This window comes from Amblyomma mixtum, chromosome 8, assembly GCF_055824585.1.
Source record: "Amblyomma mixtum isolate Tamu chromosome 8, ASM5582458v1, whole genome shotgun sequence".
In the NCBI taxonomy this organism is placed as follows: Eukaryota; Metazoa; Arthropoda; class Arachnida; order Ixodida; family Ixodidae; genus Amblyomma; species Amblyomma mixtum.
In genome coordinates, this window is record NC_143019.1 from 117857655 (window position 1) to 118001833 (window position 144179).

Genomic DNA, 144179 nt, shown 5'->3' on the forward strand with positions numbered 1-144179 from the left:
GTGTTCGCTCAACCACGAACGAAAGAGCCTGTTCTTCTGTAGATACTATAGAAGCAGTCAAACTTGACTCTATATCTCCAACAGAAGATCGCGCATGGCGGACATATGAATTATTCTTCCGGTCTAGAGGTGCACGTGCATCTGCTCTCGAGCTTCACTCCATTTCAATTATATATAACAGGTTTTGTCTGTCAGCTCTTTTCGAACAGTTGGCATCATAAGCTGAGTGGTTATAGTTGCAGATGCAACACTACAGCTGATCAGAGGCGCAGCTGTCAGTCGAATGACCTCCGCACAAACGGCAGTGGATTGCCAATTTGCACGCTTTATTACTGTGAACGAACCGCCAACAGTTCTGGCATTGTAGAGCACCAGGCTGAAGAGTGTTCACACGGTACTCTACAGGCCAGACCTTGAGTTGAGATGCTCAGGAGGACCCAGAAAAAGTTGTAATGACTTATTCTTTCGCTACATGCAAACCGTCTAATTCTCTACTGCACTGGTATACCGAAAGAACCTCCCATCTGCAGCCTGAATCTCTTCAGTATTTGCTGCGGTAGAGATGCTGGGTCGACACCACGAACTTTACCCCTGGACCATGCATGCTGTTAAGGATGAAGGCTTTCATCGGCAGTCACTCAAAACTTTTGCAGCGGAGCAGGTCTCTGACACGGGCAGTGTCAGAGGACTTGTAGACGATGCTCTACGGCCGAACGATCGCACCTGAGAGATCGGTAGATAGTGGTTATTGAGAGACCTTAGCTCCTGCTGAAGACCTTTAGAGCTTTTCATCTTGATCATGCCCTCACCGATCGGCACGAGAGCCACAGGGATGACGGCAATTCCATTTTTCGAAAAGAGTCCAGCGGCAAGCTGGCAAACGAGAGTGTCGACCCTCCAGCATGGGTGGTTAGCAACATACCTGAGCCAACCGCGCCGTCAAATCCACATTAACCGCGCCTACAGACACACTCTTAGACATGGTCAAGTCCCCCACGTCGAACTCCTCACAGGAGATGAGCACGCAGGCAGCACGAATACACGACAGTTGATCTCTCAGCAAAGCACCAACAGGACAGCACCTGGTTTTATAGTTATTGCTGTTGTTAGCCTTTCAAAAAATAGAAAATACCCACACTGGGGGATCGGCAAAAAATGGGTGGGCAGAGGTTGCTGTTCCCCCGTACATAATAAAGGCAAAAGAAAAGCATACCGGAGAGCAACACCGCTTGATTCCACCTCAAACAAGGCATGGACTGAAAAGGATTAAGACTTTGGATTAAAAACACAGAGAGAAAAAGAAGAAATGATTGGCTAAGTCAAAATGTATTAATGCATTGAAAAGAAAATAGTGGAAAATTTAGCAAGACAATCGATGGGATTCTAACCAGAAATTTTGACCAGCGACACAGACCTGTGGCTGAACGTAAGTGTGGTGGCGCCAAATGACAACAAGAGTGGGCTGCTCAAACTAAGGCCAAGATGCTGCAAGGGTTCCTGCAGTAATCTTCTTCTAAAGAGTTGAAACGGCGAAAATAGAGCCAAATCTGATCGATAGAATCAGGCTCACAGAAAAATCCACAGAGGGTAGCTAGCGCCAAACCAGACCTGTATAGATTGAAATTTAGCAGAAGGATTCGGCAGCGCAACTCCGTCAGCGGTAACTCAAGCTGTCGAGTTCGACAAAATTTCCTGCTCCAGGAATATCGCAGATGTTGATACGTGGCAATATTCTGCGCAGATGATACGTGGCAATATTCTGCCGACGTCAAAAATGCTGTCGCTTGCACGCTTAATAATGCACGTCGCCGCAAGCTAGATGCTGTGATATACGCAGTAGCCGGGATGCCGTGATGATAGGCAACACGGTGCTTCTTAGTGATGCCTTTGCGAGGTTATCAGTGATTTCATTTACTCTCACAGTGCATTGACCGGGTGCCCATATTCAATGAACAAGGCTGAAATGCGAAGGAAGCAGGGGTGTCTGTTTAGCTTTACTAATTGATTGTACCACTTGCTGCATTGAGCTGTTTTATTATTTTGTTTTGTTCCTGCGATTGTTATTGCCTTTAAAACGCTATCTGTTCTTTTTTCGTGTTAATTACAATGTATACTACAGGTTTTTGTTTGTTTCTTGTTTTGTTTTCTACATGTGCTTCTTGTATTTATGTATTGCACCTTGGTGCTTGCTCAATCTTATTTTGCGTTGTGTGTCATTGCTCCCCGCTATGTAATACCATCGATTGAGGGCCTTTAGGGGTTTATTGAATAAATAAATAAATAAAATGTGCTTAAAGTGGGACACTTAACACCTGGTGCTAGAGACTAGCACAAAGATAAAGAATCGCTTAATATATAGTGGTTGGCTTGTTGGTTACACATCTTGACAACAAAGTCAAGACGTGTACGTTGTCAGTCAGCACCTGTGTCTGTGTCGGTCTTTCTTGTCCGTGTTCCGACCGCACTGTTGTTGACATAAAGAATCGGTAATGACTGCCGCTGAAGTAATAGAGGTGCCTAGCTTGTGTAGAGCAAGCACTACTGCCTGAAGCTCTCTTTAAAAAATAGGGGTGAAATGCGGAAGGCGCCATGAAGAGGAGCAGTCTAAACGTGAACTAAAAATTCCCATACCTGCCTTTTCGTTGCACTTCTAGGCGTCGGTTGCTACTGTTATATTTGTAGGCAGGCAGGTTATAAGATCTACTAATAGTCCATCCAGAGTAAAGGATGGTAAAAGTTTTGCATTTTCGAGGAACATGTCGAAAACAATGTGGGCAGAGGACCCACTGCTTAGTGCTGGAAGCATGTTATAAATTTGCACAAGTAGTAATTGCACAAACACAACATGTGGGTATGAAAACGAGGCCAGTGGGAACTAAAAAAAAAGAGGTCGGCTGGTAACAGAAAATGCTTTGAGAATGGCTGTTGTGCGATTGACAGACTCTGAGGTAAGTCTCTACAGTTCGAAAATGAAGTCTAGATAAGAGAGGGGGAAGCGGGCTTCAAGGTACAGACAATTCGTAGCCACAAATTTGGGGAGGCCAAGGGAAACCGTAAGCACATCCCTCCGCAAAAGGGCGAGAGGATGAGGTTGGTACACAACCGAGCCTGTAAACAACACAAATCCGAATTCTAAAATGGGCCTGACATGTATTATGTAAATCATCAATAGCCCATTTCTGCGCATACCGCACCGGTGACTGCACAACCTTAGTAACATGACCCCGGCATAAGCCCCTTTCATAGCGGCATGGTAAATGTGGGGCTGCCAAGTTAATTCTTCGTTATAAATTACTTCTAGGTGTTTTAAACATTTAACCTGAGGTATTCGTTGTAACTGACATGTAAGAGAGAGATCACAACAGCATCCTGTGGTGGAAAAACAAGGACGGCGCACTCGTTAATATTTAACGCCAGATGTCAGCTGCTCAACCAGTGCTCAAGAGTGCTCAAATATAATTGTGACTGATCATAGAGGGAATGTATATCAGGCGCAGGCGCAAAAAGCTCAATGTCTTCCGCATAGATGTAAGTGCAAACATGGCGATGGTGAGAAATGTAGCTCAGCAGAATACTATACAGCACAGGAAAAAGGACAGCTCCTTGTGGTACACCTCTCATTTCATGCTACCTCTCAGAAGAAACACCATTATAACCGCAGAAGAATTACCTCTTACAGAGAAGTGCAGATATCCAAGCAAACATTCTAGAAACTGAAGAGACTAACCTAGAGGGGCTTTTTCTGCAATCTATGGAGTTTTCTGACAAATGAACCTAATTTTGCTGCAAGAATGTCAACTTCACACCTTTGTGCTTCTTCACGTATGGACCCACGCCGCTCAACAATTGTGCGCATGAGCTTGATTTCTGCGGTCAGGATCGATATCTTTCGTCTGAGGACGAATAACAGATATGTAAATCCTGGTGAGGGCATTAAGATGGTGGGGGCATAAGATTAAAACCTATAGTATGATTCACAATATTCAGTACGCAGCAACATACCTAGCGGTCACAAGGCCATCATTGCTACATTAAAAATTCGAAACTTTCAAAATATAAGTCTGAAAAATTAATTTGCTGCCACTGCAGTAAACGCCCGAGCATTCGATCACGTTGTAGACGAGAAACAGCCCTGTGAGTTTTAGTTCTTCAATCCAACCTTCTAGCGCTACTATATGGTACCTAACTGATTTTTCTTCGCCTTGTCTAGCGCTATACAGACAATATTTATTTGTATGTGCCCACTAGAGCATTTTGTGCGCCTCTTCTTGGAGCCAGCGCATATATAAGCTCATCCGTTTAGTTCGCAAGCCGTCATCACGTCTTTCCAGTGTGCTTCATGATGAAGGCATCTTTATACCTTCTTGCCATAGCATGATGTTTACTCCGCGGTTAAGAAAAGTGGATGAGCAATTTTCTGAAGTGCAGAAATTGTCAGAAGCCGTAGAAAAATTATGTGATGTTGTATCAGCTAAACAATAAGTAACCTTTAAAAAAATGCGGGTCCCTAGAAAAGGCAAGCCACCTTTGTACTGCTGCGCATCGCTTGCCATAGTCCGTAGTTTGTTCGGTCTGGAAAATTACTTAAACCATAAGTCTATGCTGTTAAATACTAGCCCGGAGAAAATAGAAAATTTTGAAGAAGGCTGAAATGCTTTCAATAAGGCAGCATATACGTAGCTTCTTTCTGCCCTCCTAATAGAACTTGCTTGAGCGGGTTAGCAGATTGCTGACGAAATTTTGCGGGCGCTGTAAACACAAAGCCGATCGAGTCGGGACAGCGCTTCGCAAATGAGAAAATTTTGTTTTTATAGAGCATGCGCTTTGAGGCGATAGCTACTGTTATCACGCCATTTTCCCTAGGCCGATATATGAAATATTAGCCAATTAACCTACCCGAGCAGCACAAGGTGGCGGGCCCATGCGGGTCTGACAAGGGCAGTGAGGGCTGGTGGTGCCCGCAATAAACCTACATGGGCCCATCGTGGGTGCAGACCTCGCACAATATGCCTGGTCAGCCCGCTTCATCCCTGAGTGGAACCTTCCTCGGCAATGCATGGGCCTTAACAGGCCGGCCAGCCTACCTAGGTCCCACCGCAGATACATGCGAGCTAAGATGCGGGATCTACTATGATGAAGTGCGGATAACACCAAAAGGGGAGGGCCGTACATCACCGTGATGGAGCCCCGGTGGTTTTGTGTGAGCAAAGATCGAGTATTCGCGCCTTCAACCTACATGGATTCCACTTAAGAAATATAGATGCTAAACTTTGGGCTTCACAGTGGCGAAGCGAATGCACGCAGTTCGCGCTGTCTGAGCAACACCTGCGACAGTCCCGCCTGTGCTGGGCATGGGCACGTTTGTCATTCCCACATGCCATTGCCATGCATGCTGTTCGTGTGCATAAAATATGGGGCTACATCATGATGAAGTGCGGGCACCCTCAATCGAGTCTGGGCGTGCAGAACCCTGACGGAGAAAATTAAGGTGTGGGCTGGCTAACGCCAGTATTCCCACTTGTAGCCTCCATGGGTACTGCGTAGAAAACACTTGTGTTTGGGATGGGCACATTTGCCATTCCCACATCTTCCCCGCCTGTAAGGCTGCATGACGGTGATTGTTCCACGGGAACCTTCCAAGAAGTGGCGAGGAGAATTTGGATCTACTACTCGTTCCCTGCGCCCGGGAACTGCGCATTGACGTCATGCAGAAGTACTCCTCCGCCTTTCCCGCATTGCTTTGGGACAGGTTTTCTCTCCTGCAGTTAGGTTGAGCGTGAAGCGACGAAGGAAACCACTACATCACGCGCTGACCCTCGCTCGTCTTCGTTCACTTTGTGAAATACAGTGCGTTGCTCATTCCCTCGTGTTTCCTTATTCAATCCACGATCGAAGATGACAACGCCATCCTACGCGTGCGTCGTGTGCAAAGATCGTGGGACCCTATCGTCCCTGTATCAGTGATAAAGGACGTCACTCCGAAACACGTGAGTGGTGAACAATAACATTTGCTGAAGTTTGAGCAGTGAAGGACACGATAGGGAAGAAAGATTTTATGACGGTGACACTATGTTGCTAGAACGTGTATACACACTTGAAAGAACTGTACTGTCTAACTACCATCTTCGCCTCGGTTATATGCTCGACGTGAACAGAAACATTCCAACACTTAAGCGCTTTTTTTTAAAGAGCCATTTGTGGCTTGTACAGCGTACAGGGACAAGATACCGCTTTTTTCATTTGCGTACCGAAATGCGTTGCCTTCCAGGGTAATATGACTGAAATTAGTTTTATGCTTTGTATTCTTTCTTTACAGAGGCATATGGTGTATACGTGCGAGAGCAATCAGCGAGAAGTGTCCTGAGGGAGAGCGCCTCAATGCACTGAACAAACATCTTGCTTTGTGCTGCGGAATTTGCTGTAAATAAAGGAGGACGACCACGCAAGCACTAGAAACGTCAGAGACAAAATTTATAGCGGTAAGCTCTTTACATACCAGCGTTGGAACATTACTGCGATGGAGATTTGCAAAACGTTATTGATCCAAATACCAAAAGGGGTGAAGTACATTCACAATACAGAGCATTGCCAATGCACACGGCCAGGCGTCCTGTACCGCCTGGCTTCCCCATGTCTTCTCGTTCGTCCTGTCTTATTTTCCGCGCATTATCTCTTTCTAATCAATGTGACGTACAACTTTCGCTTCGTGATATTCTCGGTAACGCCTTCTGCACCTTTTCCTCTTTTTTCCCTTTCTTACTTCTTAGCGATTACCAATCCACAATCATATTACCTGGGCACAATCGGCATTTACAATCCTAATTATGGAATACCAATCACGAATCATTATCTAGGTTACAGTGCACGCCATACTACGCCACTTAATACATATACACGCCATTTTTTCAGTACAATGAAGCACCATAACACCGCCTTTTCATTCCGTGCAATTTCTGACGCATAATTAGCTTATCAATGTTTTTTTTTCATTATGGTAATGTCAGAACACATCCCAAACACACGTTACTAAGTCATACCCTATAACGGATTCACTGGGCGCCCATAAAATACGCCTGTACCAACGACCCTTCGCGGCGTGCAGACTGTAAATAACGAAGAAAATAAACCCTTCGTGGAATATGCTTTGAGCGCCCATCGGACGCAGTGAGGTTGAGTTCAAACCCAAATGTCCGCAATTTCCATTTTCTATATTCTCGTTAGAGAAATTGTGGGGGTTTTCTTTTTGACTGACGACAGGCGATGCCGTGCTTTCAGCACAGCCAGCTCCTTACGAATTCACTTAGAACCTGCGACTGCAAAATAGACCATTCCCGGCCTGCATAAAAGCTCCGTGTTTCTGGTCCGATAGGCAAAAGATAGCGCTCACCGAGCGGGATATAATCGGGAGAAGACATGGGGTGGGGCATCGATCGTCCCAGGCAAATCCGATTGAGAAGCGAAAGATGATGGCTTTGCCTGTGGGCTGGCATGGGTAAGCCCATGTGGGCCTGGCATGAGGAAGCCCATGTAGGCCTGGCATGGGGTAGCCCATGTGAGTTCCTGCTGCACTGCCACGACCTCGGAGGTCGTGGGTTCGGATCCCACCGGCGGTATGTGGTTGTTTTTTATTCTGCTTCCCTAATCAATTAGCTTTCAGCGATAACACATTCAGTAATATTCTAAAATCGAACAGCACAAAATAAATAAATTAATTAAAAATCCCCTCTGGTTTCTGTGGATTTTGGATTCTTATATATATATTGTAATAAAGAGAGTTGGGGTTTGCTGCCTCAGCGGCTAGCGCTGCCGAAGGAGAGGAAGATGACAGAAGAAGACAGAAGAAGAAGCTGACGAAGCTCGGGTGCGCGCTTGCGAACGCCGGCCTGCTGAGCAGCATTGCTGGGACAAGTACTGTGCCCGACCACACCAGCTGTGCGAGTTTCCACATTACACTTGGTGGAGGTGCTCCTTGTTCTCCCCGTGGACAAACGCCACGATGCCCAGGCTACCAGGCTCTACCACGACGTCCGACACCTCGGTCCAACCTGCCCAGGCTGTCATCTGTTCCGGTGCCGTCCGTCAGCGCGACCCGACAATCTTCAGTGGCACTGACGACACCGACGTAGAAGATTGGCTGGCCTCTTACGAACGCGTGAGCGCCTACAACAAATGGGATGACGTCGTTAAGCTCACGAACGTCATCTTCTACTTGACTGACGTCACCAACTTGTGGTTCCGCAACAACGACGCGGATTTTACTACCTGGGCGGCTCTCAAAACCAGCCTGACTGACGTCTTCGGCCGCCGCGCTGTCCGAAAACTTCGCGCCGAACAACGTCTGCGCAGTCGTGCCCAGCAGAATGGCGAGAATTTCCCCAGCTACAACGAGGACGTTGTTGACTTGTGTAAACGGCTCAATCCATCTATGAGCGAGAGTGACAAAATCAAGCACATTCTGAAAAGGATTGAGGACGACGCATTTCAAATGCTGGTGTCTAAAGATCCTCAAACTGTCTCAGACGTCGTATCTTTGTGTCAGAGCTACGACGAGCTCCGAAAACAGCGTCATGCCACCCGGCGTTTCACTTGTACGGACGACAACCTTTCGAGCTTGGCGGTAGGCGGTCCTGCTAACGATCAGCCGACCCTTATTCAGCACATCAAGCAGTTTGTGCGAGAGGAGGTCGCCCGTCAGTTATCGCTGGTTACCTCCCAACCCGCCACAACGCCATCACTATCGCCTTCGATTCAGCGTGTAATCCAGGAGCAGGTAGCTGAGGTCCTGCCGCCCACTAATTCACCTACTCTGGTCACTGCACCGTTGACATACGCTGGAGCAGTCGTCCGGCCACGACCTCAGCCCGTTCTTCCAGCTTATGCGCCACCTGTCAACGTCTACCCTGAGCAGCAGCTCGCCCCTGCACTGCCACGCACTCACCATCCTTTGCCTCGCACCGGTCCCCGCCCTGTGAATCCGTGGCGCACCCCTGATAACCGCTCCATATGCTATGCCTGCGGTCTCGCTGGTCATGTGGCCCGCTGGTGCCGCACGCGCGGATCTGGTCCTTACGACTACGCGCGCTCGCCAACGTACGACGCTTCATTTCCCTCCGTCCCTGTCTCTTCTCCTCTGCCGCCTCCGAATCCTTCCCCGCCTCGCTCCGACTCTTACAACCGAAGCCATCGGTCACCGTCTCCTCGACGCCGCTCGCTCTCTCCTATGCGCCGCCGGTCCCCACCTCTTCAAACGGAAAACTAGGCGCCGCAGTTCCGGAGGCAAGAACTGCGCCGTCAACGACCGTCTCAAGCCCTATGAACGTTATTGAAGTTATCGTTGAAGGTGTTACTGTTGACGCGCTTATTGACACTGGTGCTGCCGTGTCCATCATTAGTCGCAACTTGTGCCGCAAATTAAAAAAAGTGATGACGCCGCTTTCTGACCTTTCGCTTCGCACCGCCAGCGCTGACCCCATTCGCCCTATCGCAGCGTGCACTGCCCGCCTCGTCATCCAAGGCCTCCCACACACCATTGAGTTCTTCGTTCTCGCCCGCTCCTCTCATGACATCATCCTCGGGTGGGACTTTCTGTCCGCGCATCACGCCATCATTGACTCTGCACGTGCGGAAATTGATTTGTCCCCGCTGTGTGATGCTCTTGTGGACGCCTCCCCTGTTACCGCCGCGCCTATTCTCGCCGCTGACGACGTCGACGTGCCAGCTTTCTCTTCTGTTCTTGTGCCGCTGACTTGGGCTGCCCTCTCTGACGCTACTGTCCTTTATTCACCCTCACCTCTTTGTGCGCACCGCAAGTCTGTCTTGCTCCCTCATGCCGTGCTCACACTTGCTGGTGGTTGTGGCGCTCTGTACGTCGCGTTTGTGCGCACCGCAAGTCTGTCTTGCTCCCTCATGCCGTGCTCACACTTGCTGGTGGTTGTGGCGCTCTGTACGTCGCGAACCCGTTGCCTTTCCCCACCACTTTACTTCGGGGAGAATCGCTTGGAACGGTTGATGTCATCGATCTCGACGACGCTTCTCCTGTCCTTGCAGATCCTGACGCCCATGACATCAACGCCCTCATTCCTCCCGCCGACGTCGCCGACCCGTCCTCCCCGGATATGTTTTCCCGTTCTGTCGATGCCGCTCTACCACCTCACCAACGCGCCCAGCTCATCGCTTTGCTGCAGCGCTTCCGCGCATGCCGCAGCGGTTCGCCACCATATCGACACTGGCACCCATGGGCCCTTGCGCCAACGCCCTTACCGCGTCTCATCCGCCGAGCGCCGCATCATTGATGAACAGGTGAACGACATGCTACATCGCGGCGTGATCCAGCCCTCTCACAGCCCGTGGGCTTCTCCAGTCGTGCTCGTCAAGAAAAAGGACGGATCCATTAGATTCTGCGTCGACTACCGCCGGCTAAACAAAATTACTCGGAAGGACGTCTACCCCCTGCCTCGTATGGACGACGCGCTGGATTGCCTGCAGGGAGCGGAGTACTTTTCTTCGTTGGATCTGCGCTCTGGGTACTGGAAGGTGCCGATGGCCGACGTCGATCGCCCGAAAACAGCTTTCATCACGCCTGATGGACTGTATCAATTTAATGTGATGCCCTTCGGTTTCTGCAACGCGCCTGCCACTTTTGAGCGCATGATGGACAACATCCTCCGTGGCCTTAAATGGCAGACATGCCTCTGCTACTTGGACGACGTTGTCATCTTCTCCCAGAATTTTGCGTCTCATCTTCTTCGCCTCGAGAGTGTTCTTCGCTGTCTCAGTGACGCTGGCCTGCAGCTAAACTTGAAAAAGTTTCGCTTCGGCGCTCGACAGCTGACTATCCTAGGCCACGTCGTGTCCAAGGATGGTGTACTCCCGGACCCTGCCAAGCTCCGCGCAGTTGCTGATTTCCCGAAGCCCACATCCCTGAAAGAACTCAGAAGCTTTCTTGGCCTTTGCTCCTACTTTCGACGTTTCATCAAGAATTTTGCTGCCGTTATCGCCCCGCTGACGCAACTTCTCGCTGGTAGCCACGACTTGTCGGCTTGGTCCCCTGCATGCGACGAAGCTTTTGCAACGCTGCGCCTGCTCCTCAGCTCTCCTCCGATCTTGCGCCATTTCGACCCTTCCGCGCCCACAGAACTGCACACAGACTCCAGCGGCATTGGTCTTGGTGTCGTTCTAGCTCAGCGGAAACCTGGTTTCAATGAGTACGTCGTTGCTTACGCCAGCCGTACGCTCACAAAAGCGGAGACTAATTATTCCGTCACAGAAAAAGAATGTTTGGCGATTATTTGGGCGATCACAAAATTTCGTCCTTATTTATACGGGCGCCCGTTCGACGTCATTACCGATCACCATGCCCTTTGTTGGCTGTCGTCACTCAAAGATCCATCTGGCCGCCTCGCTCGTTGGGCTCTGCGTTTACAAGATTACGACATTCGGGTCATTTATCGTTCCGGTCGTAAACACTGTGACGCCGACGCTCTCTCGCGCTCCCCTGTGACCTCTGAGCCTGACCCACCATCTATTTCCGGCCTCACACCTTCTCTCGACTCTATTGATATGGCTTCTGAGCAGCGCAAGGATCCTTGGATTACTTCTCTTCTGGATTTCCTAGCCAACCGCTCAGCGCGCCTCCCTTCTCGAGCGCTCCGACGTCAAGCCCATCACTTTGCCGTGCGCTGCCAGCTGCTGTACCGTCGGAACTACCTCCCCGATGGTCGCAAATGGCTGCTCGTGATTCCAAGGCATCTCCGCTCCGCCATTTGTGCTAGTTATCATGATGACCCGCAATGCGCTCATGCCGGTCTCCTGAAAACTTTTACCCGCCTTCGCCTTCGGTATTATTGGCGGGGCATGTACCGTATCGTCTGCCAGTACGTACGCTCTTGCCTGGAATGTCAGCGTCGCAAGAACCCACCACCGCACTCACCTGCTCCTCTGCAACCTTTACCGTGTCCCGCCCGGCCCATTCGACCGTGTTGGAATAGACCTTCATGGCCCTCTTCCCATCACTGCCGCAGGGAACCGCTGGATCATCGTCGCCATTGATCATCTCACGCGCTATGCCGAAACTGCCTCGTTGCCAGCTGCAACGGCCTCTGACGTAGCCGGTTTCATACTTCAGAACCTCATTCTTCGTCACGGTGCGCCTCAGGAATTGCTCAGCGACCGGGGTCGCGTCTTCTTGTCCGGCGTCGTGGAAGCCCTCGTTCGGGAGTGTCATATCGTTCACCGCACGACGTCTTCGTACCATCCGCAGACCAACGGCATGACCGAGCGCTTTAACCGGACCCTCGGCGACATGATGGCCAAGTACATTTCTGCCGATCACTCAGACTGGGACCGCGTCCTACATTTCGTTACATACGCCTACAACTCTGCAACGCAAGCCACTACTGGTTTTTCCCCGTATTTTCTTCTGTACGGACGCGAGCCTTCCACCATCATGGACACCATACTCCCTTACCGCCCCGATTCGTCCGAATTTACAACCGTCTCTCAGGCCGCTGCGCATGCCGAAGAATGCCGTCAACTCGCCCTTTCCTTTACTTCACACGACCAGCACCGTCAGAACAGCTCCCGCGCCTCTTCTCCCGGTCTGCCGCCGCATTATCTTCCGGACTCCTTGGTTTGGCTTTGGGTGCCCTCCTCCAGCTCAGGACAGTCTACAAAACTGCTGAGCAAATACCAGGGCCCCTATCGCGTTGTTCAGCAGACATCGCCAGTTAATTATCTTGTGGAGCCCATCACGCCTTCGTCTGACTATCGCCGCCGCGGCCGTGAAATCGTGCACTTAGACCGCCTGAAGCCCTACTACGACCCAGCTCTCGTCTCGTGCCCTTAGGCCGCCAGGATGGCGCGTTTTCACCCCGGGGGTATTGTAATAAAGAGAGTTGGGGTTTGCTGCCTCAGCGGCTAGCGCTGCCGAAGGAGAGGAAGATGACAGAAGAAGACAGAAGAAGAAGCTGACGAAGCTCGGGTGAGCGCTTGCGAACGCCGGCCTGCTGAGCAGCACTGCTGGGACAAGGACTGTGCCCGACCACGCCAGCTGTGCGAGTTTCCACATTACAATATATATATATATATATATATATATATATATATATATAGGTTGCGAAAGAGTGAAGTACTAGACTGCTTATAAGAATATATAGCGAAGTATACGCTTCGTTAAAGGAAACATATTTATTCAACTCGACGTTTCGATCGGAAGACCGATCTTCTTCAGGAGTGATTTTACATTGTGAATGCATCCCCTTTTATAGGGGCGGGCACAGAACAGGTCAGTGGGAAACACAAAGCACATAGCAGAAAAATACGCATAAAAAATTATTAGAGGCAGTGCGACCCACACACACATACAGCAAAAAAAAACAAAAAAAAGAGTGCGAGGAACAGGTACTCAGTCAGGATGCATTCACAATGTAAAATCACTCCTGAAGAAGATCGGTCTTCCGATCGAAACGTCGAGTTGAATAAATATGTTTCCTTTAACGAAGCGTATACTTCGCTATATATATATATATATATATATATATATATATATATATATATATATATATATATATATAAGGCAACATATACGACGAATACAGGGTATGATATGGTAATATTAGGTACTTGACAGTCTTTGAGATTCATCCTAAATGTGCTGAAATCATTGCGAATTAAGGAAAAAATACTTGTACTGGTCGGTACCTAGGGCCGAAAAGAAAACGTTTATTTGGTTGGATTTCCATCGCGTTAGTGCATAATAAGACTGTTTCTTTTGTGAAAGGCACATGAAAGGCACATTTTGCTAAAGTTTTGGTATTCCTAACCACACAAAGAATTCTATAGAGGGCTGAAGGGGAGATTCTTTTCTATGACGAGCTGGCAGCTGAAGCCTTGTTCATTTAGTGTGTGAAGGCCATAATTTGAAGAGGAAAATTCAAGACAAAGCGGCGGAAATTTTCCTTTGTTTCGCAGCTTAAAGAGGGTAACAGTATCGGCGCTTATAGCCGGCAGCAGAGGTGTCCATGTTAGTAGCCTGTCCTGCATCGAGCCTTCTCTCTCAACATATAGCGATCATAAAAATCTCTGAAATCATTTTTTTTTCTCTTTAAATTTTCACGGATAATACACCCATCAGAAAGAGGAATGGCAAATGGCGAGAAACGTCTTGGGCATGTCCTCCTCGGAAGCTATGTGCACTGCGTTGTTCTCAAAACTGCTATTTTTAGACTAAATACTGGAAAACGCAAACTGCATTCAACACCTTTAAGCCTGATTGCTAACGGTGCAAATGCGTTCCCATATTTCGACTACATTTTGACCATATTTCGACCATATTTCCCATATTTCGACCACGTGGTAGGCTTCGACAGAGTGCAGGTTTGAAAGGCTTCAGCGGTAGGAAGTTCGTATTGCTTCAGACTTTAACCTCCATCAGAGGAAATTATTCATGCTTACGTCTATCATAAGACAGGGTGAACTGTGCTGTTTTGGGCTAAAGCGGCTGTTTCGGCTAGTTGATCTGTGATCATGTAATGAATGCACCGCGACAAAACGGGGACAAACAAAGGAGTTGAAAGGATGGGCGTTGTTTTTGGGTCCTTTCTGTTTGATCTTTAATGTCGCCACGCGGCACTCAGGCGCTGCCGAGAAAGGTTACGTTGGCCGTAGGTGACTTCTTTTCCTTCGTCCTCGCCGGAACGGTGAGACGGTAACAGTGGCATAGGAATACGGGTGAGCTTTTTTGTACTCAACGCATGTGCGGCAAAGCAGCGCCTGTCCAGTCAACTTCTTCATTTGTCTTGATCTTGTCGCGCTGCATTAAATATGTTTGGTAGTCGGTCTCCATGAGATTAGAGACAAAAGGCAAATTAAAATCTTGGTCAAGCGCCATTAGCTCTTCAGAAGTAATGAAATTGGTTTTGATGCTCATTTGCAATCACATATTTTAGTGCAGAGTATAACTGGACACCTTCATGTTAGGAAACTGTGCTTCCGAAACGATTTGCCATTGAAGTAGGTAATTTGAAAGCTGCATTGATTTTGCGGACAGCCCACTGTGAACAGACGCAACAGTGTAATCGTCCCGTTCGGTGGAGACCTCGAAGGCCCCGGGCGCGCCGGCATGGCTTCCAAATGCCGATTGGTCGAGAATATTGAGGTGTCCCATGTTGCCCTGTGGAGCTATATTATATACATCATGAGTTAAATTGTAATTCTGAAGCCGTAGCATGACTCACTTACTTCCATAGTGTATTTTTTCAATAAAAGCCGTGCGATGCGCCAAGCACGACATTAGCACACCTATCAGATGTTAACTTCATCTCGTGTGACGGTGTGGTTGCTAAACTTGAAAACTACTAAACATGAATACTAAATCACCCCCTGGGCTCGATGATAGCCCAAACTCGTTTGTTCAAAGGTATGCTGAGCCGCTAGTTCGGTTTTTGGTTATCATGCTTCTTGCCTCGTTAACTGGGAGCAAACCTGATAACTGGAGGATGCCTGAGTTGTGCCTACTTAAAAATGGCGCCCGCCTTCAAATAAGCAACCACCGACGTTTGTGTAACGTGATCTTGCTGCAAATTAATGAAACATATTATCAGAACTAGCATTAATAAATTTTAGATAGTAAAAAAATTCTGACAGGTTATCGACATGGCTTTCGCGAAAGATTTTTAACAGTAACTCAACTACTTTCAGTTATCAATTCATTCGCGGCATAACTTGACAACAACAGCAAAGTGCATGCCATTTTTCTTGAGTACAGTAAAGCGTTTGACAAAGTTCCTCATCACAGCCTAATACTAAAACTAGAAACCATTGGCCTTCCATCCGTTTCTATTTCCTGGATAAATGATTGTTTAACCGTAAACAACACGTTGTGGTAAGATGACACCAGCCTGGTTGCCTTCCAGTCTCATAAGGTGTGCCGCAGGGAAGCGTTCTTGGATCACTACTGTATTGGGTGTACGTTAATGACTTCACGGATGACATTTGCGCTGGTGTACAAATTCAATTGTGTGCAGACCATTGTCTTTTATTTCGCCACGTTAACAATGCAAATGATCGGAGTGACCTATAAAATACCCTTGCTAATAATGTACAGTATAAAAAGTGGAGGAACATGACCCTGTATGCAGACAAGACTGTTTCTCACCGCATAACTAGCAAGAAAAACCAACTACAGGATGTGTATGTGCAACAGGTGACATCCGTAAAGTACTTAGGTGTGCCTCTTAGTGACAACTTCTCTTCCCCACCTCGGCAAAAGCGGTGGGCAGAGGAGAGGAGCGCGATGTGGTCAGGACTGAGAATGTCACATGGCCCCCGTCGTACGGGGGGACGCGATTTCATCGCCTTTCCTGCGGGACGCAGCCAGCACGAGATTCCCCCAATTACGCGAGGATTGGCCAATATTTATTGAACAGTGGCTTTCGGAGGTCCATTTTGGAAATTCTACAAAAAGGTATAGTCAATAATGCTCGGCATGAAATGTTTGATTGCAACCAAGCGCAACCTTCCAATAACTATAATATTAACTACTCATATTTAGTGAGCGTGATTAATAGTCAACAATCTTCACCTGTTTTCGGACATATCTGTACAGTGCCATTACTTTGAAAAAAATCTTTTTTCCGTAAAAGCTGCCAATCCCTACTAGACTTCTCTGAACTGTTAAGCATTACCAAATATGCGCATAGGCTTACTGAGCGGCATTTTTCTGTCAGTTTTTAATCCTCATTCACAAAATTTTTTGTTGAAAATGTTCGCTTTGCTCAGCCAGCGCCTCCTCTATAAAGTACAGAGGAGGCGCTGGCACAGCATGACAGCGCCACGAGCCCCAATTGAACAATAAGATAATAGCCATTTTGTTTGTTCCACTGTTATAAGATCCCAGCGCGTGCACAGCACAGGCTTCTTTGCCGTTTGTAACTTCAGGCACGGTCCCTTATGGATACCAAGAAACTGCCCTCCACATTAACAGTCGCAATGTGAAAGAGGCAAGTACGGGAGAACGTCCAGTAGCTACCGGCGTGCGCGATACGTGGCCACGAGGCCACAGAATACCCTCTAGCTTGAACTTATGGACAGACAGCGCTAAGATGGCAAAGGTGTTCATAGAAGTCGTTCTGGCCGCGCGATGTGGTATCTGGGAGCTGCTATAAATGGAAAGGGTACTGCGGGAGGTACTTGCTCGTCTTTTTAAAAGTAGTATTAATATCAATTTCAGCCCTAGATCTTCAAGGTGGCTAAAAGAAAGGCTTACCCACATATTTCGTTCCCCCCCCCACAACACACACACACGCGCGCGCGCACGTCCCCTGTCTAACGGATGCTTTCGATCATAATTGAGTCAGAGCTTATCAAACTCAACGCAGATCCAAGTTGCCACACGGCCATTCTCAAACGCTATCGGACCCGATCCTGTGTGACTCTAAGCCGCTTCCCCAGGCGCGCTTGAGGTTTCAAGCACAATCGAGAGCGGGCGTCTACACCCTCGCCATGAGTGAGCCCTAGAAATAAAAAATAGCTAAATGCAATAAAAACTCCAAGGCTAACCTAGGAATGTATAAAAAAAGCACGATAGAACATTGTTAGTTCATTATGATTGGTCATATTAGGGGATTTTTAAAATGATCTTCTCATAGAGCTCCACCGTCAGTGCAAGCACAGATTGCGCCGAGGTCGTCGACGGCGCGCAAACTGTACAGCCAGCGCGAAACTACAGAGTTAATCAATTGCCAGCAGGACAGACTGGAAGACCTGCGGCGCGAAAAGCAAAAATCCGTGGTGTACGCCGAAATCGCGAGGACATTACTCACGCTTGGCTTTCATTGAACAGTAACAGAGGACCGGCACAGAATTTGAAACCTCTTCCAGATGTACCGTAAATAAACTGGCGCTTATTTCTAATAGCATGTCAAATGCGCTTACAGTTAATCACTTTTGTATTCCCGGGCATGTACACCATAACGGCGCAGCATTTTTCGACCTTCTTCAAATTCGCGGGTCCAGGGTTTTATCACACCACTGTTGTCCGCACCTTTGAATGCACACTTCGCGTTATGTCGCTACGTTCTGCAATCCTTTATTACCAACACCCGCCGTGGTCGCTGAAATGCCCTGATGCTGCGCGCACGTCGCTGATGGGCATTTTGAACGTAGTTAGTATAGGAATTTGCCCATAATCACAATTTTACTTTAATACATCTCTTTCCCGTCCGGGTACTGATTGATTAGATAATTTGTTAAGGGATAACTTTCCTCCTTTTCTCTGCTAACGACGCTGCGTCATTTAGTAGTTCTGAAAACTTACAGAATTTTTTTTTTTTGAGGGACCGCAATTGGAACGCAAAACGACGGGCTCAGGAGCGATTCAATGGTCCCACTTCTCCCGACTGCGCTAACTCCCAGGGTCGTTGCCAGTAAATTGTCAGCCACTTGTCCAGTAATCAAGCTGCGCTGGTACATGAACTATAGAGCGGGTTTGAAGGTCAAACTAAATATCAGAAAAGCGCTTGTGAAAAAAATTCTGCTGTACTGTCCAGCCTTATTTAGTTCTGGCTCAGGGCCTCAATATCATTGAAACTTGTATGTATTAGATAAGCGATGCGCTTGTAATCATAAAATAATATGCGGCATATGTAAATGATAAAGTTACCGGTTTGGCGGCACATACAGTGTATAGACAGCTTGCCTTTTCTACAATCCCATCCTTTAGCACTGCCACACGCCACAAAGCTGACTGCATTAACTATATTTACATTCGCACGGTACTAAAGTATATTTCAAGTTACTTCCCAGTACTGTGTATGCGAGTAGTGCGATCCTTCTTTTAGCCATGCAAATAATCGCATAAATCATGCACCGGCCACCTTATATTTCAAGTGTTGCCATGATGAAGAAAGGTAAATATTTATTTATTTATACAAACTACCTCTAACCGCCCATAGTTCGAGGGTATTACATAGAGGGGGTACAGGCATTCAATCAAAAGTAAACAAATAAACCACAACTTCAAGAAATTACAACAAACCAGGTAAAAGCTTATGAGTTATTGCAAGAGAAATACAAAACGCGAAATTAAACATTTAAGAGTACAGGCGAAAACAAAAACATGAACAGAACACCAGACCATTACTTTACTACAAGTTATACAATGTCTCACAAACCACAGCATGAAAATAAAACGAGAATCATCAATAACAGAAATACAAGACAAAACCTATTGCACTTACAATGTACCAAAAAAACCTAAGCAGAGGCAGTGGCAGCCAATAGATGATAAAATTTATCCGCATCAGTGACGGTAGCAACATGTCAAGGCAGAGGGTTCCAGTCAGTTATAGTAATTGTTATAAATGAACGTGAATAGTTAGATGTACTACATGGCAAGCGCTTAACTTTAAATAGATGGTCACGGCAGTCAAAAATGGAAGAAGGCAAAGAAAAAAATTCATTATGAAGCGTTGCGTGATGACAATGTTAATGATAAAGTGATGAAAGTGCAAGTTTATGACCGAGACATAGGTCCTGAAGATTAGCGCATTTCATTGAGGTTGTGATGCTGATATGACGCGAATATTCAGAGAAGATAAAACGAACTGCGCGATTCTGCAAAGAATAGATGTTTTTTATTAAGTATGCTTGATAAGGGTCCCAAATAGCCGGAGTATATTCAATTTTTGGTCAAATAAGAGTAGTGTAAGCACGTAAACGAAGTTGGGAGGGAGAATGCTTTAAGGTACGTTTTAAGAGACCTAGATACCGATTTGCGGACGCAAGAATAAGATTAATATGGTGGCTCCATGTTAGGTCGGGAAGAAGGTGAAGACCGAGGTATTTATATATGGTTCCCAACTGAACTTGACTGTTATTTAACGAATACGCTGTTTTAGGTTTTGACATTAGGTAAGTAAAAGCCATAAATTTTGTTTTAGAAAGGCTAAGTTGCATAAACCAAGCAGAGCACTATGCTGTTACTGTATGGAGGTCGGATTGAAGGGCTAGGCGATCTTTGTTCGTTTAAATTTAGCAATAAATCATACAATCGTTAGCGAAGATTCTGATTCAGGAAGAAACTGAGTTGGGTAAATCATTAATTAGAAAGAAAAACAAGGAACCGAGCACGCTACCTTGTGGAACGCCGGAATGAACTTGGCTGAGAGGCGAATTATGGTTATTGAGGGTGGTAAACTGAAACCTGGAACAGAGAAAATCATTAACCCATGCAATAACAATAGGGTGAATATTAAGAAGTGTTAGCTTTGTTACCCGTTGGGAAGAACCCTGTCAAACGCTTTGGAAAAATCAAGAAATATGGAGTCAACTTCAACACCAGCATCAAAAGAAATATGTCGTAGATGGTCTTCTGGGTTTACTTTCTGAGGCAATAGGTAAATAAATTAGTCCTTGAAAGGTGTATTTGAAAAGTGTATTTGAGCTTAATTTAAGAGCTTCCCCTTGATGTTGGTAGAATCTTTAAGCATGCGAGAAACATCCTGTATCGCTGTTTTCAAACAGGGCTGCTCACTCCAAGAAACAACTTTCATCTAGAATGCACTGAACACTACTGCAGCACCAAAGGCAACCATAAACTCATTTTGCGGAAAAAAAGTCGGAGCTCTTTGTACTGCTAATCCTTCAGGGACACCGATCACCGGCTTGAGGCTATGATGGTGCAAGTCACAAGACAAAATTGCACAAGAGATTTTCTTCTTTCACGCTTACAAAAAGAGTCTCAGACTTTCCACCAACCTTTGGACCGAAGAGAACAAAACGAAGTAACGTTGTCAATTCAACTAAAATCTGCCTGTTTTATTTCCGGCATGATTAGCAAATCATTCGCAGACCAGTGCTTGGGCCCACAGCCAAGGGCTAGTTGTGGCTGCAAGAAAAGAAAGCGCATGATTATAGCTGGTGTCATGAGACACGAGTGAGAAAGATACAGTAATAAACAACAAATAGCATAGATAGCATTTACAGAAGCAAGCGCTACACAAGGTGGAATACCATATAAATTTACTAATACTTGTTTCATTTCTTAATGTAATTCTTGTTTCTCTGTTATATTTCATGGAGACTATCCACAACATGGTGCACACAAGCAACTGGAACAGTGGATGTCCTGGCCGATGTTGAAGGATGCACTTAAGCACAGTTGTAGGAAAAAGGAGCTGAGGGTGATAAAGACAAGCACATGCCGCAAGTTTCTAGAAACCAAGGAGGCGCACGGCTGTCTCCGATTTTAGACAGGCTCTTCTAACAGACCAGAAGCTCCTCCCGGAATCCTTTCAAGCATGCGAAGCCAGGGAGGTCGAGCTCAGACAGCGGCAGTAGAATCTGCAGGAACAATTCTTCAATGCCATGAATAAATTGTTTGAGTGTACTTTAACATATTTTTACTGGTATACTAATACTTTTCCCCACTGGGTTTCTTTGCTGTAGTGGTTTGCTTTTATACTATTTCGTACAAATGGAGATAACTATGTTTTAATGCAAAATAATCACTGACTATGTCCTGAGCATGGGATATTCGAGGGTTATATGGGACCGGGGAAGGGGAGAATTGTAATGATGGAGAGATCGGTACGTTTAATAGCAGATTGTTTAGTTGTCCAGTCCCCCTTTTTGCGCTTGTGTGGTGGACCATTTTTATTCGGCACTTTTTGGATGACATCCCTAAAAAGTAAGCACAACCTCGTAGAGTGAGCGCTCAGGTGACGTAGTTCTTATAAATGTACGCAGTGCAGCTTCAATTTGATATCTTTGGTTACATCAGGTTAACATACCTTGCAGGTAAATATGGTACAAAGAATTTTCCTAATGGCTAATGCCTGCACTGACTTTTACACATTCGCCTGTTCCCATCGTGACTAGTCAGAGAGTGCGCATTTTAGTCTCCTATGATGTTTTTTTTTTGTTCTAGGCTACGTTTGCCAAGTTTTCACTTCAGCGCTTCAGAATTGATGAATTGTTTTTGTTACTACCTTGCTGCTTTGCATTTTTCACGCTTGACCCACCCCGTGTGTGGTATTGCACAATGGTTTGTGATATTCTGTGGCTGAAAAAACGCTGTTTTGTTAAATTGTGGTTGCTGAAGATATTCAAACACTGCGTGTATAATCTTTGTTATAACAGTTTGTGTGAACTGTGTATGTGTCTCCTGGGATCTTTGGCTTTGCCTTTTCGCGCACTTGTTTAATCTGAATGGCTTGCACCAACCAGCACAATAGATAAAGCTGGTATCTTAAGTGAACAGCACTGTTTACCCCAGCCTTGCATTCGCTGCTTGTAGCGTTATACGACGGCAGCTCGTACCGCAGCGCCAGTTTTGGTATGAGCAGTTGTAACGCGCCGCAGCTGCACATACAGGGCCTGTGAAACCTTGGCAACAGATGCATAACAGTCTTGCATATCTTGGTCCCCAAGTTCTTCACTAATATTCTTAAGCACACATCCAGCGAGAGTCAGAATTGCAGCAGCATCTAAACGACATTCTAGTCTCTTCATTCACAATCGCAATATCGCCTTCATTCTCGAAAAATTATTCACTACCGCCCTTGTAGCTTTGGACAAGAGGTAATTGAATCTTTTCACGTTGTCATCCAGGTTGGCGCCGGTGCTGAAAGGTTTGAAAAGGTGCTCCGTCAGCGGGAAAGCTTAGTCGCAAGTGATTTGGAGGCACAGCTCTCCCACTGACGACGGCGGCTGGAGCTTGAAATAATGACCCTTCAACGAATTCCTTCAGCTGGGACCATTGGTAAATGTAGGCGTCACGGCAGCATCCTGGCGAGCCATCGCTCACATGCCGGAAGTGGTACAGGTGGTCTCCCAGGCCGAGCAGCATGACACTATGCCTGCCTAAACAAAGCATTGCAGGAACAACGTCAACCAAGATAGTTTAGCAACAAATGATTAGCGGCGAGTTGTCATATCTGCGACAAGTTTCCAGTGCTTGCACTGTCCACAGGACAAATATGATCATATATCTAGCTGACCTGGTACTTCTAACATCGAGTTTGACGCGTAGCTTTAAAACGTTCGCGAGCACATATGCACGCTGCCTTTAAGGCTGGGACAAATAGGCACTACATACTAGATGCCAAGTGGTTTAAAAGGGATAACTTACCAGTCTTTGTAGCTGTAGCAGCCAGATGTGCTTTCCTTCGGCACCGATACGGGAAAGTCGCAAATAGCCCTGAACTCCCGTATGTCCTCGCGCCATTATGTCTGGAGAGGGCATGTTTACCCACTTTTCTTCAACTAGTCACACCATGACGCCACAAAACTCGCGGTAGATTGTTTGCTGTGGAGCACCTCGAGCCGGAAAGGTTGGCCACAGCCATATCCTGTGCCGAGGAACACAGCTTGTACAGCGCTACAGCTTCGCGCTTCTCAACAGAAATCACCAAGTGATTGTTGGTGTAGACGGGCTGCAGCAGGGGCCGGTAAGACTGTACTACGTAGCGGAACGTCGGCGGTGCCACATGGAAGCTTTGCATAAAAAACGCCGACAGAGGATGGGTGTCCTTCAACTAACGCTCATTGCGGTCACGGTGTAAGAATAATTTAGGTGCTGACACTCGCCGCTCCCCGTAGAGAGAAGGCGCGGGCAGATTGTGTTCGCAGATGACCTTGAGTCAGCGGTAGTTTTCGCCGCAAGAGTACAGATGGCGCTGTAGTATGGGAGCCCAGGGGCCCACGCTGCCCGCTCGCGTGCGTTCGGAAATTTCCTGAAACTTGTGTGCGTTTGTGTGAAGGCTTCTCTGGGTTCTCGAAAATTGTTTGATTGTGCCTGTGAGTCCTGTGAGTGCATTGTTCGGCTGATTGGTATTCTGCTGGGATTCACTCAACGTATACCACGCCGCGGCATGTGACGCCGAGTGCAATTAATTGCGCTCAGGCTTGCTGCGCTTCAAAATGGGCAAGAAGTGCTTTGTACCGAATTGAAAGTCGGGGTATCGGACATGTACGGAGCGTGTGTCGCTTTTCAAGGCTCCGCGTGAACCCGAACGTTTAGAAATGTGGCGACGGGCGATTCCGAGAGCAAGCAGAGTTTTTCAGCCTACCGACCACGTGTGCGCGAAGCATTTCCCGAATGAAGTGATTTCTGCAACATATCACGCGGGATACAAGGCGAACGTCCTTCTACACGCACAAAAAAAAAAAAACCGGCTCTCTCACCCGACGCTGTGCCTAGCATTTTCCCGAACTGCCCATGCTACTTGACTGTGCAGTAAAAAACGAGAAAACCTCCGCGGAAACGGCAGGCTCTGCCGCCGACTTCTCAGAAGCCTAAGAAGCAAGGACAGCCAGAAGCGTCGAATGCTTCTGAAGAGCTACACCTGGCCGTAGAAAATACACCAAGTTTATTGCTGGTTGACATAACGAGGTAACGAGGTCAGGACATTCTGATGCCGAATCAACAGACGCGCCTTGTAAGAGGCCACGCTTGGATTTCAGCAGCGTCGCGCCCCCTCCACGTGAAGAAGAGGATACTTTTCAACACGATACTGACACTTTGAGTGGCACATGCACTTCCGACGCACCTAGTCACACAGCTGAAAAGGTAATTTCCTGTTTTAAGTTCAGGTGGCATTCCTCCAGCCGCCTCATTTAAGCTCACTAGGCGCAACAAATCATGATATTGTTCTACAATAACTACTGAGCTGAAATTATCGTAAATACGATTTGGTTGCCGCAGCCGTGTTTTCTTCCCTTCACTATATTTATTTGATTGTAATTAATTAGCCAGGATCTCATTGGACATTTAATAGCACAGTGTGCTAGTAATCGCATAAGCTTTGCTCACTATTAGGTGGCATCCGGAAAGTGAACATTCATTTATTTAATTTCAGCGCCGGTGTTCAGGCGTTAAAAAAGAGGTTGGTAACCGGAAAATTTTAGATTAATAAGAAATAACAAAATACCACGAAACATATAACACCAACTTGTTTAAGAGAAGTAATGACATAATATAGATGACGTAAACGAAACTTTGGCTTAGTTGGGACGGCAGAAATATTCCTGATTCTATCATTTCTTTTCATTCAGCAACAAGTTTCTTCGTCATCTGAAAAACTACTGAGCAAGAGAGAAGTTATGGACCAACGCAAGAGCAGCGACCCGCCGAGTCCCTGTTCTTCCACAACGGAGGACAGCAAATGACAATTTCCGCTCTGTCATGCTGTGCTTCGAGCCTTAAACTCCCAAGGGAAGCCTGGGCAGAACAGGTTTCTGACAGATTTGGGGTTAAATCTGTTGTTTTCAGTGAGCTAGAATTGCTGAAAGATAGTAACCAAGCGCCTTTTCATTGAAAAGTACTAGAAATAACCATATAAAATAATGACTCCTTGTCAGTGAAATGTTTTGTTTATGGCCGTATTGTTAACGTACAGACCATAAGTTCTGGTTCGCCCATGAATTCCCTAGCTGATATATAGTGTGCAGTGCGGGTCTTTCATAAAATGCATGTGTGTGCAGGTGGTCCCAGTGGTGAAATGTACAATAATATACGCCCCGAGTGCGCATATATTGACAAATGTGGAACCTGGCGGCACAACAGTTGCCTACTAGTGACAGAGAGTACAAGTTGCAATGCATGTGCTAAGTTAAAAGATGTACTTCGTATTCATGCTGCCCGTGAAAAAAGAATTCTCAACTGAAACACATTCGCATTCCGGCCATTCCATCGAAAAAAAAACACGCATTGAAATGTTGCGGCGCGCCAGGACTGCCTGCTACAAGTCAAAAGTACGGCTTCAAAAACAAAAACAATCTTGAACAAGAATTGGCTAACTGCAAATTGGCTAACTGCGACTGTTCAGTCGCTCGATGTCAGCAGGTATTGGATTTTACAGAAACCGTGGTGTGCGCAGTCTGGGAGACACTGAAGCCACGCAAGAATTCACATTGTTTCTGAATAATCTTTTCGATGCCTTGAACCGGCGGTTTCCTCATGAAGGTGTCACAAAGCAGGGATCAGACCTAGGCATTCTGTCACGTGGGGTAGAATGGTTGGATAACTGGGAAAAAGAGCTGCAGAGTGGAAATATCACGAAAGATATGTTCCTCACAAAAAGCACCTGTGAAGGGCTCCGAGTTACCTTGAGATCAACTCAAGAGCTTTGTGAGGTTCTTTTTGCATCAGTACGAGTTCAGATACGTTCTTACAAATAAAATGAACCAAGATCCGATCGAAAGATTCTTTGGCAAGATAATACTTGCTGGAAGCCAGAATGACCATCCTTCAATGCCAGCATTTTTGCAACTGTACAATACAATGTCCATTTACAGCCTTCTGAGGCCTCCCAAGTTTGGGAATTGCTGCGTGGTCGATGAGAAGCCATTACTAGACGCTATCAGACTTCAGAGCCCTGATCGAACTAGGCAGTGCAAGCAACTCTTCGCCTGGCTTCATTGATCAGCTAAAAGAAAAGCTTGATAAACTGATTCTTGTTGAGGACTGGGAATGTGAGGGTGTTGTCACAGTAAACGGAAAGGATACTGCGCAAGTCGTTGACTGCATACTTTACTATGTGGTTGTATTCTTGAGCCGAAAGTTGATGAAAGCCACCACGTGCGATTGTTGCCGGTCTGCTTTTATCATTCCGGAAAACTGCTCTGCTGAAGCATCCCTGACCAACACAAAGAGCAGGGGTGGACTGTTGCACCCCAACGTGAATCTCTTTGAGCTGTTGAGAACAGCTGAGGAGCACATTGCAAAAAATGCCGACAGTGAGTCTGTACACTGGGAAACGGTGGAGCATGTGCTCGACACAAAGACCTTGACTTTTCCATGTCCTCAGCACAAAGAAGAGGTCATTGCACAAATTCTGCACTATTTCTTAACCATGAGAATGAAGCAGCACTGCAAAGCTGCAACCATGAACTTGAAAAAACAAGCTCAAGAGAAAAAAAAGCTTGCAAAACTTTGTTCATCCTGAATCTTGTTGCCAAGTTTACAGAATGTCTAATTTTTGTTAGATTTTTTGTGAATGTATGTTTTAAACAGTTTGTGCCATGTAATGTATAGTTTTGTGACAGAATAAAGTATATGTTCAGCCCCTCTTTCAGCATACCATTCCTAATATTCTACACAAATGTAAGAGCACTGTACACACTACCAGACCTACTTCAGGTGGGACATTTTTTTTTCTAATATAAGAGCGCGTATTGTTCTCTTGAAATGACAGAGTAGGATAGAAAAAGTATGCCCATTCATGGGCAACTAGCACAAGATATACTGCTTTCAGAGTTGCGATGGATTTAACCGCGTGACATGCCCTTCATCAAGCTGTACTGCACACGGCTTGGTGTACTGGCGCAAAGTATAACCGCCATCGGCTTAACACTGAGCAGAAGTCTGCGTAGGGGTCGCGTGTTGAGCGAAGTTTGTGACCAAGTACATGTGTAAGCTAGAGGTGCAATGGTTCAAGGCGCTTTGAGGACGTTTATTTCGTAAAGAGGAAGATGAGCAACGGCGGCAGCCGCACCGCCAGCGCACAGCGCGAGATCGCTGGGTTGACGACCGAAGCTCGGAACGGCATTTTGGCTAGCTGTCCTTAGGCTATTTCCCCGAAAATCCTAGTACAATTTATTTATTTTTGCTTTAATTAGCTGACATTGGCGGGCGCAACTAGAAAATACGATCGATATACTGGCTTCAACGTATGCTACCTATCAGAGCTATTACAAAAACGTCGTTGAGAAATCAGTTGCACATTCATTTAGATAATCAGTCTCGTTACTGCAGAATCCCGGTGTATTCATGCCTGTGCATACTTTTCTATATACCCCGATATCGAACGCGACAAACGAGCAACGCTTAGCATCGATAACCTACGCAGCGCGAATCCGAGAGCCTCCACCTACTAGCGCCACCTGTCGCCGCTAAACGGAAATAGCGCCGGCGGCGAACACAACCAGGACGGTGCGCCGGCCGCAGTGTCATCACCTAAATTATTCTTACACCGTGATTGCGGTCATATCTCCACCGTTCCCGTATCCCCACTCTCCGGCTTTACGCAGCCGCAGCTATGACACATTATCCATTCGTAAAAAGCAGCGACGTTTTAACACTGTCTGGTACTCCATTCGCAGCTTCATTCGAGACTTCTAGGTCAGAAACGGCTACCTTCTATATAGGAATCTAGAGTTACATTGTGAGACTCAATCTAAGTGACAGCAGACAACGTCAAACATTTTAGTATTGGAGTCAACTGCTGTCTGGCTATGGGTTTGGCTGCCTATGACTGTGACTGCACAGTGGTGCTAGACGTTATCATGCTTTGGTTGATAGCTGAATATCTAGCGCCATCTAACGTACACGAAGGAAATCTCAATTAGCGTTCAAATAACCCGTGTAGCACCGGATGCTTCAATCACAGTAGAAATCCTGGATGCGGATTTAGTTCAGTTAGCATCGAAAGTGCCGGTGGGACAGAAGTAATAACACGAATAATCGTTATATTGATTCCGTGCCTCAGTGACTTATATGCCATATGATATAACTACTGAACTGAATTAAAAGATGCTTAAAGTAAGAGGGCTTCCCTGAAACTTGGCTGGTGCATTAATGCGATGGCACTATTACAGTGGATACACCCCGAGCAAGATCTTGCTACGTTTGAGGGTTTGTGCCATCAACCGATTAATTCGTCTACACTGCAAACGCTCCCTCTTAGCCGATACACCGGGCCACAAGGTGTGGTAGCGCGCTCCGGCATCCCCACTCCCTAGGCGCGAAAGCCATCGGCCTCGCAATCACGAAAGCAACCGCGCGACTGCTATGGACGAGCACTGCTCGTACCGCTTTTCATGCGGTCGGATTTGAGACGATGTTGCCTCTCGTCCTACTCAGTTGAACCACGTTCAAAGCGTACCATTTATACGACATGAGAAACAGTATTATCAGCCCACATTAGAAAGCCAAGATTAAAGTGACAAGACTAGCCAACGTTCATGAAATTCTGCTTACGCACGTTTATAGAATTTAGGCAGTAATTCTCAGTCTTTTTTTTTGCCAGAGTTTAACACCCACTTTTTTACAGGGAAACCGTACATCGAAACTGCATGCGAGTTATAATCGAATGCTGGAGACGTTCGGCTTTGGTACAGTTTTTTATTCTTCGTATTCTTCTTATCGAACTTATAAACGTTATATTGTTGTTGTTAGCTCTTAACACGCCTCTGTCTCATTCAGTACGTTTGCTTACCGGCTACGCCGGGCATCGAACTGCCACCCCCGCATTGTCATGACTCGGTGACGGCCTCACGTTATCACCGAACCCGCGACACTGCAGTTCCCTTAGCTGGAAATCCATGACCTTTGTGTTCATGGAACGTAGTATCAGCGGAGAATATGCAGCTCTTTGCTATAGCTCTTTCTCCGAGCTGTGATTGAGCGGCGTGAATGGCAGTTAAGATTTCCTTTGTCGATCATGGTTTGTACTGCCAGCACGTTTCTTCAAAAGTAATGCACAGATGAATATACTTTATGAGGCTGTGCTGTGGGAGTTCGTGTGGAGCCTTCATGCCAAAAGCGTAAAAGGCAAAAACATATCGAACACAGTTCACGATAACACTTTTATCCTGAGCATCATTCATGTCCATTGCCTCAAAGTAGTCGTCTACGTATCTATAGACTGTCTGATTGCAGGCCTTGTAAAGGAGCGTTCTATTCCGCTTGTGAATGCCAGATAAAAACATACTACTTAATGGCGGAGCAAAGCCCAAGCTCACTTCTTGTTTGTGGATGAAAGAGTAAGGAAAAGTGATACCCCCAGCAATTATGCAAGGCGTGAAAGAACCGCTGTGATATCGCCGTCAGTCTCCATATTCCTTCAACTGGATATTCTGCAACTGTGTTGTTGATTTCGCAGTGATGACCTCGAAGACCACCGAAGAGCAAGGAGCTGTGATGCGGAAGGAGGTATGGCCAGAAAGGAGATATAAGAGGTTAGAAAAGGCGCATTTTTCATTTTCTTGTGTATGAAAAAAGGGTGGACGCTAAAATCGGGTAATTCTGATATGTCCCCTCAAACATTTTGAGGAATTGTGACGAAGGTGCAGTCCCTCATTCCACAGGTTGTGTATGCCACTGGGCAACAAATCTTTGACGCTTACGAGTCGTCATACGGTGTGCCTTCCCAGTGCCACATGTAGGACTCTGCGCACAGATAAATCTCAGAAGTCCGTTTGCATTACGCTCCTTATCTTTGATTCCGTATAGTGTTAGCCTTACGAGTTTAAAATGCTGCCTCTATCTCCTGAGAAGCAGGTGTACTAAAGAATAAAGCGTCAGGTATTGAAGCTCAGATCCCAATATGCACATGGAAGATTTAGTAAAGAAACCCATTTCACCGCAGTATCATCAACATATCGATTTAAATAGAGAACAGATTTGATATTTCGTATACGTCGAAAATATGTTCAATGCAATTCCAGACAAAAATAATTCATGTGATCTTTCCCTTGTGCTAGAAAGAAAGCATTCATTCCGTCACAGTTTCTTCGCGTACCCGCAAAGAATATTTACTAATAATATTTTAAATTTAACATTCAAGAACACATTTCGCGAACGATTTCAATTTCCTGCGAAAGATTTCTGTGGAGAACTTAACTCGAGACGCTTTCCAGAGCGTTCCGCACGAAGCCGCGGAATTCTCGGCATGGTTCGCATTATAAAGATGATAACGGTGCTTGAGTTTATACCCAGAAGTAAAGTGTGCTAGAATATTGGGTAGTGGGCTGACTGAGCTCCACCCGTTGTCGCGGTTTACGTCTCGCCCTCTGAACTCTGGATGGCGCCACCACTGTATTCATTGTAAGCGGCCGCGCTTTGCCACGCGAAAGGTTGCCGCTCTAGAAACGGTCTAGTTTCTTGAATGCTCGTTTCTCCCATAAAGTTCTTGGGCAGTAAGCTTGTTTATCAGTAGTTCTTCTTCTTTCTTTTCAAGAGGGAAAAGTTACTTTAATCATTATTTTTGTAACGCTGGCTTTGCTGAGCTTGCACTCGTATCGAAAACACGCGTCTTGCGCTTTGTGAAAGGCTGTGGGAGTGGTCTCCGTTGACAGCAAGATCGGGTATATTTACTGAATATTTGCGCGACATAAACATTGAATCACTTACATTCTTGTCAAAGACAGCAGTTTTACTGCTGTCTTTGATTAGAAGGTAAGTGATCTATATGCCGCGTTCTTATCGAGTCGCGCGCGTGCGGAAATTCGTTTTCGGCGTTACCCTATTTGCAGTCTTTAGAGTGATTCAGGCACTTTAGAACGCTGACTTTCCTGTATACCTACAAATTTCACTATGGCGGAGCATACCGTGGAAGAAAAATATGGAGCGATATCAATGAAATGTTAAGCAGCATAGACATGAAGTTTTAATCGCACATGAGTGTTGAAACTGGAAGTAAACCGTTTAAAACACCTCACATGCTGTAACTTGTCACATAAGTGCCAGAAAACATGCGGCTATACATCAGTCTTTGCTCTAACATTATTCCAACAAAAACGCAGTTAATTCTCCCGACGTTAAAATACTGCATAATATCCTATTTCTGCCTTTCCAGAGAGTCATGTTGGTAAAGCCACATTTCTTTTTAAGGAAATATTTTATGAAAGCAAAAGAGAAAAAAAAGTGCAAACAAAATGTCGGTTGAACAACTTCAAGAAAAGTTTATTATCTTGACAAGCACAGTGCAACAAGTACACTATGAAGACAGCATGCACATCTCAATAGCAGCGGTTCAGCTTCAAGTGCTTGGCATTTTGGTGCTTCCCCGATTTGTCAGTATTCATACTTTTAACATAGAAGTGAAGTCGTGTAGTGACATAGAATTTGACTATATTGGGAGAAAGAGTGCAAGCATGCCTGGAATAACCAACCGCTTGGACAAGTTTGGCTTTGAGAACTGTCAGTACATCTAAAATACTGTCAGAGTGCAGCTGTTGATGGGCGAAGCAGCCTGTGAACAAGTCCTCAAGCTTCTTTATAGAACAAAATAAGCAACCAGTTGGATAGAGGAGCCCTCCATTGTCACGAAACTTTGTCAGTCTCGCAAGCTGGAAAGTTTCATCTGGGGCAGGCACAGTGAGAAGGGTCAAAGAGTCTTGGCAATTTGGTTTTTAAAATGCATTTTCTTACAACATAGCCAGCAATGTGAAATATTCTTGAGTCACTGCTGGCAATGTGCTGGTTGTGGTCTTGGGAGGATAGAGCAGTGTGTGTGCTCTTAGCAGCACTCATTCGCAGATGCAAGTCTGTTGCGTTTTGCGCAGTGTCTTGCAGGCTGTCAACTTCCAGGAGGGAGCCCAGTTCGTCCTGCTGACAGTTACCTTGACTGGCACTTATTACTAGCCCATAAAATGGCAAGCAGTTAATGATAACTAGAAATTGACTTGGTATTGGGTGGTAATTACTGCCAGAAGAATGGCGAATGATCCCAAAAAGATTTTCAAGAGGGTCTTGACTAGTAATGGCGATCATTAGGTACTGAAACCGTACTTTTCTTGTTAGATAATCTAGCAAGCCTAATGTGCTTGCTACATTAGGCTTTTAAGCTTCTGCTTCTGCTTGAAACCGTTACATGCAGACCAGTTGCCATGGACTCACTCACAAAGCCATCTGCCCTTTTTACATGCTCCTCCCAATACTTTAAGATATGACAAAAAATCCTGTAGCACAGCTCTTGCTCGCTAATCTGGCCGGAGGGCTTCCGCAGGAAACCGTGAAGTCATCGCGGATATTAGCTGGTGGATTTTTCTGAAATACACAGAAGAGCTCTTCAGATGTTGCTTGTACCGCATAAAAAGTTGGACTGAAACATCATTCCCAGCTAACGAATGCATAATGAAAAGGTTTCATTACTTTTAAAATTGAGTAGCAGAAGAGAAAATAACTGACCCTTATCTTTTAAAATACGTATGGCTCAATATGACATCGTGTTAGCCTTGGAAAAGCCTTGAGGGTAACATTGCAGGAATTCATTTTGTAGGCTTCCTTTGCGTGTTGCATATCCACCTAAAAAGAAATTAGAGGACCCGATTAAGCTTCAAGGGTGTGTAATAGTATAACAAAATCCTGAATAAGATATATAAAAATGAAGAGACATGCATGGCCAGCTGGTGTGTTCAATCCAGATTTCAACAATGAGTTGCATAGACACTTTATGAGATGAGGGAAGTCGCATATAAAAAAGAGGTTTCATGTTGCATCGCTGCGGTGCTGAATTTTACAGGTGGTAGACTCAGCTCATGCTTGTATCACGAGTATCGTCCACATTCTTCTATTCCAGCTTGCGCCGTCGCATGTAATGAAATCCACAAAGCGGCCACTCTTTTCCGCTAATATGGTTGCCTCAGTAACAACTTTGGCAAGAATGTCCGCCTTCATGTTGCCATGTGTGGCAAAATAGCCAATTACCTGGCTCAATTTTTCCTGAAAGGGAACAAAGCGTATAGTCATGCCATCGCCAAATGAGACACCTTTGTCTTTGGCTGCTGTGAAAGAGCCTAGGTCTAGAAAGCCCTCAATAACCCCAGACGTTTGTACTGCAAAATGTTCCGACAGCTTTAGCTCGTCCAAAACTAATCCACCATGTTTTTTGTGTTTGGCTTCAGAACTTTGTCCCTGAAGCCAAACACAGTGTGATATCCAGATACATAGCGCTTGAGGGTTGATTTGCACGGTAAGAAAAGAATGTTATTACGGCGAAGATGCTGATACAGACGAGGACTTTTCATCTTCATTATTATGCAGTCCAGGACCCACATTTTAGTGTAGCGTAGCCCATTAGGTTTCACTTTTGAAGCTGCAAAGCACTGTCGAACAGCTTCCTGCTGTCTGTGGGGGCAATTTTGAGATGTGTGCTTCAAATGCTTCTGCTTGTATGGCAGCCTTTTTCTCTCTCATTTTGGAAGTTCACTTTTCACATCTCCTAGGCGAACAATGAGCCTCTTGTTTCTTCTTGCTGCACCTTGCAGTTTAAGCACAAGAGATCGGCAGCTCTTTTTGTTAGTTCCTTTGACCCTCGCTCGTCTGACCTGTAGTGCTCGTTTCAAGTAGCGGCAAGACACACTCTCCGTACCTGCAAGAAATATGCATTAAATTGTGTTCCCTGAGAGGCAAAAAATCAATGAACGCAACATAAAATGAGTTGTAAATTAGGCAAAATGGGCGGCATAAGACCTGACCCACGCAATTGCTGCTGAGGTACATTGGTTCGAGTATCACTACGTGGGATTTAAGGTTCTTCGTAAAATACCTTTCTTCATAATCTTCACGTCGTATTACTCCACTGCCAACACTCATGGAATCGGTTGCTCTCAGCACACCTTTTGCTTCTACCCTTGTTTGAAATGTGGTTTCTTTTAGCAGAATTTCTCTCACGAACACTTTTTACTAACTGTGCGTCTGTGACTGAAAGAACATTAACACTTTTTCTGAGCACACCTCATTTCTTGATGTCAACAGAGACGTGCAGTACACGACACCGTCGTGACCAGGAAACCTGTGCACAGTCCACTGCTCCGACGGTAGCTGAAGACTGTTAAATAACACCATGGGTTCCTGCTAACCCAGTGGACATGAAAATTCTGCATCGGCGTCCGGCTCCACGCTTGCTTCCGTCGAGGAGGCCGCGCCTTGGCCTGCAATTGTAGCAGCGCTTGTGTAGGACTTCCTCATGTCACTGTTGGAGCACGAGCTACGTTTCGCCCGAGACGCGCAGCTCTCGGACTTCCTTTTACGAGCAGACCTCTCTTTCACAGTTGTTTTCGTCAAATTCGCGGGTAGATTTGGAAGAATGGTCGGCACAGCATCACTGCTAAGCCGTGGCTTACCACGTGGGACGCTCACCTCCTTGCACCCAGTGATGTGTACATAGTCGCGAATTACGTAGCGCGGCTCAAAATGTAGTTCGCACATGGCACTTGTGTCTTCGAGAGGCTTGTGCACTCAGTGGAGGCTTTTTTCCCAGAGTCCTCGAAGCGCTTCATCCTTGGGCACGCTGAACAATGACGGCTTTGGGGCACCTTTTACATGAGCATAGCCCGTTTTACATCCGGGCGCAAAACAGTGGTTCAAACGGCGTGGTGTCATTTAACACCCATTAGCAACGCATGATATACTTCCCTATGATGATATTACATTTCTCATAAACATTAGAACTGGATAATGTAAACTTCGTAACACATGAAAGAATGTACAGCGGAGGCAGCGTAACGCAAAGCTGGGACGGCAAAGGCGGATGCACGGAGGTGTACACAGCCGACGAAGAGAGCGCCTCCGAGCGGGTCCCCGGGAAAACAAAAAAATGTCGACATTTTCGGCGACGCGGGAGCGCACGCCGCCACCGGACAGTCAGCTCACTACCCAATAGTCTAGTTTATTTTACCAGAAGTAAGGGCCGCTCATGCCTCTATACTCGCCTGCTTTGAGCCTTGTCTGGCAGATTATCGCGAGCGTGAACCTTCCTCAAATGTTTTTATTTTTGTTTCGGTTTGGAGAACTTTCCGTATAGTAAATCTGATTTGAACCCATATTTATCTCGTAGGAATTCATCTGTGTTACACACGGATATATCTCTGAGACATGTGTCGAATTAGCTTCTATTTCAGTTATATGTGTGAAGATACGTGCTTCGGGAGTTCACAGGCGTGACAAATGTGTCTCGTATGAGCTCACGTGGGTCCTACGATTTCATAAGTGTCGCAGTTGTGTCTTGTATTATAGGATGTGTTCAGTATAGGAGTCCATACGTGTCACGAATTTCTAGAATGAACATTTATGTGCTGCTTACAAATTCAGACACGCCGAAGATGTGTGTATTTCTATGTAGCGTACCTCTACCGACACGCGACGCTCGTATACACACAGGTCCAGTGTGAATCACATTATATATACCTACTTATATGGCAGGTTGCCCGCAACCCGAGGCCAGGTGGGCAGTCTTCCTCAAAGCAAGCTCTAGACAAAGAAACACGCACAAATTATAATTGCAGAGAAGGACAGCGCAGCGAGCATTTGGAAGAAAAAATGGCAGACGTAACGTTGAGAGATCTGAAGCGGGCGGAGTGGGTGAAGGAAGAAACGGGGGTTAATGACATCCTGGTGGGAATGAAGAGGAAGGCATGGTTTTGGGCACCCCATGTAATGCGAAGGCAAGATAGCCGCTTGTTCTCAAGGATAGCGGAGTGGATTCCCAGAGAAGGCTAGCGTAGCAGGGGTCGACAGAGAGTTAGGTAGGCTGATGAAATTAAGATGTTTACGGGGATACGGTGGCCGCAACAGGAAGGACCGGGTTAAATGGAGAGACATGGGAGAGGCATTTGACCTGCAGTGGGCGTAGCGACGCTGATGGTAATGGTGGTCGCACAGGTGATAAAAGCTCTCACTATGAAAGCGTGTTCAATAAAAAAGAAAAAAAACTTTCTTTGAACGAGCCGACTCTGGCTCCATCTTCAAAACGGGAATTATGGGACATGTGTCACGCGGGCAAGTGTGCAGCGGCTGACTTCACATCCTCTGACACTCTTTTTGGTCAGGCGAAAAACGAGTGATTCTGCTTAAGCAGAAAAAAAGTTGAAATGCAAGTCTTCTAAAGACCAGTAGGCATAGCTCTGCGCGTGTGCGTAAATTGTTCTGGGCGAAGCACGACTCTAATATTGCGGGAACAGGCTTACAGCGCAGCAGGGCTTTCGCGCTGTTCCTGGAAGTGTGGGCTGCACAAATCTCAAGCCTTACGTATGACGCGTTGTTGCAGCCGAGTGGCATTGTTTTCCAGACCGCGTCTGTATCGCATGCAGAATTTTAGTACCTTTAGTGGCGGACATACCCCCAAATTATTGCAGGTCGCACGAAGGTGCAACGCAGAATGCTGGGGTTGGGGAAAAAAACTGCTCTACCAGCCGTGTTTGTGAAATGTGCACGGATCAGCTTGCGTACGGTGGAGCCAGTCGTTATGTCCAGCTTTGAGCGAGAAACATACCTTGAAATCGCGGTTTAAAACCAACTGTAGTGGAGGCCTGCACATGGTTCGACAGGATAGTGAAACAGCATCATTAAAATATACCTTCTGGGATGTTTTCTCGAAGTCCGGTCCTACCTGTCTTCACCGTTTCCCGGGCCATTCTAACCGCTGTTTTGAGAAATATACACGAAAAAATAACGTTGTGTGGTCGATGCGTGGTAGAACGGAATCAACCGATTCGTGTTAGAAAGGCGCGCGAACCACAATCAAATACGTGGCAGGTACCGGCCAGCTGTTTTGACAAATCTGCACGGAACAATAAACTTTGCAGGGTCGATGGGCGCCCTTCAGATAGAGAGAGAAGCCAGAATGTGCAAGACATGAAGAATAGAACCTCTGGCAGAAGAAGCTAGGCTGGACCGTCTCGCTTCTAACAGGAGGCGCCTCCTGCTCGAAGTGGACTAAAAAAGGAGCACAAAAAAGGACAGCGGCATCCGGGCGCCCTACAACGAGTGGTTAATAAGCCGCCCCCACGCAGGAGCAGCGGAAGAAGGCGTCGGCGTGGCTTCGCGCAGGTCGAGAAGGAGAAAATTCCCCTTTCACGCCCTGCAATTTTTTCCTAACCCACGAGAAACAGTTCCTGCATTCTTGCAGATTCCTGCGTTCGACAGGTTCTCTTCCGGTTCTTAGCATTTTTTGAGTGTCGAGTATCGCTGAAATATTTTCGTTTTTGCCAACTGATACTTTAAACAGATGAAAACTTTTATCGAAAGATAGCATAGGATACACAGGAATCTCCGAGACCGACCATGGCTGGTTTTCGCGCATATTAAAGTCAACACTCGGATTATTATCGGTGCTCCGAATGCTGCCTTATCTTCTGTGAAGTACCTGCGGGGTGAACTGAAACATTCGACATAGAAACGGCAATTTTAATTGGCCTTCTAACTTTTACGCGAGAAGCCGAGTTTGCACCAAATGTCATCAACTTCGGGATTTAACACAGAACATGTGAGATTTCGTGGCATGCACCCTACAAGTGTTGAGTTGAAATGAACTAGAAGCAAAAAAATCATGTTCTGTCTAACTTGTGTCGAAAAGAAAACATTGATACGGCTGCATTTCCTTCGAATTAGCGCACAAGAAAAGTATCCTTTTATTCGAGTTAATGGCCTATTTAAAGATATGTTTGGCAAAAGTTTTAATTTCCTGAGCATAGATATATTTCTATGCAGAGCTACAACGAAGACGCTTTAATGGCACTAACTAGGTGATGAAGCCTTATTCATTTCAGTCGTAAAGCGCATTGTTTAAAAAGAGAAAGTCAATACAACCCTGTGGAGATGTTCCTTTAGTTCGCAAACTAAAGATCCTAACAGTTTCCGCGCTCATAGCCGGCAGTAGAGGTCTGTATACCGCGTCAGTATTCCACGTCAGCATTCCACATCCGTATTCTCTGGTTTTTTTCTCTACGCCTTGTCTAGTAACTTTTCGCGATATTGAAGCTCTCTGCAAATCTTTTTATTTATCTTCCAGTTTGCACAATGATGACAATCATCGGAAAGGTAAATGGCGATAAATTTCTTGTGCACGTCCCTTATACTCGCATGCTCTTTGCTCCGCGCTGTTTTCAGCAATTATGCTACTACCAGACAGAAAACAGTCTAGAGCGCTGCTTACGTTTAACTTTTTAGTGTCAATGCTAATCGGTACAATTAGGTACCATAATTCCGAACATAGGAGAAAAAAACTTAGGTACTGGAAGCTAAGTGCAAACGAACTAATTTATTTTTATGAAAGACAGCGACAACAAAAAGCTAACAAAGAGCGTAGGGCACCTAGCGGGCTCCGATCACTTGCAGACTTAAATTGAGTTCAACAGTAGGAAATTTTGCCTCGATGAGGGCAATCCTGCATGCTTATCTCACACATAATCAGGCTGAACTGTCCTCTGTTTTGGCACATATTTTGCATGAGCTTAGATAAGGAAGCAAAAACTGTGATTACTTGGCAGGACTTAAATGTTATTGTGTTCTTAAATGTTACGGGAGCATACGGCCACCTCTTAACAACCAGATTAAGATTAAACGAATCATTGGTGCAGCAGGGGAATTTACCGACTTCTATGGTTCCGCCGAAGTCGTCTCGATAGTGAATGAGAGCTCTAGGAAGCATCTTAGTTCAGTAGTAACTAAGTATTTCCGCCCATTAAGTTCACCTCTGGAACACATGAAGGAGACAGCTGATGAAACACAGCCTGTAAATTGCACGCTCCGGACGGCTGAAAGGCAGATGTTGCTACTCGCTCGCCCTAAGTATAACGTGTACGCAGCAGCAAATCCCCCTCGGCCACCGACAACTGACGTGATCGTAATCCCCCCGTTTACTGCAGAACGTCTACATATCCTTGGCGTCCAATTTCGGGTCTAACATACTATGCATTACTAGCTGTTTAAATTAAATATAGCCTAGAAATATATTACTAAAACCAAAAATTCCGAAAATTTGCCTCCAGGTAAAGTAACAAGCCGTGTATATCTCGGCAAATTGTTACCATGTCACAGCGACCAAACTCGAGAAGAATCTAAAAGGAGCAAACTAAGAGTTAGCTGTGAAGCCTGCTTCCTTCAAATTAAACGTTTTTATTGTCACTAATTACCTACATTATGAACCTGACGCATCGAAAGACCTTCCCAAATAGTTACTGACAGTTTTCAAGACCGGTTTCTCTCCTCTAGATATTAATGGCGAGACATGACGAATATAGCAAGTTTTAATCAACCCCTGTCTGTATGGATTTTGCGTGCGAAAAGAACTATTTCAACGGTATTTCAAATAGTGGGCTGACATTTTTGGCACAGGTGGCGTAGGTCATAAGGCGTTTTCTTTATTTTCTGAAAATTTGTGAAAAAGTACGTGTTTTTGTCTTGTAAAAATGTTAATTCTCGGTGTTTCGCCCGAAGGAACAAGATGGGTACCCCATAAAGTATCCTTTAAAAAAAAAAACACGGCTTCCATTTTTGCTCCTGGCGGGGAACCTACCATTATCTTGATGATGATGATGGTTGAGGTCCGGACCCTTAGTTTTGGTATATTTTGCGGAAAGTAAATGTCGCATTATCTGTCTCACATGTCGGTGCACGCCTAAACCACGGCATAAGAGAAGTGGATAAAGGAGGGAGTGACAGAAGAGAACAAGAAAGCGATGCCGTAATGGAGCGCTCCTGGTGATCGTGAACCTGCACTAAGATCGCACAACAGACGGGCGCCATTTGCTTTTGGCCTCCATCGAAACGCAGCCGCCGCGGACGGGTTCCGACCCAGGAGCTCCGGCTCAGTAGGTGAGCGCCCTAACCACTGAGCCACGACGGCGCAACTATTTTTTCCCATTTTCGTATAAAATCGCTAGTCCTTATTGGATCGTTCCTTATTTTTGCGCCGTCATCGTCATAGTCGGCATCTGCAGCGCAGCTACCTGTCGCAGTGGATAGAGAGAGATACCTCTCTGCACTTTTAAGAGAAACGAGGGAAAGGAAGAGACATAAACAGAGGGAGAAATGGTAGATGGCCATGGGAGGCCATATACTCGGAGAGGTGAGGTTGTAATTACTGTCTAGCACTTACACACTAAGTCGAAAGTAGGTGTAGAGCCGATCATGCCTCCAGGAAGGCAGACCGCACGTGAATCAGAGACAAGGCCGACAGTTGTACGCTTCATGTCCTGTTTTAAGCTAACCCTAAGGCTAAGCAGGACAAGAGGTATAGAAACGTTCGTGCTGACAATGTGGAGTTGCGCCTTCAAGAATGCCTTGAGGGTCCGGTGCAAATATTGGACCACGACACTTGCGATGGGGCTATAGGCTGTAGGGCTGATCAGAGAACTTCCAAGCAAGGTCATGAGGTTCTTCATAAGGAAACACTCCAACTTTTGACCTCGCGATTGGTGATGTCTGTAGAAGGGACGCAGAAACGTGACACACAGCCGAAAACAAAAGCTTTAGTGATGGTTTCACTTCTCACGTCTGGGAGGAGAAATGCATGTGGCAATCGAGTACAACGGGTAGTGCACGTGAGCAGGTAGACGTATCTGTCTGATGAAGGCCATTGTCCAAGAATATCGATATCAATCTCTGCGAAGGGAGCGTGAAAGACCCACAAGGACACAAGGAGTCGCTGTGGATCTTGGACTACAAACAAGCAAACAACAGCGGGTGCACACACGAACGTCCTTCTTTATACATTGGCAGATAAAGCGTCATATGGTAAGGTGCTGCGTGGGGCGGATTTGAGGATGGGAGTCGAAGACAGCACAACGGAAACAAGTCGGACAAGAGGTCGGTGTGGCCATTACACATGTTTCACAGAACGGGAATGGTGCAGGATGGAAGCTAAAACTCGAGTGCTCCAGGCGACAGGCCAAGCTTGGGGTCTTCTTGGGCTTGAGCTTGTGCTGCAGTTCGGGCACTGAATTGTACAGGTGCTGCTGATGCAGCGCGCGTTACCGCCAATGTTAGCGGAGAGAGCGCATCGGCGGCAGCGTTCGAGCTTCTCCTACGGGCGGATATAAGTTATTCCGAAATGTAAGCAACGGGACGCATATCACAAGGGAAAGCTTGCTTCGCGGAGATTCGATAACGAATTTGAAGCACTTGCGGCCCGTGGCCGTGAAAAAGCGTCCAGTCTCAACGAAATTCCAGAAATGGCGCACAGCCATGTATTCAGATGAGATTTCACTGTCTATTGTGCTGTAAACATTTTCGGTTGGAGAGCTTGCGTAAAAAGAAATCCAGTCGCTGCCAAGATGCGCCAGCAGCGTGATCTATGGCGGCTGCAACTGCCCCTTTAGACGCCTAGGTCTTAAGGGAGAGGGGAGCGCAAGCTCTTGGGTGGGAAAAGAGGGTTTGCTTTGGTTTAATTTGTGTTTATTTTCTTTCAAAATGAAAGGGGAAGCCAAAGCAAAAGGCGGTAGGCCTGACTAGGCCTTGGCTCCCTGATACAGGCGGCAGCACACACCTTTAGCGCCTATGCAGGACAAACAATGACCCCAAGTAATATAACAACAATATGACAGACAAGCATGAATTGAGTACATCAATGACACCAAATAATATAACAATATGAATAAAGAAGCATGAATTAATACATCAATGACACCGAATTATATAAGAACAATATGACACAAACAAGCATGAGTTGAAACATCACATGATACCCCAGTCAGAAGATACAAATAAAGTGGCGGTACATATACCTGTTAAAGTTAAGACAGTAATGCATATGCACCGGTGACAAATTTTATGCGGCAGGATGTTTTCATGGAAACTAAGGCTGTAGTCAAAAACACATGTTATAGCGAGCATAGGCCACACAACTATACAGGATTCTCTGCCAAATAATTTTTTATACATTTTTTAAATACCTTTATTGATGACATGAATTCTCGTTCTAGTGAAGTTTGGTTGAGAACAAATGGCACCTGGAAAGTTAATTTCTGTTTCCCGTAGTTAGTTTGTTTCGTGTTCTCAGATGGTACATTATGGCAAGCCTGTCAGGTAGAGTGGCATACAATCTGTTATGGTGAATATACTGCAGTAAACGAAAATAATAAATTTGTTGTACTGGTAGAATAGCATGTTTTTTGTATAAGGGTTCTGTAGGCAAATCTCGCGGTCTCGCATAACAGCTTTCAATGGCTCTTAGAGGCTTTTTTGAAGAAAAAGCAACCTATTAAAGTTACCAGATCCACTGGTTCCCCAAACAAGAATACAGTATGATATTTTGGAATAAAAAGGGCATAATACAAAGAAATCTTGAGCCAAGTGGGTATTAAGTTAGTAATTTTATAAAGACATCCTACAGTTTTACTGAGATCTCTCACTAAATTTAAAACATGCACATTCCATAAAAGGTTTTCATTGAACCAAACACCTAGAAATTTGTGGTTGGAGACTTGTGTTATGATATTCTTTTTATATTTCATAACTACAGCGCATTGTTCAGCAGAGTTCAGCCTAAATATTATGTATGTGGTTTTCGTGAGATTCAGGCCAAGTTTATTTGCCATCATCCAATTCTCTGAATTGTTTAAATAATCATTGACCCTTATTGCTAATCAAGGCAAGGAAAACTCTGGGAAAAAGGCATTAGTATCATCAGCATGCATTACTAGGTCAGGTGAATGAAGAATATTAGTTATGTCATTAATAATAAAAGGGCACGGCAGCTGGGCTTGTGCACAGATGGATAACCCGCTTGTCTTCGTCGTGCAGATCATTGCCAGCCTGCTGGTGATACCGTCGGGATGCCAACAACCACGTCAGCACTTCCAGTACGAACTTGTTCATGTGCTGTGGAACGACAACGTTTCAACGCCCCTGATCCTACGGTCTGCGGATGGATTTCGTCACCTACCATCGCCAACGACTAGCGGCAGCGACAGTGTGGTCTTCAGGCCATGCTTAGCGGCGCTGCAAGCTTCCTGGGCTATAAAAACCGTCAACGAAGGATTTCAGACCAAAGGGCACGGCAGCTGGGCTTGTGCACAGATGGATAACCCGCTTGTCTTCCTCGTGCAGATCATTGCCAGCCTGCTGGTGATACCGTCGGGATGCCAACAACCACGTCAGCACTTCCAGTACGAACTTGTTCATGTGCTGTGGAACGACAACGTTTCAACGCCCCTGATCCTACGGTCTGCGGATGGATTTCGTCACCTACCATCGCCAACGACTAGCGGCAGCGACAGTGTGGTCTTCAAGCCATGCTTAGCGGCGCTGCAAGCTTCCTGGGCTATAAAAACCGTCAACGAAGGATTTCAGACCAAAGGGCACGGCAGCTGGGCTTGTGCACAGATGGATAACCCGCTTGTCTTCCTCGTGCAGGTAAGAAAGCCTTTTGGGAAATGTTTTAGATCCAGCGAGCGTTGCCTTGTTGTGCTGCCGTGCCCTGCGGTACTTCTTGATACAGTGTGCGATGTGGTGCATATATTGAAATTGTTACTACTTGCGGGTTACGTTGAGACAAATCCTGGGCCTGATATGAAAGAACTTTCTCAACAGCTACGACAGATAGCCGATGACATAAAAACAATAAAAGAAGAAAGGTTAACATCGATAGACAACAAACTAGAACGCCTTACCCTACTTGAAGACAAGCTTTCGTCATGTACTGAGCATGTTGCAAATCTTCAGCAGCTCGTATTCTCTCTGGAATTGAAAGTAGACGATCTCGAAAACCGCTGCAGAAGATCAAATATTATAATTTATGGCATGCCTGAAGAGGAAGAAGAAAATAGCGACTCGCTGGAGCGAGCTGTGAGTCAAAAAGTTGTCAAAGAATCCTTAAAACTGGAAGAAGTTGCAATAGAACGCATTCACAGACTAGGTAGACCAGCAGAAGACAAAACAAGGCCTATAATACTGAAGCTTCTAGATTTCAGGGACAAAACGAACATTTTGCGTAAATGCCACAAATTAAAGGGCACCGAGTTTACCATAAGCGAAGATTTTTCGCCTCGTGTCCGCGAAATCAGAAAAAAGCTATGGAAATACGGGAAACCAAAAAAAGATTGCGGTGAAAAAGTGTCGCTGGTTTTCGACAAACTAAAGATAAACGGTGAATTGTACTTTTGGGACAACGAAAAATGTGAAGTGTCACCAAATGCAGCTCATCGGGTTACAGCTTTACTAACCGAGGCAAAAAACCAAGACACAAGTACACGGGCTCTACGCACGCGCCGTCCACAACGTCCCAAATAACTTTCGTGAACATTAATGCGCGTAGTATTATCAATAAGCTCGGTCCCTTGGAATCTTTATTATTAGGTTTAAAGCCAGAATTCATGGCTACAACAGAAACTTGGCTGACAAGAGAAATCAAAGACTTTGAAGTAATTCCCCCCAACTACTCCATAGCACGCAAGGACAGGCTGACGCGAGGCGGAGGCGTGGCATTAGTGATAAGAAAAGATATACATTTCGTTACGTTACCTGAAGTTGAGGGGGTTGAAGCAATTTTTTGCAAACTCTGCTTTTCTGATTCTGCAATTGTTGTGGGTTGCGTCTTAGTCCTTGTTCTGATCCTATCATACTTCATTCATTGTATACTTATATGCAGCATCATGTTAAGGGGGCGAGACTAATACTTTTAGGGGATTTCAATCTTCCTGATATTAACTGGAATACACTGCACCATACCTCACCTTGCGCTGATGTTGTTTTTGATATAATGCTTTCTTTTAACCTCTCGCAAATTGTAACAGAACCCACACGTGTGCAAGGAACCAGCTCCAATGTTTTAGATTTAGTTTTCCTGAGTAGTCACTTCTCCTGTCCAGAAACAAAGGTTGAAATCTTAGATGGCCTGTCTGATCACAAACTTGTAATGTGTTCTGTCCCGCATCATCATAGTGCCCCTTGTTTTCCATCTACAATAGCGTACCCAGACTACAACCGAGCTGACGACACTACCATACTTGATACTTTATCACATGAACTAACACCGTTTGAGCAACTCTCAGATGACATTAATACTGACATAGAAACATTGTGGCAGAGATTCAAAAACGTTGTGTCATATTGCGTTACTAATTATGTGCCTACCAGGACTAAGAGAACACGCAAACGTAATCCATGGATAACTCGAACCGTAATTCATGCCAAGCGAAAAGTTCGACGGTTGAAAAAAGTGCAGAAACGCCATCCATCACCAAAAAGAATTGAAAAAATAAACTCGGCCATCACTGATTTAAAAACCAAAATAAAAACAGCTAAAACATTTTACTTTACTAATACGCTGACTCGTTTCTTAAAAGATGCTCCCCAAAAGTTCTGGCGTCACCTGAACCCTAAATCACGAAAAGATAACCAAGCTTCTCCAGAGGAAAACAGAAATATTGCAACCACGCTGAATAAGTACTTCTATTTTCACTACAGACAACGGAATTAAGCCTCGTATTAGTTTTTGCTCAGGAAATAATTTAGAACCCCTTACTGTAACAGAAGCAGGAGTCTTAAACCTCTTATTAAACTTGGACACAAAGAAAGGATCAGGACCTGATGGAATCTCTAACATTTTCTTGCGTAGGTATGCCGAATGGGTAGCAAAATATTTAGTAATACTTTTTAACAAGTCATTGTCATCGCACACCATTCCTAAAGAATGGAAACTAGCTAAAGTGACACCTATACACAAAACAGGAGGCATATCAGATCCCTCAAATTTCAGACCAATTTCACTAACAAGCACTGTATGCAAGTTACTAGAGCACATTATCTTAAAGCACATAACAACCTACTTAGAGGAAAATCAAATTTTAACACCTTTTCAGCACGGCTTTCGGAAAGGAGTTTCTACAGTCACACAACTAATCGAACTTACACATGACATATCCTTCGCTATTGATCAGCAGAAACAAATCGATCTCATTTTCTTAGACTTTTCGAAGGCTTTCGACCGCGTTTCACATTCCAAACTTATTATGAAACTTAATGCAACCCTTGGAGCTGGCCCTATAGTAGATTGGATCGTTGATTATTTGACTGACCGTACTCAATTCGTCGAAATTAACAATGTTAAGTCCGAAAAAACTAATGTTACATCCGGCGTGCCACAAGGTAGTGTTCTTGGCCCAGTATTATTTTTAATTTTTATAAACGACTTACCTACTAGTATTTCTCACAATATTAAACTTTTTGCCGATGACTGTGTACTTTACCAGGAAATTAACTGCGTCAATGACCATATAGCTTTAAATAACGCTTTAACAGCAGTGACCAAGTGGTGTGAAGAATGGCAGATGACTATTAATGTTAAAAAATCAGTTGCTTTATCCGTAACCAGAAAGATACACCAATCAAATTTTCAGTACACATTAAACAATATTCCTCTTGATTCGGTGTCCGAATATAAATATTTGGGCATAACATTAACCTCTGACCTCAGATGGGATTCTCATGTTAACAATGTCACATCAACCGCCTTAAAACAGTTATTTTTCATTAACAGACGCCTCAAACTAGCACCATCAGAAACAAAGCTTCTTGCGTATAACACATATGTCAGACCAATTCTAGAGTATGCTAATGTTGTTTGGTTTCCTTTCACTAACAAGCTCACTAAACAAATAGAAGCAGTGCAGAGGAAGGCGGTCAGATGTATATTTAATAGACACAGGTTGACAGACTCACCAACAGAACTAATCAAACACGCAGGACTACTAACCCTTCAAAACAGAGCAAAACTAGCGCGCCTTAAAACCATGTACCAACTCGTACACAATCAATTAAAAGTCGCCACTTCAAGATACATATCACAATCACAAACGCGACAAACACGTAATAAACACACACACACTTTAAACGAGTTTTCATTCCGTACTGACACTTTCAAATATTCATACTTCCCTCGTGCCATACGCGAATGGAACACCTTGAACACATCCATTGTTAGTAGCCCATCATTGAATTCCTTTAGCACACGTGTGGAAAATCAACTACTTATATCTTAGTATTTATTGAGTTCATATATGTCATTACCAAGTTATTCCTTCCGTTTGTGTTTTCACTTGTGGTATTATTGTCCGCCAAAATCATGTCACATGCTCCTCATTCTGGTTTATTTGTTATTCGTATCTTCTAATGTATAATCTCGTGTCATATTTTTATGTACTTTGATTAATTACCATTGCTATTTTTTTGTGTGTGCCTCTGTACTTTGAATGCCCTCCCTGTTACGATCCCTGATGGGATTGACAGTATCGAATAAATAAATGAATAAATAAATATATATTATGAATAACAATGGTCCCAGAATTGATCCTTGGGGAACACCTTGTTTTATAATCATACTAGTGGGAGAGCAATGATTAACTTGCACATACTGAAGCCTGTTGCACAAATAACTTCCTAATATGTCCAGAGGTATTCCACGCACTCCATAATCCGCCAGTTTTTGTAATAAAATGTCATGTTGAACACAGTTTAAGACCTTTCGAAAGTCAAGAAATAAACCAAGTGTATATGCGCCTGTGTTTTGTCCTTCTCTTGTGTCTCGTCTTTGATTGCGCTGTTTTTCCAATTCGTAAAACAAGTGTATATTTCCGACATTCAACATTATGAATTATTTTCTCTTTAATGGTTAACAATGCTTGTTCTGTAGACTTTTTCTTCCTGAATATATATTGCGAGCTAGTGATAATACTGTATTTGTGAATGAAGCTTCCGAACCTGACGTTTATTACTCCCTCAAACACTTTGGATATCACTGGCAATATAGAGATCGGCCGATAGTTTGATATTTCATTTCTGTTTCCACCCATATGTACAGAACACACACAAGCTATTTTTAAGTGATTTGGGAACGCGGCGGTTGTAAGCATAAAGTTAGCAATGTACGTTGAGACATTACATATGGACATTGCCACGTGTTTCACGGGAGAAGCTTTAATATCGTCATGCCCAGCTGCCGATGCGTTGTCTTTTAAGTTTCTGATTAAACCAGCTACTTCCGTGGGATTTACAGAATAGAAGGTGATAGAGTTTGATAATGGTCTTATTGTGTTTGAGTACGTTTTACACGAGATTGGGTCATTGCAATCAGCATTGTCCGCATTAACAAAAAACTGATTCATTGCTGTTGCTAAATCAGAGCCAGTCATTACTCCATTTTCTGTAACTATTTCTTAAAATTCAGACTGAGTTTTTCTATTCAGAAAATTATTTACTTGCCTCCACACTTCCTTGGAGTCACTGTGTATTGCCGAAAAGCGCTGAACATAGTAATCGAATTCTGCAGTTTTCAATTCCTTAATTAGTTTGTTCCTATATTTTTTGTATTCAGCAAAGAGATCAGTATTTCTAGTTTCAATAAATGTGTTGTACATTTTATTCCTGTTTTTAATTTTATAATACAATGCTTTATTTGTCCATGGTTTTCTAAACTTCTTACTTTTAACCTTCCCTTGCTTCAGCGGAAAAGCTTCATCATAGCATGCCAAAAATTTATGAAGAAAAGCTTCGTAGGCATCATTTACATCGGCCGTCTCGTATATGGTGTCCCAGGAAACATCGTCAACCAGTGATTTGAATCTATCTAAAGATCCTTCATTAATATCCCTGCCTTATAAGTTATCACAGAAAGTTTAGGTATATAAAATCTAGCAGGAAGAAAACAGAAAACCGGCAAATGGTCAATAATGTCATTTATCAGCCCACCAGACACAGTTTCAGGAAGTAATACATTTGTGGCGCTAATGTCTAGACAAATAGCACTAGATGCAGGTACTCGTGTGGGTAAAGTTATATTGTTAGAGCATAGGTATGTATGAATAATACTATTTAGTTCCCATGTGATATTGTCATCCGACATCCAATTTATGTTGACATCCCTCATCAGAACAAACGGAAGATTGGAGGATGTTAGGTATTCCAAAATATTTTCTAAGAACCGGAAAAATTGTAGTCGGTCACCAACAAGTGGTCTGTATACTGTAGCAGCTAGAGTATGGGGCAAAGCTATGACCAATGATTCAACATTTACAGTCATGACCGAAAACTGTATGACCCTTTGAGGATAGCAAGTTTTGACGTAAACATCAACACCACCGCCCCTGTCACTCGACCTAACAAGACCATTACAATTGTAACCAGGAAGTGAAACGTGATCATTGTCAGTGGTCAACCAAGTCTCTGTAAACAAGATGGCATCAAATTTTACTTTTTAAGATTCAAAGAACAAGTTGATACAGTCGCCCTTACTTTTCATGCTACGAACATTGAGATGAATTGGAGAAAATCTAGCTCTCTCTGAGCGATAGGTTAAGTTAAAGCTATGATTGTCCTTATAACGACATGTTGGTGAAGAATACACGAGGGAAAAAAAAGCAACAGTTCTCCCATCAGAAAAACACACCTTAAGCAGTCATCTTGCCTAAATAAGACAGATCTCGGTTCTTTAGAACATCACCCGTCTCATTCTTGCGCGCAAGCACTTTGCAACCTGAGGTCCAAACAAACTTCCAACCAACCTGCTTTTTGCGTGGAACAGCAGCCCCGAGCAACTTCTTGTTGGTCTGCCTGAGGTGCTCATTAACAAACACAGGATCTCTTTCATCGGAACCGAATTTGTCATTTGTAACCCTGTGTTTCCTAGCCTTCGAAAGAAAAGCATGTCGCTTCTTCCTTCTCACAAATCGAACGACGATATTGGTTTCATCATACTTCTGACTGCGAAACCTGTGACAGGTATCAATATCGCCCTCAGAGACAGGATCTTCGATTAGCTCACCAATTTTCATCACTATGTCCTCGGGACTTTCTTTTGAATTCACACCTTTTATCTCTAAATTATTCAGACGACTGTACTGCTCAAGTTCCTCAGTTTTTGCGTCAGTCGCCTGTTTTCCTTTCGCAGACTTTCACTGCATTTCAAGAGTTCGCTGAACTCTTGACTGAGCTCTAACTTCGGAGCTAATCAGTTTTGTTTCGTCACACGCGTCAGTAGAGAACTTGACGCTATCCTTCACGGAGCGCAATTCCTGCCTCATTTCTCGCTTAAAATCCTCAAGTGCTTCCATGACTTCCTTCGTCATGCTTGAAGACTAGAAGAAGGTTACAATTATACCGAACGGGGGTGAAATCAGATTCAAGTTTGGCAGCAGTACGCAGAGTAGCGTCAAAAGAAGACCTATAGAAGTAAATCGCTTGCCTGCAAAGACAGTAGAATTTAGAGCGATGCCTTAGATGTGCGCACTGCTGCCAAACTGAGGAGCACATCGATGTGGCTTCTCTTTCAAAGGCGGTCGTTGGCGGTAATCCCACGTAGACAGATCCCAGCAGGCTGAGCTGCAATACACCTATCACTACAGTGATGCGGTGATGCCCGTGCGAGACGTTGTGCAGCCAAGGTCAAGCTTCTCTGCAGATGAACGGCGCCGCAGTGATCCTGCAAAGGCAGTAGAATTTAGAGCGATGCGTTCGATGTATGCACTGCTGCACGTCAGCGAGCTCTTTGGTAGTCTCACAAGGGTTACCCTGGAGCAGATCAGTGAACAGACAAATTCGCATAGCAGAGAGGGGACCAAGCTGGCCAGTCCGTGTAACTCTTGTAGCTTTCGGAGTGAAGTCGGCTGTGGAAAGTCATGAATGACTTATACTTTGGTTGGAAGCAGAAGGCTGCCATGGCGGTTGTCGTGGTGTTCAAGAAAGTCAAGACGAGGCACGCCGAATGTGCACTTGGCCTTGTTAACGATCAGGCCGTACTCGGCAAGGTATTGGAAGAGCTGCCAAAGGTGTTTAATGTGTTCGTCGGTGTCGCGCCTAAAGAGAAGATAATCGATGCAGGCAAGCAAGAACTGAGACCACGGGTGACTGTATTTACGAAAATTTTCAAAGCTGTAGCGGCGTTACGAAAGGTCCTTCGTGTTCTGTATGAGCCAGTCGGTCTGATAACATTGTACCGGAAATGACGTGTGCCTGACCGGCATGCAGCGTTACCTATAAAGGACGCTGCTGCCTCGAATAAAGAGCTTTTTGCGTTGCTGCCACTGGAGCGTCTGTCTGTTGCTCACAACAGAACATCTGGCGACGAGGATGGGATCCGGCGCGCAGTAAACCGCTGCCGGCCAGCAGCAGTCACGAGGCTGAACCGCCTACGGTGCAAGGCGACACGGAGCCCTTGCAGCCACGATTTCATCGGCGGCCAGGAGTAACGCAAGAACGCCGGAGGAGCGCAGGAACGTCGGAGGAGCGCAGGAACGCCGGAGGAGCGCAGAAACGCCGGAGGAGCGCAGAAACGCCGGAGGAGCGCAGAAACGCCGGAGGAGCGCAGGAACGCCGGAGGAGCGCAGGAACGCCGGAGGAGCGCAGAAACGCCGGAGGAGCGCAGGAACGCCGGAGAAGCGCAGGAACGCCGGAGGAGCGCAGGAACGCCGGAGGAGCGCAGAAACGCCGGAGGAGCGCAGGAACGCCGGAGGAGCGCAGGAACGCCGGAGGAGCGCAGGAACGCCGGAGGAGCGCAGAAACGCTGGAGGAGCGCAGAAACGCCGGAGGAGCGCAGAAACGCCGGAGGAGCGCAGGAACGCCGGGGGAGCGCAGGAACGCCGGGGGAGCGCAGGAACGCCGGAGGAGCGCAGGAACGCCGGAGGAGCGCAGAAACGCCGGAGGAGCGCAGAAACGCCGGAGGAGCGCAGAAACGCCGGAGGAGCGCAGGAACGCCGGAGGAGCGCAGGAACGCAGGAGGAGCGCAGGAACGCCGGGGGAGCGTAGGAACGCCGGAGGAGCGCAGGAACGCCGGAGGAGCGCAGAAACGCCGGAGGAGCGCAGAAACGCCGGAGGAGAGCAGGAACGCCGGAGGAGCGCAGAAACGCCGGAGGAGTGCAGAAACGCCGGAGGAGCGCAGGAACGCCGGAGGAGCGCAGGAACGCCGGAGGAGCGCAGAAACGCCGGAGGAGCGCAGAAACGCCGGAGGAGCGCAGCAACGCCGGAGGAGCGCAAGAACGCCGGAGGAGCGCAGAAACGCCGGAGGAGCGCAGAAACGCCGGAGGAGCGCAGGAACGACGGAGGAGCGCAGGAACGCCGGAGGAGCGCAGAAACGCCGGAGGAGCGTATTTTGAACGCTTCGAGAACTTCGTAGACATAAATGATGTCGCTGCAGACAAGAAACTGAAGTTGTTTCAGAACGCACTCGGTGCGCAAGTATACGAAGAGCTAAAGAAGATAATTGTGCCTCATTTGCCTTCTCAGAAGACTTTCTAAGAAATTAAACAGCTTCTGGAAGCTCATTTCAGCCCAGCTCATTCAATTGTCGCAGAGCGTTGTAAATTTAATCGCCGAACACAGCAAGAAAATGAAAGCGTCAAAGATTTCATCACTGAACATAAGCATCTTGCAAGAGATTGCAATTTCGGCACGTTTTTAAATGATGCCTTAAGGGACAGGCTTGTAGGTGGTTTGCGTGACGAGGAAACGCAACGGGCTCTTTTTGCACAGCCTGACTGGACGTTCGAGCTGGCGTGCCAAACGGCGCTAGATAAAGAGCTAGCGGCACAACAGGCGAAGCAAATGCATGAGTTTGACACAAAACCGTGCAGCGTCAACGTTATCCAGGGCGAACGTCGCCGTGATAAGGAAAAGAAATCGAGGACGGTTGCATGGCCAAAAGATAAACGCGAGGAAGAGCGGCGAAGTGCTTGCAAGCATTGCAGAAAGCGTCATGCGGGAGAAAAATGTTGGTATCGCAACCACACCTGCAGAAATTGTAACAAAAAAGGGCATTTGCAAGCCGTCTGCAAAAGCCGAACCAAAGCAAAAGCTGTCAGATACGTCGAAACCACGGACGACGAATCCGAAGACGAGTTGTCAGACTGTGTTCTTCTCGGGCAAAAGTTCAAAGGGCTACAGCGTCGACCTGAACATTGAAGGGAAGACTGTTTCGATGATAATTGACACAGGTGCAGCAGTCACGATCGTACCAGAGCAGTTCTATAAGCAGTGTTTCCCGCATGTTAAATGTGTGGAATCCAATGTGTCGTTGCGCACTTACACAGGAGAAAAACTGAAGGTAATTGGAAAAGCAAACGTCTTAGTCAAGCAGGACGCAAGCGAAATCTCTTTGGCTGTAGTGGTAGTGAAGGGAAACGGAACGCCGATGCCCGCTCTCACGGGAAGAGACTGGCTGGAAAAACTGCAGATAAACTGGAAAGCAGCCTGTCCACGGATAAGTCATTGGAGCAGAGGGTAGAAGCCTTACGGAAAAAGTATCCCAAGGTTTTCAAGAGCACCCCGGGAGTCGTCCAAAACTTCGAAGCTCGCATCTTTGTACAGCAAGGGGCTCAACCAGTGTTCTCAAAAGCACGGCCAATACCATTTGCCATCAAAGAGGAAGTAGCAAAGGAGCTGGAAAAGCTCGACCAAGCCGGAATACTTAAGAGGGTCACGAAAAGTGACTGGGCAACGCCTCTCACTGCGAGGCAAGTTGCTGTTGCGACTAAAAGCGATCGCCTTCTTTCCAAAGTCGTGCAGTTCACCTTATCTGGCTGACCCGCGCACCACGATAAATTTCAGCCCTTTTACGATCGTCGAAACGAACTATCATATGAGCAAGGCTGCATCACGTGGGGCCAGCGAGTGATCATTCCGGACGGACTTCGAGGAGCAGTATTAACATTGTTACATGAAGAACACCCTGGAATGCAAAGAATGAAAATGCTTGCTAGGTCGTTTGTTTGGTGGCCGTTGATTGACAAGAACATTGAAGACACTGTCCGTCAATGTAGAGTGCGCCAAACGACCATGCCTGCGAAGGCACCAGGGCCATTGCATCCATGGACTTATCCAACTCGTGTTTGGCAGAGAGTCCATGTCGATTTCGCCATGAAGGATGGCTCGAACGTGTTCCATCTAGTAGACTCTTACTCAAAGTGGATAGAAGTAAAATGCCTCTGCACTACGACGACGTCGAAAACAATCGACTGTCTCATGGAGATATTTGCAGCGTATGGATACCCGGAGGAACTGATCAGTGATAATGGACCTCAGTTTATTGCGCAGGAGTTCTCCAATTTCACCTCTTCTCACGGGATTCGCCACACGCGTACGCCACCCTACCACGCTTCATCGAACGGGGCAGCAGAAAGGCTAGTTCAGACGACAAAGGCCACTCTACTCAAGCAAGTGCTTCACGATAACCTAACAGGGCAGAACAGAAGTCTGCACCAACGACTTAACGACTTCTTGCTTGCTTACAGGAACACCCCGAACTCCGCAACAGGAAGAACGCCGCTTGAGCTGTTCCTGAAACGACAACCCCGAGTGAAGCTTTCGCTCCTGAAGTCAAGTTTTGCGCAGGACATGCGCAGCCGGCAAGCCAGAGACGCCATTCAGCGCAACAAGGGCCGAGAAAGGGACCCGCAGATGGAAGCCGGTGATGCAGTTCTCGTCAAGACTACGAGAGGGGAAACCCTGTCATGGGAGGAAGCGGTCGTAATGCAACGTGTAAGCGACTCTAAGTTTGTAGTCAAAGTCGGTGACCAATTTCGTTTTGTGCATATCGACCACTTGAGAACCAGCTGGATATCGGGTGCAAAGTCATCACTCCATCCCGACGTCGCAAAAGAAGCGCATCCTGAGTCCACTCCAAGTGCCGCTGTTCAGCGAGACTTGCCATGAGCTCCCTCCCTGCCTGCTGGCTCCGTGATTAGTGGTCACACTGCGGACAAGCTTGAGGATGTTCGCTTAGATGGCGCCACTTCAAATGAGGAACCGGCATCGCAGCCTGAGGCAAGACAAATGGCAGTGCAGCCTTCTAGTTCCCCCTCATCAACCATGGCTACACCCGAAGAGGCTCATTTGCGAAGTAATCGAACAAGACGTCCTCCTGATCGCTATCAAGCCTCCAGTTATGAACGCGGAAAGAAACGCGTGTAGCTTTGATTAAGGAGGAAGGAATGTTCTGTATCAGCCAGTCGGTCTGATAACATTGTAACGAAAATGACGTGTGCCTGACCGGCATGCAGCGTTACCTATAAAAGGACGCTGCTGCCTCGAATAAAGAGCTTTTTGCGTTGCTGCCACTGGAGCGTCTGTCTGCTGCTCAGAACAGAACACTTCGCAGGTACTCAGAATGGCCGGATGGCGTTATGACATGAGTCTTGGGAATGCTGAGCGTTAGACAAGCATCTAGTGTCACGCTTTCATGTGATATATTTTCGTATAGATAGTTGATCCACGCAGTGCTGCCGTAATTACCTTGAGGTGTTCAAAGACCGCTAGTCACCGCATTGCCGCCAGTCACTTGAAGACCTCTTGCGTACCAAGTGGAGGGAAGACGCCCAAACCCTTTATAATGGTGGCACAATGCCAAACTCGAGCATATGGTTAAATTCTGCTTGGGCAAAGTAGAGTCTGGGATATGCGAGGCATCGCCGAAGAGCGCGGTAGGCGATGTTGTGATGAATGTGGTCGGTAACGTCGTGCGTGACACGCCGCAAAAATTTGGACGGGGGAGGCAAGATTGGAAATTCATCGAATAGCTACTGATAGATCGATGAAGGTGGTTGCAGAAAACAGCTCTAACGACGGGTGGTGACTGTGTACCTTAGACCGCGAGGTGTGTTGTAGCATCAACATGACGCTTTCAGGCTATGACCATGACCAGGTCAAACCGACGAAGGCAATCTGCTCCAAGGATGAGGTAAGCCACGTACGCTGCGATGAAAACCCACCGGAATGAACGCCAGATTCACAAAGCCGTCTTGTTTGCGCTTTGCAGCGTGACAGCAGATCGGTGATTCTTCGCAGCGCAGGGGAATTTGCGACGACGCTAGCTTCTAAGCCCTTATCCAAGAGGGAACAAAGCACAGACGTTTTGCCCTAAACGAAGGATAACCGGCTGCTTGCTCAACAGCCAACACTCGCCGACTGTAGTGGTAATCCGGAGCACTCCGCAGGAAAGTGGAGGGAGGCGCCTATTTGCGGGCAGGTGTATCGCAGGTGCGGTGGTACCAGTAGTTGCCGTGCCGCGACCACTGACATCAGCGACGCCTGCGGGAAAACGAGCAGGGGCGCGAGAAGGCTGGAATACCTGCATACAGAGCAGCCACTGCGCTGATAGATGGTCCACCTGATCCTGGAGCTTGCCGCGAAGACCGTTTATGTCAGGTTATAATGGATGAGATGCTTAATTTCTCCTGGCATCATTCGCAATCTATTAAATAGACGATTAGGCGACGTACATCAAGAGGTCCGCAAATTGCACAAGGTTGTTCAAGGACAACCTGTCGGTAGCGACGAGCGACATGCATACTTTGGAAGGCAGGCGTTGCGGGAAGAGATCCCGAAATATGCCGTCATCGAAAGAGGCGACATCACCGAGAAGCTGCTGAAGGCGGCGGAAAACTGCGAAGGTTTTCGGAGGTTGAGTTCTTCCGATGAGTGCAGCTGATGGAGGATGGAGTCCTCGCCTTTATGATAGCGAAGTCCTCTAGGGGGGGTCAGTCGTGACAGTGCGCTGGAATCATGGTTGCAGAGTTTGGTGAGTGCTGCGATTTTCTTCACTGAGGTTTTACCAGGCTTTGTATTGAGTTAGCTTACAAAGGTGGTGTAAATTGTGGCTATCTTTCGCATGCTGTTTCAAAGTAAGTGAAGATAGTTTTTTGAACAGTGAAATTTTTTGCAACACTAGGGGCAGTCATGCTTGCAGTCATGCAGCTTGCCCTTGCAGCATATATGTAACAACGCGTTAGTTCAAGGTATTTTTCCAGATGGTATGAAAATTGCCAGAGTGGTTGTTTTACACAAAGGTGGCCCTTATGACAATATAAACAAATACAGACCTATATCTGTACTCCCTTTGTTTTCTAAACTGCTGGAATATTTGATCAAAATCAGACTGTGTAAGTTCTTTGACGACAGACAAATTTTTGTTAACGCACAGTTCGGATTTCGTGAGAAGAAGTCAACATAAATGGCATTGCTTAGTATAAAGGAAAAAATATTTTCTAATATGGATGACAAACAATTTACAGTTGGATTTTTTTAGATTTCAGGAAGGCATTTGATTCAGTTAAACATGATATTTTATTTTATAAGCACCCGTTTTATGGCATTCGAGGAGTTGCCTTAAATCTGATCCGTACTTATCTTTCCGGTCGCCTGCAGTATACATGTTCGAATGGTCATCAATCACAACCTGGTCAATTAATATACGGTGTTCCACAAGGGTCTATTTTGGGTCCAATATTTTTCATTCTTTATATCAACGATATAATAGCCATCCCTCGAACTCGTACAATAATTTTGTATGCAGATGATACCAGTGTATTTTTTTCTGGCATGCATCTTAGTAATATTCAGGCTGAGGCAAATGCATGGTTACAAGAATTGTCTTTATGGTTGAATATAAATAAACTAGAGTTAAATGTTAATAAAACAAAGCTTATTGTATTTAAGGCACGTAACAAGCCTGATAACAGTGAAATTAATCTTACCTTCAAAAATAGCGTAATTGAGCGTGTTTCTTCCCACAAATTTTTAGGCATAATTTTTGAAGAACACTTGAGTTGGATCCTGCATATTAATAAGATTCATGCCAGCATATCAAGGTCATTATGTGTATTATATAAACTTCGAGACCTTGTTCCGAAATGGCTGAAGTGGCAGTTATATTATACCCTAATTCAATCACATCTTCATTATTGTTTACTTGTTTGGGGATCTACAACGAAAACTAACCTCACGAGGCTGATAACATTACAGAAAAAAGCAATACGATATGTCGAAAACCTTGCATACAATGATCATACAGGTTTGTACTTCTCTAAGCATTCCATTCTAAAAGTCAATGAATTATTCGAGTTTAAACTGCTTTCTTATGTGTTTAACGATTTCAAACATCATCCCACTAAATATGTTCAATTAAACTCTAGTAGTGACGCGCCTTATCAATTAAGACACGTCAGTTACAGAGTACCATTCGTAAGGACTAACTATGGAACCGAAATGCTTTCATATTTAATTCCCAGTCTTCTAAATAAACATACACAGGCCATAGAAATTATTCAGAAATCTGTTTCCCAAAAGTCCTTCAATAGAAATGCTAAAGCTTACCTCCTTTCTCGCCCGAATGATTAAAGGGCTGTTCACTCAGAAATTCTTGATGTCCCTGTTTTTCCGTCAACTCTGTGAATTCTCGTGTTTTTCTTCTTGTGATGTGCCTTTTAAATATTTACTTTAATTATATCATTGCAAAAGTATGCACTTTCCTCCTACTTTTACCTTGTATAATTATGTGTTGTTTTTTGTAATGAGAGTGTATGAAGCTCTTTCTTCTTTTGCCGCTTGTCCAGAGCATTGTGTCGGGTGCTTGGGCCCCGTCAGGCAGAGTGCATCTGCCTTTTGCCCCTGTATCCGAGACCTTGTTGTCTAAAATTAAGATCTATCTATCTATCTAAAAAAAACTTAAAGCACTGAAAATGCCGCTTTTGTTGGAGTTGGCCAAAAACTTGGGTTTGGATGTTCAGGACCAAAGAAGGAAGCCAGCTACCATCGCGGCTATCTAGGCACATAAGGCAGACGACGATGAGCTCTCGGAATGTCTGGATCTGATTGCAGAAAGAGAGAAAGCAGAGCGGGAAGCAGGAGAAAGAAATGATAAACGCATGGTTGAAGAGAGTAAGCGCTTAGAGAACGCGTTGAGCTGAAGCGTCTTGAACTGGAAGTGCTAAAGGCTCGAAAAGAAAGGGATGAGAGCGTAGCCTCTAGAGTAGGAGAGCTGAAGTCGGTCAGAATGAAAGACCTCATGCAACCTTATAAGAAAGGGGAGGACATAGGTCTGTTTTTGGTGAACTTCGAACTTCGAGCGCACATGCGAGAAGGCAGGCACTTGAAAAGGGTGGAAATTTGGGCTGGTTGGTGCATGATCTGAGGCTAAAAACAGCGCTAACGGGGACGAAGCAGAGAGAGGGACAGGACGCTGACTATCAACCAAGTTTTATTGCACGTTCACCGGCTAAATACCTCTCGTTCGTGCAAAATATAGAAGGAAAAAGAAGAAAAAGGGAAAGAGTTAAGGCGGGATAGACCCGAAACCACGTGGCATGAGATTATGCATTCATACACATATAATTAATTTCGCTATCGCGAAGTGAAATGGAAGGGATGCTGACGCACTCTTCACCATTTTGCCGAATGTTGATGGCTTCTTCAATTTCTTTCGTTCGTTGCTGTGGGTAGGTTGATATGATTGTGGTGGTGCCAAGTTGGGGACGACTATCATGCTCTCGGCAATGTCTTAGCCAGTTCACTGCTGATGGCGCCTTTCAAAGTTCGTTTATGCTCAAGCTAGTTTCGACGCCCAACTTTGTCGGCTGGAAGCAGCAGGTTACCCGACGCAGCTACTGTCCAGTGTCGCAGAAGGAGTACCGCAAGAACTTAGAGGCAGGACAAAGATCAAGGCCACATCACAAGAAAGGAAGCCGTATGCAGTAATTCCGTACATTCATGGCTTTTCACACAACCTCAAGAAGATAGGCGAAAACTTTGGCGTAAAAGTGCTGATGTCAGCACCTAACCAGTTAATGAGCATGTGTGCCAAGGTTAACAGTGAGCGAACGGGAAGGAAGCAGTCCCGAAAGAAGCACAAGAACATGCACGTGAAATGTACTAAAAACGTCGTCTATCAAATGCCACTGTCATGCGGGCACACCTACATCGGCCAAATAGGGCGTTGTTTAAATGAACGGCTGCAAGAGCATAAAAGATCTTTGAAAGGCGCCATCATCAGTGAACTGGCAAGACATTGCCGAGAGCATAATAAAGCTCCCCAACTTGGCAACACCACAATCATATCTACCTACCCAGACCAACGGACGAGACAAATTGAAGAAGCCATCAACATTCGCATAATGCATAATCTCATGCCACATGGTTTCTTGTCTATCCCGCCTTCCCTCTTTCTCTTTTTCTTCTTTCTTCTTCGCCTTTTTTGCACGAACGAGAGGTATTAAACCTGTGAACGTGCAATAAAACTTGGTTGATAGTCAGCGTCGTGTCCCTCTCTCCGCTTCGTCCCCGCTAGCGCTGTTTTTAACCTCAGAGAAGGCAGGGTTTAGAAAGGCAACATGGCCACATTGTTTCCTGACCCTATTACCATGTGAGGCTGCTGATGTAATTGCCCGCTTGAGTAAAGAAGATGCAGAGAACTACGACAAAGTCAAGTCTAGTCTTCTGAAAAAGTACAGAATGTCAGCGGAGGCATTCCGTCAAAAATTTCGCAACGCCGAGAAGCAAAAGGATGAGTCATATCCAGACTTCGCGTACAAGCTAATGGCGAACCTGGGGGAATGGCTAAAAGAAGCTAAGGCGTATGACGAAAGTGAGAAAATGAGGGAATGCTTCGGCCTCGAGCATTTTTATCGTCGGTTGCCTGAAGACATAAGGCACTGGGAGCAAGAGAGGCCAGACGTTACGACTGTCTCGAAAGCAGCCGAGCTGGCAGAAGAGTTCGTCTCACGCCGTGCACTGGACAGAAAGGAAAGTCCAAGAAAAATACCACAATATGAAGAGATCTGGGTGGAACGGGCAGCTTTCCAAAGAGGAGGAACATGCACGGAGTGTGGAATCTTCAGAAAAAGCGGCAGGGGTAAAAGAGGAAACCCCTGAGGCAGTATAGCGCCAAAAGAAAGCGTTTGAAAAGAGACTGGCTCCGGTATGCTGTAACTGCCAAAAGCCGCGACATGTAGCGGCAATATGCAAAAGCCCCAAAGTTGTTTGCTTGTCATTGGATAGCAACGATGAAAATTTGAGGCTTCTAGAGCCCTACATCCGAGATCTTGTAGTGAACGAAAAGCCGTGTCGTGTGCTGCGAGATTCGGCAGCTACAATGGACGTAGTCCACCCATCCTATGTAGAGCCAGGGCAATTCACTGGGGAGTGCGCCTGGATTAAGCAGGCGGTGGAAGCCAACAGTGTGTGCCTTCCTATCGCGAAGATATGCATTAAAGGCCCCTTTGGTGTACTTCATACGGAGGCTGCCGTGTCAGCCAGTCTGCCGATGCAGTACCCTATCTGTTTTCAACAGATGAGATCAGCTGCTGCGGCAGAAAGGCCTAGTGTTCGGGGAAGAGACTACGCGTTACTGGCTTGAAAGCCCGAAAAATTGCCGCTAAGGCCATCTCAATGGAGGCGTCAAGTAACGTTGACACGGTTCGGGGTAAGAATTCTGACACGTCAGGAGAGGTCCCCGCGACGACAACTGAAGAAGTAAAAGTTCTGGGCAGGCCCGAAAGTAACGAGGATTGTCTTGAGCTTAAAGAGGCCCGTGGTGAGCTTCTCATAACCCCAGCATCTGGTAGCCTGCAAAGGTTGCTAGGCGTGGACCGATCGTCTTTGATATCGGAACAAAGGGCAGACTCCACACTGTAAAATCTTAAGTGCCGTGAGGATGAAGGGATCGCAAATAAAAATGTGACATTTCAAGAAAGGTCCGGGGTACTCTATCGTAGGTACCGTGGTCGCAGAGAGGTACAGTTTGACCAATTAGTCATGCGTCAACGCTACCGTCGTGATCTTTTGCCCTTGGTGCACGGTAGCTCGTGGTCGAATCATTTAGGGCTCAGGAAATCGAAGGACCGCTTTGCTGCAAGAATTCTACTGGCCGGGATGCTTTCGGTAAGTAGAAAATTTTGTAAGGACCTGCGACACATGTCAACGGGTGGGCAAGTCAAGGGATAAGGCGAGAGCCCCATTGAAGCTCGTTCCGGTGATCACAGAACCATTTCGACGGCTCGTGATTGACACGGTTGGCCCCCTTCCCAAAACTGAGTCTGGTTACCGTCACATTTTGACTGTGGTCTGTCCCGCTACTAAGTTTCCTGAGGCAGTGCCGCTAAAAGAATTAAGCTCAGTATAAATCGTAAACGCACTACTGTCCATTTTCGCGCGTGTCGGGTTTCCCGCGGAAATACAGACAGATCAGGGAACCGTTTTTACCAGCGCGCTAACTACACCTTTCCTGGAGAAATGTGGGATTAAATTAATCCATAGTTCAGTGTACCACCCGCAGTCTAATACAGTGGAGAAGATGCATTCGATAATGAAACGCGTACTGAGGGCACTATGCTTTCTTCGCAAAGCCAACTGGGATGCCTGCTTGCAGGCCACAATGTTTGCGCTCAGGACCGTGATTCATGAAGCCACTGGTTTCACACCTGCCGAACTAGTATACGGGCGCTCCCTGCGGTCACCACTCAACATTCTTCGGGAATCGTGGGAAGACCGAGGAGCGGGCCCCACAGTGGTTGAGTATGGGCTCGCACTGCTTGAAAGACTGCACAAAGCGCAGGAGAAGGTCGGACACGAGATGAGTAAAGCACAAGTAAAGAACAAGCGGCGTACTAAAACGGATGTGCGGTAATTTTTGGGAGTTGCCGGCTACTACCAGCGCTTCAGAGCTTGCCAGCCCTGTGACTGATGCTCTCAGAAAAACCGAACCGCAGACCCTCCACTGGGACGAAAAAAAGGAAAAGGCTTTCTTGGCCATGAAAAGTTTGCTAATGAGTCAACCCGAGCTGCAGGCACCCGATTACTCAAAGCCATTTGTGGTTCAGTGCGACGCCAGTGACAGCGGCAAGGGCGTGGTATTGTGCCAAGCAGCAGAGGCGGCGGAAGAGTATCCGGTGCTCTATGCTAGCCGTAAGCTGACGTTACGAGAAGAAGCATATAGCGCTTCAGAGAAGGAATGCGCCTGTCTTGTTTGGGCAGTGCAGAAACTTGCATGCTACCTTGCTGGCTCGAGGTTCATCATTGAAACGGATCATTGTCCTCTCACGTGGTTGCAAACTATGTCTCCCAAAAACGGTCGGCTGCTCCGCTGGAGCCTCGCACTGCAGCAATACTCTTTTGAAGTTCGTTACAAAAAGGGTAAACTGAGCGCCAATGCCGATGGCTTAAGTCGCTGCTTTTAGTGTAAATGATGGCCTCGGAGATTCCTTGAGTACATTTTTTTTCTTGACTAAGGTTTATTATCACCCTTTTTATCTGACTTCTTGAACTTGTGTGTATGTTTGGAGAATGTTCAGCTTGCTCCAATTGCTGCCGTAACTGTACAAGGCTTAAACCCGTCTGGTTGAAAAAGGAGCCTGGAGAATCTCGGGGAGAGTCCTAGCGCTTGCCTGCTTTGCGGTTGTGGTTTTTGTGTTGTTCAAATTGGTGCTGTCTTCCTAGAAATTTCACTGGCCTGCTGAGAGCAAGAAGCCGTCCTTTTGAGAAGAAACGAGGAGCTATAGAGACTACCTGGAGAAACAGAGTACCAGTAACAGGGAAGCACATGGTGAACGAAATCCTCCCCAACGATCCCTCTAAACAACGGTTGTTGACCTTTGTCCATCGGGATCTCTGGCGCCGCCGGAGAAGCTGTTACGTTTCGAATTATTCTGAGTTTCGAGACAGTGGGTTTCAGATGGACATCCGCTTGTCTGTGCAAATTCCTTCCGGCTGATCCTACGGGCTCGCGGTGCTCTTACGTTTCAAATTCCTCTGTGCATCGAAACCGCGGCGTTGAGATGGCCGTCCGCTGCCTGGGAAGTGTCATCACTGCCATATACTTGGGCCACAGCAGCATGATATCGTGCGTCGGCGGAGACGGCGGTGGTCTGCGTGATTCACGGCGGATGCGGCAGAAGCTATTTACAACGAGCAACGACGCCTGTGTACTCGCGCTTCTGAAGAGACTTCTCTTCTTGCCTTGTGCGGGACCCTGGGCGGGAGGGAAGCTTCGGCAGTCCATCACGGCGAAGGCGGCAGATGTTATTTACAGCGAGCAACGACGGTTGTATACTCGCGCTTCTGAAGAGACTTCTCCTCTTGCCTTGTGCGGAACCCCAAGCTCGAGTGAGGCTTCGGCATTCCGTCCACACGGAGAGCTGTGCAGTTTAGGTGTCTGGCTTTGGCGCCCACTTTGATCTCCTTCCGTGCTTGTCATCACTGCTGCAAGAGCGACCGGGACAACATTTTGCCGGATGTGGCGAAAGTGTGTCGAGGACGTGCTGGTGGGCGGTTCCCCAAGACTGTACACGTGGCCTAAACTACAATGATTGGACGCTTTTAATCGAGCTAAATTCCCCAACCAGGGACCTAGGGATAAAGGACCCCTTTAAAAGGAGCCGCAGTGCTCATTGTCAGTACCGAAATCTCCTTCATCACCATGTAAATAAATCTCTGCATATCCTCTCTTCCTCGACCCGTCTCTGCATCGGCGTCTGCCCCGATAGCCCGAGTGCCTGCAGCCCGACTACTGACTTGGTTTTTCGCTACCCGTTGAGTCCGCTACCGGAGCAGACACAACGCAACAGCCGCCAGATCCGGAGAAAGCGGAGACTCAACGTCGTGAAATCTAGAAGTGTGCAATGTGATTCTAGCCGTCATAAACTAGCTGTTCACTTGCGCCAGACAGATGGAGGGCTCAGCAGGCCAGAAGTTCGGAAGCAGAAGCGAGACAACGGCGAACACTTGCGACGCTGTGGGGTGGAAGGAGGCTTGCCTGAAGTCCCCGACGAATCCCATTCTCGCCGCACTCTGCACTTGGTCGCAATACTTATAGTGTGTGTGGTCACCAAATTTTGCGCGATGTCGTGATAAACGCAAGTAATATGCAGGTCTACAAAACAGAAATTATATTTTCTCAGAAGCGTGCACTGGCCCAAAAAAATAAAACACGTGGCGAGTACAGATGCCAGGCAGCGACTGACTGCAAGACTTCTGAGAGAGAGCTAAAGCGTTCACAGAAAGGGCAGAGGGGGAGGAGCGAAAAATACGTGCTTTTGAGGTCAGCATAAGATTAAAAAGCATTGGATAGAGACAGAGCATCATCCTGGTCAACCCTTTCCTGAACAAGCTGCAGCACCCACGTCCACGCACACCTAAGGGAGATGAGGGTCTTAAACACTTTTTTTATGTGTTAACATATTCGTATTGAAACTGAGCCCCTAGGTATATCATTGAATGCTGATTTTGAATAAGCATTTGTATTTACAATATCTCCACTAGAAGGAAATATATGACAAAATAAAATATTCTTATCAGGTCATTTCTTACGGGCCTTGATAGTAATTTATAAGTTAAAATGAGATTTTTAAGAATGATCAGACATTTTCGAACGCCCGAAGCACACCCTAACGCTAACAAAATGTCTATGAAATCATTCTGTTCATCATAAATAAATAACAAAGTTGGGAAGAAAAAACGGTGTCGCAGTAATTAGCCCACACTTGTCCTAATTGTTAATATATCATATTTAAAGCAAAAAATAAAGCATTAGGATCTGCTGTGCATCTTTGGAAATGCCTGCATACTCTTAAAAAAGTTTTTATAACAGATAAATTACTATAACAGCCCGTAAGAAATGGTCTAATTTGGATGTTATTTTGCGATAAATTTTCTTCCTGGGAAAATATTTGAAGTCTAAATGCATATTTGAAATCAGCATTCTGTGATACACCCACCTGCCAAGTTTCAATGAGTTATGCCGAATAGTAAAAAACAAGTTTTAAAGCCCCAATCCCCACTTAATAAGCTCGTCCGTGGGTGTAACTTGTGGCCACTAACTACTACTACTACGTTCTCATGGAATCCATTCTATTGCATTATGGTTCTACAGCCTATCTTCTCTGTAATGATAAACGGCCTATGCATGGTACAGTCTTTGTAAAAAGTCACCAGGCTGTATGGTTTGCTTCTAGCTCGCGCAGTGGAGCCTTTACAGCCTCCCGTGAAGCTGAAATGGTCGTTAAAGGTAAGAACTGGGGGTCTTCTTACCTTCCAACAACTTTTGACCTTTAGGAAAGATACAAGGGCTCCACTCCAGAAGCTAGAAGCAACCCATGCAGCCTGGATACTTTTGACAAAGACTGTACATTCGTTACTCTTACTTCAGCAAGATTATCATTAGCTCACTTCTCTTCCCCTGACCACTTCCCCAGGTAGCATATGACAGCGAGCCAACATTCGAATACCTTTGGCAAAGCATGGCCCTAAGTAGGCACAGAGTTCCCAATGAGGTTGTTATATTGCCTGAACCACTCATTACCGCATCCAATGATAGCCCTGGTTTTCCATCGCTTTGCTAGTACTGGCCGTTCATCACAAAATCGTGGCGATCATGGGCCAGGTTAGCCAGAATTTTTCCACCCTTTGCCATTGTCGGTTGTGCTATCACAAAATCCTGGCTATCATGGGCCAGGTTAGCCAGTATTTCCCCGCTCTTTATCAAGACTATCACGGGCCATCTTAGCCAGAGTTCGCACACAGCTTGCAAGAATTGGCTATGCGATTTAAGAAAGCTGTCTATATTGACCTAGCGTTGCCATCTTTCATCCAGTGGCAAAAAGTATACGGACAAGCGGACGTCTATCATATGCCATCTGCTGAAACGGCAAGACAACGTTCAATATTATTACAACAGAGAGCGACAGTTTCTGCAATTTTTCGAACTCGTAAAAAGTCACTTGAGCTCTCGGTAAGATGTGTGAGACGTGCATAAATCTGTCGCATCTCAGTTTACCTATAATTGGCATGAATACGTTGCCAAAGTAGATGTTTTCCGCTGATCCATGAGATAAAAGCACAGGTTCCTGGAGCACATTATAGCATATGAGCAGTATTAGAGTAGTAGCGCAGAGGTATTGCTCGAATTCTACTACTCCTATTCTCTCATAACACCTGTGCGGCGCGGGTTTTAAAGTGGGATTTGAGTCCAATGGTATTCGACACTTATAATAGCATTCGGACCAAACGGAACTGTCCAGTGCTTCACAACAGTTTCCAAACGCATTCGGAAGTTCAAAACGCATTCGCTCGGTGTATAGCTGCTGCCGTTGAGTTTTCTTTTGTTCCTTAGCTGTTTCTGAGCGGTACAAAGAATTGACGACGACTTCGGGGGTGGTCAGCGGACTATGCTTATTCCCCCACTGAGGAACCGGTCTGTCGCAAGAAGACCGATGACGACGCCATCCAGACCAACGACCACAGATGTAAAGAATTCTGTCGTTAATACTAGTTAACTAGGAGCGGCTGCACTAACAAAAAATTTTCTTTCAAAAGGTCCTGTAAATTTAGTGCATTCGCTAAAGCGACACTGTGCGCAGTTTTAGCAATGTCCAAAAAGGGGCAGTCACCTCGTAATTTCGAATTATGCGTTGCGCACGTGAAATATTAACCCGGTGCTTCATGAACGCACGCGGACACGCGTGAAGAAATTCATACGCTACCCTACGTCTTCGCTGTGATGGCGTCTTTCCCGTGTCTTGTTATTTGCTATTTCCTTCCTTTTCTGCAAATCGTATAGTTGGAAATTATTGTTTTTGTTCATTTTATTCTTCTGTTGCGTAATTTGCACTGGGGGCTATATAGCTTTCACGTCTTTGCATATTTGCTCGCAAGTTTTTTTGCTTCCGAACATCACATTTATTCCTGAAAACCATCGGAAGTAGTTCGAACCACAATTCAATATATTTTTGTTTGTTTCTGTTTTTTTGCGTGAAACTCCCACATCAACAAAGAATTAGAAGATTCTCCGACACCCAGCGAATAAATCGACTGACAACTGGTATTAGACGGGTGTTAACCTCCCTTGTTTCGCTCATCTGCCGCACATGAAACTATGAAAGAGCGCGCATTCTGCTTGCATAATATTTTAATGCTTTATATTTTTGTTATTTTCAGGTAACATTTTAAGCCATCTTGAACTAACACAAGCCCTTTAACACGGCCTCCCAAAATACGCGAGTGTCTGAAGTCGTTCTCGCGAAACCCATCTTTAAGCTCAATGTTTTTCGCATCAAAGTCTTCGGGCGCCGTACATGATGCTTTTGCTGCGTCTTTGTAACAATACTTTGACGCTTCCGTGTTTCCAATTCACTTTTTTTGTTATAGACATTGCCTTCTGCACTGCCGGTGACTCATTCTGTAAAAATACCAAACCCTTTCCACATATTTTGTCCCGTCCCCTCTCCGATATCTCTGATATCTTCCCCACCTATTCTACCGGCCGCGCCCTTTCCAGGTAGAGCGCTAACCCGCAACCCCACGAAGCGCTAATTTTTTTCTTTTAGTCACTTTCTCGAAGCTCTTTTCTCTGGCGCGCAGCTACGCGCTTCGCCGTTCGTGCATCCTCCCACGATATCCCTTTCTCCACCTTTCAGCTGGAGGCTTTTTCTAATGACCACTAAACCTGTTTGAATGTTGATTCTCTCCCTTCCAGCCAACACACTCCCCCCACCATTGTGTCCCCTGCCACTCGTCTTGGAACAGCGCGACGCATCACTATGACACATCCTTGACTCAACGGATCTTGCCTTTTCTGGCACGGCGGCGCCCAACTACACAACCAGCGCGACGATAAAGCATGCACATTCATGCTGGCGCCGTTCATAGCCTCTGCAAGCGAAAACCCACATCTCATATGTTAGCAGAACTCCGACGCGGTTCGTACCTTGGCCTGGAAGATCTTATTTGTAAGTACTAAAACTCTTTTATCTCGATATACGTCTGGAAGTTAATGTCGTCTTGAGATTAAATGTTGCTTTAAGTATGTGCTGCTTTATATTTCAGGCAGGAAAAGAAAACGAGCCAGAACATGAGGACGACTTCTGTGTACATACTCTCATTTCAAAATGTCTGGCTTGACATCGTGCGCAGTGCAATTGTGCCCTAATGGTAAGAACTTCCTATTTCGAGTTTGGCGAGATGAATTTACAAAACATTCACTGCTTTGTCTGACAGCGGGTTTGAATACGTGTGACCTAAGATCGGATGCATGGGTGAAATCGTTTCTCATTTACCGCTCACGTACAACAGGAATCAGAGCCGCTTAATTAATTTTCCACTGCAGACAAGTCCGTAACAGTATGTGTAATACTTCCGTTCAGTTTCTTTTTGGCTTCAACACTTGCACTCTCAATACACAGTACGCAATTTCTGGTTAAAGCTTTTGCCCCAGTTATCTCTTATTGTAAAAAGGGCATTACTTTGGACTCTCAGATAAGGTTTTTTTTTTGTGGTTTCCAAGTCGCAGTTTCGAATTCCATATAACATGCATGCGAAGTGACTAAGATAGAGTGTTCCATTTTTTTAAAAAACAAAGGTGCCCTCAGTTCCTCGCTTTCAGCGTATTTCGCAAAAAATCGCAAGCCGTATTTATAACCCCATTAAAACAAACTGATCAAAAATGTTATTTTGACGTCCATGTGGAAGAGATGCTACAACCTGTACATCTTTACTTGAATAAAAAATTAGCTCGCAATTTATACATACCAGTTATGATATTAAAACAAAGTAATGCATTGATCAGTTCTCAATATCAGATTAATTTGTTTTTGTCGAATTAAATCTGTTTTACAGGGGGTGCGACCCGGCGCATTAAACTAAAATGAATCCTTTGGTGCAAGGCAAGCGGAGTAATTTAAATTGTGCTTTGTGCATCTGGTGTGGTGTAGGTTTTAAGCATAAACTGAAAATTATCCTGAAAATTATGTTGCTAGTGTGTTCACTCATACTGTGTCTCACAAAAATCAGTGTTATTTAAACATTTTTGTTTTCGTCCTGCGATGGGCATAATTGAGCTTATCATGCCATCATGCATCTCTTTGCAGGTTCGGCGAGGATCGGCGCTTCGTGAGGTTATCGTCCAAGAGCTGGGGGAGGAATTGGTTTGAATGCTGTGCGACAGTCTTCTTGCAACAGGAGTGCAACGATCGCTTCCGATACGACTAATCAGTTCACTGGAGGACAGCTCCATTAAGCACTTTATGGATGCCTTAACCATGCCACAGCAGATTGGCGAGCTGCGTGGTCCAATCTGAATGATCGGCATGCACCAAACATGAAAATAAATGATTTTCCCACAGCCTCTGCCATCTAGCTCTCGGGCCTAGCTTTCTTTACTCCCCGGAGTGGCTGAAGGTAGCGCAAGCCGTCCTGCGTGCACTAGAAGCGTGATTCTTGTAACTGTATGCAATAAATTGGTCTTTTTCAGGAATTATTTGGCACCCTCAGTTATGAATATTTGCTAGGTAGAATGGTACATCCACCGTGCCGGTCCTTGGCGAGTGCGTTATATTGCATGTTCGAATTTTCGAAAACAGGATACCAATGCTCGAAAGCTGCATACCATTATTCGAAAGCTGGATAAGAATGTTTAAATGTTTGAGATCAGTATGAGACTTTTACTGGCTCGTGCTGCAGAAGAACGCCGGGCCTGCGTTGGTTGCTTGATCGGCGTAACATTGGCCCTAAACTGGCATGAAAGTACGGCTAGTGTGTCAAAATGGAAGCACTCGGATCAAGTGCCAGCGTAGCAACGATGTTCGGGCCAATTTTTGCCAACAACTACCTGACGTTCGACCAAGGGTGTTGTGCTGCCTGGGTATGCTGTCATGTTGTCTCCTAACGTAAAATGTCTCATTTTATTTTTTCAAGGTCTTCTGCGCTACCGTCAATATAGTTCCAAGATTCTTCGTTAGACTCGAAGTTCCCGCATTTACCAATATAAAAATGTTGTATATTTACTTCTTAATGGATATTCGTCAGTAGCGTTTCATTAGCTAGGGTGTAAGAAGGCTAATGTGGATGTGCTGTAAAATGTTTACACGGATTTCATAGTGACCGCCGTGCTCTATATAGTGTAGGTGTTGAAACCTCAACTCTAAAAAATGTCATGTACGAATACACAACATCCCCACCCATACGGACTATGTGTTTACTCTCATGATCCAGATAGCTTGGTTTCGAAGAGACACAGACATAGGGACAACGGTTCATTCAGAATACAGTAGCAGCCTTCGACCTTATGACGTTGCCATCCTAAGTGACTAGGGAAAAAAATGGCAGGCGAAGAGCGAGGATGACCTTTTGAGCTTGTTAACAAAATCAATAAGGAAATAGTTGTGTTCTTCAATTTCGCATGAACTATTGCATCGAAATATTGAAGAGCAGGTAGCGAACGGCCCATTTTTTCATCAAGGAAACTTTAGCTTCTTTGATTTTTAACATCAAGTAAACATTTTTCTAGGCTACAAAATTGACATGTCAGTACAGGTTGTGGCGTCACGATGTTAAGACCTTCTCTACAGTATAGAATTCAGAAACTCAGTTATGGCAGCTGTTTTAAATAAACAGGCATCTGGCTGTTCCTGTGGCACAGCATAGCACCTGACCCTTTGCCTCTTTGGAATTAGCCTTGCCGTGAAAACACAGATAATTTATTGACGTTCCTCTCACCACGAAGCGTTCTAAAGCGCATACGCATTTCTAGCGTTGAGAAGCACCGCTGCTTTTCGCCCCGCATTGTTTCCGCATTGCCGTTCGCGTGCAATGCACTAGGCTACTTGAAGTGTTGGTGACGAAGGCACACCGTTCAGGAGATTTCCTCTCACGGTAACTATAATGGAAGCTCGCGGAAGCTCACAGTGGCGGAACACAGCCTGCAACAACAGACGACTGCGATCACGCGCACACATAGTGCTTATCCTGTATGCCAAAACATGAAGAATGCCACTCCATCACTGGCATAGTGTGAATTTGCACAGATCTTCAATGCTTTGGAACCAGACTTCTAACCCGAACATTCTAAATACCATGGTTGTGTTGCTGAAGCTTCGACATGAGCGGTGTTCTTAATGGGGGCGTGAGGGACATGCAGGGAATTAGCCATCAGCTGTGACTTTCCGAAACCTTGCAGGAAGGTTTATTAACCGTACGGCACGCGTGATAGCACTGCGAGTATTCACCATAAATCTTGTGGAAATGAAATTAGGGACATATGTTCTCTAACACCATTTCTTTTTCATTTCATCTGAATTCCCAGTGTTCAGGGCAATGCTAGCAGTGCTGTCGAGGCAGCTGTGCAAACGCCGCGCGCACCTTGCACTCACAGGAGGCGGTAAAAGGCTACAAAGATAAACGCGATCAGTTTGAATGTCATATTATCTCCATCGTTTTTAATGACGACGCAGGGGTAGAGGGCTCACATTGCCCTTTGAGCAGCGGCGGAGATGACTCGTGAAGAGACTTCACATTTACTGTGAAGTACCTGCGCCAGATGCCCAGAATGAATAGCAGCACAGTCGTCAAGACGGCGGGAATACTCATGTTTACATCAGCATGACAACTGAGTCTTCGCATCACATCACATTAACGTTCTAGCGCTTACCATTCCTGTGAACAAGGCGAGTCTGCAAGGAAACCGCACGAACAGTTATTTCTCAAGGGCGGGTCCTACATTCATGGGAGGGGGAAATACCTCTGATTACCCAGCATGCCGCGGATGTACTGCGCCAAGGCCGCAGAAGACAAAATTCGGCTGGCGGGTGCGAGTAGCAATGACAACCTTTTTACAACCAGTGCCGTGCAGTACTTGGCATAGGTGGTCACCATCGTCTGACTCTCACAGCTGCGTTTTGGCTCAGACCTCTTCATTCAATCGACACCCAATAATCTCTGAACACAAGGCACATTCTGCGGGAAGGAAAGATCCCACACTCCAGGGAGAAATATTCAGGTCAATATTTCAGCTGATAGAATAAGATCTGAATATTTTGCTCGTTCTCCTGTCTTATGATCGCCGCAAAAATGTCCTTATCCTTGAAAAACAATGGGTTAGACTGAGAGCGCTGCGCCGATATAATTTAAAATATAGATTTGAAAGAAAGGTGGTACCAGCAAATGACTTGCAACTTCTTTATTGAAGTCAATTATCTTCTCAAAAGTGTCTGGTGTCTCATTGAAATGTTCTTTCAGGAAATTTGCAAGGCTTCACTTTTATTATTCGCTGTTTACGCCTGGGAGGAAGACTATCCTCCAATCGGTGGCTATGTTTCGAAGGATCCGAACAGTGATCCCAAATACGACCAGTTGGCTGATTTTGCTCTCATCAAAGAACCCCAAAACATCGGCGGAACATACGTCACCGTGCTTGCGCTGACAGAGGTCCAAGAGCAGGTATGTGGTTCCAACAATTTCGAAAGCTCTGGTTCCCTGATACAATGCCTACTGGCGCGGTAGAACTATTGTAATCTCTGAGAATAAATTTTGTCGGAAATGCTGGCAGTACTCAAACAAAAACTTGTTCTTGGCACAATCCAAACGCGCTCCTAAATCCACTCTACTGCTGCCAAGTTTATGTCCCAGAGAAATGGAGTTAATGCTACGATCCGCCATAGGTAATCGAAAAATTTTCGTAATTAATTAAGGCCTGCAAAAAGCGAAATGCAGAAAGCCTGATCTCTGATTTATGACTTCAAAGACACGAATGGAAGCACACAGGAAAATACTTATATGTGCACAGATTTCGGCGCTGTCGCCTTGGTACTGCTCATTCATTCAGGAAGCACATCTCCCAGGTTTTAGGCATCACTCCATTTTCAGCATCAACATTCACATTACTAGAAATCAGAATATAATCAGCTTACCGAGATTTCTCATCGGAGAATGAGCTGATGTCTATACTTTTTACCGTAGAATGCAGCACGTCACCAGGCATTGACCACATTTCTGCTATTCACCTTCGCAAAACATACGACATGGTCAGATAGGTATGGCTATGACTACTAAGCAATAAAAGTTCAAGTGGCACTATTCAAAACAAGAAAAAACCACACTAGTTTAATCAGTTTTTAAAACCAGTTCCAGAAATAAAATATTAAACCAAATACTTGTCTAAATTTTTCCAACCATACCTGGGATCTTTAAAAAAACACCATCCAGCAACCATGACAATTTTCTTTGAAGCACTAAGGTTTTTTAACTCACTGCTGGAACGGCTTCACACATGGTGAATCAACAAACCCCGTCTTGAGGACTTTTGTGATAAGCTAAATTTATCGTTCGAACAGTGTGACTCACAAGAGCACTTTTCCTTGATACTATAAAAGCATTCGATATTATATCTCACATTGTTATAAAATAGAATCTAACAATTTTAGCTTTCAGCGGCTGCTCATTTACGATACTTTAAAACTACCTTCTTGATTGACGCCAGTCTCTTTCCATTTGTAAATTTACAAGTTTATTCGCTGTCAATAAAGCTATTGTAACGCGAGAGTCTGCAAAAGGTAATTATTACTCATTGTTTATATTAATGATATCTATAACGCCGTATGCATCTTCATCATCATCAGCTTGACAACGCCCATTTTTGGGTGGGCCTCTGCCGTAGTCCTCCAATTAACCTTACGGCCAGGTATCTCCTTCAACTTCTTAATTTCATTCGCCCAACTGACTTTCTGACACTGCCTGCTGCGCGTACCTTCTGTTGGAATCCACTCTCTTACCGTTAAGGACGAGCGGTTATCTTGCCTTTGCATTACAAGCACTGGCCAAGCCCCGTTATTCCTTTTCATTTCGACTAGAACGTCATTAACCTGCGTTTGTTCCTCACGCTCTCTGCCCGCTTCTGGCCGCTTAACATTGCACCTATCATATTTCTTTCAGCAGCTCACTACGTTGCCCTTAACATAAGGTGAACCCTTTTCGTTAGCCTCCGCGTTTCTTCCACATACGTGACCAACGCCATGATGCAGGTGTTGTGTACTTTTCTCCTGAGGGATATTGGTAAACTGCCATTCATGATCACAGAGAACCAGGTGTGTGCGCTCCGCCCCATTCTTATTCTTCTAGTTAGTTTCCTCTTATGGTACAAATCAGGGGCCACTGGCTGCCCTAAGTAGACATACCTCTTACACACACCCCATCCTCTTCATACCCTTACCACGTCCAGCTCCTGGCTACCTAATGTGTATTGCTGTTTGCTTGCCGCACAGTTGATAATCGCTACCATAATTCAGTACTATTATTTCAGCATGCTGATTATAGTGTTTCCTGTGCGCCAAATTAATTCGAGGCAATATCTGCTCTGCAATAGATGGTGTTGAAAATAGACTGATGGAAATGTGTCCTAATGGGTCTTCGTAAGTTTTAAACTGAGTTTTAATTTTCCGCGGACATTTAAAGGTAGTACGTCCTTCCTATATCTTATAGTTGCATGCGTACGATTGTTTGTCTTGAATTTGTCACCTAGAGATATTCATGCACTGTTGATTAACCTAACCTTTCCATCGATAGTGGTCAGTCATTAAAATGTATTTAGGCTAACCTCTCTAAAAAGTTCGCGCTTCATTTTTTGTGTTGCACAATGTCCAGTAATTCATGCCTCTCTCTCTTCCTCTGATTATTGCACACGGCTGATGTTACAGCGTTTTACAATATGGAGTTAGAGTGCACAGATTTCGCACTTCCTATTCCCCAGCGTTATTTTTAGCCACCTTCCGGCAAGCATATAAATTACTGAGTACAAGCTCAAGGAGTTTCGAGGCCTTCAATGTTGTGAGCATTAATATATTCTGCTGTATTATAATGGTTTGCGCGGGGCATATGCTTTGCCTGCTGCCTACCGAGTGTTATAAATCAAAACCACTTTGGCTTTGGCCTCCCTGTTTTGTAAATCTGACCTCTTTTATGCAATAACAATATTACTAGTATTATTATTTCTATGATCTGATTAACTTGCGCACGTGATGCACACTCTGATGCTCATGTACCTGAAATAAGCAGACCACAAGAAAAGAGACGTGGTGTGTACGCTGCGTGCCGCTTCGAGTCGTTTCCCTAGGTCATCATTACGGCAACGAAATACAGGTAACAAAGCCACTAAAACATTAGAAGTTATGTCATGGCTTTCTTATAGTTAGAACGGCTTCTATGCCCCAGAATGAATCGCGTAGCTAACAGGCACCCGAGGATATACTTAAAAGGCCCCTCTATGCATTCCATATGGGAACATGTTGAAAGCAGCAACAGTAGAATATATATGTTATCATAGCAGGCCGCCTCTACTCACACTTCTCACAAGGTTTCGAAACCCGGGCTCTGATCATTTTAATCTGTGAACGAAGCTTTCCATTAGTTTCTTTCTGTCTGGAAACTATCTCTTATTCGAACCTCCATCCTCGGGGAATCATCCCAAAGGACCACATGCCAAGAGGTTTTGGACTCAGGATTATTCCGGACTATATCAGAATGATGATGTGAACAGACACCCAGATAATTTCCAATGGCTCTTGATGGTGATGCAAAAAATTCATGGCGCAAGGGTCTCTGCGGTAAAGACGAGCATAACGCGATGCATATTCGTTTACTCAAGGTCGCTTCAGAGACCCATTTCGCAAGTATTTCATTTTCAATAAGCTCAGCACCAGGCCAGGAATGCTTGTACCCATAGTATGAATGGTGGATACCCGGTGTTCACTAGGGGTTGAACCAAACTTGTACCCATTGCATCACCCTGGTGGCACTGAGAATCGAACCCAGCACCTCCAGAATGTGATTCAAAGGCAGCACTACATATTACCAAGACAGTCATCGTCACTTTCCGGAACCCTGTAAGGGTCTCCGGAGAGCAGACAAACAGCTCCTTGTTAAAATTTTTACAAAGACAGTGCTGTTGCCGGCAGTGTCAAAACACTTCAACACAGAATTTGATGGGGCCTGCACTCTGTTTGGAGCGACCTTCACGGACGTTTTCCACATGGTCTGGGCATGCCCTTCCCATCGCAGTCCTACATGTCCTACCCTTCTAGGAAGGCCTGGGAGGAGGCGCTGCTCAGCTCCGATGACCTGCAGTCCCAAAGAACCTTTGTCGCCAGGGCGCGAGCGGCGTTAGATGCCATTGGGGCTCCGGAATAGAAGCTCCACGTAGACTTGTGAGGACATGGACAACTAGGGCCTGGGCCCAAGCACCCCGTTACTACATTGTCAATAAATGTTTACCACCACCGCCGTATGAGAGGCGGACCTTCAAAGCACTAGGCCACCGCTGCGGCGCCAATGGCTTTTAACAAGCCTCTTGTAAATATAATACGTAGTTACTGACATTCTTTAGCAGTCCAAAGAATCGTTGTATTGAGCTAGTATACTGACAGGTATTTTCTAGTTCTCAATGTTAGGACATGTCTACCTGTTATAGTGGACACCTCAACCCTGGTGCCACCACAGAGTGCAGCGCAGTACATCAAACTTCGGCATTTTACGGAGTGAAATGGCGAATAATGTAACCAAGAATGACAAGAATCTACTGGCTGCATACCCGTCATGAAAAAAATGCGCAAAGGTTGCACCGCTCCGACATGAGTATATATATTGATAGAAGATCAGTTTATGGTTTGTTTACAGGACTGAACGTACTAAAGCGACTCAGGCTGTGAGGAGCGTTGTGCAGCAGGCTTCCCAATAATTCTCCCTACCTGGGGTTTTTTAACATGCATCGACATTGCATAGTACGCAGCCTCTAGCATTACGCCTCATCGAAATAGGACCATCGCAGCGGGGCCCAGCCCTCATCATTGGCCTCAGCAGCCGAGAAGATGAACTAGTGAGCCGCCACAGCTGCCTTACAGGTGTGTCATTGGATGACTCGGCTACTGTGTGATGCACAAATGACTGTGGGCGAATTCTCTCGTGGGCGTAGAGTGAGATGCATTAAATATGCTGTTAAAATGTGATTGGTTAAGTTTATCGGGCTTTCCCGTCTCAAAGCTTCTGAAGCTATCAGGGACGCGGTAGTGAAACGGTCTGGAAATTTGGACCACCGGGGGTCCTTTAACGTGCACTGACATCGCACAGTACACGGGCCTCTTGAATTTCTATTCAAAAGAAATTCGGCTGCTGACCGAAAAGACACGGTTTCGATCCCGGCCAGCAGCCGAATTTCACCATACCATACCACTGTATGCCTCCTCGCACCATACCCACTGAGCCACCTCGACGGATAGGTTCCACACCTACATATACGCCCTTAACTTCTAGGTAGTTATGCGACCATATACCTCTTTGAGCCAAGCGTTTGTTTTCCACTCTCAGATTTCCATTCAAGCTTACAAGCTCCCTAATTTTTTTTCGGAGTGCCTTTATTTCATAGTTGATAACTTCTGTCTCGCCCCAAGTGTCACTGCAAAACTTTAGGCTGTTCCTGACGGAACGCTTCCCAGCTCTCATCTCACGCTGTAAATCCTCCTATGCCTTCGCGGTTTCTTTATCTTTCGACATAGCACAAGAACGACTGCAAAGCCACTACAGAGAGATTCGGGTTAGGCAGAAGTGCCGACAAACTATGCGTAAGGATTAAAAGGTCCAAACGGTCGCCTGCAAAAAGACGAAGGGATAAGCGACTTGCTTTCCGTTCGGGCACCAACGCCAAAGTACTAGAGAGCCAGAAGCGGTGTTCGTTTTACGATGCCACCATTGCGATGCCACCGATGAGACCATTTCATTTTTAGTCTCACCACTGGGGCTCTTCAACGTCCACTTCCTGTTGGCTCGTTTGCGGAAGAAGGTATTCATGATCCGTAAATTATTTCTATGTGCGAGCTCTACTAATAACACTCCCCTGCTATTCCTAGAACCTATGCCACAGTCACCTACCTCCTGGTATCCAGCTTGCTTCTTGCCTAACTTCGCATCGAAGTCGCCCATCAGTACAGCGTACTGTGATTTTACTTTGGTCATTGCCGATTCCACGCTTTCATAGAAGCTTTAAACGATCTCGTCATCATAGCTTGATGTAGGCGCGTAGGCCTGCACCACCTTCAGCTTATACCTGTTGTTAAGCATAATTATGACAGCTGCCACCCTCTCGTTAATACCATAAAACTCCTCTATGTTGCCAGCTATATCCTGAATGATGAGCAATGCCACGCCTAATTCTCGTGTTTATGCTAATCCACGATAGCACAGCACGTGGCCGCCCTTTAGTACTGTATACGCCTCATCTGCCCTCCTATCGTCGCTAAGCCCTATGATATCCTATTTAACACCGGCTAATTCCTGCAATAGCACTGCTAAGCTAGCCTCACTTGATAAGGTTCTTGCGTTAAACGTTGCCAGGTTCAGTTTCCAATGGCGGCCTGTCCGGAGGAAATGATTCTTAGCACTCCCCGCTGCATCACAGGTCAGTTACTCCGCAGCCGGTGAAAATTGAGGGCCGAGGGTTAATTGGGTTGCTCATAGAAGGTTGCGGCCAAGTACTACACCACGGTGGCCAAATCCTGCTCTGGTGAGGAAGTGCATTGTCGGTTCTAGTCACCGAGATCAGGCCGCGCCCCTAGCCTGGTTGTACAGCTTCATCGACACACGGAGTGCCCTCTTTCTAAAGAACCCGGTGGAAAATTGCGAACACCGGCGACCCAGGCGGGAAAGGGGCGGCCCTACACCTTGCTAGGAATAAGCCTAAGCGCGAGGCCCAGAGACGTGGCGTCGCGAAAAACGCGGCCAAAAAATGTGAGCGCCCCAGAGAAGGGAGCCGGCGAGGAGCGTGACTGCGCGCGGGAGGGCGATGGAACGGCCCACCTGAGTCTTCCAGCGGCGCAGGCCGGTCAAACCGAGTGCTTTCCCGGCGAAGGCAGGCGCCGCGGCTAACCACAGCAGGGCAATAACGCGACAATCCGAAGCTTAAGAACCACCGACCGGCCGCGGGAACAGCCGGGACCGCCGGCCGCAGCTGAAAATAACGCCCCAGAGGTCCTCGATTCCGCAGGGCAGCTCCAGCAGGGAGAGGAAGAATCCTATTCCACATCATCTACGCCCTACGGACGCCTGTCCCGTGAGGTCCTCGGCATTGTGCATGTCCTCCAGTCATTTGTCCTCCTTCCCCGTTTCCCAATTTACACAGTCTATTCAGACTCACAATCCGCCGCAAACCTCATACAGAACCGCACCCTAACCCCCTCTCCACAACAGGAGGTCGAACGAGCGGTCTCCGCACTGCAGCCTCCAACGTTTTCCTCCGCTGGGTTCATGGGCATTCAGGGATGGGCGGCAATGATCTGGCCCATCATCTGGCCCGAAACAAACTTTTCCGGGCACCGTTGATCCCCTGGCCCAAGCCCTTTCATATCGGTGGGACACTCACCCTTCGCTCACCATAAAAGAGGTCTACCTCGAGCTCCGCCTCGACAAACGGCTTTACCTCCCCTCGTGTATCACTCACAGGTGCCTGGGACTCAGATTCTTCGGCACATTGAAATGAATGAATTTATCGCCCCATCCCGCCCCTTTCTCTTTCACTATCGATGGGACACTTCCTGTCCCACTGCCGTTGTATCTATGCGGACCTCTCCAATTTCCTCTTCTATTGCCTGGCTGCTCAGCAGACTGGTTCCTACCCACCACCTTCTCTATCCATCACCGCCTGGCTCGACTAGCTTGGCGCTGAAGGGGAGGAAGAAAGACTTCTGGTCGCCCAGGCGGGCGACCTGGTGGGCCTGTAAATTATGGCCGAATAAAGGCCTACTACTACTACAACTAATCTAGCGCAAACTTGCGCTGCTGCGCGTAGGCGCTAGTAACCGGCGCCTCGATGACGGCTGTGAAGACGAGAAAAATTAGAGTGGCGCGTTCCTTGTTCGTAAGCACGCGCACGGGCAATTAAAATCCAAATGCCTGCCACGCTGCTTCTCGCTTCTTTGCGCTCCGCTTCCACCCTGTGATTCCCACCAGTGACCGCTCCTCCTGAGAGATGACCGACCACAGGAGCTTACGCCATTAGGCAACCTTGCTATATATGCTTGGTATCGAACTCCATGCTAACCCATCAGTATACTCGTGCTCAGTGTCTACAGGTCGTTTCATTTTCTTTTTCACCAGCCTGTTGCAGGAACGAACTACCAGGTGACCTTCGAAACAGCTTTGACTGAATGTACTGATTACTACACTCCTCATAAATGTCCGGCGGTAACTGATCAGGTAAGTTATAGATAAGCAGAGAAAGTTTGTAAAGCCTCATTGAAGCCTGCAGATTTGTCAGTGACATTGTTCGCTGGCATATTGCCAGTTTTCAGCAATCACAGTGATTATGTGGATGAAAAATTCACAAAATAGAGTGTTTTTTCAGCGTTTTATTTAAGTTTACATCCCCTAACATGTCAAAAGCGAGACTAAGGTTGCACAATTTGCACTAAATATCAATTGGAGCTATGAATCAAGTGGTATCTACACTCCTGAGGCAAAAGACGTATGTGAGGTGAAAATATGCGCTCAAAAAAAGAAAGAGACGATACTTACAGACATATAAATGAGACAGCTTTAACAGCCGAAGCCAGACAAAGTTAAAGCCTTCACTACTTAATTGAGCACATCCCCAATTGAGCGCTATGCTTAAACCTCTGTGGAAATCAGCAATCCTTTATATGCGGAAGTTTTTCGGGCTTCCCTATTTTCGATGATACTATGGAAACTGAGGAAAACCATGCTGGAAATTGCAACGAGAAAAAAAATTTACAGGTCGCTTGTGAAAGAAGCGTCACCATATTAATTCAGTTGTCGAAGATTACGGGAAAAAGGAGGGTGACATTGATGTTACAATAAGTTAATGCATGAATGTTTTCTGTCGGCAATTATTATTCTCCTTATTCTATAATTAGGTCCTCTTCACGCTGCTTCCTTAAAGAAGTATGGATAGCACAACGATACCAACGATTGGAATATGTGTGGTTTTTATAGCAAGACGATTACATCCTTTCAGGCTCGTTGTTGACATTGAACAAATAAATAAATAATTTTTAAGACGCGGGTTTATTAAATGGGACTGGGAAGACGTAAACAGCAGCGAAAACAGTCTGATATTAGCCTGAATGAGCATGGACATACGTGGTGATAGCAATGCGGCAGAAGAGCAGGGCCAGCCTCGTCTTTGCCATGAGTCTGCGGCTTCTTCTCTACAATCACCCCCCCGGGCAGAAGAAGGCGGAGTTGCAGTAAGGGTTGAGGCGCCGGACATGACCTGTCTCGCGGCCGCGGCCGCGGAAATCTCATGACGGCATGAGGGGTTCGACGTCGTAATTGACAGATGTTCCCTCCATGACGCGGAAGTGGCCGTGATACTTAGTGTCGAGAAATATTGAGGCCAGGCCTGGAGGAGGCCAGGGAAGGAGAGAAGGGCAATGTGGTGCGAGCCTTGCCGTTGTGGATTTTCTGGCGAGACTGGGTGTAAGTCGTGAGTGAGCGGGCTGTTTGGCTACAGTATTCTGCGGGTTGCGCGGCTTCGGAATTAGAGGTATATTCGAAGACGTTAGATTGATAAGTCAAAATTTTATCAATTGCCGCAGCCGGAACGCGGCCGTAAAGAAGAAAGAAAGCAGAAGAAAACGGTAGTGGACTGCTAAATAGTGTTATATGCATAAGTCACATAAGAGAGAACGACATCCTATTTTCAGTGGTTGTATGCGACGTACATAGAAAGCATGTCCGCATTGGTGCGGTGAAATCGTTCGGTGAGGCTGTTCGCCTGCGGGTGATAGGCGGAGGTGGCTCGATGAGTTATACTGAACGGCTGGAGCAGCGCTTTGATGACATCCCACAAAAAGGTGCCTCTGCAGCCGTTAAGCAGTTCACGAGGTGCACCGTGACGAAGGACGAACCGCTGCGAAAGGAAGGAGGCAACGTCTGTCGCTCTGGCAGACGGAAGGGCGGCGATTTCGGCATACCTCGTGAGATGGTCCACCCCAGCGCCAGCGCAACGAGTGCCGGCTGCAGTGTACGACAGCGGGCCGCAGAAATCGATGCCGTTGTGGTCGAAAGGGCGTGGCGGGCAAAGGAGCGGCTTCAGCTCTCCAGCAGAACGATGAAATGCCTTGCGACGCTGACAGGTGAGCCACGAGCGTACAGCCTTTGTCAAAAGTAACCAGGCTCCAGTTCGCTTCTCAGTCGTATAGTAAAGCTATTATGGCATCCCTCAAGCCCTATATCTTTCTGTGGTAAGGAGAACCCCTGCACTCACCTTCAAAGAAGTTTTTGATCTTTATAGAAGACGTGAGGGGACTACTATACGAGCGAGAAGCAAACCATGGAGCCTTGTTACTTCTGACAAAGACTGTACGTATTTAAGTACGAAGGTGCGCATGCCAGGCCAGTAGTAGCGCAGCCGGAGGCGGGTGTATGTCTTGAAAACTCCTGCGTAACCGCACTGTGAGTGGGCGCGGAAATAGGCGCATATTGGCACGCGCATATTGGTGCGCGCAAGTGACGAGGAATAACAAGAAGCCTCTTGCAGCCATCTGAGCCGTAGTTCCGGCGATATAGGCGGTTGTCACTGATCACGGAGTGGGAAGCATGGCGGAGAAGAGTACGACGGAGAAGCAGCTGTGGGATTGGGGAGAAAGTCAAGAAGAGAAGCGATCCAGGGGTCGGTACGTGGCGCTGAGGGCATGTCGCTTATTTGAAGCGACGGCGGGTAAGCGTCAGAGGTGGAGTGGCTAGCGATATGCTTTAGCGGGGAGCGGAATAGGGCTTCAGCGTCTTGATTATTGCGGCCGGGGCAATAGACCACGCGGATGCCATGTTCCTGCCGACGAATAGCCCACCGGGCAATGCGGCTGTATTAGTCTTACAAGGAGGAAAGGCAACAAAGCGCAAGATCGTCCGTCACAACTTCAAAAGAACGGCCGTAGAGGTAAGGACGGAATTTGGCAAGGGCCCATACGATGGCCAAGCACTCTTTTTCACTGACGGAGTAATTACATACAGCCTTCGTAAGCGTGCGGCTTGCATAGGCAACGACGTATTTATCGTAACCAGAGATCCGCACATGAGTACGGCGCCAAGGTCCTGTGGCGCCGTACACAAGGCATACTGGCGTCCCTGTGGAACTCGGAGCAACGGTCGAACCGATATGCCGGCGTATGGGTGGTGCCGTGAGGAGGCGGAGCAAGGTGTTATAAGCATTATCGCACGCCGCAGACCGCAACCATAAATCGCAATGGCCGTATAGGTGTGTTAGAGGCGCAGCAGTCGAGGCATAGTGTCCACTAAACCACCAAAAGTAAGAGCACAGTTATAGGGAGCTGGACAAGTATTTGATGGGCAGCAGCCCAGAATTGCGGCGAAGGCGGCAGCTGGATGCAAGGAGACAGCAGTACACTTACTCGGTAAGGCAAGGTAGTAGAATGGTGCATTGTGCAGTAGGCGTTCTATACCGTATTACACTTTCCTGTGGCGGACACAATGTGGGTCAGACGCGTCGGTGTTTAAACAGCCGCCTTATGGAACACTGCAATTCGCTGAGCGCAGGCACGGACTCTGATCTTGCTATTAATTGTCGACAAAAAAATCACACCATGGTTCTATCAACCATCTGTCGTTTTGGCACATAGCGACCAGACTGTATTTAAGGTTGTTGAGGGTGGTTCCGTTTGCATCAGCATGCCGTCATTATCACTTGACAGCCGTGAACCGAGGTTTTTGGAGGCTGCATTTTGGGAAACAAAGGTATTATTCTGTGTTCAGAAGTTTGGATATTTAACTTTGTATCGGCAGGAGGTGTTTAAATGTATACACCCATGATGTAATACAATTCAGTTGATAGCGCTCGTGTCGTATTTTCTTCATTTTGTGCCTTGTCTTCTGCGCTGTTGTATAATGGATCGTAACCATCTTTCCCAGCTTTCTGCCCTTCTAGAAAATGGCGTGTTGTCGGTGATGCGCCAGGACTCGCGGAGCCCGTCGAAGATGAGGAGCCGCGACTCGCGCGGTTACTGGAGGCAAAGTATAGGTAGTTGATCTAGGGCTGGCTCCGCGTACGAAGGTGGAGCCGTGACAGGTGGCGACGGTTGCCCGATGACGTCGGCGTATGGCAGCGGAGGAGTGACAGAGGGTGGCGGGTGGGCGGATGCAAAAGCTTCAGCATCCTGCTCTTGGACAGCATGTCGAAGAGGCGGTGCCAAATATGGAGCTCGCTCGTTACGGCTTGGCAGAAGAGAGAGCTCACTCGCCACTTATTCACGTACGAAGTCTTTGATCGGTTGCTGCAGCGATGAGATGACAGCTGCTGGCGTCAGCCCAGCAAGGGACTCAACCTGCCGGGGGAGCTGACTCGTCAGGAGCTTCTGCTTGCGCAGCTCCTCGAAACGTTGGCAGAGAATGAAAAATTCAGCAATGGTGCACAAGACGTTGGCTAACAGCATCTGAAACGTGTCGTCGTCAATACCCGACAAGATATGCTTAATCTTGTCAGGTTCTGACATGGTCAGGTTCGCACGTTTTGCACAGGTTAAGGGCATCGTTGATGTAGCTTGTGAAGCTTTCACCGACCTGCTGAGATCATTCGCGCAAGCGTTGTTCACTTCTGAGTTCCTGGACAGCAGGACGACCGAACACATCGGAGATGGTCGTCGTGATGGCAGACCAATTTCGGATGTCCACCTCATGGTTCTCACACCAGTGGTTATACACGCAGGTGAGATAAAAATTGCGGTATTTACTTCTGTACCATCTCCTCATTTGCTGTAAAGGCTCACACGATAGTAAGAGGTGAGCCTGTCTTCGACATCCCGCTGTCATCGGTCACCCTGGAGATGGCCGAGTCATCCTGGCGAAGGAATTCGGCACAGCTAACAGCGGGGACCACATTCAAGGCTTGATGTTGAACGTCGTCAGGCATCGCAGGTGGCGGGAGAGTACAATTGCGGAGTTCCAGAGCTGTTTGTTACACGGCACGTCCACCAAATGTAAGACGGGTGTTAAATAGAGGTAGCATGGTCGTGTGCCGGAGAGGCAATGAGGGACGTCTGAGACGAGGCTGCTGGAAAAAGACAATGAGAGAGAACTTTATACAGGAATTTACATATTTACAAGTGAGCTGCAGGAACGCTGCATGACGACAGCTCATCAGGAGACCATTCGATGACAAAGAACCCCTCGGCCATGCAGCTGCCGAGGTTTTAAAGAGGCCTCTTCCCTAGGGTCCCTAGATGGGGGCCGGGCCTGCAGGGGAAGGAAGTTCTCACTGGCACCAATCTCAGACAAACACGCACTCACTCCCGAGAGATGACACCGCCGTCACGCGCTTGGAGACGGGGAACGATGCCATCCACGTAGCGCAGACGCCGGAATGTCCATGAGCGGCGTTCCCACGCATTTCGAACGCGCGTTCACACTCGGTGTAGGGGAAACGCTCGCTCAACCGGGCAGACGGACGCGGCTTCCGTGGCAATCCAGGCGCTCACCCAACGCGCGTCTCGGGGTTAGTCGGCGTTCCGCTTGCAGCCATGCCGTTGTCTTCCCCACGACGAAGGCCAGTCGTAACAGACTGCTCCGCCGGGGGAAGGAGATCCCGATGGACAGGGGACAGCATCCGCTGTCCGGAGGGATGTCGCTTGAGGCTGGTCTCAACCGGAGTCGGTTGTCTCTCGGCGGTTCTGGAGCTCAGCGCACCCCGAAGGCTTCGTTTGCATGTGCAGGTTCCCAAAGGGGACTGCAAAGTGACTCGTGCTCCGCTAGCGTTAGAACCACACCGAAAACCCAACCGCTCAGTCCGCAAGCACGACACAATCCCCACAAAGCAATGCCAGGCTCTTTCCCTCTTACAAAGTCAATTAATCCCTGGGAGTAGTCCAGCAGCACTCAGAAAACTCCCACAGATCGGCACATTAAACCACAAAGCGCATCTCAATTTAAAACAATAAACAAAACCAATAGGTTGAAAGTCCTATATCTGGAAAAAAACTACCAGCAAACTGCGACTATGATGCTGACTCTTGAGCTAGGGACCTCAATTTAAGCTATCGGCATTACCTTTGAGACTCCCCGTTTTGTGATGTATTCCGATTCGTAATGACCACAACATTTCATTCTGTATAGCAGCATACTGCCGTCACCTTGCATATTCCTGCAAAGATTCGCTCAACCTCGGAGCCAAAGTCACATTAATTTCCCGAATTCCAAAAAAAAATCAAGCGACTCCAGGCGCTTACGCTAGTCGCCTAAATGGCCCGTCTGGCTAGCACTTCGCGTTTCAACGGACGCTGCTACACATGGGCACCACTAGTGCATTTTTCGAAACAATCTTTATCAAAAGAAACGCTTTCAATGCAAACAACGCGTCGGAAACCTATTCCTCCTCAAAACTTTTTTTTCTGCAATACTTTTTGTCTGCAGGAATGGTTTAAAAAAGAAAAAGCAAACAGCAGAGACATCCTCGGAATCCGCTGCTAACGAGCCGCGCCGCGGCTCAAAGGGGTCGCCTATCCTTCAACCGCGCCCTGCGCGGACGCACGCCAAGAGTGGCTTTAGCAGCCGACAATGCACAAAAATCAACTGCTCTTCGACACCTGCGAGCCCCAGACGCCAGGCAACTACAATTTGTTCCGCACACCGGCCGCGCGTCATCATCACCCGAGCAGCGTCTGAACAGTTGAAAGCGAGGGGTTGACGGTCGCGCATGAAGGAAACGCCTACGAGAACTTTTTTCTTGATTCGGCAACGTCCTTCCTCTGGAGCGCGTTCTGCGCTGTTCTTTCGTACGGTAGCAGTGCGGGCTTCTCTGTGGCCCGCTCCGAGTTTTACGCGTCCTGCTACCGCAGCGTCGCCACAATGGGTCAGGTGGCTTTCGCACTGTCTGTACATGCCTAGCCAGCCTGGCCTTTGTAAGGCGCTTATCGCATCTGGCGTGCCGCGGTGGCAGTATCCGACAATTACGTTGTTGACCGGCCTTAACTCCTACAATGTTTTGGGCCGGTCTTTCGTCCATTTTCTGCGTTCTACCCCTTGGCTTGGCTCTCTCTGAGCGTGGCCGCTTTCCTAAAACTGCCTTCGCAGAACGGCCCTGCGTGCCTCCCTTTCTCGCGGTGTCCTCACCCTCCGCATCTTCTTTTTGACTCAGCAGCGAGCCGCCTTTTCTACTATAATTCGAACTATCGGCTCGCTCTTTCGATGAGTCACTGCGCGTCGTAGCACTTAAGTGTCCCGACTGCCCTTTAATTTCTGCTGGGCATAACGACTTCCTCTTCTGAAGCTTGCTAATCGATCCCACTACCCTAACGCTTTTGCCCGGAACTTGAACTATGCGACGCTGTTCGGCTAACGTAGCGTTATTGTCCTGGGTACTACCTTCTCGATCGCAGCAATCAGCCTCCTTCGCGGAAAGTGCACGCTTCTCTGGGCTCAAAACCAACGCATTGCCACTTTCCTTATTTCTAGCAAGGCCTACATTATACCCCGAGCCCTCATGGCTGGCTGATCAGCACTCTTCCTCATTGCTAGCCTTAGTGCCTATATTATCCCCCGAGCCCTCACGGCTTGTGGATCTGCACTCTTCGCTAGCTTTTCGACCGAACTCATCGGTCCTCGCTGCCGAAGTGACCTTTCTTTCCTGGACTAATCCTGTCCTATGCCGCCACTTCTGCACAGCACTCGTGTCATCCGGCGACTGAGCGGAGCTCCTATCTCGGTCCCTGACACTCTCGCGGTGTAGCTTACCACCGTCAATTTGGCCTTCCAAATCTACCTCCGCGGGAATACGAAAGTATCGGTGGAGCGCACTTTTAGCAATCGGATAGTTGTGGGCGTCCTCGTCAGACAACCGCGCTATACATTGGCGCCTTCACACGGTAAAATTCCCATCAACACAATTGGCCAATCACCCTGGTCTAGCTGTTCCTCCATGCAAATCCTCTCAAAATTTTCTAGAAAATTTCTGAAATTTTCGCCTTTTCTAAAAAAACTTAAGCGAGATCGCGCCCTCATTCCTCTGATCGCGTTAAGTTCACGCGTCAGTTTCCGCATCTCTCTTTCGTATTCCTGTTCCCGCAGCTTTCTTTGTTCCATCTCCATGTCGAGACGCTTCATTTCCAAAGCGTACTGACGCTCGCGTTCCTCTTTCTCTTGTTTTTATTTACGTTCAAGTTCCTCTTTGTCTTGTTTTTCTTTACGTTCAAGTTCCTCTTGTTCTCTTTTTGCCAATTCTCTCTCCTCAATGGTCTCAAGGCATGCCGCAAGCTCGTCATCTTCAGCCTTTAACGCAAGAATAGCCTTCAGCAGTTCTGGTTTTCTGAGTTTGTCTGATACATCCAGACCCAACTCTTTCGCAAGCTCCAGTAACATTGGTTTGCGCAGCGTCTTCAAATCCATGGCTGCTCCGAGTGCTGCCTTCTCTACTGCCGGCTATTGTCTTGCTGCAACTAACCCAGCAGCAACGACAACCCAATTACCAGCTCAGTTTCTGACCCTAACAAAAGCCTGGCAAAACCCAGCAGAAGAACGTCCCGCACTCACCAAACCTCACAGCCAAGAATCCAGCGCAGTCGTTCCGCTGCAGGCAACCAGTCAACACACAGGGCTCGTTGCACTGCCACCGACTCGCCGTTCTGCTGCTCAGCGTCCCGTTGTCCGCAACTCTCCGCTGGCGTCCGATGCTTCGCATCCCACCGCTGTCAACCAGTTTGTTAAATACGAGGTAGCATGCTCGTGTGGCGGAAAGGGAATGAGGGACGTCTGAGACGAGGCTGCTGGAAAAGACAATGAGAGAGGACTTTATACAGGAATTTACATATTTACAAGTGAGCTGCAGGAACGCTGCATGACGACAGCTCATCAGGAGACCATTCGATGACAAATAACCCCTCGGCCGTGCCGCTGCCGAGGTTTTAAAGAGTCCTCTTCCCTAGTGTCCCTAGATGGGGGCCGGGCCTGCAGGGAAAGGAAGTTCTCACTGGCTCCAATCACAGACACACACGCACTCACTCACTCCCGAGAGATGACACCGCCGTCACGCGCTGGGAGAGGGAGAACGATGCCATCCACGTAGCGCAGACGCCGGAATGTCCATGAGCGGCGTTCCCGCGCATTTCGAACGCGCGTTCACACTCGGTGTAGGGGAAACGCTCGCTCAACCGGGCAGACGGACGCGGCTTCCGTGGCAATCCAGGCGCTCACCCAACGCGCGTCTCGGGGTTAGTCGGCGTTCCGCTTGCAGCCATGCCGTTGTCTTCCCCACGACGAAGGCGAGTCGTACCACGGGGTTTTATTAAAAGGTGGTGGTGGAAACATTTATTGCAAAGCAGTGCAGAGGGGACAACCCTTGCCTCTCTTAGTGACATGAGGCAACCCTTAGGCGCCTGCCCTTAAAGAGCAAATTACAGCCCTTGGAGATTTAAATGATTCAAGGCATCGGTAATTATCCGGCGCTGGTCAGCAGCAGTGGAGCTGGCATTGTCGGGAGAGTCTCCCAGTAGGACACCGTCGTGTTTGCGTCCTTCACTAAGGCATCCCTCATAGTCAGAGCCGCTTTGGGACGTAAACCAAACCAGACCACCTTTGTGCTTTGTTTTGAAGTCCCCGGTTCATTATTGGGTTCTCTTCGTGTTGACATTTGCCAAGCGTCGGGTAAGATGAGGAGAAAGCGACTGGCTGACACGTGCCGTCAATCAGGCCGCACCGGAGATCGATCTTTACTTATACTGCAGCAGACAGCTTCAGCATACGTCTACCCCAGGTGTTTCTACAACCTTTGTACAGGACTATGACATCGCTGATGTCTTGGGCAGATCAGCGTTGTAGGGATGCAAAAAGATAGCATATTTCTAACAAAAAGCGACTTCTGGAAGCCATGACTGCATGGAAGTGTCATTCTGTTCTCATTGCTTAGCATGAGCCAATGGCTGCTAACTCAGCATGTCAAGCTCAGGGGTCTTTGTCACGCTCCTGGAATGCACATTTTGATTACACAGCAAGGTTGGCTCTGAAACAAGCTCCCTCTCCATTGGTTTCGCAAGGTCTCCACTGCTGGTTACAAAGAAGAACGGCGACGATGAAAGCGACGCCGCGAAACGCAGAAACGGCGTTGAGAAAGCTCCTGGCTGGCTGACAGGTAGTGAAATCATCAGTGTCACTACGGAAGCGGAGAAGTCCCATTGCCTGGAGGGGTGAGACGTCACCAGACGGGCAGGGACGTAACCAGCATGGACAATGCCCATTGGCTAGAGGGAAGTCTTGCCACCAAACAATGTGCGTTTGTTAAAAGCCTACTGTCAAGAAGGCAAGACGTACGCGGCATTCAAGGAGTGAACTGAATATCCTCATCCCCGCCAGTCGATGCCGTTCTAGGCTTCACTATTTCTAACGAGTTTTCAATTCCAACATACTAGCAATTAATTGTGTAATTCTAGGCGTAATTCTAGAGGACCGTGTATTGTTTGAGGTCAGTGCACGTTAAAGTGCCGCAGGTGGTCGAAATTATTTCAGTCCTTCACTAAGGCATCCCTCATAGCCAGAGTCGCTTTGGGACGTTAAAAACCCATAAACCAAAGGTTTTTACGTTAATATGGGATCAGATTAATCTCCATCAGAGCTTCACCTGAGTCTAACGTCGTCTCAAAGCCTGTCGAGGATCCAGAATAGCAAAAGCATGTCCGAATCAGTCTGAACACATGCTTTGGCTTATGGGGGTTTAAGGTCTTAAAGCGACGCCGGACATGAAGGACGGCGTAGTGACGGCCTTCGAAAAATTCGACCACGTTAGGTTTTTCAACCGGTCGCCATCAAATTTCGACCACCGCAGTTGTGTCATCACTGGGTAGACACTAAACGTATTGATTCCCCATGCATCTTTATGCGCACGTAATCCACCAGGTGCTTAGCACGCTTGATCATCATTATCAGGCTCATACGCCCACTGAGTAAATGGAAAAAAATTGGAATTTCCAATACGCTTGCAATTCTACATGTGTTCTGCGACATCACCTTATCATATTAACAGGAGGAAACGTTTTCACAATGGAGGCAAAGGTCAGCAAACTTCTTGGGGCTTTTTGTTACGATATAATACCGTATTTCTTTTTTGGTATTATTGTTTCAGAGCCAACCTTGCTGTATAATCAAAATGTGCATTCCAGGAGCGTGACAAAGACCCCTGAGTTTGACATGCTGAGTTAGCAGCCATTGGTTCATGCTAAGCAAAGAGAACAGAATGACACTTCATGCAGTCATTGCTTCCAGAAGTCGCTTTTTGTTCGATATATGCTATCTTTTGCCATCCCTACAACGCTGATCAGCCCAAGACATCAGCGATGTCATAGTCCTGTACAAAGGTCACTCGTTGCCACAATGTGCCAGAATTATTGGAGAAACACCTGGTGCAGACGTATGCCGAAGCTGTCTGCTGCAGTATAAGTAAAGATCGATCTCCGGTGCGGCCTGATTGACGGCATATGTCAGCCAGTCGCTTTCTCCTCATCTTACCCGAAGCTTGGCAAATGCCAACACGAAGAGAACCCAATAATGAACCTGGGACAACAAAACAAAGCAGAAAGGTGCTCTGGTTTGGTTTATGGGTTTTTAACGTCCCAAAGCGACTCTGGCTATGAGAGTCTATGCCATGCTATGAGAGTCTATGGCTATGCCATAGTGAAGGACTGAAATAATTTCGACCACCTGAGGTACTTTAACGTGCACTGACCACGAACAATACACGTGCGTCTAGAATTTCATCTAGAATTACACAACTAATTGCTAGTATGTTGGAATTGAAAACGCGTTAGATATAGTGAAGCCTTGAACGGCATCTACTGGCGGGGCTTAGGAGATTCAGGTCACTCCTTGAATGCCGCGTACGTCTTGCCTCCTTGACAGGAGCCTTTTAACAAACGCACATTGTTTGGTGGCATGACTTCCCTCTAGCCAATGGGCATTGTACATGCTTTTTACGTCCCTGCCCGTCTGGTGACGTCTCACCCCTCCAGGCGATGGGTCTTCTCCGCTTCCGTAGTGGCACTGATGATGTCACTGCCCGTCAGCCAGCCAGGAGCTTTCTCAACGCCGTTTCTGCGTTTTGCGGCGTCGCTTTCATCGTCGCCGTTCTCCGTTGTAACCAGCAGTGGACACCTTGCGAAACCAATGGAGCGGGAGCTTGGAAAGCAGAGGGTTAATTTGGTATATTGGTTTTTGAGGTAATGATTGGCGTAGTATCTGTCTCACACATCTCGGTGGACACCTCAACCACAAGCAAGGCGTATAAGTGCCCTCTTTGAGCAGTCGTCGCCTCAATCGCGTTTTGAGAGGCGCGGCTGTATTGACAGATGGGCGCTGCATGCGTTGGCATTGACAAGGTTGTGCCTGAAACGCGGCGCTGAAGCCATAGGCCGTCGGCGTTCATTGTGTTCATTGGCGTTCTAGTTGACAATGTTTTGCACTCCGATCATTTGAAGGAAAGGAAGTGCGCATAACTAGGTACCTGGGTATACGGACGCCTGAATCGCGCTTATAGGCACGTAGGGTGATGAGATAGTTGCGGTCTGCATAAGTTAGTGCTGACAACGGTGAGCGAACTCTCGCGGTCAACCGTTAACTGCCACCTGCCAGGGTGGCACTATGGATGGAGACTTTACTGTCGATACATTGACAAACAGGAATTTCTTACTACTTAAAAGGGAGAACATCCGGTTCCTCGCGCTAGTAACGCCTCCCACGGCTGTGACAACCTCGCAAAATACTTGCACAGATCTCATCTTTGAGAACCAGGCATTGGCGCAACAAGCCGACCATATATCTATCTCTTTGTCCGACCACGCAGCTCCCTTCATGAGAATCAAGAACCGTTGGTAGAGTGCTTCTTGAAAAAAGAGAGTGTATGAAAAATAAATGCCTGCAATTGTGAATACATGTGTTTGCCGAATTATTCGCCTAAATTTATGGAAAAGCTTAAACTGCTGATGATCTGCGCTAGATTTTCGGATAAGGAAGTATCTTCATCGTCGCAGTTATTTCTTTCGGAGAAGGATTTATAATGTAGCGTGACATTTTTTCCCGACAGGGTCAAACGAAATTAATATCATATATTGCCACATCGAGGTAAAAACATGAAGGGATGCATCTGTGAAGGGAAAATGTATATTCAAGGTAAAACCTAGGAATTGTATTTTTTTCTCTTTTTCAGCCCCAACACATTTGCACTGCCATAATCTATGAAAGAATTATGAGCATGAAATGGAAATTGACCAGCCTCGAATGCAAAGAAATAGTTTGAAATGACGAAAGCTGCTTTGACTTTTGCTGAAATTCGCCAATATATTACCTGCTGTACGGGAACGGGCCACCCTCCGAGGATTTGATTCTGGAATGAATAAACTGGCGTTTGAAAAAAATGGCAAACGATTGCACTTTTCTCTTTCATACGAAAACGTAGCTATAGCTACAGGCTTGTGCTTCAAAACATTCCCCCGTACCAGATATCGCGCCTCCAGTGCGATGCTCTCAAGAGTAGTGCCGAGGTCGTTCATCTCCCAACTCCACTCTGTCAAACTGCATTCTTTCTCATCATTTGTCGCGCTGTGCTTCCTTCAACTGCCACTCCACATGTGTCTTTCGCAGCTACCACTTCCTTCATCCTCCCCCTCATCCCGTACATTGCTCACTCTCCTATTAACGTCACATTTTTTGCTAACTCTACCGATGTGGACGTCTATGTAAACGCCGCTAATACTGCCCTTCGTCCCATACCGGCTTTTGCTATGGCTGTAAACCTTCTTACATAGAAACATAAATAGAGACATGGTTAAAAATCCTTAAAATCGCGGTAAAAATTGGGATAATATTCAGCAGCCCTTTACTCGAGATGTGAAACTTAAAGCAGTTCTTAGCGCAGTACTACAAAGTTTATCAAGATAAAAAAAAGATTACATATCCACGACAGCGCATTCAAAATCTTCTCCTGCTGAGATGGTTCCGCTGGACAGGAGCATCATGCAATAATTTTGTTCATAAAGTTAGGCTGAAAAACAGCAGTTTATAATCATGGCAGACCTCTCGAAAAAAAAGAACATACAGATGGCGAACGTACAGACGGGCTAACTGTCTATTACTTGAAAAGAGCAGGAATAAGAGAAAGGCACAAACACTGGAGCTTTAAAACTGGCTGGCACAACGTGTACTGGATCCACAAGCACTGTGCCTGCACCTGGAGTGCCTACTTCTGTGAAAGCAAATATAAAACAACCTGTCCTTGACTATGTGCGAGGAGTTTAGAGCACTGAGAATAATTCATTTCACGGCGCATATGATATTCCAGGATCATTTGTAGAAACCTGTTACCACTAGGTTTACCTAAAGACATTCACTTCCAACTGCTCTAAAGGCATATGAACTCGTGTGAGGCGTTCCTCAGGAGCCTCAAAAGAGAAGAAGCTTTCTCTCTACAGCCTATTACCAGAGCAAGGAAACTTCTATTCCTTTCAGCCTGGGAATACTCGATCAATGAAGGAGTAGCCAGCCCGAACTTTCAGAAATGGTCTTCAGCTTTCACACTGGCACTTATTAATCTAGGTCTCGCTGGGCACACAACGAGGACCACATGCCGGAGGGAGTCACTGTCAACGATTCTGACTCATAGCTGCACGACGACTATGTGACAGAAGTAATCAAGTGAACGCGTCGCGCCTGAGCTCTTGACCGCTATTGCAGTTCGATAATGCAGGACCACACAGATCGTGCTACAAGCAAGATCATGCAGTTATATACCTTCTCTGTTGAATTCTGAACCTAGCGTAATTGTTCGACCTCGAGCCTAGAAAATGTCACGTTTTAGAGACTCTTAGGGAGGTGTTTGGTGGCAGCACATTAAGCACGAATGATAACGCGTTTGAGCCGGCACACACGGAGCTGAAAGGTTGAAATGAGTTTTGTTTTCTTCAGGAACGAAGTCAACCGTGATATGGCGACGAACCTGCAATAAAATGCCAGGAACATGTGATAAATAGCCGTAAAGCACTTTTCCGCGGTGATCTGCATTTCTTGGTCAGGGAGCAGTGTGACTGCATAAGGCGCAAATGCCGAGAGATGTCTTTGAGTGGCAGAAGAGGGAAGCCTCCGGCTTCTACAGCGAGCCGAGCTTCTAGACCGGGCTCCGACAAAGAGCCAGGGGGAAAATCTGCATCGGAAAAGACGGAGTCGCGAGTGCAGCGACGCCCTAGCATAAGCGGCGATTTCGGAGAGATAGAAGGTGGCCCTGACAATAAAAATGCGCCCGGAGATCACATCATCGAGTCTTCTATATCAGGAGATCAACGCTGGGCTCCAGATTATGAAAAATATTTATGACGCAACAAATGGTAAAGATAGATCATTACCGAGACAATAAATTCAGGCAAAGTGTGTGTGTGTGTGTTTGTGTGTGTGTGTGTGTGTGTGCGCGCGTGTGTGCGTGCGACTTTTTTATGGCGCAAGGGCATCTGAGTAGGAAAAAAAGCGTCTTAGCACAAGATATTTTCTTCTCAAATTTGGGCCAAACACCCATTTCCTACCATTTCACCCTAAAGAAGCCGAGAACTACGCATTTTATCACCAGTGGGTGCACGGCGACCTGGAGATCGAACCCAGCACCTCCCGCATCAGAGTTGGATGCTGATATAGCAGGGCCACCGCTCTGGTTAAGTGGCGGAATTGTCATTTGAGCTCCGCTCCTGTAATGCGGTAAAGGGCAAGGCTACCGCTCATGTAATGCATGGAAATTAAACCATAAAAACCATTAGCGAGCTAAAGAAGTCGCGCAAAAAAAGTCTAATGTGAACCTTAGCAGATCGTTTTTGAGTGTTAGCAACCAGTCGGTTCATATATTCGAGGATTGAACAGTACAGTTCGCAATAACTGAGGTCAACACACAGCGTTCGCTACAACCAATGTACGGGCACGAAACTCCGTTACAGCTGAGATGGGGTACTTACCCTATTGAATATATTGAGCGTGGATTCTGCGTGCCTATCTTTGCGCGTTTATTGCCACGCAAAATGCGACAATTGAGTGAGGTCGCAGAACGCGAGACATATTTCACATAATTTGCGCAAGCCGAGCAAGCTCGCAAACGCGAGACATCTCTCACGTCAAATGCGCAAGCCGCGTAAGGCTCGTACAGCAGGAGACATCCTCGCGTAATATGCGCAAGCCGGGTGAGGCTTCCAGAATGTCCGAGAGCCAAGGGTGAGTCCCAGAATGTTCAAGAGCCGAGTCTGGCTCACAGAGCACTAGACAGTGTCAAATGGAGTTACCATCATGATACAGATAATACCTTGCATGGCTGCAAGGCTCCTACATGACTACTCAACACGTTACGCCAATGCCCTACCTTAAGGCCTCCTCATCTGTCTGTCACTGCCTCATTCAGCATGCATGTTGTGAGATAACAAGCTTTGCAGAAATGGTGCTTCGTGGGATGGCTCTCATGTGTGTAGCAATGTGTGTCTCGTGTTTGCAAAAGGACATAGATAAGGTCACCTTAACTGGCTTTATTAATGTCACATCCCTCATGATGGGTGCCACACAGTGGCTAAACAATTTCTTCAGTTTCTCCAAGTCCAGCAGGTTGGCGTCTTGATACAGGTTCTCACTATGCAGCAACTGCAAAAAGGTAGCAGTATATGCAAAAAAATTCAGTTAGTCTGTTTTCTGGAAATTCCAGAAAAGGGCACAAGTAGTTCTTCCATTAATGAACTAATGATTTCGAAAAGTTTCAGGTTTGAAATACTGACATTGGACAACCCGACTCAAGCACGCAGGCTGCTCAGCATCAAACCTACACAAAATCTAATAGCCGTGTCACACAGGCATTTTGAAGGCTTTCAAATGGCTATCAACTCAGTGGCACTTGAATGCAGCTAGATGGGCATTCGAATAGCCACATTGTCCTTAGAACAGTGTGGACATCTATCAAGATTCTGAAGGCTTTTCAGTGGTAGAAATTTGCACTCAGACATGGAGCACTCGCAACTATACACTATGGAATAAAATCAAAGCAATTTAATAGCTGAACTCAACATGAAATGCACAACTTATTTCACTGAAAAAAAAGAATGCTGGCCACAAAACACTGCAGCAAGCATATTATCACTGTTGTAAATAGCACAAAAACAATGAATACCAACCACCTTTTCAAAACTGCGTGAGTGCTACAACAGCTTCCCAGCAAAATTATCAACTGTGACAGTGGCGCCACAGCAGCTTGGTGCCAGATGATTGGAATATCTCTACGGCGATCAAGTATTCTGTGTAGTAGCGGCATAACTCCCGAGTTCAAGTGCAAATCTCAAAGCTCAATCTCTCACCTTAACTGTTATCTTTAAATACATATTTAAATTCATTGGAGCGTGCTGCAGAAGTAGGTGGTCAGATCATTCGAGAGGATACCTGCAAGCTATCTCAGGAGACGAAAGATCTGATGAAGAAACGCCAAAGCATGAAGACGTCTAACTTCAGAGATAGAACTACGAGAGCTGTCGAAGCTATTTATAAGTGCAAGGTAGCCAACATAAGAATGTTTAACATGGAGAAAACATCGCATGCTCTAAAGCATGGAGGTAGCCTAAAATCAGTTAAGAGAAAACTAATCACAGGTAAAAACCAGATGTATGCGCTAAAAGACAGAGGGCAATGTCATAAGCAATATGAATAAGATAGTTAAAGTAGCCGAAGAGTTCTACACAAATCTCTACAGTAGTGAATGTAATCAGAACGTTACAGAGAGAGGCAGTAGAGCACAGCAATGGGACATCCCGCCAGTAACGAGGGAGGAAGTAAATAAAGCCTCAGGAGCAATGCAAAGGGGCAAAGCCGCTGGTGAGGATCAGGTAATAGCAGATTTGTTGAAGGATGGAGGGGAGATTATGCTAGAGAAACTAGCCATCCTGTATACGCTTGCCTCGTGACCACGAGCGTATCAGGCGCTTGGAAGAATGAGAACATTATTTTAATTCATAAGAAAGAAGATGTCAAGGACTTGAAGATTTGCAGACCGATCAGCTTACTATCCATTGTCTACAAGGTATTTATTTGCTAAGGTAATCACTAATACACTCAGGAAAACCTTAGAATTCAATCAATCAAATGATCAGGCAGGCTTTCGTAAAGGATACTCAACAAGAGACCACATTCATGCAATCAATCAGGTGATAGAGAAATGGGCAGAATATAACCAACCCCAATGTATAGCCTTCATTGACTACCAGACAGCAATTGCCTGCATTGACAGCTGTCATGCAGGCATTGTGGAATCAGGGTGTAGAAAAGTGTTATGTGAAAATATTGGAAGATATTTATAACGACTGCACAGCTACCATAGTTTTCCATAAGGTCAGCAATAAAATTCCAATAAGGCAAGGTGTCAGGCAGAGCGACACGATTTCACCAATGATATTCACCGCCTGTTTACACGAGGTGTTCCGGAGCCTGAAATGGGAACAGTTGGGGAAAAGAGTTACTGGAGAATACCTAAGTAATTTGCGATTCCCTGATGACATTGGCTGGCTAAGCCACTGAGGATATGAACTGCAAAGCATGATGAATGAGTTACACAGGCAGAGCAGAATTGTGGGGCTAGAAATGAACATGCAGAAAACCAATGTAATGCTCAACAGTCTAGCAAGGGAACAGCAGTTCACAATTGGTAGCGAGCTGCTAGAAGTAGTAAAAGGATATGTATACTTAGGGCAGGTAGTGACCGCTGATCCGGATCATGAGAGGGAAATAACTAGAAAAATAAGAATTGGGTGGAGCGCATATGGCAGGTTCTCTCAGATCGTGAAATGCAGTTTGCCAATATCCCCCAAGAGAAAGGTCTAACACAGCTGTATCTTACTGGTACTCACCTATGGGGCAGAAATGTGGAGGCTAACAATGAGGGTTCAGCTTAATTCAAGGACAACGCAGCGAGCTATGGAAAGAAAAATGATAGGTGTAACGTTAAGAGACCGGAAGCGGGCGGAGTGGGTGAGGGAAAAAACGCGGGTTAATGAAATCCTATTTGAAATCAAGAGGAAGAAATGGGCTCGGGCAGGGAATGTAAGGCGAAGGCAAGATACCCGCTGGTCCTTGAGGGTAACAGAGTGGATTCCATGAGAAGGTAAATGTAGCAGGGGGCGGCAGAAAATTAGGTGACCGGAGGAGATTAAGAAGTTTGCGGGGATACGGTGGCCACAATTGGCAGAGGACAGGGTTAATTGGAGAGACATGGGAGAGGCTTTTGCCCTGCAGAGGGTGTACTCAGGCTGATGACGATGAATTTTAACTAATGTATACAGCACTCTATGCATTACAGTTATATGTGTCTGGCCTGCTACAGCCTAGAAATCTTTCATTACAAAATAGGAAAGTGGATAGCATAACTACAGCACAACAGTGGCTATGAAAACAGATATGGCACATCTGCAGGTAGTAGTCCTGGAAAGTGCCTGTTTTTCAGTCAGAGCCAATAACACACTAAATTCATAGATGCCATCTCTCGTGTATGTCAACAGGCTATCACAGAAGCTCAGACCAGGAAGACTATCAAGAAGGAATAGCACCCAGAGATGAGGGGCAAAGGAAGTACATAGCATGAGCAATCGTAATTACAATTGTAATCATGTAGGAAGGTTGATGCTTGCATTGCACATGACACTGTTTTTAGCTGAGCGGTCTGGAGCTTGGCAGTTCCTTGCATCTGCTAGACATGGTGCCGAGAAACAAAGGCAGCATTGGAAACATTCCCCTGTCCAGATGGACAAGTTACAATGACCCACAAGATTGTGGAGATGAGGCAGCTCGGTATGCAAGTTCCACTCCCTTAATATTCGGTAGATGCAACAGCCGGTAGATGCAATGCCCGTAGATGCAAATGCCTTCAAACCGTAATGTGCGAAATTTATTGGTGCACTATAAAATTTTCACAATCTAAATTAGGCTATGAAATCAAAACTTTTCACTAATACTGCCTTCCATTTACTTTCATTTACTTTGATAGCACCTTTATCTTCAATCATGTAGCAAAGGAATGAGAAAAAACACAACCGAGCACAGTTTACATTTGTTAAGCAGTGCTTGACATTGTGCTTTCTTCACTTACTAATGCCTGTCTTCCATTAGTCAATGAGTGGGCAAAGGTGCTCCAGCTTATTAGGGGCCAAAAGGCCCTCACAACCTTGCACCTGGCTCCAGCATTCTTCAAAGAGTGAGATAACTGGTGTATGTACGGAATGGTCGCAATCCTATGTCCCTTTTTTTTCCAATGGACGCATTTCCTGATAGCTATTTTTGGCAAGGCTTTTGCATACAGAGGTTAAAACAGATGCCAAAACACCAGCACCTTGAAGGCCGGCTACAGATCACAAAAACCTTTCATTTACAAAATATATGCATGAAGACAACAGAGCTGCAGAGGCAAGACATGTTATCCTACCAGTAGCTGCAGTACAAGCACCACTACTGTCAAAAATCTAAAAAAGTTGTACTGCTGTTTTTTGCCCACCTGTCTCACTGTTGCATTCGTGAGTATATTTGGCAGGTCAAAATTTCTGGCGGTTATCAGCCAGGCTTCATTTTTTTTAGAGCGCAGCTCTTTGGCGTCCGTTCCTGGGTTTCGCGTCGTCGTCGGCGTTGTCGTCGGCGTCGGCCTCGTAACCAGCTCCGCCCCCCTTTCATTCGCAGCTGGGGTTGACTCACTATCGGCGTCAGCGGCATCAGTCAGTCGCTGCTATCTCTTCCCTCCTCCCTTTATCGTGTTGTCCGCTTGCTGCGCGCGCTTCTGCCCCCATCGTTTGCCGCTGGGTGTACACGCCGCACCCCTCCCCCCTCTTCCTGCGAGTCTCCGGTTGTCAAAGCGCCGGCTCGAACTTAATTCCTTTCTTCGCTCCTCCTCCAATGCAACCCCTGTGCGGTGGCAATCAGAGAGCCAGATCGGTGGCGGCTGATCTGTATATGTGCACCGCCCGAGCCGAAATTGCCGCTGCCCTTCGCCACTGCGAAATTATCTGCCAGTTCTTTCTGAGCCATGAGCGAGACGACCGATGGAAGTCCTCCGTCTGCTAAAAAAAAAATTCTGTGATAGCGCATACATGTGTTGCTCGATTTCTTTGCCTCAATCTATCGAAAAGGTGAAACAGCTTATTTGCTGCGCTCAAATTTCGCATTAGGAAGTAACGTAATCATCGGTAATTTATTTTCTTATGTTCTAACATTTGCAAGCACAAACTTTATAAAAAAATGTAAAGGACAAAGAAATGTGATCACGGTTAAAGAATGCAGTGCGAAAAGACAAAAACAAACGAAGAAATGGACACCCGCCAGACCTGTCCACTTTTTCATTTGTCCTTGTTTTTTCACACTGCATTCTTTAACCATGATCACTGACCAACAAGTCCAAACAGCCACTTTAGTTGAAAAGAAATGCGGCTTTTCAATTGTGGTCATTCCATACTTACACAAGTTATACTATTCTGTAAGAACTCTACTGCTATATACGAGGTCGAAGTGCCTTTCTGACGCCTACTCAGCTTATTGAGCACTTTTGGCCACTTTTTAACAAACGAAAGATGGGAGCATGCAAGCGAAACGAGTGCAATGTCGAGCACGGTGCGACTTGTATAGATAGTGCTATTGGTGCTCTGTACCTAACTTGCACTCGATGGTGTATAACCAGAACAGCTGCTGCATCAGCCAGACATGAAAAGTGTACGAACTTAGTTCGAGGAACACTGGTCTCATGTCTCGCTGCTGATTGTAACACATTCCTCTGTATTCCGAGTTTTCTAACACCACCATCATTTTTTGGCACCGTGACCATATCATACAAGAATTTGAGACCTACTGGATACCTAAAGAAAATATGTGTGTAAGCCAAGCATCAGCCGTTCTATGCAATAAGAAGTCTAAGTGAAAATGATTCGATGTAAATTAGAGAACGCCTTGCCATTTCTGTACTTCTGCTTCTATGACTGCTGGTTGGATTTTTTTCTTTAGTTGGAAGCATTCTTCCATCCCTTATCTCTATACACTATTCCTCTGCCAAATGACTCAGTAACCCAAATAGCAATTCCTAAGTAGGAAGGGGGCCTTCCACTGTGACCACACAGGGGCCTTCGATTTCTTGCAGCCCTCAAAACATCCCTTTGTAACACCGGCACTGCATGCACCACTATACTTTTGTGGCAGGACAAATACTTATACATTCTATGTTTCAAAACCGCACAGAAATCCACACCTGCCATTACCAAAATATCCTAATAATGTAACCATAAGCGTACCTGGCTAGCATGAGCAGCATGGAAAGGCACATAGCTTGTGTGCAGCTCCTAAAATGAAAGCAATTCACATGAATAATAGACGATATGCGTAATGCGCAGCGCCATCTCTCGGCGCTCCGAGAACTAAGTCCTCCATGTTGGCACGGTACAGAAAACGAAACCGCTGCCCAGCGTTGGGTTAAAACGGCTGCGCTTCGTTTGGAAAATCAAATGCCGATGCAGTGTTGCGCTACCATCTCCACTGTGAAAAGACACTACGATGCGTGCCAGAACTAGGTGCGTTCCAGATTTTCGCTTTTCTATTTTTTTACTCCGTCCCAACGTTTTAGTAACACAAAACGCCATGCGAGGTATCATGTGTCAGAACGCGGATCAGTGCGCAGCTTTCGCTTTCTGCGCTGATTTTTGACAAATCTCTTGAGGTGATTTGCGTTTAAATTGAGATAAGGACCACAGCCTTTGTTGTCTCTGATCAAAATTAGAAGCCGATTTCGTGCATTTATCAACTCTCCGGTCGGGCATGAATATATATAGACGCATACTTGAACAACGAAATAGAGAAGGTAATTTTTTTGAGCGGGCCAATCGCTCGTGTCGTGGCGAAATAAGTTCACTCGAAGAACCATATGCCGATTACTGCTTAGTTTGCTAAGTGTTCAGTTAAGTTTTTCCCGTGTTCAGTTAGTTTTAGAAGGGCGAGCAAACTCTGGACCATGCGCATATGTTATGCACGTTGAGCAGCCTGTGAAACAATGTACCCTACGTATTTAAAACTCAGGTGCGAATGCTTTATTTCTTGAGGATTCCTATACCTTCGATATCTGCGGCGACGAAAATCTAAAAAAAAAGAAGCGAATAATATAGCTACTTTATTATGAAGGAGGGACGCATTTCTAAGCTAGAAAGTACGTGCAACAGTGTTCTGAAAACGCTTCAGGCCATCAGATTTTATTATCGTTGTGGCAAGCTCCAACAGCTTGCTTCGCAACAAAGCCATTTGTCCAAGTTTGGGAGTATAAGCTAATTAAGTTTCGGAAGCAACCGAACATGCTAATTTCGCCCCTGCACACACAGCTTGACCAGCGTATCGAGTCCGTGCATGCACCTACACCTGTAGCATCTTTCTCTAATCAAGCCGCCGCGGTGGCTCAGTGCTTATCTGAAAAAAAATCTGCGTCTTTGCTTAAAATATTTTGAATTATATGTGCATACCTACTTTCCCCTTGTTAATGCCGACTGACTGTGTCTTAAGCAGGACGCGGTTTCAACGAATTGTGGCGAAAATCAACCGACGCCGGGCTTGAAACGCTGACGTTGAAAACCGCGGATGCGCATTGCACATTACAGTAAAGAAATCGAATTACGCAGCTGGTCGAGGGTCTTGTGTGATTATACTGCAACGCACGAAGCTCCTGGCGCCGGTGCGAACGAAAGTTCGCACTGTCACAGACGTTTGTCAACACATGTGCGCACTCACCGCAAAATAACCGCTCGCTACCCTACCAGATGAATTCGCGAACACCTGGCAATAAAATAGCCATGATAATGCGTGATGCTTGAACTGGCGCTTTAATGCGAGCATTAAAACGACAACAGCACGCGGTCACGGTTCGACTTTCCAACCCACTTTCGAGTGCCGATTATTGCGATCGTCAGCGCCAGACTTCAAGCGAAGCTGAGGACGCGGTAGGAGTAAGCTGGCGCTTATTGAAAGCACCTACATTTGGTCAAAGATCAGCTGTGAAAACAACGCAGCAGCTGAAGCTTGCCTGTTGAAATCCACTCGCAAGAAGAAAGTACGCATAGCAAACGATGCACCAGCTCAACGAGCTCGACCGTTTCAAGATGGAAACCGGAAGTTGTGGGCGCGGTGTTGCCAGACCGCCAAGCAATTTCGCATATCGTCTATTGAAATGTCCACAAAGACATTCTTGAGAAATCATGTTTTTGCACCTCTCAGCTTCATGCCCGCCTTATTGCTCCAGGAGCAATAAGGCAAATTTGAGCACAGCATGGGATGAGCTTGTGGTATCACATTACACACCTGACACTACGTGCATCAATCCATTTGTATGAGCTTGGTAATGATAATCTGATGAATTACCTCTTGTTTAATATGACAGTACAACCTGCGCATACCTACGAAGTAAAACTGTGAACTCGGCCAGGAGCACTTTGCTGTGTTGAAAGAGAACAGATAAAATTGAATAGCCACATTATTTTGTTATTATCATTAAAAAGTAGAGGGCTCTAAGGACTATCTGCTCTACATTGAAACGAATGGGTTACAGTGAACTTTCACGGACTATACTAAGAGGCACTGAAAATCCAACACAGCTGCCCAAGAGAATATTAGGCAGCCGTGCTAGCCCTCTTTTGCGCTATGCTACCTGATACCAGATTAAAGCTCCAGAGCAATTTACTCATACTCTAGCACTGGGATACGTTATGTCCTAGACGGGATGTTTCTGTTGCCTAAAGGCAACAGAAACATGCAGGCTAGCCAAAAGATTTCTGCTTAAGTACCAAAGTGGCTCTAATCAAACGATTAAGCAGAGGAACTCTCGACACACGAAGAGAGAACAAATAGGAATTCCGACAAAATTTTAGATTCTTGTAAGCCTATCAAGCATTTCTGAATAGTGCAAACTGCACTTCCACACATACAGTACGCATGTGTGCCAAGCTCACATTCAGTAGCCCTGTTTTCCGACTGTAATTATCGCGGTCCGAGCTCAGTTACAGATTTAAAACCAGCCGAAAGATGCAACACAGGAAAAGAGAAGAAAACAGGTCGGGCTATCAATTGAAATTTTAGTGAAGGAAAAGAAGGCTCGCATGAATATCGCACACACGTGACCTACACCAACAAATAACAGTCACCGATATACAAGTACGTCATCTAAAAGAGCAAATTCTTTCGTTGAAGATTGGCCACTGGCTTGCTACTCATGCAGCCTTTGCCTTAGAGATATGCATCAAATGCCTTACAGATTTGTTTACCACTTCTATACACCCCTGAAGTGTCACAGAAATCAGGCATGCAGACAGATGGGTCATCATATGATTTACACTCACTACACTGGCACTGTAGTGCCGAATTAGAAGGTACCTTCCCCCTAAGGAGTTAGTGCTCACTCAGGAACACATTAAAGACACCTGCGCATATCCCTGAAGTAGTTTCTTGCGCAGGCTAGCGGAATGTGATAAACCACTCCTTTCAAGACCTGAACCTAGTTTTATGGGATACCATGCTGCTATCCCGGCTTTTAACAACGGCGCAAAGGCCACCAACACGATGCTTGCTGCGAAAATTACATTCAAAAATTTTCCCGCCTCTCGATTTGAACTCATCAAGTCTACACAAAGGACTCCATGATAGTGCCAACTGTATATTTTGCTTTTTATGGCTTACAAAGCTCCAATTTCACAAAAAGTGACCTCTTTGTGGTTAGAATGCAGAACTCCATCAACACAGGTCAACTTCAGTTTGCCATCAGTGTCCCTTTAATGCCCGAAAGTTGAACATTCACTCCATTCATAGAGGAAGGCTGTGCATAAATTTCGACCACAAAGGATTCTTTAACATGCACTGACATTGCATAACACACGAGCAAATATGCATTTCGCCTTGTCGAAACGAAGCCACCGCAATTCAATCCCGCGTCTTTAGGCTTAGCAGCCGAACACCAATGCAGTAGGCCACAGCAGCAGGTGGAAAACAAAAGAGAGCCGTTAACAGGCAACCTAACCTGCAAAAGTAAACTTAACGGGGGGTCACACAAGTAGTAGTGGAGTAGGAAAATAAAAGCTACTTGTGTCGGAAGATGTCTATTGTGCTTACCTCAAAAGCCTGCTTCCTTGCTGGGCATCCTAGCAACAAGTGAAAGGCTGGCAAACTGCAGAGCTTGGAAGAGGAGTTACTGGTAAAGCTATGTGGAGCTTGCTGCAAGGAAAAAGACACATTTAACAGCAGCACAGTGCACAAAAATAGACTACATTCAAGCATGCAATGCACAAACAGGCACAAGGTGCACATTCTTGGCCATGGTGGATCAACTGGCTTTTTTATTTCTTCGGTCTTCCCAGTATTGGCAGTTTGAACAGTAGTACTCACCTATGCAATAGTTTTAATTAAAATGGAAACTGTCATCACTGCTATTAGTCTTATTAGTTTTAGTTTGCGTTTACTGCTGCTTTCCAGTCTTCTTATTGCACAAAAATCTTATAACATTCAGAGACATCACATTTTGGATCCATTTCCTGACTACAAAAGAACTAAGTTGAAACTAGGCCTCCATCCAGCAGAAAAGTACCGCCTAATCAGGTTGCCACCTCATTTTGCTGGTGAAAATTGCCGCTACATATAGACACAATCGGCCCAAAGCGAGACTTTCTTGACCAGAATAAATTATTAAACGATACTATTTTGGTGATCTCCTTGGACGTTCAGGTATGACAGTGTCTTTTACTATGAGGAACAAAAAGCACATGCCTAATTGCACACATGATAACGGATAGATTTACAACTTCAACTGTTGACTTTGTGATATTTGTGAACCAAAAAGAGTTATTAAATTGTAGGGTTTAACAACCCAAAGAAACACACGGGTTATGAGGAATGCTGTAATGGAGGGCCTCAGATTATCTAAGACCCTCTGATGTTCCTTAAAGTACGCGGACTCTGCACAGCAGGCAGGGGTCTTTTGCGTTTCGCCTCCATCGAAACATGACCACCTCAGTCGGGATTGATCCCAGGTCCTCAGGTTCAGAAGCCGAGAGCCATAAACACTGAGTCACAGCAACAGAACGTGAAACAAATATGTTTTCTGTAACCTGACTGTTCAAATGAAGACTGCCTAAATAATTCACGAAGACGAACCTCGACAGGGCCAGATCACTTGAGCTCGGCGCCAAGCTTGATGAATCGGCAGACTGCGAGCATGCAGTGAAAAAGTGTGCTGTAGAAAGCAGCAAGCTCATGTCTAGAAACAGCATCCTGAGGCCGACAAGGTTGGGACAGAGATCCAGTTGTGTGCTAACATTCCCCTGCTTCAACAGCTGACCTGAAACAAGCACACTTCTGTGAGTTTGCCTTTCTCGAGGTGCTCTGCTGTAGGGTTCTACACACAAAAACTAGTGAAATAAATGTACAATTATAGTTATTTGTGCACTTCCATTTGAGGGTTTTAAGGCTGGCACAAAACACCAAGTAGGTGACAAGGAACAGGTCCACGCCAGTGCAATAGTCCACCCGTGGTAAATCACGAAGGGTCAGCCCTCTCGCACTCCCGAACCGTTCATCGCAGTAATTATTCAATCAACTGTGAGCTATAAAAAGCTGTGCACTCGAAAGTGGGGGCATTTTCATGAAAAAAGCAGAAAGGAGCCGGTCGCAGAATGGAACACGACTGTTTAACCACATTTCGAAGTGGGCCTGGCAACAAGAAATTCATAACCGCGGCAGTCATTCACAAGATAGTCTCAGAGGAGACCTCACTTGCATATCGATATCCAGCATCGTTTCTACAATACATGCAACCCTTAAAAAGAACAGACCATAACAGAACGATATTTTGAGCAGAAGGCTGGTTTGCTTCAAATTCTGCATGCGTCCCTCAATTTGAAATCTGCATGATAAGCACTGATTTCAGATTCTCAGAGGTATGATGAATGAATAGTGCCAATTGCAGAAAAAGCACACTTTTTTCCCTTAACATCAGGTAACGTGCCTGAGAGGTACTTCATCATATTTAAGTCAAAGTCAGATTTATTTGCGCCATTGGTTATAGTCATGAAAAAACCAAGTTTACTCTTCGTGCCTATTAAAGGATCAATTACCCTTAAATTTCACTGCAACATCGGGATTTAGGGCAAATAGAGCTAGGGCACCTGTGTGCATTTTGGGGTTGTTTGGACGATTTCAGCTCCGAGCCAAAGTATGAAAAAGCGAATGACAAAATAGAGGCGAAAAACTTCAAAACAATTTGTTTTTTTCTCACCGTTCTGCTGTTCAAGGCTCGACTACACTGGCTCGGCTATAAGTACGTACGCAGCAGGATCATACGGAGCTTAGTACCTTAAAAACACAATTTCTAAAAGTAGAAGTGAAATATAAGTGAAAGAGGAGGAAGCTCAATCCTAACTCATACAGCTGATTCGCAGTCTACGTAGCTTAACTGTTCGAGCGCTGTCACTTCAATTACAGTGTAACATGCGGCGAGTATATAAAGCCCGGGACAAAGATCTATTGGCGGGCATATATTTCATTCTCGCCGAGAGATGAATGGCACTACGGCACCGATATCGTGCACCCCGCGATCGGCTCAGCTGTGCATATTTGCATGACATACTGACCACGACCGTGTGACCACTGACGCTACACGCGCATTCATACCCGTGTCGCGCCAGCAAACAACCTTTCGGCGCTGCGTGCTACCGCGATAGGCACTGCGTCTTCGCGTCTCTCTGATAGCTGTGTTGACGTGGCCAGTTGCGCGCAAAGGGGGCGGCAGAAAATTAGGAGGGCGGATGAGATCACGAAATTTGTGGGAATATGGTGGGCGCGGCTGGCCAAGGACAGGGTTAATTGGAGAGACATGAAAGAGGCCTTTGCCCTGCAGTGGGCGTAGTCATGCTGATGATGATGATGATGACAGGTTCGAAGAAAATTAACTGACCCCCAAGATGCGAGATGTCACCCGGGTCTCCCTCCAGCTGCTCCGCCATGGAGGAAATGAGCCCCGCATAGTGTTTCCAATGAAAGCGCGCAAAGGTTGTGGTGGGGAGAAGCATTTATTTAGTAATATACAGAGAGGTGCTCGGGGAGAGGCCCCTAATGGGTCTCACCCCTTACAATACTAGGCGGAGTCCCTCATTCCGGGATCCCGTTGGTCGAGACCGCTACACAAGTCCTCCGAACCAGGGCTTGTTGGGCCGATAGTTCCTGGCAGCTGAGCAGGGCCGCCTCCCAGTCCTCTCGGGTAGGGGAAGGGGTGATTGGGGAAGAGAAGGATTTTTTCTGCATGCCCAAACCATGTGGAAGGTGTCGGCCACCTCCCCACAGAATGAGCAGCGGCCGTCAAAAGAAGGATTAAAGTGCTTGAGAACCGCCGGTCACAGCAGGGTGTTTGTAAAGAGGCTAAGGAGAATTCGTTCGCCAGCTTTACCCAGTCCTTTCATAGGAACAGGGTATCGCCGGTGTTCGGTACGATAGTGCTCAGTAATTTCTTTAAAAGAAAGGAGGGCTGTGCTCTGGGTTACGCTCCTCCCAAGGGACGCCTGGTGCCCGGTGAGTGAGTGCGCGGGCTGCCTCATGGGCGGCCTCGTTACCTGACATGCCTTGGTGGCCGGGGACCCATATGATTGAGCGATGAGTTGGATCGTCGTCACGAGTACTGCGGTCTTAAATTTGGTGAGCTAGTGGAGTGATCCAACCGAACTCAAAGTTACGACAGGCTCCGCAAGAGTCTGTGCGGATGAATTTAGAGTCGGGACGGGAGGCTGCGAGGGCGATCGCCACCTCCTCCGCATGCGTTGAGTTGGGCGCTCTGAACGAGAGGCCGTCCACCTGTTTTCCCCCATGTATTACTGCAGCCGTGTACCATTCCCTCCTGGAGCGGTAGGGGCCTGCAATGTCGACGTAGAAGACGTGTTTCTTTGAGCCATAGTGGCGGTGCAGAGCATTCGCCCGCGCCTGGCGCCGGCCATTATGGTCCTCCTTGTTCATCTTAGTCGGAAGGGGTCGAACGTAGAGGGCGCTTCTCCACAGTTCTGGCACTCGAACCCGTTCAAACAGTATGGTGATCACGTCTGATATGTAACCGGTCCAAGAGGCGGCGACCGGACACGGTCTGGGCGAGACGCGTGTATTGGTTAACGAGATGCGCCTCGCGGAGTTCTCGATAGGTGTTCACCACCCCCAACGCGAGGAGTCACGCGTTGGAAGTGGATGTCGGGAGGTCGAGGGCTCTCTTGAAAATTTTGCGGAGTACGATCTCCAAGTGATCTTCATCACGTTTCCGTAAGCGGAGGTAAGGAGTCGAGTACAGTACTCGACTAGTTCCGAAGGCATGCGCGAGCTGCATCGCATCCTTATTTCGCAACCCTCCTCACTTGTTGGAAACGCGGAGAACCATTCGGCCCACCTGGTCGCCGACTTTGCGGAGTTTGGCAAGAGTTGTGTCTGCCTTACGATGTTGATTAATGAACAGACCGAGTATTCGTAGCTCCTTCGCTTCACGGATGGAGCCGCTTGCGAGAGAAAGCTGAACGGAGATTTTGCATTTCGGAGAAGATCGAATATGCACAAATTCAGACTTGGATGGGGAGCACTGGAGGCCGCAGTACGTGGCATAGTGGTCAACTATGCTCGCCGCTGCTTGCAGTCATTTCTCCATCTCTCCTATGTTTCCCGTAGTGGCCCGATGGTGATGTCATCGGCGTACAGCGCATGCTGAACAACGCCGACAGCCGCCAGCTGTGCCGGGAGGTACATCATAGGAATTTTAAAGAGAAGCGTGGACAACACAGTGCCTTGTGGAGTGCCCCGCGTTCCCATCTCAAACGGGCCGTACTCGGTCTCTTGTATACGTATATAGGCCAACCGGTCTGTTAAGAAATCTTTGATGTATTTGAATGTACAAGAACCGCAGTTGGTCTCGCTAAGGTGCTTTAGTATGACGCCGTGTTTAATATTGTCAAACGCACCCTTGAGATCGAGTACTAGGACTATTTTGTCGTTGTGCGGGTTTTCTATGGGTTCGAGAACCTCGTGATGAAGCTGTAAGAGGATGTCTTGTGCGGACTTACTGGGTCGGAAACCGAACATGCTGTCGGCAAAAAAGCTCTTGCTCTCGAGATATTCTGAGAGGCGGTCACGGTCCATCGTTTCCATCAGTTTTCCTACGCCTGAAGTTAGGGAGATGGGCCGGAGGTTGTCTGTGTTTACCGGTTTCCCCGCCTTTGGGATAAAGGTTACCAATGATGTCTTCCAATCCGGTGGCAACGAAGTGTCGCCGGTCCACATGGCGTTAATATATTCAAGTATGGTTTGGTATGCCCGATCAGGAAGGTTCGCCAATAATTTGACTGTGACCTTATCCCTCCTGGGCGCCGTCCCCCTGCACAATTTGCAAGAGCCGCGCGAAGGTCGTGAAGCTGGAAAAGTTTATCCAGGTCCGGATTATCGCAGCCTGCATACGAATAATCCTGCCCGCGCGGGTCTTGATCCTGATTGAGGTATTGTGAGCGCAAGGTGTTCGCTAGCTGCTTCGTGTTTCCTTGAAAGTTGTGTATCGCGCGATTGATGTGTTTCTGGGTCTCCGAGCGTGTTTGTGTGGGGTCTATGAGACTCATGAAGAGCCGCCATGTGTTGCGGCTGGACATCTGTCTTGCTGCGCTGTTGCATCGATCTACCCAGTTAGTGCCTGCGAACTGGGCAGCATACTCGGCAGCTTCCTGGGCGAGGTCAGAGATGCGAGCGCGGAGTTTACGGTTGTGTTTCTGCCGCCGCCATCGCTTAGTGAGGCTACGGCGAGCTTCCCAGAGGTGCATTACGTGGTTATACACGTTAGGTGCACGCTCCGTAAGCTGGACATGCTTTTCTTGTGGACGAAGTGTTTGCATGAGTCTGTGTGCCCAAGTGGAGTAGTCCTGTTCCATGGGAGAAGTTATTGGGGGGCCTGGCGGAAAGCGTTCCAGTCGGGAAGTTTGGCTTGCGCAAGAGGGCGACGTAAGGGCCGAGTGTAAATGACAGTGTTAAGTATGCAGTGGTCGCTACCGAGGGTGTCCTCGGTGTTGATCCACTCTGCGTGTTGGATGTGTTTCACGATTGTAAGGTCGGGGCAGGTGTCCCGAGTGACGGAGTTCCCTAGACGTGTTGGGTGGACCGGGTCGGTTAGAAGAGTGATGCCCAGCGCAGATATAAGTTCCGCCAACTTACGACCATGCGTCTCTTCCTTGCAATAACCCCACATGAGACAGGGCGCGTTAAAATCGCCCACTATCATGAGGGGGTCGCGACCCGCGATCCTTAGCGCTGCGCTAAAGATGATAGAAAAAGTGATGTTTTTTAGTTTCGGGGGGCAGTAGATATTAAGTATGTGTGCGGTGCTATCTGTTCTCCGCAGGGGTGGGACAGAGACCATCACGTACGAATATTCCAGATTTAGGTCGAGATCAACCTCCTGCGCTGTGTAACCCTTATGAACTAGGAGACAGGTGACCGGGTCTCGTTGAAAAGTGTTATAGCCCGTGAGCTTAACCGCATCTCCGGTTTCTTGTAACGCAAGGACTGCGGCGGGGTGTTCGAGGTTGTCAATGCACGCCCTTAGGTGGGCGCGTTTGGTCCTGTTTTTGAAACCCCGACAATTCCATTGCACAAGGGAAAAAACTTGCTGTCTTTGCGGGGGGGTGGCGCCCTTTAGGGAGTTGGTTGGGAAGGGACGCAGCCATGTTGATTTGAAGGGAGACTGCCTTGGAGAGCCGGCACAGGTTCCGTCACCTGCGGCTGGATCGGTTCCGGCTCTTCCTTGAGTTCGGTTCGATCGATGGGGCGGTTGGATATTGATGGGCGGTTTGCGTCTTTGAGGGGCCCCATTCGGCGTAGAAGCCTGGGGTTTGACTCCAGCCACGTCTGAATATTGGCCGTCACGGTGGCCGTAACCGTGGCCGTGACTGACATGAACTGGTTTTCTTGAATTTGGCCGAAATCTGACATCTGAGTCGCTAATGCGGCAAGGGCGTTTTCGAGGGCGGTGAAACGCGCGTCAGAGCTAGATGGTGTCGGGTCCACCGGCACTTGTTGCAGCGGTTCCGGAGCTACCTGGGCAATAGGCGGGGAGGACCGAACCATTTCTGGCGCGTGAATTTTGACCTGGAGTTGAGCATTTTGAGCCTGGAGAGTCTCGAGCTCACGGCGGAGGTCCGCAACCTCAGAGTTAAGGGGGGGAGGAGGAGGAAGGGTTGGTGGGGAAGAAGGTAGGGGAATGAGGGGGGACGGAGGAGGCCCGTCTCGGCTGCCTACCTTTGGCTGTGATGTCTTCTTTGGTGTGCCAAGCGGACGGCCCTCGAGAGGCGGAAAATCCCCGTTCTGGAATACGGGTGCGCCTGGATCACGGGACGACTTTTGGCTTGTTGATGGAGGGGACTTGGAGACACGCCCGGGCAACGCGGCCGCCGGTGGCGCTGGTCCGGATGTGCCTTGCACCAGCTTGTTGCCAGGCGGGGGAACTTTTGGAGTGGTGTCAGTTGCCGGGGGCACTGCACACTGACGTTGCTTTCGTTGACCGGTTGGGTTTCCCGGTCGTTGCAGCCGCCGGAATTTTGCCTGGCAGTCTTGCGAGCCCGTAAGGTGGCCGCCACCGCAGACGATGCAGGAAGGGGTGCACTCGTGGGTCTCCAAGTTGCCGTCTTCGAGGGCTGCGACCGTTTGGCCGCAGTGTCCGCAGCGATTGCGTTGAGGATCCGGGCATAAGTCCCCACGGTGGCCGATGGTGCCGCATCGGAAACACGCGGGAATAGTCCGCTTGTATTTGCGTACCAAGGTCACCACACTGTTATAGTGCACGTAACGTGGCACTTTATGCCCCACGAAGGTGAGCAGGGCAATCGTCGACTTCCCCAGCTTGCGGATGAAGGCTATCTCTCTTCAGCGCCACTGGACTTTCGATTTCAGGGTGGTAGAAGTTTCCTGCTCATGGACGGTAATGATCCCCCTGCAGACTTCACCGTTGACTTTGGCGTGACCGACCGTCGGGATGGAGCCTTTGGAAGCTTTCAGAGTAAATTCACGAGCGAGCGCGTACGCCGCATTCACGTCTTGAGTGGTGGCGATAACGATATTCTGGTCCCAGATGGGCCAGATACTAAGACTGTCCACCGAGGAGACATTAACATAGGCGGAGAGCAAAGCACCAAGCTCACCGTTCTGCATAACCGTCTTCAGGGAGACCGTCATTCTGGGGTTGATGACAATCGTGAAGTCTTCTTTGCGGAGTCGAGGCATAGCGGTAGGCCGCCATTTCGTCGATCCCGCTGTTTGCGAGAGCTGATGGTTGGAACTTGATGTATTTGGATGCACAGAAGCAGGAGCACTCACGGAGGGTTCGTTCACTGCCGAGGTGTTCAGGCGCTGCTGGCGTTTTCGAAGTGCCACCAACGAGAATAGGCCTTCATCCACGGTCTCCTGCGTCGGAGTGTAGGTTTCAGGAGAAGACGGGGCTTCTGCGACGACTTCTGTCCATGCCATCGTCTCGGGATTGTACCCGCTGCGAGCGGAGGCCGCCATGGCGTTCGCGGAGAACGCTGGAGACCGGCTGCTTGGCTTTAGGCCTGGCTGGGGCTCCCACGGGATGCAGACATAAATGGGCCTAAAAGGCCCAAAAATTGGCCCACCCGGTCGAGAGCGATGTCTTCGGGTGCCGGGTGATGTTAATCGTCGAGTACAAGCAAAATTTTCGCGGTCGTAGGGAATTTTTCGATAATGCGGACGAAAATTGTCGGAGCCGAAATGAGGCCCGGCCGGCGATCGCCCCGGTGCGCGAAGGACGACACGCTATCCGTCAAACCCGCTGACGCACGCTATAAACACAGGTTTACTCAGCACATTACTACGTTTTCGTGCATCGCAGCAGCGAATTTCACTGCTGTCGGCACATCACATATTGAAAGAGTGACAAATGCTCATGCCATCGATGGTTCATGCCCTCGGCAGAACAAAGAATCGGCACGACGAACGGACAGCAGACCGCCATGGAGTCCCCAGATGCTGCGTTCATTGGCTAGCGCTTCGGCCAGTTTCGGCTTCCTTCGGCCCGTTTAGAAAGGCGTCGCTGGGTAGTGCGATAACAAAGCACTAAAACCGAGTGAAACTTTCTTTACAACAATAATTATGTTTTTGTGCGCATATTTGCGTTAAAGAGTTGAGAAATTTGTGACGCCTGGATGCATGAATATGCGTGTAGGTACATGCGTGCGTGTGTGCGTGCGTGCGTGCGTGCGTGCGTGAGTGCGCACGGTCTATCGCGTCAAATCCAAAGCCGATCCGACATGCTGCATGACCTCTGAGATCACCCGCGAGCGAACGAGCGCGCGGGTGGGTGATCTCGGACACCATGCATGCTTTAGTTACTGCTGCCTGACGCTGCTGACGCCGTACGTTTGCGGTACGCTTGCGGTGACGACAAATGCTGCTTTCGGCTAAACTTGAATTACCGCCGTCAGCTTCGCTTGTTTTCTCGTGCTGCTGCTGGGCGCTCTTGCGCGCCGCTCTTACTGTGCTGGAATCGCAAAAGAAGGTTTACCATTGTGTGCTGCCAGTGGACGCGCGCTCATCCAAGAAGGGTAGCAGCTCCCAGTTAACCGATCCGTCGGGGCATATGTGTTATGGATGTCTGGTCGACAACGATAAGGAGGTCAGCAGTGCGGTGCCGTCGTTTCATGAGTCGAACCTTTCAGCCAATTGCACTGCTAAATTCGTTGCAAAAATGCCTGGCTCATAAGCAGCGACAGTGGCCATTGTTTCTGTGGTGTGTTTCCATTGCAAGACTGCGCCCTTCCATAGTGTGGCTTCCTTGGAAACTTAGTCGGCGATGTGCTTGTTGTGCCTGCAACGTCTGTGGCTGTCAGCTCAAACTGACCGCCTGCGAGCGCTGCCTTCTTTTGCGATGTGAATGGTGACGGGACGCTTACTGCCTGTGGCCGGAGCTTATAGCAAAAGCGAAGAGTGTTTTGTGTGAAGGTTTGACCAAGTGCTTGTTTCAGTCTGGACCCTTAGCAAGTCATACGAGATGCGACATGCAAAAGTGGCTCATCAGTCGCTTCAGGAGAAAGGAGTGCGGAGGTTTTGTACGTTACTTCAATCGAGAACTGCCCATGGAAATATTTCAACTCGTCTCTTGCCTAAACAGCCTAGTAAAGAAGCTAAAGCGACAAAACTGCTGTTTCCATGCTGTATATTGATTCCGCACTCGTGCTAGAGGTGGGAAATATGCAGTACACTTCGTCATGCATCCTGCAATACTGGTGCTAATCAGGCAACATGTGTGCCATATATACAAGGCACATTTGAGATTCATTGGCTTTGTCCTGGAGCCGCACTGGGAATTAATTAACCGATGTGTGATTTGTCACTGAAATTGAGAGAAAGCACTAATTTCTGAACTTTTGACACCAACTGTGAATTCGAAACTATCTTTTCTGGTGGTCTTACATGTCCTCATTAAGTGTATATAAATTTATGTTAATGACTTTAAGTTTTGGAAATTGCCTCGAAAATTGCCTCTGCAGCACACAACAAAATTCGCTTTCTGCACGTCATGTTTGATTGAACCTGATTATATCCCCAAGCATGTTTGTTGCACCTAAGAAGCATTGTTGCCCTTTCAGTGTTATTCCAGTGATTGACTCCTTTCGAGTGCAAGCAACAAATGGTTGTGTTCCTTCTGACGTCGATATGTGGCTGTCTGCATGACGGGCAACAACATAAGTGCTCTGGATGGCTTTCATCATGCATCTAGAACATATCTGTAATTTTCATAATTCGTTAAAAGAACTATAAAATACTGTAAGTGTCATTAGAAGCTTGCTTTTTACATTATTTTACGATGAATTTGCAATGTTGACAAATTCTTGCTCAGTGTGAATGTTGTCATGTGCAGGTCCCTGCAGTATCAAAAGGAACAACCATTTTGCACAAAAGATATTTTTTGGTTATTTCTCTGCTGAAGTTGAAAATGGCAAAAATTATAAAACAGCAGAACCTGAGCTTGTTGCTCAATATTGAGAAGTAATCATTAAATGAATGCTCGAACTTTGCTTGCTTTCCCATTAAACGAGCTTGTACAGTCTCGACAAGTTGCTACTAAGCAAGCAAACACACACATAGCCACACGAAGGCTCAGTGAGCTTGCTGAGCATGCACATAAGCACGCATAGCTTAGGCAAGCCCCCTTTCAGCACGCAGATGTCCAGGCAGAGAGAGATGTCCACGAGAGTCTACGCTTTTTCCACGCAGAGAGTGTGCGTGGATGTCTATCAGCGCAGAGTACACGCACATGTACACAAAGGACGCACAGGATGCACATGTCAACGCACAACCTCTGAGAGTTCTTGTGCAAAATGTACGTAATCGCACACAAATAACAGTTCTCGTGCAAAATCACGCACAGTTTTTTTCAATAGGGTTGTATTAAACACTATACTTATCTCTTTTTGTGACCTTTAATATGTATTTGAGGGTGTGACACGGCAAATTAGGACTACAAATTAGCCATACGGTGAAACAAAACTTGTTAAATTCAATTCCACACTTTGCCATTAATGTGGGGATTTATATTAAGCATAAATTAGAAATTATACTATCAACATGTGTTGCGAGTACGTTCTCGCACACAGCGCTCCACAAAATTCAATCTGTTATTTTTTCTTGTCTTTTTTCTGCGACGGTTGTACTTACACTGATGATCCCATCATGCATATCTGCAGCTTCGATGTACAGCCAGGCCATCGTGCAGGAGCGTGGCGAGGAATTTGTATCAAGGCACTGCAAAAGTTCTCTTACAAGAGGAGTGGAACGATCAGTGCTGATATGACTCATCGATTCAGCGGCTCCGGGCACAGCGCATCTCACGATGTTCTGGCACCGTAAGTGCAACAAATTTCGTTCCTTGAATCCGTTCTTTCTTTTTTGTATGTCCGCTGTCTGCTTTCATATAAAATGTTACATATACAATCTCCGGCTGGTGGAATATGTCTACATTGTTGTTGGCGAGCAAAAGGTGGGGTATAAAACTAGGTGGAATCCCCGATCGCATACAATTTCCCACTGGCCTTGCAATTGATATGCCACCTCTAAAAGTTAGATTAGGGGTGGAAAAGCGGGCACAAGTTCAAGCTAACCTGGGGCCATTGCTGATACTGGCTGAAAATTGGCCTAGTCCTGGCGCGAACGTCGGGCCATTATTGACAGACCGGCTGAATGTGGGCATACAATTGGTGCGAACGTACAGCCATTATTAACAGACCGGCTGAATGTGGGCATATTATTGACGCAATTGTCGGGCCATAATACATAGATTGGCTGAATATGGACATAGTCTTGGCACGAATGCCCGGCCATAATTAATAGATTGGCTCAATATGGGCATAGTCTTGGCACGAACGTTGGGCCTTTATGGATTGACTGGCTGAACATAGGCCCGACCCAGGCGTGAATGAAGGGTCATTGCTGGTAGCTAGACTGGCTGAGTATAAGCCCAATCTTGGCATGAGTGAAGGACCTTTGTTGGAAAAAGTATCGGATTGCTCAAATGTGTCTCCTATGAACTAATATTGGTCATACGAGTTCGCATGTGTCACAAGTGCGTCCCGTATGATCTGATGTGTGCAGCGTACGAGTTCAGACCCGCCACGAATGTGTGTTGCATGTACTTGTATGCAGCATACCTCAACGGACACACGATACTCGTACGCACACAGGTCCGGTGTGCATCGCATTATATATACCTACTTACATTGCAGGTTGCCTACAACCTGGGGGCCAGGTGGGCAGCCTGCATCAAAGCAAACTTTAGGCGAAGAAACGCGCACAAATTATAATTTAAGAAAATGCCTAACGTCGATGTTATAGCACTAGAAAACGAATGCGCGGACTGTCCGACTGCCACCCCTTCAGGAACTCGGACTGTAATGCTCCGAGGCACCGGCCCAGGTCAGGATTCACAAACTGGACAAAATTCATCAAAGGTATTGCATAGGAGATGAAAGCTGTCACTGTGAAGGCTTTCACAATAAAGAGAGAAAAAGTTGCTTTAGATGACCCGACTCTGGCCTCATCTGCAAAACGGGAATTATGGGCCGTATGTCGCCGGGGCACGTCTCCAGCGGCTGAGTTCAGAGCATCTCACAGTCTTTTTTCTTACGTGAGAAACGACTGATTCTGCTTAAGGAGATAGAAGTTTAAATGCGCAGTCTTCTAAAAACCAGCAGGCATAGCTTTGAGCGCGTTCGTAAGTGCTCTAGGCAAAACACCACTGTGAGATGACGGAACACGCTTAAAGCGTAGAAGCGTTTCGCGCAGTTTCTGAAAGTGTGGGTTGCACGAATCTGAGGTCTTAAGTATGAAGTCTTGTTCGAGCCCAGGGACATTCTTTTCCAGATCGCTTCTTTACCATATGCATAATTACATTTCATATAGTGGCAGACAAACACCGGAATTATTAAGGATTCGAAGAAACCTGCAGCGCCGAATGCTCGGATTGGTGAAAAACGGCTCCACTAGCCGTGTTTGTGAATTGTGCACTTATCAGCTTGCACATGGCGGAGCCAGTCATTAGGTCTAGCTTTGAGTAAAAAGTACGTCATCAAATCAGGGTTAAAACCAAGTTTTGTGGAGGCCTGTACTTGATTCGACAGGATAGTGAAACAGCATCATTAAAATATAGCTTCTGGGTTGTTTGCGCAAAGTCCGCTCCTACATGTCCTCACCGCTTTCCGAGGCATTCTAATCGCTGTTTTGACAAATATGCACGCAACAATTATGCTGCGTGGTCGATGCGTATAATACCGTAATCAGCCGATGCGAGGTAGAACGGCGCGCCAACCGGAATCAGATACTTGCCAGCTACCGGCCAACTGTTCTGACAAAGGTATACGTAGAAATATATAGCGTTGTCGGGTCGATTGGCGTCTCAGGAAGAGAAGCCAGGATTCGTAAAATGCAGCTTTCTTCCAGGTAGAAGACAACTTTCGGCAGAAAAAGCTAGGCTGGACCGTCTCGCTTCTAAAAGAAGGTGCCACCTTCTCGAAGCGGGCTAAAAAAAGGAGCAGAATAAGGACAGTGGCGCTCGGGCGGCCTACAAGGAGTAAGTTGACACCTCACCCCTCCGCCGGAGCCGCGGAAGAAGGCGTCGGCGTGGTTTCGGGAAGCTCGAAATAAAACAGACAAAAAAAATCTCTGGGGCCCAGGAGTTCCACGTTGATTGAGAAAAGCCCCGTTTCCAGCCTTAACTTTTTTTCTTTAAACTCATCCGTAAAAGTCTTTAGATTCCTGCATACGATAGATTCTCTCCCGGTTCTCCGTATTTTTTTGAGTGTCGAGTATTGTTGATATATACGATGCCTCATAAATATATTTCCGATCGTGATGCTTGAATATTTTCGGTTTTTTCGAACCGATACCTTAAACCGATGCAAAAATTTATCGAAACAGCATAAAATATCTCAATGCATGTGGTGGAGTTTCAATGCATGTAACTTGTAGTTCTCGGCTTGTAACGCGGTTTTCTGAAACGTTGGATGCCGTCGTTTTATGCTTTTTCCCCTTTCTGTGCTCAAAATAACTAGTGCGAATTTCTGTGTTTAGTTATAGATTTTGCTGACCACCGTGTGATGTTGCCAGTGCGGGGGCCTGTGGCCTTGTCAAGCTGCCGTTGTGAGAGCTTTTTCGGCAGGCCTCCGGCCTCATGTATGCATGATGTGAATAAAGCTATTATTGTTATTGTTATTAATATACCGGTACTTTCGAGACTATCCATGGCTGGTATGCGCACGGATTAAAATGAACCCTCCGATAATTCGCGATACATCGGTGCCCCGAATACTGCCTTATTTTCTGAGCAGTACCTGTAGGGCGCTCTGAAATATTAGGCACAGAGTAGGCAATTCTAACTTGCACTTGTAAATTTCATACCAGAAATCGATTTTCCCCAAATACCATCAACACAGTGGTCTTAAAATAGAATATTTGAGATTCCTGGTCATGCGACCTAATTGGGTTGAAATCAATTCGAAGTAAAAAATTGTTTTGCCTAACTTATGACGACAATAACACATTAATACAGCTGCATTTGCTTCGAATTAGTGCATAAGAAGACTATTCTTTTATAAGAGTTAATGTCCTATTCAAGAGCATATTTTCGTAAAGTTTTATTTTCCTAAGCATAGAGAGATTTCTATGCAGAGCTGAAGCTGAGACGCTTTAATAGCCCTAACTAGGCGATGAAGCCTTGTTCATTTTACTCGTAAAGCATATTATTTAAAAAGGGAAATTCAATACGAACCCGTGCAGATGTTCCTTTAGTTTGCAAACTTAAGATCTTAACAGTTTCTGCGTTTATAGCCGGCACTAGAGGTCTGTATTCCACGTCAGTATTCCACCTCAGTATTCTCTCGTGCTTTTTTCTCTACTGACTTTTCTGAAAACTTCCCGAGATCGCTAAGCTCTCTGCAAAATTTTTGTTTCTCTTTCAGTTTGCACAAGTATGACAAACCTCAGAAAGGTAAATTTCGATAAATTTCTTGTTCACTTTCTTTATACTCGTAAGCTATTTGCATCGCGTTGTTCTCAGCAATTATACTATTACCGGTAAACACTAGAGATCACTGCATACGTTTAATATTTTTCAGTGTCAATGTTAACAGGTACAATAAGGTACCGTAATACCGACCATAGGAGAAAAATAACTTGGGTAGTGGAAGGAAAATACAAATGAACTTATTTATTTTTACGAAAGAAAGGGAAAACAGAGCTAACAAATAGCGCAACGCATCTGGTGTGCACCGATCGCTTGCATGCCTAAATAGAGTTCAGCAGGAGGAAATTTTTCTTTAGATCGGAGGCTATCGTGCATGCATATCTTTCCCATAATCAGGCTGACCTGTCCTGCATTTTGGCACTCGATTCGCATGAGTTTAGATAGAGAAGGCAAGCAAAAACTACGATTGCGCGGCGCGACCCAAATGTCATGTTCATTTAAGGGTGTAAACTAACTACTCGAAAAGGAAAAATAGGGTAATTAGTATGGAATGATCATCCCTTGGTTTTGAGTCAGATATGCTGCTCCCATGTAGCTGAGGTATGAACGCTAAGTTGAGATTTTGCGTGGTTTGGTTTATGGCGTGCTATAGTATGCCTACTGCAATACGACATTCGAATAACATGTATTCCGCTCAGATAAAACGCCAGTGGTTTCAGCCAGTTTCGATTGAGCTGCAAACCTTGAGTTTCTAAAGGTGCAAAATTCACGAACTATTTCTGCGAAAAGTAACCACGGAACGGGTTTGACTCTTCATATTTAAAAACGCCCTTGAGACTGATAAAGACCACGAAGTCTGGAAATGTAATACTAATGGTTTCCTTCACCTTGCTCACAATAAGAAAATAAGTACAGCCATAAGTGCTCTGATACACGGCCAAGAGACATACTTTGTTCTTCTAAATCTCAGCAAAGACAGCTTCTGCTTCCTAGTGGCATATTTCGTTAATAAGAGAGAGCTCTTAAAGGGTTTTAATTCAGTGATCTGTAGACTGATGATTCTGAAACTCTAGACATTGAGGATAATAAAGAAACTTTATTGCATTATTTGGAGGTTACATTTCGTTCCTGCTAGTGGCTACATTTTCAGCTGTTGCAGTTTGTTCACTCCTAGCCAATAACAAACATTGCAGTCAGTACCAATAGGTTCGTCTCATAACAGCAGAGATCGTACTGATCCCTCTTCTGGCATCTGACAGCGGAGTGAAGTGAAGCCGGTAGCCCTTTAAAAAAAACCCGCGCGTTTTGAGGAACATTTGGGCGGCAGCTGCGCTCTGTGGCCACAAATGAGCACACTGCCACCTCTTCACAGCCAGATGAAGATTGGAGAAATCACGGGTTAGGCAGCGGAATTTACTGAACTCCGCGTTGGCGCCCAAGTCGTTCCGGCAGTCAATCTGGGCTCCAGCAAGTGTCTTAGCTGACTAGTAGCTTAATATTTCCGCCCAATAACTTCACCTCCTGAAGACATCAAGGAGGTAACTGATGGGAACACAGAACCTGGAAACTGCACGCTCTGGACGCCTGAACGGCAGACGTTGCTACTCGCTCACCGTAATTATCACGTGTAATCATCAGAAATGAACCTCAGCCACCGACAACTTGAGTGTTTCTAATCCCCTCGTATCGTCCAGAATGTCTACATATAATTGGTGCCCAATTTTGGGAGTAACATGCCATCATTTACTTGGTTTGATAATAAATTTACCCTGCAAATATTTCCTAAAAAATAAAATATGTGGAATTATGCACCCCGGACAAAGTAACAATGCTCATATAGCTCGGCATATTGTTACCGTACAATATTCATGAGAGGGAATAAGCTAAAGGTGAATTTAAAAGGAGCACCTCAAGTGTTAGATATCAAGCCTGTTTTCTTCGAAATAAACGCATTTTATTGCCCTCACTTGCCTACAGCCTCAAACTTACGCATCGGAAAACCTTCCCAAATAATTACTTAGTGTTAAAGAGCAGTTGTTGTCTTGTGGGAGGTAATGGAACGCCCTTGACGAATGTAGAATGTTACAATCAATCCGCTGTTAGTTTATATTTCGCGTGCGAAAAAAATCATTCCACTATTATTGAAACAACCGTGCTCTCATTTTTGGCACAGGAAGCTTAGGTCAGAAAGAGTTTTCGTTATTTTGGAAATTTTATGAAAAAACACGCGTTTTTTAGTGTAAAAGTGTTCATTCTTGGTATCTCGCCCTAAGGAACAAGTAGGGTACCCGAAAAGTATCCGTTAAAAAAACGACTTCCATTGCTTCTTTTGCCGGAGCGCCTATCATTATCTTGCGATTTTGAGTTCCAGACTCTTAGTTTTCTTTTTTTTTGCGAAAAGTAAATAGCGCAACATCTGTCTCACATCTAGGTGGACACTTAAACTGCGGCGTAAGGAAGGGGATAAAGAAGGGGCTAATAGAAGTTAGAGAAAGGGGTGGCGTAGCGGAGAGCTCCAGAATATTTTGAACCACGTAAGAATCGTTATCCTGCAATAACATCTGACAACACACCGGGACCTTTTGCTTTTCTGATGCAAAGAAACTCAGCCGCCGCGGCCGGGTTCAAACCCGGGAACACCGGCTCAATAGGCGCGCGCGTTACCACTGAGCCACCACGCCGGGACCTTTTTTCCCCATTTTCGTATCAAACAGTTAGTCCCTATAAGCTCGTTCATTATTTTGCGCCGTCGTAGTCAATATCGGCATCTAAAGCGGTGCCATCTGTCACAGTGGGCTGAGAGAAGTACCTCTGTGCACTTTTACGGGAAAAAAATGGAGAGAAGTTAGGAGAAAGAAACGGAGTTAAAGATGGCTGGCGGCCATGGGTGACCATATACTTGGAGAGGTGAGGGAAATGGGAGGTTGGTTTAATTACTGTCTACTACTTATACAGTAAGTCTAATGTGGGTGTAGACTGTATCATTCCTCCGGGAAAGCGGATTGCACGTGAAGCATAGACAAGGTAGACAGTTGTGCAATTCATGCCCTCCTTTATGGTAGCCCTAAGGCTAAGCAGAACAAGACGTTTAGAAACTGTCATGCTCACCGTATCGGGCTGCGCCCTCAAGGATGCACTGAGGTTCCGCTGAAAGTATTCAACCACGACATTTCCGATGGGTTTATGGGCTTTGGAGCTAATGCGAGAACTTCCAAGCAATGCCATGAAGTTCATGAAAAGGGTTTACAAAATTGTCGACCGAGATGGGTGACGACTATAGAAGGGACGCAGAAAATTGGCACCCAGCCGGAAAGAAAAGCTTTAGGGATGATTCCACTCCTCACGTCTGGGAGGGCAAATGCATCTGGCCATCCATTAAAACGGACAGTGCACGTGAGCAGGTAGACGTTTCTAATGGAGGCGACGGTCCAAGAATGTCAATTTGAACCTTGTCGAAACGTTTCGAAGAGAGCGTGAAAGACCCATAAGAAGACAGGAAGTGGCGGTGGATATTGGACTGCTCTCAAGGCAAACAACCACGGAGGCACCAGCGTCCTTGTTTATGCCTCGCCAGACGAGGGGCCGTTTGGTAAGGTGCTGCGTGGCACGGACGTGATGATGGCATTCAAAGGAAGCTCGGTGGAAACAACTCCGAACAAGAGGTCGAAGGTTGCTAGTACACATATTGCACTCAATGGGAACGGTGCAGGATGGAAGGGCAATTTAATGAAACTCGAGTTTTCCATGCGGCAGGCGAAGCTTGGCGACTTCAGAGTATTGAGCTTGTGCTGCAGCTAGGACGTTGAAATCTAAAGGCGCTGCTGATGCGGCCCGCTATACGGAGAATGTTAGATGAAAAATCGCATCAGCAGCAGTGTTCGCAGCTCATTGTACAAGCCGGATATCAGTTGTGCACTTAGCTATGTAAGCTAGGAGACGCAGTTCACAAGGAAAAACTTGCTTCTCGCAGATTTCATGGCGAATGTGAAAGGCTTGTGGTCAGTGGCGATGAAAAAGCATCCAGTCTCGAAAAAATTCCAGAAATGACCCGCAGCAAATGTCACAAAATTCGGCGCATTTTTAAAATAAAAGAAAGAAAAGCAGTGCCCCACGGACTGCTTTCGCCGGCGCGCGTCGTAAAACAAAGGAGAACGAAACCCCAGAGACAGCCTAGCATTGTATGTGTGGCTGCCCCCACCACCATCGCTCGCCGACGCGACACGCGGGTGGATTGCGTCATCCATGACGTCGGACCTTCCCGAATGTCGGACACGTTTCTACTCGATGTTGGCGGGGAGGGCGTAGCCTTTTGTGTGCAAAGAGATGCCCTCCCTCTCTTCACTCACGCCTCAGCGGCGGCTCCAAACCCAAAAAACCTGGAAGCAACTCGAAACCACTCCCGGCGTTTGACCAATGGAGACGGGCGCCCAGCACGAGAAGGAGACAGCGCAGCCGATACTGTGTGTATGTGCGCGCCTGCCTTCACGCGAATAACGTACAGACGGGGAGCAAGCCTATATAAGAAGGGCGTTGACCGCTGTCGGCTATGCCAGAGCCGCCTTTTAAGCTTAAAAGGAGCGCGCCCGCTCGACTCCGGGGCACACCACTCGCCCACCTGCGGTTGAACGAGGCAGCGCGCGCCATCCTGCGGAACGGCATCGTGGTCAACCTCTGCTCGTCGGAATTTCGCAGCACCCGGTGAACAAATTGTGTTCGGTTTGCTTGCCCCTCTGTTGTGTTAATTCACTTTAGGTGCAATAATTCATTCGCATTGTAATCTCTCCTGAGTGTAACTTCCCAGGAGTCACATTGTTTTGTTAATCAGTTTTTAAGTGTTTGTGCTAGCGATTGTGAAATCCTCTGTATCGTCTCAATGCTATATAAACCTTGTTTTGTTCGTGAACCTTTTACTCCAACCCAATCTCTCGCTTGCGACCGGAGAAAGTTGGGCACCAAATGACCAAGAACCTCTTGTCATTTGGTAGCTGGTCTCCGCTGAGCTTGCTACGTTCAGTTGAGGGCATCTCTTTTGAATACGAGACCGCTACCTCCACACGATCTAAGGGTGTCTGGGAACGCACGCTAAAGTGCGCGAAGTGGCCATGTATGCAGAAAGCATTTAAAGGTCGAAAATGCTGTAACGGCTCTCGGTTCGAGATGTTGCGCTAAAATCGAGCCAGTGGCTGCCAATTTGCTTCGACGTGCTGCTTTAAGGACGCTGTAACGGCCACATGAGACGCACTCGTAATGAGGCAGAGTGAAGCGTAAGCTCTTGGGTGGGAAAGAAAAGTGTTGGCGGTGAGTTGTTTGGATAGTCTCAAAGGAGTTACCGTGGACCAGATCAGTTTAGAATAATAAGAATTGGGCGGCGCGCATAAGGCAGGCTCTATCATATCATGAATGGCAGTTTGCCAATATCCATCAAGAGAAAAGTCTCAAACAGCTTTATTTTACGTGTACTCAACTATGACGCGGAAACGCGGAGGCTAACAAAGACGGCTGAGCTTAAGTTAAGGACAGCACAGCAAGTATGGAAAGAAAAGTGATAGGTGTAAAGTTAACAGAACGGAAGAGGGCGGGGTGGGTGAGGGAACAAACACGAGTTAATGACATCCTAGTCGAAATGAAGAGGAAAAAATGGGCTTGGGCAGGGCGTCATGTAATTCGAAGCTGAGATAACCGGCGGTAATAAAGGGTAACGGAGTGGATTCCAAGAGAACGCAAACGTAGCAGAGGCGGCAGAAAATTAGGGGGGCGGATGAGATCAAGAAGTTTGCGGGGATACGGTGGGCGAAACTGGCAACAGACAGGGTTAATTGGAGAGACACGGGACAGGCCTTTGCACTAAAGTGGGCGTAATCAGGCTGATGATGATAATGATAAGATCAGTGAATGAATGAATCAGCATAGCACAAAGGGAACAAAACGCCAATAGAATTTGACTAGTCCGAGTAGCTCTAGTAGCTTTCGGGTTGAAGTCGGCTGCGGAAAGTCAGGAATAACATAAACTTTCGGTGGAAGCGGAAGGATGCCATGGCGGCCTTTGTGATGTCCAAGTAAGTCTGGATTAGACACGCCGAAAGTACAGTTGGTCTTGTTCACGATCAAGCCGTACTCGGCAAGGCCTTCCAAGAGCTGCTGCATGTGTGACAAGTGCGCGTAGCCGTCGCGCCTATTGTTGAGAACATACTCGATGTAGGAAAGCCAGAACGGAAGGCATCGGGTTCATCTATCAACGAAACTTTGGAGAGCTGTTGGGGCGTTGCAGAGACGAAAGGTCTTTCGCAGGTAGTCAAAAACGCAAACGGCGTTATGACGGGAGTCTTGGGTATGCTGAGCGTTCCGCAGGCATCTACTGGCACGCTTTCACGAGATATATCTTCTTACAAAGAGTTGATCCACGCAGTGCTGCCTTAAATTCCTGGTGGTGTTCAAAGAGCAGTAGTTACCGCATGGCCGCCAGTCAATTAGAGACTTCTCGCGCACCAAGTGGAGGGTAGACATCCAAAGGCTTTTTAATGGCCGCACAATGCCAAGCTCGAGCACGCTGTTAAATTCTGCTTTGGCAATGTAAAACCCCTCATATGTGAGGCATCGTGGACGCGTGTGTACAGTTAGGGCTGTGGTAAATGTGGTGGGTAACGTCGTGCGTGACAAGCCGCGACAAGTTTGAGGGGCGATGCAAGCTTGGAAATTCGCCGAGTATGTGCTCATCGAGCGATGAAGAGGGTCTGCAGATAACACCGCTTATTACGCGTCCTGACTTTACCTTAGACTGCGAGGTGTGTTCTTTCATCAAAAACACGCTTGCCACCCATGTCCACTACAAGGTCAAACCGACGAAGGAAACTAGCTTGCTCCGGGAATGGTGTAAACCATGTCCATTGCGAGGAAAACCCATCTGAAAAGACGCCACAATAAGAAAGTAGTCTTGTTTGTAGCTTGCAGTGTTGCAGCAGATCGGCGTTCCTTCGCAGCGCAGGTGAATTTGGGACGAAGCCAACGCCACATCCCGTGTCCTCCAGGAAACAGAGCACAGACGCTTTGCCCAAAAGGAAGAATAACCGGCTGCTTGCTGAACCGCTACCACTCGTCGACTCTAGTGGTCGGCCGGAGCGCATCCCGAGAAAGTGCAGGGAGGCACACTTTAGGCGGGCAGCTGTATCACAGGTGCGCTGGTACCAGCAGTTGCCGACATGACGACTGAGATGAGCGACGCCTGCCGGAAAACGAGCAAGGGTGCGACAAGGCTCCAATACCTGGAGATATGGCGGCGGCAGCGAATATAGACGGTCCACCAGACTGAAGAACTCGCCACAAATAGCGTCCAGATCAGGTGATAGCGGTCGAGATGCTCAATTTCTTTTGGAAGCATCTTTCAAATGGGCGAGGAAGCGACGCCCTTGAAGGAGTCCTCAAATTGCGCAAGGTTGTCCAAGGAAAAGCCGTCGGCAGAAGCAAGCAACATGCGTATTGTGGAAGGCAGGCGCCGCAAGTAGAGATCCCGAAATTGGCCTTCATCGAAATAGGCGGCCTCATCACCGAGAAACTACTGAGGGCGGCGCACAAATTGCGAAGGCTTTCGGACGCCGATTTCTTGTGATAAGAGCAGCTGTTTTTGTCTTTGCCTTTCTGATGACGAAGTCCGCTCGAGGAGCTCAGCTGTCATGGTGGCGTCAAGGTTCGTCACGCAAGGAACAAGACTTAGTTCTCGGATCTCAGCCGCAATAGCCGGAGGAAGCGCAGGCTCAATGCGAAGAAAATTTAAAAAGTGTGATAAGATTGTAGCCGTCATAAACTGGCTCTTCACTTGCGCCAGCCAAATGGAGGGATCAGGTGGCCAGAAGTAATAAATTTTAAGGTAATAAAATTATTACCTTGAAAAGAATGACACACTTTGAGTTCATACTTTCATTTTTACTAGTCGTCTTAGATATTTTCCTGATATTATTTGTACGTAGCGGAACCCTGATACCTTGATTTATTTATAGTTTTATACATTTAAGTCTATTCTAAAAATGTATTTGTGATTAAAAAGTGTGCAGTGAAATCATTTCATCCTCTTCTCGTGTGTTGTACCCTTCTGACGCTTTGTAAATACTTAACAGCTATTTTCCCCTAGCTTTTTGTGATGCCATAATTTTTGTGTAAGTTCTACGCGTTTTGTTTGATCTGTAAGTTTTTAGTTTATATAATCTGTAATATATGTGTTTCTTTTGTTGATGCTCTTACAAGTGTTGAGAGTGATGTATAGCCTTCTTTATACTAACTTACTGTCTTTATTTTGGTATATTGTTGCCTACATGCTTGTATACTTTTTTTCTATTGGACTCGTTACTAGCCGTTGGCTAAGGGTCCGGGCAGTGTGTGCGTACATTTGTAATGCAACAAAGACAAATAAATAAATAAAAAAAAGTTCAGAAGCTGAAGCGAGACAGCGTAGACCGCTCGCGACGCTGTGGGATCAGAGGAGGCTCGCCTGAAGTCACCAACCAATTCCATTCTCGCCGCACTCAGCACTTGGTCGCACTGCTTTGAGTGCGTGTGGTCAGCAAATTGTAAATCTAGCGGGCATCACGTTTGCGTGATGTGATCAGAAACGCAAGTCAAATGCAGATCGACAAAACCAAAATTTTATTTCCTCATAAGTGTGCAGTGGCGAAGAAATGGAGCCCACTGCGAGTGCAGATGCCAGAAGGTGACCGACTGCCAGACTCCAGACAGAAAAATGAAGCGTTCACAGAAATGTCAGGGAGGAGGAGGAAAGAAACTTGCTTTCAGGCCAGCAGGGAATTAAAAGAGCATTCGATTGAGGCGGAGCATCATTCAGGTTTGTTGACCAAGAAAAATTATGGCTCCTATATCCCTCCAATTATGCCTTTCCTGAGCAATCTGCGGCACCCCCCCCCCCTCATCCCCATCCACGCATACTTAATAACCTCCTCCACGGATCTTAATTGCGGCCACCTACTGATAAAATTTCCTTCTCGTGAAATCCACTGCATTGCACGATGGCTCGGTAGGCTATCTTCTCGCATTAGATGCCCTGTAGAGAGGGCAAAATGCATGTCTAGAACGGCCGAACTGCGTGCTCCGGGCCGCTCAGAGCTACGTGCGCGACGTCTAGCGATATAACGCCTGGTTCGAGACGACGGAGTGTGGGCATGCGTGGCCAAACTGATAGCGCTGCCTGTATTTTCGGGGCTCGCAGGCGGCCGCGGCTTTACCTCCAGCTTTTGCCTTTAGTAGCGATGATTTGCGCTACCCTCTCCGAAAGGACATACGCGGCAGAGCGCACGCCACTGGCTTATTTTTTTTACTTTCTTTTTGTGCGCCGACAGCCACCTCACCTGAGCCCCCAGTATGATTTCAACAATCACATGCCTATTTTGGCATTTGCCGAAGAACGCAAAGTGCCAAACCTCGCTCCCTTATCTAAGGCTCGTAGCCGCGATGACGATGCAGTACACGGGCGCGTATGTGATGCGGTGAACTGCTCCTCGCCAGAGTTGTGCAAGTGCACAAAAAGAAAGTAAAAAAAGAAAAGAAGCCAGTGGTGTGCGCTCTGCCACGTATGTTGTTTCGCAGACGGTAGCGCAAATCAGCGCTACAAACGACAAAAGCAGGAGGTAAAGCCGCGGCCGCCTGCGAGCCCCGAAAAGACAGGCAGCGCTATCAGTCTGGCCACGCATGCCCACACTCCGTCGTCTCGAACCAGGCGCTATATCCCTAGATGTCGCGCACGTAGCTCCGAGCGGCCCGGAGCACGCAGTTCGGCCGTTCTAGATATGCATTTTGCCCTCTGTACATGCCACTTTCGTTACCCTCACTTCAGCAAGATAGTCATTAGCTCACTTCTCTTCCCCTGACGACTTCTGCTCCCTTGTTGCCACTAACGTTAACTCTTTCCTTTTATTTTTACAAAGCTTTCTGCCCTGCCCTCAACATAGCTTCCAGACTGTTCGTCAGCTTCGAAGTTCCCGCCCTATAAATAAGCCCTAACAATATACTTCTTGATGGATACTTGTCAGTTGCTTTTCGTTAGCTAGGGGGTAAGAAGACTAATGTGAATGTGCTATAAAATGCCTGTAAGGACTCCGTAGTGAGCACCATGCTCTGCAGTCAACGTGCTGAAATTTGCTGAAATTTCAACTGGAAACTTTCGTGCCGTGCAGACATAACCTCCCCACCAATATTAACTATAAGTTTACACGAACGGTCCAAATAGTTCGGTTTCCAAGAGACGGAGACACAGGGACAACAGGTCATTCTGAATACATTAGCAGTCGGCGATTCTTAGGACGGTACCATCCTAAGTGACCAGGGGCGAAAATGGCAGACCAGGAGCGAGGATGGCCTTTTGAGCTTGTTAACGAAATCAATAAGGAAATAACTATGTGCCTCAATTTTGCATCAGGTATTCCTTCGAAATATTGAAGAGCAGGTAGGGTACGGCGAATTTTTTCTATAACATTTTAGCTTTGTGCATTTCTAACAACAAACTAAAATTTTTCTAGGCTAGAAAATTAATATGGGGGTACCAGTTTCCGCGACAAGACATTGAGACGTTCTCGCCAGAAAAGAAATCAGAAAATGAGTTGCAGGAAGCTGCTATAAATAAACAGGCTACTGGCTAATCCTGTGGTGCAAGATAGCCCCTGACCCTTTGCTTCTTTGGAATTAGCATGGCGTAGCAGGATCCAAAACCACGCGTTTCAACTTAGGCTTGCCTTGAACGTTTGCCGTAAAAACATGGATAATTTATTGAGGTTCCTCTCGTCACGAAGCATTCTAACGCGCATACGCTGTTCTAGCATTGAAAAGCACCGCTGGTTTCCGTGTTGCCGTTCGCGTTCCACGCACTAGGCTACTTTTAAGTACAAAGTCTTGCTCTCACGGTAACTATAATGGAAGCTAACAGAAGCTCAGAGTGGAGAAGGCAGCCTGCAACAACACACGACTGCGATCACGCGTACACATAGTGCGTAGACTGCAAGTCAAAACATGAACAATGCCAATCCATCATTGGTATAGGGTTAATTTTCACAGACCTTCAATCCTTGGAACTAGAATTATACCCTGAACGTTGTAAATAACATTATTGTATTGTTTAAACACAACATTTCGACATCAGAAATCTTGCTCGCCAGAAGGGTTATTAACTGCACTTCACGCGTGATAGTACTGCGTGTAATCACCATAAATCTAGTTAAAACGAAACTAGGGACATATACTCTAAAACCTTTTTTTATTTGCTATGCACTCACCAAGTTGAGAAGAATGCTGCCAGTGCCGTCGAGGTAGATGTGGAAACGCCACACTCACCTTGCATTCAGAGAAGGCAGTAAAAGGCTACAAAGGTAGACGAGATTAGTTTAAATTCCACATGCTCATCTTCTCTGCTACACTACGGGAGTGTAAATAACAGCCGCGCCTGTGCACATTTCGTACCAGCTTTCATCACCCAGCATTCACGACGGCTCTTCATTGCTTGAATGGTATTCTGGAGCACCATTTCCGCACTTCCTTCCAAAACAATATCCTTCTAGCAGCATGTAGTTCTTTGAATGCCAAAACTAGCGTACCCAAGGGAACCACAAGAACAGTTTTATTTCAAAAAGGCGCGTTCCTCATCCATCAGAAAGGGAATCACCTCTCATTTCCCAGCATACCGCTGAAGTACTGTGCCAAGGGTGGCACAAGACAAAGCTCGTCTGCTGGGTGCGGAGTAGCAATGGCATTATTTGTCACCAGAGATATGGAGTACGAGACACAGGTTGTCCGAGTTCTCTAACCTTATAGGTAGCGTTTTGCTTCAGACCTCTTCATTCAGTCGACACCCAGTAATGTGAGAACCGAAGGCACCATTCTGTGGCAAGGAGAGGTCACACACTCCGCGAAAAAACGTTCAAGTGAATGCTCCAGCAGGTAGGGTGAGATTTAAGTATTTTGCTCGTTCTTCTTTCTTACAATAGCCGTGAAATGCAATGCGTTAGATTAAGAGCGCTGCGCAAGTATAATATATGGTATTCACCTGAAGCAAGGGCAGTATCGAAAGGTGGCGTTACAAAAAACTCCGTGTCGTAAACTGGCTTGCAACTTATTCACTGAAATTCCGTTTTTCTCTAAAATGTCTGATGTCTCATTATATTTTCCTTACAGGACATGTGCAGGGGATCATTCTTTTTATTCGCTGTTTACGCCATTGGAGCAGAGGCTCGTGAAAGCGGTATCCTTGGTGGCTACAATCAGGTCGATCCAAACAGTGATCCCAAATACTCCCAGATGGCAGATTTTGCTCTTATTAAAGATCCCCAAAATATCGGGGGAACATACGTCACCGTGCTTACGTTGACAGATGTCCAAGTGCAGGTATGTGCCTCCATCAATTTCGATAGCTTTGTTTCCCTGCTACGAAGTCCGCTGACGTGGTGAAGCTATTGTAATATTTCTGAATTGATTTCCCCGAAAAGATGACAGCACTCAAACAAAAACTTTTTGTTGGCACAAACCAAACGCTTTCCTTTATCTACACTACTGCGGTCGAGTTTACGTTTACAAGAAATTAGGTTGATGGTATGATATGCCACAGCTAGCTGAAATGTTTTGGAAATTAATTTCGGAATGCAAAAAGTGAAACACGGTAAGCCTGGTCACTGATTTCTGATTTCAGAGGTACAAATTGAAATACATGTGACACTGCCTATATCTGCTAACATTTCAGCACTGATGCCTTAGTACTGGTCATTCATTCAACAAGTAGGTCGCCGAGGGGAGGGGCATCGCTTCATTTTGAGCACCAACATCCACATTACTGGAAATCAGAATATAATCAGCTTACCGCACATTCTCATCGGAGAATAAGCTAATGTCTATACTGTCTACCATAAAATGGAGCACGTCACCATGCATTAACCGATTTCTATTATTCAGCTTCGCAGAACGTGCGCCATGGTCAAATAGGTATTGCTATGATTACTAAACAACGTCATTTCAAGTTGCACTATGCCAAACACGCTAATAACCGCACAAGTTGTATCAGTTTTTAAAACCGGTTCCTGTAATAAAATCGCAAACTAATGACTCATCTAAATTTTTCCAACCGTAGCTTAGATGATGATGGAGTGCATATTGCAACAACTCAAAACGACGAGGGACAGAGCGAGGAAAGCAGAGGACAATTCGGGGAACTTCAACTAAGGTTTACTAAAAGGAAAACCACATGTATACAAGATTCGTAATCACACCTGATAGCAGACAACATCACATTATACACGCACGTGGGCGCTCGTGGCACAAGTTAGCATCTAGATAGCTGAATTCTTGCTTGGATAACGACACTAAAGTGGAGCTTATGCAACGGACATTTTTTTTATGCAGTAGGCTTCAAAAATTTCCCTGCTAAGCTGGGTCGTTAATTTTTTCAACACAATTGTGTCGCGGAACCTGAGCGTGCAGGTACGACAATGACGACAATGTTTTTCTAGTTCCCCGCTCCCCGCCAATGATTCAACGGCTGCGCGATGCTCGTCAAGTCTAACATTCAGGCAACGTCCAGTTTGCCCTATGTAAGAATTCCAGCATGTGAGGAGTATTTGGGAAACCACGCCTGTTTTGCAGGGAACGAACCTGTCGGCGTGCTTAGTGCGGCACTCATTCTATTTTCCACTTACCTGCACCATACTGCACACGCCCGAAAGCATTTTGGGCGCGGTAAAGACTTCAGGAGCATCGCGCAGCCGTTGATTTATTAGCGGGGGGCGGGGAACTGGCAAAACATTGCCGCCATTGTCGTAACAACACATCAGGTTCCGCGAAATAATTGACTTGAAAAAATTATCGACTCAGCTTAGCAGGGAAATTTTGGAGCCTACTGCATAAAAAAAAGAAAATGACCTTTGCATAAGCTCCACTTCAGTATCGTTATCCAAGAAAGAATTCAGCTATCTAGATGTTAACTACTGCCACGCGCGCCCACGTGCATGTATAAAGGGATGTTGTCTGCTATCAGGTGTGATTACGAATCTTGTATAAATGTGGGTTTCCTTGTAGTAAACCTTAGTTAAAGTTCCGCGTCTTGTCCTGCGCTTTCGCCTGCATTCCTCTGCATTCACTGGTATTCATAACCTGAGAGCACCAGATTTATGCGCTCCATCCCATTCGTATTCTTCTAGTTAATTTCCGCTTATGACACAGATAAGCGATCACTACCTGCCCTAGGCAGACATAACACTTACACACACCCCACCCACTACGTACCCTTACCAATTCCAGCTCCTCGCTACCTAATGTGAATTGCTGTTCCTTTGCCATATTGCTCAACACTGCTACCATTATTTAGTAATATTATTTCTTGAGGCAGTATCCGATCTGCAATCTGGGATGTTAAATATACACCTTGGTTCAAAAGTATTCTAATATACCTTAGTAACTTTTCCGCACACATTTAAAGAAATACTTCCTTGCTATCTCTTATAGTTACATACTTACGATTGTTTGTCTTGCAAAGCTGCACCTAAAGATCTGCACCAGATCTGCATCTGTTGATTAACTTGTCATTTACACAGATAGTGGTCAGTCTTTAAAATCTCTTATGGCTAACCTCCGTAAGAAGCTCACGCTTTATTTTTTGTGTTATACAATGTCCAGCAATTCATGCCTCTCTTTGTTCCTCTGATTATTGCACACGGCTTAGATTACAGCGTTTAACGATATGGAGTTACTGTGCACAGAAGTCGCAGTTCCTACGCCCCAGCATTATTTACCCACGTTCCGGCAAGCATACATTATAAATTACTGAGTACTAGCTGAAAAAGGCTTTGACGCGTTCGTCATTTTGAGGACTAATATATTCTTTTTTAGTATGACGGTTTTGCATCATGTATATGGTTTTCCTGCGGTCTACCAGGTGTTGCAAATCAAAAACACTTCGGCTTTGACCAGCTGGTTTTGTAAATCGGATCTTTTTAATTCACAAAAATATTGCTAGTGCTAATATTTCTTCGATCTCATTAGCATGCACACTCTAATGATCATGTACCCAAAATTAGCCCACCTCAGGACAGGAGACACGGTGTGTACGTTGCGTGGCGCTTTCAGCCGTTTCTCTAGGTCATTACCGTAAGGTATTTCGTTACGGTAATTAAATACATGTAACAAAGCCACTGCAACCTAAGAAGTCTGTCATACCTTTCCTATAATTAGCATTTCCTCTCTGTCCAAAACGAATTGCGTGGAAATTAAGCACCAGACAATTTTTGTCTAACATTAAATTCCGGATACTACGGCTCCATTGTTCTTCAGGGAGAGTGTGGCTGTGTGGCCTAACATGCGAGCCTCTATTGCGCGCGAGTGATAGAGGCTTCTTTTTCTAGGATAGTAGAAACTTTATTTCATCTTGTGTCAACATGCAAAACTTCTCACGGGGTTTGATAGAAGGCATAGTAAAGATCCAATAAAAAAGTCACGAAGAGGAAACCAAGACGTCACCTGTCTGCAATGCTATCGGGGCTTTTCTTCACGATCTACCTCTGGAGGGGCGTCTTTAGGACTCATTATCGGAACAAGCTGTAGTGGAGTATTTCCTATGGCATCGAAAATATCGTAAAGCATGGATTTAATAATGTAGAGGGGAAACTGCGGCCGAATAATGACGTAGCACACAGCTTATCTTGAAGTGCTAGTGGACTGTCGACTGCCGGTTGTGCCATGAATATCACTGGGAGTCGAAGAAAAAGTCTGAGCAAACCAAAACGGGTCTGCAAATCCGAACCTTTACCTCCATAAGAGGCCACCGTCAGTGTTTACACGTCATTACAAGCTTAGTTTCAAAGCCCCTCTATGCATTCCATAGGAGAATGCACTTAAAGCAGCCACAATAGACTACCTGCTATGAGGGAAGCTGTGAGCGAAGGTTTCTGTTACTTACCCCCTGTATGCGCACTCTCTTATTCGAACCTGCATGCTCGTAGAATGATGAGAGAGAACCACATGCCAAGAGGTTTTCTACTCAGGATTAGTCCGGTCGATAGGAGAATGATGCTCCGAAAAGAGACGCAGATATTTTCCAATGGCTCTTGATGATGATGTGGAATTTTTATCGCGCAATAGCGTCTGCTGCAAAGTGTGCCATGTATTTTCGTTTACTGAAGGTAGATTCAAAGACCCATTTCCCAAACGTTTCACCTTGAATAAGCTCCGCACCTGACCGGGGAAGCTTGCACCCATAATATCACCGTTGGGTACCCTGTGGCACTGCTGATTGAACCCCGCACCTCCAGTATGCGATTCAAAGAGGTCACTACATATTATAAAGGCAGTCATCGTCACTTTCTGGAACCATGTAAGTGTCTCCGGAGAGCAGACGAACGGTCCTTCTCAAAGTTTTTACAAGTACAATGGTGTTTCCAGCAGTAGATACACTCCAGCACAGAATATCACGGGGAATGGAGCATATGTGGAGCGACGTTCTCGGGCGTTTTCCGCGTGGTCTGGGCCTGCCGTTCCAATCCCCATCCATCGCAATCCTTCATCTCCCACCATTCTAGGGAGGAATGGGAGGCGCTGCTGGTCAGCTGCGAAGAGGCCAGCGGTCTTTGGTCGCCAGGGCGCGAGTGGCGTTAGACGCCATTGGGGCTCCGGAACATGAGCTCTACATCGATTCGTGAGGACCTGTTGGGCCTGGCCCAAACACCTCTGTAGTACGTAGTCAAGAAATGTTTACCATCATCATCACCACCCGTATGTAAGGCTGACGCTGAAACTACTGGGCCGCCGTTGCGTTGCCAATAGCTCTTAAAAAGCCTCTTGTAAATCTAATACCCCTGTTATAGTGGACACCTGGACCCTTGTGCCACCGCACAGTACGCACAGTGCATCAAACTTCGGCATTTTACGGAATGAAATGGGGAATAAAGTGCCCATTTTATGCATCAAACACGGCACAGCGGCCTAGGCTGCAACCACCCGTATGTGAGGCGGACGCTCAAACCACTAGGTCACCTTTGGGGTGCCAATGGCTCTTAAGAATCCTCTTGTAAACCTGATCCTGACATCCTGTGCAAACAGTCCGAAGAATTGATGCAGTCAGGCGCTCTACTGGCAGATCAATTTCTCCGTATCACTGTTAGAACACGTCTTCTTTTTATTGTCGACACCTGAACCCTGGGGCCTTCGCACAGTATATCATACTTGCGCATCGTATGGAAAGAAATGGCGATTAAAGTGGCCATCCAGTACTTCACATCCGGGATAGCGAAGTAGCCTACTCGTTTTCGTCCAGGAGGCCCATGCAAAGAATCTACTGGTTACATACACGTCATCAAAAAATGCTCGAAGGTATCACCGCTTCGACCTGAGTTTATCTGAATGGAGCATCGGTTTATGGTTTGTGGATAAGTTCGAACTTTGCAAATGGACTCAGCCTGTAAGGAGCGCCGTAGTGGTGAGATCCAGGTAATTCGAAAACACTTCGGATTTTTTGACGTGCATTGACATCGAATAGCACACTGGCCTCTAGTATTCCACCTCATTGAAATACGACCGCCGTTGCGGAAGCCCAACGCTTATCATTCGGCTCGGCGGCCGTGAAGATTAACTAGTGAGCGGCGACAGCTACTGTTTGACCCACACATGACTGTGGGCCCATTGTCTCGTGGGCGTAGAGTGTGAGATGCAAGGATGTCAACTTTGAAATTAAGTGTTTGTGTTTGGGTTATGAGGGTTTAATGTCCCAAAGCTACACAGGCTTGGAAGGATGCCGCAGTGAAGGGCGCCGGAAATATCGGCCAACTGGGGTTCTTTAACGTGTACTGACATAACACGGTACACGGGCCTCTGAAATTCCGCCTCGATCGAAATTTTACCGCCGTGGCAGGGATCGAACCAGCGTCTTTCTGGTGAGCAGCCCAGCACAATAACCAGTGAGCCACCGCGACGTATAGATTCCACACCTGCATTTACGCCCTTAACTTCTAGGTGGTTTAAGTGACCGTACTGCTCGAGCTCATCAACCATTTGAGTCAATTCAGCTCTCAGCGAATTTCTAGAGACCCGCGTACTGTACGATGTCAGACCACGTTAAAGAACCACAGCGGACGAAATTTCCAGAGCCCTTCACAACGGCGTCACTCATAGCTAGAGTCGCTCTGGGATATTAAACCCCCGTAAACGACAACCCAAATCCATTATTTCAGTTATAACTTTCGTCTCGTCACAAGTGTTACTGCAAAACTTTAGGCTATCCTTCACGGAACACCCCAGAGCTCTAACCTAAATTTTGAAATCGTCCAATGCCTTCATGAATTCTTTATTTTTCGACATAGCACAAGAAGGACAGGAAAGCCACTATGCAAAGATACGAGTTTGTCAGCAGTGCCCAACAAACTATGGTCTAAGCTATAAAAGTTTCAATCGGTCACCTGCAAAAAGCAGAAAGGATGAGCGACCACGGCCTCAGTACTGGGGAGTCAGTGTGACAACTTTCCGCAATTTAGCGTGCATTGCCAGACACTCTTAGAGGGGGGGGGGGGGGGGTGCGGTAGCGGTCTTGGATAAAAAGGCGATGCCTTGTACTCATCGGGGCAAGCTCAGCGGAGACCACCTACCAAGTGACAAGAGTTTTGGTCGTTTGGTGCCAAGCTTTCGCCAATCGCAAGCCAGAGAATTCGTCTGAGCCAAAAGGTTAAAATGCTCAGTCGGTCACCTGGAAAAAGCGGAAGAGATAAGCAACTTGATTTCTGTTCGCGCACGAGGCCAAATTAATGAGGAGCGAGAAATGGTGTTTGTTTTAAGGGCAGCAAAAGACCGTTCCCCCACACCAATTTGACGCAGATCATGCGCAGGAATCGCAGAAAAACAGCTGCAGCCGGGCAGGTGTGGCTGTGCCAAACTACCACTGCATAAATAAAATTCAAAGCGTTTCCTCAAAAGACCCATTCGCAAGTATCTTAGAGCCATTTTTTGTTTTTCACCAGTATACTTTCCCGGTCGCCAACATAACGCCATACCGACGCCCACGCTCGACTACGTTGATCCGGAACGGCCGATGCCAAGCGCAACTGCTTCTACATATTCCACGATTGCTGTAGTTGCACGTGGCACCTTCCTGGAAGGTGCCCAATCAATGTTATAGTGAGTGTGGCTGACAGCGACATCGATTCTGTTCAGCAACCGCTAAACACGATTTTTGCTACGGTCGCCGCAGAGCTGTGGAATCCGTTTTTTAGTGGGCGAACCTGAACTCCGTAGAGAGTGAATTTCATCCTGCTCGTCTCTTCGGAGTTGTCACCATCACATGACGTCTAGCCGAGTTGCGTACTGGCAGTTCATGTATCGGAAACGACCTCAGAGCCGTGGCACCAGCCCTCTTCTCCTCTACTCAGAGCAGCTGTCACCAGTACGCGCAGCCCGCTGCCGTCTGCAAGGGCTACTGCCAGAGTTCGCGAACCTTTCGGAGTGCGCCCGAGAGCAAATTGAAGCTTCAGCATACAGCATGAGCCTCAAGTGGGCGTTTACCACGATCGTCCAAGAGGCGATGAGTTCCGCGAAATATTTGGGAAAATTTTAGTGCGTGGGATACTTCAACAGTTAGGAATAATACGACGAATGTCAGATGCGCTTCACCTCACTGTAACGATCTAAAGCAGCGTTTAATGAAAACCAACAGCCATCCGTAAGTGCGCAGGAGTCGGTCAAGAAGGGGTACAATAAAAGCGCTCACAAGCAGCGCGATGAGAGAAGAGCCTAAGGATTGGCAGATTTCACGAACAAGCTCCCAACACAGTCTGTCCTCTATTAAATCTGAGAAATAAAGCGCATTTTTCTCAGCTCCAACCGTGACATTGCCAGGGAGAAAAACTGAATAGATTATGGTTTGTTAAGCGGTTTAACGACTCAAAGCGACTCAGGATATGAGGGACGCAGTAGTGGAGGTCTTTAGACAACTTTGTCCATCTGGGGTTCATTACCGCGCACTGACATCGCAGAGTAGGCAGCGCTCTGCCATATCGCCTCCATCGCAACGTAACTTCTGCAGCCGGAATCGATACCGTGTGTTACAGGCCAAAAGCCTAGGACCACAGCTGTTCAATAACCGTGGCTACGAAGAAAGGACCATTTTTAACGCACGCTGTGAAGGGCCAGCTCTTTGCTGGCGTCTTACCCAAACAGTAAAAACTTTTCGGATTTACTCCAAGCGTCCAAAATCGCGAAATCCCTCGTCATCCAGACTCAGCAGCACAACCGCACGGCTGAAATCTTGGCAAGTCAACCTCAAACGACGACAACGGAAAGCGACAACGTACGCAAAGCTATTCTCGAAATCGGGCTCTAGAAACTGCGTTCATTGCTGCCCCCTTCCTGATAGCCTGAACCAGCGGCTGTGATGGACGTCTTCCGGAGATAAGTGCTAGAGAAAGTTAGCACTCCTACTCCGATGGCCGCAGAAGCCTAGTTTACAAATTATGGCGCTGCGGCCGGCACCCAAACGCGTTACGGAACCCCGTGCCAGGAGCCTTGTGCACAGCCCTAAAGATACCAGTCACCACCCTAACCCTAAAGCAAGCTCAGCGAAGCTCAGCAGACCTTTGTAGCAAACGAGACAAGCGCTGATCACACTGATATTGTGCTGAGCGTGACCACATCCACCGGCTTTCCCTATGCAGGATGCCTGACCTCCGGAGTTTCTGCTTAGATGTACCACGAACCCCTGCTACCAGTAGAATCATGCAAATATTTAGGCGTAACCTTGTTCGCTGACCTCTCCTGAAAAACGAATATAACTAACATCATTTCTTCAGCTGACAAATTCCTTGGTTTTCTAAACCGTGATCTTCGCGATGCGCCCATGCATGTTAGGTTATTTGCTTACGCAGCACTTGTGAAATCGAAATTAGAATACGCGTCACCCATTTCGCAAGCACATCAAGTTTATCTGACCAACGCATTAATAGTTTTGCAAAACCGCGCCGTCAGATTTATTCATTCGTCATGCCATTACGTCACGAGTGTTACGTATCTGGAATCGCTTTCAGGTGTACAGCGACTCGAACTGTGCCGCCGCACAAGCAGTCTTATTATTTCAGAAGTTAATTTACAGTCATCTACAAACTGCACCCTAAATGGTCCCTCCGGCACGCATATCTCACTGCACTCTCCACCAACTCCAGATCAGCCGTACACGTGTACTCACCGTCTCCTTCGCAGCTTCATTTTTTCTCGCACCGCCGCGGACTGGAATGGCCTTCCCACTGACATTGCAACAATAACCGGTCCTCCGAACTTCGCGCGCAGAGCATACAGTTATTTGTCACCATTATAACGCATGATTACTTTGTCTCACCAAACGTTTTACCCACCCCTCATGTAATACCCCTGAAAAGGGGTCTTTAAGGAAACAAAATTGATTGGTTGAGTGACGACGCTAGATACAAGAATACATGCGCTGCCTTGACGACCCTCAAAATGCCCCTCGAAGTCTCTCTGAACGTCAGCTACGAGATATTCGTTGTCACATCGAAGCTTTGGAGCCAATAAACTAGGAAGGACCCCCAACCCACCGAGGGGAAACTAGACAGCAATCTCATCAAGTGCGGTTGCTTTACA

At 46.6% G+C, this 144179-nt stretch overlaps 1 protein-coding gene and 2 pseudogenes across 1 annotated transcript; 2 read left to right on the plus strand and 1 right to left on the minus strand.

Annotated features, from left to right (window-relative positions):
* Positions 1-34021: 34021 nt before the first annotated feature.
* LOC149334076 (uncharacterized) lies at positions 34022-35107 on the minus strand (annotated as a pseudogene).
* Positions 35108-43216: 8109 nt separating this feature from the next.
* LOC149334077 (uncharacterized) lies at positions 43217-44734 on the plus strand. Its single transcript, XM_089557854.1, has one exon. The coding sequence runs from the start codon at positions 43217-43219 to the stop codon at positions 44732-44734; it is 1518 nt and encodes a 505-aa protein (XP_089413980.1).
* Positions 44735-56099: 11365 nt separating this feature from the next.
* LOC149334078 (uncharacterized) lies at positions 56100-77203 on the plus strand (annotated as a pseudogene).
* Positions 77204-144179: the final 66976 nt, after the last annotated feature.

Coding starts and splice junctions, on each gene's coding strand:
- LOC149334077 (XM_089557854.1), top strand. CDS start 43,217: ATGGATAACCCGCTTGTCTTCGTCGTGCAGATCATTGCCAGCCTGCTG.